Source organism: Podarcis filfolensis (genome assembly GCF_964270895.1).
Source record: "Podarcis filfolensis genome assembly, chromosome: 16".
NCBI classification, from domain to species: Eukaryota; Metazoa; Chordata; class Lepidosauria; order Squamata; family Lacertidae; genus Podarcis; species Podarcis filfolensis.
In genome coordinates, this window is record NC_139620.1 from 15,876,112 (window position 1) to 16,011,843 (window position 135,732).

The 135,732-nt window shown below is 47.3% G+C and overlaps 2 protein-coding genes and 1 long non-coding RNA gene across 16 annotated transcripts; 1 reads left to right on the plus strand and 2 right to left on the minus strand.

Moving 5' to 3' along the window:
• Positions 1-3,611: 3,611 nt before the first annotated feature.
• On the minus strand, positions 3,612-114,600 carry ARHGEF2 (Rho/Rac guanine nucleotide exchange factor 2). 13 transcript variants are annotated; one of them, XM_083589345.1, is made up of 28 exons: positions 114,510-114,600; positions 100,435-100,921; positions 95,043-95,381; positions 89,986-90,157; positions 88,965-89,076; positions 86,818-86,857; positions 81,914-82,046; positions 35,279-35,423; positions 23,620-23,687; positions 22,153-22,216; positions 21,235-21,364; positions 20,478-20,587; positions 19,722-19,868; positions 18,173-18,423; positions 17,688-17,813; positions 17,427-17,544; positions 15,957-16,208; positions 15,007-15,083; positions 13,566-13,735; positions 12,035-12,102; positions 11,746-11,940; positions 11,188-11,292; positions 10,603-10,670; positions 9,980-10,021; positions 9,835-9,885; positions 8,414-8,824; positions 7,369-7,561; positions 3,612-6,199 (listed from the first exon to the last, which is right to left on the minus strand). In XM_083589345.1, exons 3-28 carry the CDS (start codon positions 95,321-95,323, stop codon positions 6,114-6,116), a joined length of 3,615 nt encoding a protein of 1,204 aa, XP_083445471.1. In that variant the 5' UTR covers positions 95,324-95,381; positions 100,435-100,921; positions 114,510-114,600; the 3' UTR covers positions 3,612-6,113. The 13 variants fall into 13 exon arrangements, with proteins under 13 accessions (XP_083445471.1, XP_083445469.1, XP_083445472.1 ...); XM_083589343.1 differs by lacking the exon at positions 114,510-114,600 and adding an exon at positions 112,361-112,679; XM_083589346.1 differs by lacking the exon at positions 114,510-114,600 and adding an exon at positions 112,361-112,665 and having other exon boundaries at positions 7,369-7,558.
• Positions 100,859-102,115, plus strand: LOC310750986. The gene is made up of 2 exons (XR_014542363.1): positions 100,859-100,942; positions 101,044-102,115. It is a non-coding gene; the product is annotated as an uncharacterized lncRNA (long non-coding RNA).
• An 8,833-nt stretch (positions 114,601-123,433) lies between the features above and the next one.
• Positions 123,434-132,289, minus strand: LOC310750954 (toll-like receptor 2). 2 transcript variants are annotated; one of them, XM_083589368.1, is made up of 2 exons: positions 132,170-132,289; positions 123,434-127,070 (listed from the first exon to the last, which is right to left on the minus strand). In XM_083589368.1, the coding sequence occupies exon 2, from the start codon at positions 127,043-127,045 to the stop codon at positions 124,553-124,555; it is 2,493 nt and encodes an 830-aa protein (XP_083445494.1). In that variant the 5' UTR covers positions 127,046-127,070; positions 132,170-132,289; the 3' UTR covers positions 123,434-124,552. The 2 variants fall into 2 exon arrangements, with proteins under 2 accessions (XP_083445494.1, XP_083445495.1); XM_083589369.1 differs by having other exon boundaries at positions 132,137-132,275.
• Between the last annotated feature and the right edge of the window lie 3,443 nt (positions 132,290-135,732).

Here is a 135,732-nt window from a genome sequence, read left to right on the forward strand (position 1 = left end):
CCTCCTTGAGCTCTTTGGAGAAAAAGGTGGGCGGCAAATGCAACCAGTATATAAACATTCGTTTATGAACTGCAGCCAGGCAGAAGGGAAGATCCTGCCGCCCCACAGACATTTGCCTTGGATGATGGTAGACGTCAAAACCACGCCTGGCCTTCAGATTTATGGGCTATTTTGAGTTCAAGATTTATTGGCCTGAAACGCTGTTATCAAAAGGTAAAGCGATCCCTGGGAATGGGCCAGAGACGTTCCTTGGAGGGGTGGGGAGCCATAACTTTTCCTTCCACCAACAAGAAGGGCTGCTCCCCACCGTCTCTGCTCTGCACGTGGAGCAGAAGCCTCAAGGCTCCAATGGGAGTCCATTACCTGGCGTCCAGCCATGTCTGATGTGAATATGGAAGACCTGCATGGGGCCACCTTGAAACCCTGACTTCACTCTTTTCCTCTCTTTGTCACCCATTCACCCCAACGTAAATGCAAGTACTTCATTCTCTCTGCAACAAGAAACTTTGCAGTGTGATGTAGCGGTTAAAATGCTGGACTAGGACCTGGGAGATCAGGGTTCAAATCCACCACTCAGCCACAAAGCTCACTGGGTGACATCGAAGGCCACTCACTGCCTCTTAGCCTAACCTACCTCACAGGGCTGTTGTTTTCTTGTGGGGAAGGTGGGGGATATGTATGTAGACTGCCTTAAGCTCCCTGGAGGAAAGCTGGGGTATAAATAAATAAATAAATAAATAAATAAATAAATAAATAAATATTTTCCTTTATTTATTTATTTATTTGCATCCTGCCTTTCTCTTAGTGCAGGACCCAGGGTGACACATGGCATAAATTAAAAGTGATACTAATAAAACATGCTCTGTGTGTGTGTGTGTGTGTGTGTGTGTGCGCGCGCGTGTGTTTTAAATAAATAACCCTGTTAAAACCGGCGCTGAATATCATTTAACACATAAAAACACAATGCAAGTGCTCCTTTTGGGAAGTTTTTGCGCCTTTTTCACGGTTTAAATCAGTTTAATTATTACCCAAAGTCTGTTCAACACTTCAACTCAGCAGAGGCTGCCACAACAGCCAGGTTCAATTCCTTTATGTCAGAAAAGCTGACTGGGAGACCTTGGCCAGACTGCTGCCTCTTAGTCTAGCCTGCCTCACAGGGTTGCTGTGTTGACAATGTGGCGCTGGGACAATGTGGTGGCCCCACTCTCTCTTTGGATAAAAAGTACAATCATGATCCATGATTTTTAATTTTCATGGGAGTTTTTAATATATGTTCTTTGCAAGGCAAGCAGAGACTGGGCAGCGTTGAGCTGTGGTGGCGTAGACATGCTGCCTAAGGGGACCTCAAGGAGAAAGGGAAACAGAAGCAGATCACTCGAATAAGCTGCCCACAACCTGTGTTGTGTATGGAGCAGTCCAGAGAAGGTCGTGACAAAGATCCATCACAGGAGAGAAATCACAGTAATAAAGTTTGGAGCAAACACAATAAATGCAAATCCGGGCTTCCTGTTTAGAGAAATTAAATTACAGGAGTCAAAAGGCGGGGCAGCAGAGATTTCTTGAGAAAACACCAGCCGCACATTTTCCATTTCCACAGTCTGTGCTGTGTTTGTGCTCCGGGTAGAGTCAGCTTCTCATTTTTTAAAAAACACTTATTAGGCACAAGGAAAGTCCACCAGAGATCTCACTCTTCAGCTGCCTCAGAGACTAGGCTCCTGGGGTGAATATCCTGGTTGTGTCCCAGATTCTTTTTCCCTTTTGATTTTTAGGCTGGGCTTTTTCATTATTCCAAACTCCCCCTCTCCAATTTAGCTGTGGTTCCTTCATTGCTGGGGGGTTGGACTAGAACAGGGATGTCCAATTCCCAAGAGACTGCGATCTACTCCCACTATAAAAGCACTGGCTTTGGATTGTCATTGGATTGACAAAGGTTGTCGCGCTTATTCTGGGGAGGCTTCAGCAAAGTTGTTGAGCTTTTTCCCTTTTTCTTTTCTTTTGGTGGGATAATTTAAGAATTACGCAATCGACCAGGAATGCCCCGCGATTGACCGGTGGATCGCAATCGAGCGGTTGGACATCCCTGGACTAGACCTTTGGGATCCCTTCCAACTCTACAATTCTATGATTCAGTGGCACATCTTCCCCAACCCAGAGTCAGGGACAGGCAGGTGGAGATTAACTTTTATTATTATCAAAATTGTAGTACAACTATATCAACCCAAATGAGCCCTGTCCAGATGAGGCAAATTGCTTCGCAACATCATGACCAAAAGCTGTTCCTCAAGATACAAATGGCCCAACTCCCAGCTTCCAACTGGCCTGGCCTAATTAGCAGCAAATTGCTACCAGCAATCAAGAGTAACTTGGTTATTCTAATTACCTGCCCGCTTCTTGCTTTCCTCCCTTACTTTTGTTTGATGTAGCATTTAATTTCCTCTTTCTCTCTGACAAACATGGAAAACGGTGCCCTTTATCTTTGCAATCAGCCGGGCACTGGTCTTCTATATTATCTCTCCGTTCTTCCCTTCTGTACAAACAAACACACCCCAACCAACCTCTTTCCAACTTCTGCTTATTTTTCTACTTTAAAGCAACTGATTTAACAGGTTGATTCGAGATAGGTTTGGGATGCAGTGTACCTGCCTGCCACTTTGAACAGGAAGTTCGATTTTTTTTAATTCGTACCCACCACCATCCACATTCTTGGGCGACTAGTCAAATATGTATGCAACTAGATTGGGCTTATTCAGGCAGGCCTTTGGGCCCCATAAGATTAATAGTTGCTGTCAGGCTAACATTTGTTCTACAATTGTAACATACAAAGCCAGATTGAAGGCCAGGAACCTAGCAAACCTACGGAAATATAACCATCAGGAAGGATCGACTTGGAGACTTTATCCCTGGTCCAGGCATTCAGACTGCTTCTGCCCACCAGGTGCCCTCCAGATCTTTCAAACTACAGTTCCCACCAGCTCCAGCCGGTTGCAGCCCAAAATGGCTGTGCTGACAAGGACTGACGAGAGATATAGTCCAAAATATCTGTAGGGCGCCTGGATGAAAGCAGAAACATTCCTAGCCTGAAACACCCGCAATCCCAAACCAAGGATCATTTTGAACCCTGCTCCCCCCGCTATACACTGTTGAAAGCACTTTAGGGCTTGCTGTATTCACCTTGGCTGCAACCACGCCTTTGGCTGACTGGAAAGCCAATATAGCGCTTTATATATTAGGAGGGTGGAAGCACATCTGTGAAGGCAAGCTGTATCAGGGTCCCTTTCTGCAGGTACTTCCAGAAGGGTGTGGATCAGCACCTGGCATCTCCTGGTGGCTACTAGCCCAAGTGGCTCTGCTGTGTCTCCACAGTTAGAGGGAGCAATGCTTCTGAATCCCAGTTGCTGGAAAAGGCAGATTTGCTCTTGTGCTCAGGTCCTGCTTGCTGGTTTCCCATTGGCCACTGTGGTTGGCCACTGTGAGAACAGGATGTTGGACTAGATGGGTCATTGGCCTCATCCAGCAGGGCTCTTCTTTCTTATGTCTTGGTCTTGGATGAAATTGCCATCTTAGTCCCTCCCCCCGCCCCAAACTCAGCCCCCATCAAAGTCGAGACATTCTTGGTTTTGACTTCTTTAATTAGCCTTTTTTTTCTCCTTTCGGTTTACAAGTTAAATCAACAGGAAACAATAAACCATTTTTTTCTCGTCATATAATATATATATATATTTATAAAAATCAGTCTTGAGAATTAATTTAAAAACAAAAAGTCCTTTGTAGCGATCACTCCCTCTTCTTTAATGTTTTCTATTAAGAGGTGTTATTGGTCAGCACAGCAGGATTTAATTTTTTTAAATTACCTTTACAAATAAACAACAACCCAATGTGTCTTTTTCTAAGATGTTTTGGAAAAATGGGAGTGGGGTGGGGGGAGAGAACATCCATTGAGTTTTAGAGATGGGGGAGGATGTATTTGCCATCAGAAACGCAGCATTTGAGGAGGGAGCAGCATTTTACTGTATCAAAACTTGTGTTATCCAAAATGGGTTTTCCACACTGGATACGTACATACATACCTCTCCCTGAAATAGTTCAGGGATTTTGAGGTGTGCATGCAATTTTATTTTTATAAGATGGGGAAGAAAAGGCAGCTCATTTACAAACTCCGTAACCACTCCTTTCAAATCATATTCACCTCGGGCAGAAAATTTTCTGCTGTGTAATCTGCTCTAGGGCTAACTCTCCATGGGTCATCAAATTGGGTTGAAATCCCTGCTTGTTTCAGTGGAGTGTGTTATGGTGTAAAGTCTAGAGCTGCAGCCTAATCAAGCTAGCTCCGGGACTTCTTTAAAAAATAATAATCCCTGGATTAAATCTCCCCCCCCCGACAGATATCTGTAAAGAAGAATCCCTAGCTTTGGTACAGAAAGGAAGTCACTAGACTGAGTTAAAAATAAAATTTCCACTGCCCCTCCCCCAATATACAGCAGGGCCCAGTTACCTGCAAACTACAGGTAACACCATAACTTGGGAAAAATTCTCCCTCCAATAACACGGCAAGCCTGGTTGGGCAGCCAGGAGGAATCGTGTCTGCTCCCCAAATGTCCTCTTCATCATTTTGAGTAGCTTTAGGGCAAAATTTAGAATCTGAGAGGCAGTCGTTCCATTTACTGTCCTCTAGGAGGCAGTGTGTCGACATATTTTTACAAAGCAGCAGAGGCTCTGCTTGGAATGTTAAGGGCCGCAATATTGTAATGCAGAATTTGCGGGTGCAATACCCTCTGGGTGTTTTGGGCTACAATTCCCAGCCTGTGCACCATGGGGCTGATGGGAATTGAAGTCCAAAATATCTGGCGGGTATCAAGTTGTCAGATGTTTGCAATATCTCAAGTCTCCTGCAAACTGCAATTGTGTTAACCAGCCTTCCCGAGGCCTGTCTCGGAGCGATGAATTGTTGAGCTTTAGCAGCTTGAATCATTATAAAGATAAATCAGGGGCTTCTGGATGTATTCCCCAAAGGAAGTTCCCCTGTTTTAGCACTTGGGTCAACATTCTCTGGAACTGAAGGTCCTTGGCGGGGCGCAACCATTTACTACTGAAGCACTTTGTTTCCTGCCACAACTATGAACCCTGAAACTGGGTGTGTGTTTGTGTGTGTGGAACCTGCAACCGGTGTATGTGCAACCGGTTTGCCAATTTGTAATGTAGAGTGTTCCTTTAAAGAGGCATTAGAAAGTTTGTTCTTTGTGCTGTGTGTCACAGGGAGAGAGGAATGCCTGTCTTGGTAGCAGATTTGTGTGTGAGAGAGACAGAGAGAGAATGGGAAGCGGGGTAGGTAGAGTGTGTCTTATCCAGATAAAATACTGGATTCAAAGTGTGTGTGACCGGGGGGGGGGGGGCAGAATCCCTGATGAGGGGTTAAATCCACAACTCCAAGGACACCAGGCACACAAACCTGGTGCTGGGACACATGCAGTGTAAGAATTCTGTGGACTCATATGGACTGTCTTGGGTTGACAGACCTTCCTCCTTCCCCTTCTCAAGATGCAGAGGTTGGCCAGGAAAGCAGAAAACACTACTTCTTGCCCTGTGCACAGAGACCCATGGAGAAGCAATAAAATAAAATAAAGAATAATTTAAAACTTATTCTTTGTAAGGAGAGGGGGGCAGGCTCCACCCATTCCCAAAATAAATAAAGTTCAACTAAACAGAGGTGGGGTGGGGTTCGGAATCAGCCACATCCCAGGTATTCATGGCACCCGAACTCTCCGGGTCATCCCCCGCCCTCCCCGCAATCTGAATTGAAGAAGACGCCCTGTGGGGCAATAAGAAGGTGGTCCCCCCCCTGCCCCATCGCCCATCAATGAGGAATGATCAAGGCCACAGATCAAGCGGCGGTCCCCAGGGGAGAGCTGTGACCCAGTTCCCGGCACCTCTCCCCACTCTCAGGGCGTGGTTTCCCGCTACCCCCTCCCCTCTTACCCGCCCACAGCCCACTCCAAAGTTAGCTTGGCGTGGCCTTTCCAAGTCCCTGAAGTTCCAGGCATGGCTTTGATTGGAGGAAACCTGGAGTTTGGTTGGGGGCAGCGGTACCCCAACGTAACCCCACCCTGCCACACCATCTAGCTCTCTGAGGAGCCACCGTCTCCAACATTCAGTTCCTGGGTGTTCTCGGCCTCCTCAGGGATGTCCTGCATCCTCTGGAAATCTGGAAACCAGGCAAAAAAGACCTTGTTATCTCAAAAGGCAGTGGTGGATAACGGCCGTTAATGAAGATCAAAAACGGTAAAGAAAAAGCAGATCGACTGTAGAATGCGGGTCTTTTCTGCAGAGACAACTTGGCTCTTACACCTGGACGTTCGCATCAGATCTTTATCTGCGTGCAAATTTGGCCGAATGTTTAGAATCTGAATCTAGAACCTCAAAATGTAATATTCATACATGTCCAAACTCAATACTGCACAGTCTACATTACTAGGGCAAAGAGCATTGATACCTTGAGAGGGAGGGGAAATCTCTCAGTTTGGTATCAGCTGCAAATCTGATGAGCATTCCTTCATCCATGTCATTTATAGAGATGTGGGACAACACCAGGTCCAAGACAGAACCTTGTATCTTAATTATTGTATTTTATTTGTTGCTCTGTGCAGGGCCACCCAAAGAACATATACCGATGGACATATGTACAGATATGGAAAATAATCAGGTAAGTAAATAAATAAGTGCTCAAAGGGTAAGGGAAAAAAGCTACAGGACCATGATGAAAAGGTACCTACAAAAGATTATACCAGCTTATGCAACAGGATACTTGGCTGGCCATGCCAATGAACCCTTGACTGCTGTTCCATTTAAAAGCAAATCCCTCTTTTATTTGATTTTATTTAAGGCATTTATATGCCACTTAATAATTAGCATTTCTAAGTGGTGTATATAAAAATAAGCCATGCAGAGAAAAAAAGTCACTGTAAAGCTGAACATCACCTTCAAATGTCTGCTGGAACCAGAAAGTCCTTGTCATGCACCTAAAGTTCAGCAAGGAGGTTCCCTGTCTAATCTCTATTGGGAGGGAGTTCCACAGGCTTGGACCAACTGTGTGGCTTCTAGCAGTTACGACCTGTGCATCTGAGCCGTGGGGGGCCACCTGCAAAGAGCCTGGTGATTGGGCAGGGATCTGAGGGATCAGGAGGTCCTTATAATATCCTGGACCCAAGCTGTAAAGTAACGCAAGGCCCTTGAACCTGGCCTGGCGTCATATGGGTTTGGCTTCGATTTTAATCTCTCAGGAGAGCCTAAACATAGGGAAAGCTTGGCTTGCAGGGGCAGCTGGATGACATCACAGCTTGCAGCATCTCCAGAGAAAGACCTTTCATCCCTCACCTCTTGGGCTCGAAGGGGGAGAATGTGGGTGGGCAACCCCTCTTCCTTCCTCGGGGAGCACCTCCAGATCATGGTCACCCTCCTGGAGTCTACCAGGCGCACCGTGGTAAGCCATGTCATCCCGCTGACAACCGACGAAGGTCTGGTGGAAGGAGTGGCTGCCGGGAGAGAGCAGGTCGCCTCCTCGGCTCTGCTGTCAGAAAGAGAAGAAGGGGGTGAACCTGGATCAAAGCCTCAAAAGGGTGTGTTCCGATGGAGCTGTTGGCATTATGGACATACCTTTCAATACTGTGGTTTTATTAATGTGGGTTGTAGCCAATTACAAATAATGGGCACGATGGACCCAAGTCCAATCAATTCAGTGGACCTACTCTGAGCAGAAGCAGTAAACAACCCTGGGTCTTTGTTACTGCTAAGCTGCCTTGGAAGGATTTTGCAGAATTGCAGAATTGTAGAGTTGGAAAGGACCCAGAGGGGTCTTAGCTAAAAGGTAGGCTATAAATAATTATGCATAAATAGATTTAAGCTTCAAAGAGACTTAAGTTTCCTTAAAATGGGTCCCCCGCCCCCTCGTGCAGAGCTCAGGGAAGGAACAAGGTTTTCCCACTCCCAACTTAGGCATCTCAATGGGGGAACCTAGTATCTTTTTTTTTTTTAAAAAAAGGGCAAATGGGGGGGGGGCAGCAGCACAAAAACACAAAAACCCCATCCTACTGTAATTAATTGATCTAACACTCCTCCCCTGTTTATTCTGCCACCATTTGCTCTATTTTCCTACGTTGATTTTTAGACTTGGAAACCCTCCATTGGACCCTACTGAGATTTTATTGGGATACCTGAAGGGAAATGGCTTAGGGATGGAAAAAGAAGTATTTTATTATTTGCAGATAGCAGAAAACATAATTCAGTCCCAGCCAGCACGGCCATTTTGCACTCCCACCATCCTCGGCTAGTTCAAATTGATGGGAGTCACCTGGAGAGTGCTGGGTTGGCAAATACCAGGCTGACCGGAAAGCTTTCGAGCTCAATGGGAAGAAGTGCTTACCGGAGGTGGGGTGAAGCTTTGGTACAGAGCGTCGCCTGCAGGCAAGCTGCGCCTCCGAGGCTCCGCCCCCTTGCGCCCCCAGGCCGCCTCCAGGGGTTGCCGCAGAGCCACCATCTGTCTGCGTGCTTCTTCCGCCTCCTGCTCCTGCCGGGCCCTCTCCTGCTCGCTCTCCCGCAGACGGACCTCCAGGGCAGCCACCTCCTGCACTTTCTCCTGGCAGAGCTGCCGGCAGCGGCTCAGCTCCTCCTGTAGCAGCGTGTGCTGCTTCTGCAGCAGCGAGAGGTCGGTGGCCTGCCGGTCAGCGGAGGAGGAGCCTTCCTTGCGCGAGTTGGTCCGGCTCAGCCTCTCCCGCCGTTCACCAGCCTCCTGCAGCTGAAGCTCCAGGAGCGAGTCCTGATGCGCCACAACGCCCTGGAGGGGAGCAAAGAGGGAGGCGCCATTAGCAGGAGGCAGGATTGCCTGATCGGCCTTGTTATTGGCTCTCGATATCCAGAAGGGCATTGCAAGGCTGTTGTGCTGCCAGTCTTGCATCCTTGGCCAGCTACAACAGAGGTGAGGATGACAAGCCAAATATAATCCTGCCCAGTAGCCCTGCCATTATTGAAGAAACTGGCCTCTGGGGACTTGAAACCAGGCTTCCCCAAGCTGGCGCCCACCAGTTGTTTTAGACTGCAGTGCCCATCAGCCCCCGGCAGCACTGCCATTTTGGACTACAATTCCCACCAGTCCCTGGCAACACGATCCTGCTAGCTGGGGCTGATGGGAATTGTAGTCTGAAACATCTGTAAGGCATGAGGTTGGTTGGGGAAAGCTGCTGAAAATGTCTGGGCCTCCTCGGGAAGAGAACTGAATAACTGCAGCTGCAGGGCAGTATACAAATTTAATATAACAACAACTGGATTGTGAAAAGCAAGCACATTCTGCTCCTGTTTTGCCTTCCTGGGGCTGGTCACCTGGCTCAGCAACAGGCCATTTTCTACCCTTGATATACTGCATGACTGCACATTACATGGTGGTTCACTTTCCAAGCACCTCACGTATAAACAAAAATTGTGCATACCCTAAACTAAACTTTGGAACTGCCCCGCAGTCAGACAGTTGTTGTTGGGGGGGGGAGTGAGAGACTCCCCAGCACTCCCAGAGTCTCCACGCAGAGCAGGCCTTGCCCCCCAAGCAAGGTGGAGAGCTTAAAAGCTCTTTTCGCGCTTGGGTCACGTGAAGCAGACACATAGCAAAAAGAGCTTTCAAGCTCTGTGCCTTGCTTGCATTGAACTCATGCAATTTCAACCAGCCAAGTTAAATGCACGTAAGATACAACTGCGCTGTACCCAAAAATGCAAGCTCTTAGCAGACACAGCTCTGAAACAAACGGCATCCTCTTCGAACAGGAGCCCTGGAATGGAGGCTCGAATCACACTGACCTGCAAGTTGTGAAGAAGGGAGTACAGAGTCCTGAGCCGCTGCAGCACTTCCTGCGGGGTGGAACGACAAGGCAATCAGTCCGACAAAGCTGCGCCACCCCATAGCCCCCGGCCCCCTGGCCCAGGTCTCCTCTGTTCCACTCACCTCCTGTGGTACTTTCTGTTGTAGTTGATTGCCATTCCCATCCTACAGTAGGGATGCAACACAAACTGTGTCAGGTGCTACCTTGGAAAAACTGGCCAGGAAATCACATATCCACCTAGCTCCGTATTGTCTACACTGACTGGAAGCTGCTCCCCAAGGATTACAGGCATGGGACATTTCCAGCCCTACCAAGAAGCACCAGCAATTGAACCCAGAACCTTCTGCAGGCAAAGCAGATATTCTATCAGTAAGCTATGGATATATTTTTTCCCCCTTGGGGTTGGAAAACCTCCAATGGAGATCTTAAAGCTCTTGAGATGTTTCAGCTAGTGAGGGACAAACTTCTTTTGGGCTTGCTGGACAGAAAAAATATTTGGTTTTTCAAGCGTTCTTTGAGAATACTGATGGTGGTGAGAGGGTTCCATAGAGGTAAGAAATGACTTTACAGTTTCTCCTTAATTGAAAATGAGATCATTTCCTGCTGGGGAGGCAGGAGGGCGTTGCTTTCTCCCAGTTCAGTTTGGTCCATCTTGACCCAAGAGAACCTTCTGCTCCATTCTAGGCTTCAGGCCAGACCCAGAGCTCAGGCACAAACTCCCCACCAGCCTCACCAAAAGACTCACCCGTTGATTTGAGTCAGACTCAAGCCTGATGAATTCGAGAGAGCCGTTGATGGTTCCGGTTTCGCCATCTGCAGGAGGAAAATAGATGAAACCAGGTGAGAGGGTTATATCCTGATTTTCACCATGATTTTCACCATGAAGGTCTCAAAAGCAGCTCACAATAAAATATACAATATGCAAAATTTAAAAACATAAACCTCAAAAAATTTAAACCTCAAGGATTTATAACTGCACACGGTTGTCTTTTGGATTTTTCTGTTTTGATTCATGCTGGTTTTTATGTGTTTGTTTCTTCATTGTTCCACCTCGCTTTGAGGTTTTTTGTGCGAAAAAAGCAGCCAATAAGATTGATCAATAATTATGAAGATAATTAATCGCACAACCCGATTTTCCTGGTATGTGACTGAATCCTACCCATGAAACAGTGATAGTCCAGAAGGGGCGACAGGAGTCGCTCAGCACATGGGGTTATGAATTCCTTCCCTAGGACTAGCTCAGCAGGGGAGCTGCTCTGCCCCATAAGGTGAACTTTGGGGTGGGGGACAGACTTGCTAGGGGAAACTGGCAGGGAAGAGGGGCACGTACTTGTGGAATTGTTGGGGTTTGGGCTGGAGCACCCGTTGGGAGCCTGGCTATGGTTCTGGTCTCGGTCCCAGCCGGGTCCCACGAAGAGATCTTTGAGAAGTTCCACTGCGCAGGCATTTTGTCAGTAAAGAGAGAGATGGATGGCGGGGGCGTGAAGACAAAGGGAAAGAGAGGCAGATTGATTAGTAAGCCATGTAATATTTGACGTAATGTGTTAATATGTACAATAAAGCCTGATTACCAACATTGCCCCCCTGATCTCCAACCAACCCGTCACACTTTATTGCAGCCTTTGTCAACTCAGTGCTCCCTGCACCCGCTGTTTTGGACTACAACTCTCACACTGCAAAGCATCCTCACCTGCTGGCTGAGCAGTCTAGCCTGCCAGCCGTGTCTTCCTATGGGACAATGCAAGCTCAAAGAAGCCCGTTTGCTCTTTCCTCCCTCAAGCCACCTGTGGTTTATGGACACCCTATTTGTACCTCCTGTGACCCCTCATCGGAGGCAGGAGACTTGGGCCAAGGTGGGGAGTGTCCCTTGAGTGTCGCAGCATGCTACCTTCTTTGACGGCCTCCTGGATCAGCTTCTCGCCCTGAGGGGTATCTGACGACTCGGTGCGGAAGAGGGTGCGAGGGTTCACGCAGCTCAGGGGCCCGTCCTCGCTGCAGCTCTGAAGGGCCAGGATGTCTGCGAAGAGCCTCACTTTATCCTCCAGGAGTTCGGAGATTTCCCGGTCGCACTGAAGTATCTTATCTGCACGAGGGAGGAAGAGACATGGCTGCTGGGGGGAGGTGGTGGGTAGCAGGAACAACACCCTTTCCTGGAGTTCTTGTTTTGTTTGCCCTACCTTTCATCTTCCGCAGAGAGGCCTCATTCTCTGTCTCAACGAGTGGGAAATCGGCCCGGTCAGGGCACCTGTAGTGGGCAAAGCGACAGCAAAAAAGATCAGTTTAAGATTCCTGGCAGAGCAAAGGATGTAACTTGCACCTTTATGCAGGAAGCTACATTCCAGCCACATAAAAGCCAGAGGAGGAGGGGGCAGAGGAAGGCACATGAGGGTGTATGGCCTGGGGAGAGACCCAAGGACTGGGGAAAGAGGTCTGGAGGGCTGTATTTGGCTCCTGGGCCTGAATTTGCCTACCCTGGTCTACCATGACTGGCGATCCAACCTGGGACTTTCTGTGTATCAAATAGGTGCCCCACTGCTGAGCTATAGCCCTTCCCCTAAATAATTTTTAAAAAACTTGTATCTTCTATCGGCATGCATTAGATCCAAACCAGACTTTAGGAATTCTCTTTCTCTGAAACCTGATGCAAAACGTCCTAATCAGCATCTCTCAGACTGATGTGCAGACTGTAATTTGAATTTTGCACTGCTCCAAATTTGGTGAGATGGTATTTGGCACACACACAGATGGTACCAAAATGCATTTTAAAATGTGGGTTTTTTAAAAAAATAAATTTAAAAGTGTACATGCTCAATGAATGTGAAGTAAAATCCATTGGGGGGGGGGGTTCTTAAAAAAAACCCCACACTGATTATTGTAGAAATAGGATGGAGTGGGCTTATGAATGTGAAGCTCAAGCAAATTGGAAATAAGTTGATCTATCCAGTAGTCAATAAAACCAGCTCACCTTTGCCATTCATTGTTCTGTTAGCCCTACTACTGTTAACCTGTGGGCCAAATATTTGCGTAATTTATGCATCCACAAATACAGAAGGGGATTTTCTCCTGCACCTTCCAACCTGACAAGATACCTTCGGCTTTTGGGGGTGGGAGGTTTAGGGGCACCTGCTGCTCTAACGGGTTATGCCCCTGTGGTCCAGAAGAAACTGAAACAGTGAGCCATGCCCTACCATTCTGTGAGATTTATTGAGACCTCCGGAAAGGGCTGGTGACTCCAGAAACACCTTTGTATCTTCTGAATATTAAGTTTTTCTTTTTTGGGTAACATAGTTATAGAAACAGTAGCTAAGTTCCTGTTGACAATGATGAAGGAACGAGGGGGGGGAGGACCATCATTCAGAGGTAGAGCCACTTCTCTGCACAAAGAAGTCCCAGGTTGGCACCTCCAGGGTGGGCTGCGAAAAGATCCCAGTCAGTGTGGACAATTCTGCACCCATTTTTTCTGATTCGGCAGAAGGGCAGCTTCCTACCTTCCTATGTTTATCCAAAGAAAATGTGGCCGTGTTTCACCATCTGCTAAGAGACTGATCGACAATCTTGCCCTTCCTTTCATACGTTAATGGGTGTGGACGTTTTTATTGTGAGGTCTGTTGGCTGGATCAATAAACTGGCTGATAGACCGACTGATCTACCCATCCCCACAAGAGCCTCCAACCAGGTGGGCTGGGCCCCATCACCCACAGCACTCACAGCTGGACCGCCTGCTGGATGTGCCTCATCCAGGTGTTGCGCTCCTCGCGGGAGGCGGTGTGCACCTCGTACATCTCTGGCGGGGTGTTGCTGAGGAGGAACATGCCCTTCTCCTGGTTGGCAATGTCTCGCACAATCAGTCTTTGGAGGGAGATGACAGAAGGCTTGTCCTGGGAGAGACAGAAGAAAGTCGATAGCGTTTGTGGCGCCTTCCTGGTCATTTTTTTTAATTCATTCCTACAGTCATGCCCCAACATTTCATCCAAAGGGGTTTACATGGTTTCCTCCCTTCCCTGATTTTAACTCCACAACAACCCTATGAGGTAGCTTTAGGCTGAGAGGCAATGACTGGCCCAAGGACACATGGCGAGTTTGGACTCACATTGGAAGTTTGGACTCTGCTTCAAGCAGAGGTTGGGTAGCCATCTGCCAGGGATTCTTTAGCTGTGGTTCCTCTATTGTGCGGGATAGGTTCCTCTATTGGACCTTGGGGTACCTTCCAGCTCTACGCTTCTATGATTCCCCCATCTCAGAAATGCTTCTGGGCTGACATTTTGCTGTCACGTTGCAGCATCGTGCCAAATCAGACATTTTAGAGAAGCATGGAGGCCACTTAGAGAGGATCCCACTGATTTTCCCTAACTTCCTAAAAGCGCTTTATTTCCACCCATCCCAGATACGCAAAAAATGTAGATTTTATTCCTTCCTTTTGCCAAAGATTTCCAATTTCCTGAAGTTTTGGTTCAAGTTAACCATTATCTTAACAGATGTTTGTGAGAGACAGCAAGAGAGTGTGACTCTCTTCCCCTACCATTTCCATTTTTCTCCTTTGTATTTTTGTAAAGATTGCAAGATGGCTCTCATAATGATTTGTTGCCAGTCCTTAGTCACCTGTGCATCCCTTATCATGTGATTTAAAAAAGAAGATTCAAAGGAACCTGTCCCATTTTCAGGGCAGAACCCTGTCCAAGGTAGTGTACAACAGACATCACTAAAACACATTAAAAACATATAGAAGAGCCCTGCTGGATCAGGAGAGTGGCCCATCTAGTTAGTCCAGCATCCTGTTCTCACAGCAGCTAACCAGATGCCCCAATACAAAGCCCTCAAGCAAGATCCAAGCACAAGAGCACTTTCCCATCCTGTGGCTTCCAGCAACTGGTATTCAGAAGCATTTACTGCCTCCGACCATGACAGAAGAGGATAGCCACTCTGGCCAGTAGCCATCAACAACCCTCTCCTCCATGAATTTGCCCAATCCTCCTTGAAAAACTTTCAGGTTGGTGGTCATCATTGCCTCCTATGGGAGCAAATTCCATAGTTTAACTATGTGTGAAGGGCTTTCTTTCGTCTGTCCTGCTTCCCTTAGCCAGAGTATCCAGTTTGAGCGGCTGGGCCCTTTACACCAGGGAATAGGCACAGCCCACAGAGCATATCTCACCAGGGTGGGGAAGGTGTACTTCTGATCCTTCTCCTGAAGGAAGATGAGAACATCTGTCATCAAAACTACCAGGACGTCTGCAAGAGAAAGGGGGAAGAAACAAGGTGTTAGCTGAAAGGTCTTTCGGGTTGTTGCTGCACATTCAGTCCCTCATACTCTCCTATCAAAGTGAAGATCCTGTAGAACCACTACCCAGCACTGCTGTTCTAGAAGGAGATAACAAGGTCCCCTTTATCATCCTGGCTGTCACTTGGATCCTCCATTCTCAGAATCGCCTGCCTTGGAAGGGGTTACATCCCCCTGGAAGGAGAAGGCTCACACGACTTGGGGGTTGCTACTGGATTCTGCACTACCACTGGAAGCTGAGTGGCTAAGAATGCCTTTTTACCACTCCATCTGGCTTACCAACTATGGCCCCTTTTAGAGAGAGATGAATTGGCCACTCTACTCCATGCTCTGGTAATTTCCAGAGCATTGGATTACGGCAATGTGTTTTCCGTGGGGCTGCCCTTGAAGACTACTAGGAAACTTCAACTAGCCCAAAACGCAGCAGCCACATAGTTGGCTGGGTTTCTGTTTGGATCTCATATAACCCCTGGTTTAAAACAGCTGCACTGGTTGCCAGTTTGTTTTTGGGCCCCAAAAGTTGTTTTAAACTCTTTTTAATTTTGCATTGTTGTGTTTTAATGCCGTAACCTTCCCTGGGACCTTAGGGTGAAGGGCAGGTTTATAATAACAGCAATAATGGCATTGTTTCAAACTGCGATGTACCTTGAATGTGCTGGCCAAAAGCCGATGTATAACCATAGCAAATACATAGATAAAGCATGACTGTGCCTGTTCAGAATCGGGGATTCTTTTTGCCATCTGGGAGACCCCCCTCCTTGAGAGCCACATGCCACTAGAGGGCAGCAGTGAGCTACACACACAACCCCACAGGCTCCACCCACCTTTGAAGCGCCCGGTGGCCGTCTTCCAGAGCATGCAGCCATCGTGCACCAGCTTGCGCCGCAGCATCTCCTCTTTGCAGAAGGGGCCATGCTCCCAGGGCAGGTCGGCCTTGGCACGCCCATCTATCCGCCCGTAAATCTCCTGCAGCCGCGCATTCTTCTCATAGTCGTGCACTTCCTGGTCGACGGTGGAAATGAGTTCCTTGATCAGAGTCAGGGCGGTGCTCAGGTCCCGCTGGTCCTCTTCATTCCCTGGGGTGGGGGAAGGCAGGTGGGGAGACCATGATCAAAGGCTCGGTTTGGTTATCGGGCTTTTTGGCCCCAGGGAAAACCCCTCTTCCAATCAGCTTATGCCCAGAACCCATTGCAGCCTCTCACAGTTGCTGCCTCCCAATCGCACTGCAGATTCAATGCCCCTCTGTCTCACTACCTTCCGGTTCCTGGGTCTCAAAGGGGTACCAGACCTTGCCCACATTCTGCAGGGCTATAAGCATCACTAGACCATTCTGAACAAAGCAACACAGCAGGCTCTGGGTATCAGTCTTAATTTTCTCTCCCCACCAAATGGCTTTACTGAGCTTGGGAAGTTCATCAAGGTCACATTAGGATGGTTATCAGCAGCTGAATATTAATTTGTTATGTCCTGGGAGCTGTGTACAATTCCACTTTTGGTAGAATGGTACCGAAGGACCTGGCAGGTGATGACGATGAATAGAGTATCTAGGTCCAAATTTTGTGCAGGCACTTTAAATACCGTGCAGTGCATCTTGAATGAATCATCCATCTCCCTTAAATACAGTATATATGAAAACTGCATATACCCAAACCCTTGGAGCTGCTCCAGTGGCTAATGGGTGAGGGGGCAGAGAGTATGGCCAGTACTCCCAGAGCCCAGGTGCTGAGCAGGGCTTGCCCAGCAAGCAAGGCAGAGAGCTTAAAAGCTCTTTCCACATCAGGTAACCCAAGCAGAACCCCACGTGAAAAGAGACTTGAAGCTCTACACCTTGCTTGGGGGGCCAAGGTGTATTTGGCCAAGGTGTGCTAGCTCTGGAAACCGAGGGGTGCTTGTGTGTGACCTTGCGGGAACTCAGATTGCCCAAGAGATCTCGTGAGATCACCCCAGAGTCATTGTGCAGAGTGGGCCTTGCCATACAAGCAGGACCAGCACAAAGAGAGCTTTTAAGCTCTCCGCCTTGCTTGCATTTAACTTGTGCAATTTCAACCAGCTTGCCTTCAACTGTGCAAGTTAAATGCGTGTAAGACACAATTCTACTGCATTACAAAGAAAGAAGATTCCTGATGATTGATTGATTGATTGATTGCATGCATACATAACGAGGCTACAGAAATACTTCAGAGGGTTGATATTGTAGGCATTAGTTGATTGTTTGATGGTCATGATTAAGAGAAAAAGAAGCCAGGTTTTTGCCCCTTTGGTGAAAGGTCACCCTGCCCTCCATTCTCTGGTACCTTTGGAGTTCTGCAGGATCCGGTCAATGAGCCCGGGGTACTTGGTGATGCGCTGGGTCACCAGAAGGATGCACTCTTGAACCCCATGCCGCCTCAGCACCGTCGACCGTGTCAGCCTCTGGAGAAAGGGGCAGAGAGGGGCAAAAGGTCACACTGGGGAACAGGTTTCACAGCCTTGGGAGTCGGAGTTCCCATTTGGGGCGGAAGGGGGTGAGGTGATAGACCTTCCCAGCAGGAAGGAAGGACGGAGAGGCCCTTTACCCGGATGAACTGCTGGAACCGCTTGTCTCGTGCAAAGAGCTCCTTGTAAAGCTTCACGGCCTTAGTGTGGCGGCTGCAGAACTCGGAATAGGCCTTCTTCATCTGCTCGGCGCTGCTGCCTGAAAACTGGAAGGCAGAAGTGCAAGGAGGTGAGATCACAACAGGAAGACAGGCAGCAGCTCAGCTGGAAGAGCACCTGCCTTGCATGCGGCAGGAGGGCCCAGGTTCACTCCCCACTGATATCTCTGGGTAGGGCTGGGACTCCCTTGCTTCAGACCCTGGAGAGTCATTGCTGCCAGTCAGTGTAGACAATACTGAGCTAGATAAACCCATGGTCTTACTCAGTTCAAGGCAATTCCCCGTGTTCCTGACATACTAGCTGGGCAGGGAGAAGGGAGATAAAAGAGTTGCTTTCTCCCTCTATGCCCCTCCATGCCACACCCCCCACTCCAAATGGGTGCCAGCAAGAATGGCGGCTGCTGCACCTGTTGGATGAGGATGTCCCCCAGCCGGTTGATGACGAAGTTCTTGTTGCTGTCGGCGGCCAGGGACTCCTTGCGGCGCTCCAGGAGCTGGACGAGGAAGCGGTCGTGGATGTCGCTGAGCTCGTCCACGCAGGGGAACATGCTCTGCACCAGGGCCACGTCCATCTGGAGGTCCTCCAGCATGCCCTTGCGAAAGAGGTTGGTCATGATCTTCAGCGTTTGCACGTGGTGGAGCTCTGTCTGGATCAACTCTGCAGGAGCGGGAAGAGGGAAGATGTGAACCGATTTGCATTGGCATAGTAGAGGCAAAAGAAGATGGGGTGGGGTGGGTGTGCCAGGGCTCATCCACACTTCTGTTTTGCCTGTGACTCCCAGGCATGCGTCCAAGAGGCTTTTCATTCGCCCCATCACTTTCCACTGGGAAAAGCTGCTGTTCACCGCTGAATTGGGGCAAACATTAGTCGGGTTTTCTGCAGATTGATCTTTGCTCCAATTCTGCGATAAATGGTGGGTTTTCCCAGGGAAAGCGGCGGGACACAAGAAAAGCCTCTTAGACCTGTGCCTAGAAGTCATGAACCAAACGGAAGAAATCGTGCGACAAAGGAAAGCGTGTAGGAACACTGAGTGCAAATAGCACAATTCTTTTCCTGGAAATGAATCGGTTCAGAATTCAGATGGTAGCTCGTGTCTGAATGTTCCACCCACACCGGAGTGTTTGTGTGCCATTAGGGAGAATTCTGTCTCCTCCCTGGTGTGCTACTTTTTTACACGCTGGGTAGTTTTATTCATTTTTTTCACAGGGGAGCATTTAAATATGCAATTTCCCCTTCCTCCCGCATGCGGAAGTTGTGCAATCCCAGGAGGACTGTGCCACCTGATCCTTCTCAATGTTTTGCTCGGCTCATGGTGTCAGAGGTCTGGGTGGGACCTCTAATCCTCCTTTAAGGTGGTTATTCTGGCCAACAATAAACCTGGCCCCAAAATCAAAACTGTAGAAACACCACTCAGGGTGTTGTATTTGGTTTGAGACGCTTATCAAGGAGGATCCTAACAATTTCTATATGCTTCCCTTCAAAGAGGCTTATAAATACCAGGCAAGGCTTAAATTCCACAAACTCTGTATAGCAATTTCCACTGGGGGGTGGAAGGAAGGAAGGAAGGAAGGAAGGAAGGAAGGAAGGAAGGAAGGAAGGAAGGAAGGAAGGAGTGTTATTTCCCATTCCTAATGGCTGTGAGCTTCAGGCTAAATGACACACAATGTTAAACATGTGCTTTAAGGCTTATCCTGCCATCAATTTGCTAGTCCTTAAGATGCTTCAAGATTCTGTTCGTTTTGTTGGTGCTGACTCACACAGCTACCTTTCTGGAGGTTGCTACTTGTGCACTCACAGCATTTCATGTGTCTTTCAAACTGTATATTGCTGGGAACACATTGACCAGCTGTGACTATGCTTCTCCTTCCAAGGTGACATGGCGTTTGGGACCCATTGCTTTCAGAAATCCTCAGTAGGTGGGGTGGAGGGGTGGCAAAAGTGGCACAAATCCTCACCGTAGATGACATCTTGGCGCTTCATGACTTCCTTTTTGTGCTGCTGCAAGAAGTTATTGTCAACTGCCAGGCTCCAAGAATCAGCCTCAAAATCCTTCTCGCCAGTCTCAAAGTCGCTCATCAGCTGGTTGTATATGACTTCGGCTCCTGGAGGAAAAAAGAGGAGAAATGTGTTTGTGTCTATACTTTAGTGGAAATGACTTTGATGAAGGAGGGGAGGAGGGACGAGGATGAAAGCCTAACTGAGCCTCGAGGGCACGCAGAAAATGTGAGCCGCTGGACATTGGGAACTATCAAACCACAACATGCGCACAGAATAAGTGCATCTGGGGTTGTGGTCTTGGAACCCAGGTCCAAGTCACACAGAGACACTGGCTCTGATGTCCTCTCCCCAAGACTTCATCCAGGAACGCTGTATGCTTTGATTGGTCAGAAATCCCAGGCAAAAAAAGGGGGGCAGCTCAACCACAGAGACAAAACAGGCAGGTTTGATGTTTACAATCAAGAAGTGTATAAATTTTATGGAGGGAAAATAAAAATAAATAAATAAAAGCATCTGGGGATTCAAGGTTGACAAACACTCAGCACTCTTAAAAACAGATCCCTCCTCATTTGTCAGGCAGCAAACAAACAAATAAATAAATAAATACCGCCTGTTTGTTCTTATTTGTGTTAAACTCACCCAGATTCCTGGTTTTCTACACGTATGCATAGAATATTGGCACAGGATTTCATCACCCACACTTCCCATCTCACCTTCGTCAATGAGGGACTCGACTGAGAGGGTCCGGTTGCGCATGTTCAAGGAGTCAGTGGACTGGGACAGGATCCTCCGGAGGCCAAGAGGAGATTCATCATTGAAATTCCTGGACAGGAAGAGGAGAATTTTCTAAACCAATACAACTGTTGCTTTATCATCTTTTTTAATACACAAAACAACCCTTTGAAGTAGTTGAGGTTGAGATAGAGACGGGTTGCCCAAAGGTCATGTGCGATCCTTGTGAGTTTCAAGGAACCCGCCAGGGATCGGAACCCAGGTCTTCTTAGTACAAGTCTGATAAGAAATACAAGACTGACACTGTCCATTACAAAGAGGGTTCACGTTTCGAGAATATTCCTACAGGGAGGGTGGGGAACCCATAGCCCTCTCCAGGTGTTCTTGACTAAACTCCCATCCTCCTTGACCACTGGTCTCCATTGGTTGGGGTGGATGGGAGTTGGAGTGTAACAACATCTGGAGGGCACTGGGTCAGGGAAGACTGGGCAGATATAAGTCAAGAGACAGGTGACCTGCTCCACAAAGCTCGCAACATAAATCTGGGCACATAAGGGAGAGATTTGTGCTTTCTCTCCCCACTAGTTTAAGAGCATAAGCAAAGAGCAACTGGTATTCAGAAGCATTGCTGCCTCTGACTGTGGTGGCAGAGAACAGCCAGTGTGGCTAGCAGCCACCGCCAACCCTCTCCTCCATGAATTTCTCCAATCCTCTTTTAAAGCCATCCGTTCAACTTACCCTGCAATGTTAGTGGTGGAGACGCTTTTGGAAAGAGACAAGGTGGGGCGACCCCGGCGAGACCCCAGCAGGGTCTGGCGGAAGCTCTCAGAGGGGTAGATGGCAGAATTGGGGCGCTCCCTGATGGTGGCTGGAGATTTGAAAGAGAAACGGGGGTGATAAGACTTGCAAGACAGGCTTCCGTCATACCAAAGGACAAATTGCATCATGCAATTCAGGCAGCTGATAACGCCCCACCGGGTTTCTACAAACGACTAAGGGTGCTGGTGCTTAAGACAGCCTGGAGGCAACACTTCCATCCCCACTGTATACAGAAGAGAACTCAGAGGTGTGGCTTTGGCAGAACGGCAGTCTGCACATGTTCAGAAGCACCCACTATTTTCAGAGCTGGCCAAAGAGGTTTCAGGGCCACACTTTATTGAGGGGTCCATTAGACTAAAGTGAGCCTCACTCTTCCCCTGCCCCACCCCAAACTGGGAAAAGCACCTCAGAACCAGTATCTCCCCAGCTGCCCTCTCCTCTTCTCAGCAGCACAGGCCCTACTTACTAAGGCCCCATCCACAATAATAAAAAAATATTATTAATAACGTAAAGCAGCAGCATCCTGCTTTTTAACAGATTCTTTAGGGGAAGCCATGACTCTTTAACTGTCAGTCCCACTTCCCAGAGAACTCTGAGGATTGTAGTTCTGGTAAGGGAATAGGGGTTTCCTAGCAACTCTCAGCACCTTTAACAAACTACACTTCCCAGAATTCCTTGGGGGGAGCTGAGACTGTTTAAAGTGGTATGATACTGCTTTAAGTGTATATCACGGGTGGGGCCTTATAAGGCAGTTCCTTTAGAAGAGGAGAACTGCTTCCGCAGCTGACTCCCTGCCCCGCTTCCCCTTCCTGGCGTGGGATTCACAGCTCTACTCACTTTTGTTCCTCAGGGACACCGTCTGCAGGGCTGAATTGTTCTTCAGCAAGGCTGCCTTTTGCTGCTGCAAGGGGCGGGGGCGGAGGGAGAGAAAGAAAGAAAGAAAGAAAGAGAAAAACGATGAGCAGCAGCTGGGCCATTGCAATAAAGCTCTGGTGGAGGAGAAAGGGGGTGGCTTTGAAGTATCTCCTGTGTGCTTTTGGGTGGTTCGCTCTGGAACAGGAAAGTGAGCACCGTAGTTTATGCTTGTCTCTATTTCTTGGGACCCATATCTGGTAAATTACTGCTTTTGTGTTTGGGGGGACAATCTCTCAAAGTGCTGCTACCGCAAGCAGATTCCCAAAGGCTCTTATTTATTTATCTTTTCAGCTGCCTTTTCAGTCTGTGCTCAGTCAAAACTTTTCAGTCAAAACTCAGCATAGGAACATTGGAAGAGCCTGTTGGATCAGACCAAAGGGGGCTCATCTAGCCCAGCATCCTGATCTCACAGTGGCCAAGCAGATGCCTATGGGAAACCTGCAAGCAGGATCTGAGCACAGGAGCCCTCTCTCCCCTCTTGTGGTTTCCAGCAACTGGTGTTCACAAGCACTGTCTCCGACCATAGAGAAAGAGCATAGCCATGCTGGCCAGTAGCCATCAGCAGCCCTCTCCTGCTCCATGAATTTGTCTAATCCTCTTTTAAAGCAGTCTAGCTTGGTGCCCGTCACTGCCTCCAGTGGCAGCGAATTCCATAGTTTAACGACTCGCTATCTGAAGAAGTACAAAATGCCATCCTGTAGTAAAACATTCAAAATCAAAACAAACACCCCCACGTTATAATATAAAACCCATTTCAAAAGCAACAGCAGGAAAACAATAAAGCACACACACACACAATTTTGGCTGGCATCAGACTGAAGTAGGCAGGCTTTTAAAGCTTTTTTTTAAAAAAAATATTGCAACTGAAAGGGGCCCTGAGGATGACCCAGGGATGGCCTGAGCAGCTCAATTCTGTACCAGTACCATGCAATACCCACTCTGAATTTGCAAGAAATAAACCTTTTAGGCACCTAACACTTTGGAACTCCCTGCCTATTGACATCAGACAGGCACCTCATCCGTACTCTTTTCAGCACCTGGTAATGGTGTTTGTGCTTAGACAAGCTTGTCCATATGTTTAGAATGCTGATGTGTTTTTAGTTTATTGCTGGGTTTATTTTTTTTTAATGTTTTTACTTCTTTCTTTCTTTTTTTTTTTACTAATAACTCTCTTGTTTTTTTCTTTTGGTAAACCAATTTGAGGTTTTTTTCTCCAATTAATTGATATATAAATTTCATGAAATAAAATGAATATAAGTAAGTAAAATAGTGTAGTATGAGCCACAAGTTGCTTAAAAACGTTAGTCTCTCATGTCCCCGCCACCCTCCTCTTGCTCATGGCTTACAAGAGTTCCCCTCTCTCACACACATCTACATGAACACACTCACCTTCTGCTTGACTTTAGTGCAGTTGGGCAGAGTATCTTTGCAGCGGTTGTGAATGGTGACATTGCAGGCTGGAAGGGAAAAACAGAGGAGGCATGAGTGAGAAAGAGACAGTGTAGATCGGATGCTCGGATTCATCCACTAAATTAGAAAACCAAACATCGGATTTTTTAACAGGCCGTTCAGCTGGGGGGACCAAGCAGAGAGGGCTTCAACTGAGCCAAGCTCTCCACTAGGCCCCATCTTGCAGTGATTGATTGAAAATGAACAAAGGTTTGAGTATGAACAGGCAGGCAGGAACAGGAACCTGCCATTAGGGAGAGTGAGGCCATTGCCTCAGGCGGCTGAAGCTGGCAGGCAGTGGCTATAGCCCCTTGGCTGTTGCCCTGTGTGTAACAGTGGTGACCTGCCCCAAGAGCACATCTGATTCTATAGGTACATAAAATAATATTGACAGCCCCTGCACTAACCCTCTGCTCTGCTTTGAGGTTCAACGGCCAGCCCACTCAGCTTCTATACATATGAAATGGAGGGAAGGGGAGCCATCCTGTTCTCTGCCTTGGGCAGCAAAATGTCTTGGACCAACTTCAACCATCTCAGACTCTACAATTGAGAGGTGAGGTCTTGGTGGCAGTAATGCTGCCTGGCTGGCAATGACCCATGGCAGGGTCTTCTCAGTGGCAGCTCCCTGTTTGTGGTGCACCTGTGCCAGCCAAATGGGCAGGATGCATCTGCGCAAGGTGCATCTGTCTCCCTTGTTGCTGACCTTCAGGAAGAACTGAAAAACATTCCTGTTTGCCCAGGCATTTTCGTGGCAGGAAGATACTGTTCCTGGCATCCCTGAAATCATTGGCTGGCAGAACATTTTTAACTACTTTTAAAATGTACAATATTTTGTTATTACTGCGCCAGGGTGCCTTTGAAATGAAGGGTAAGATATGATGATGATGATGATGATGATGATGATGATGATGGTGATTTGTGGGGCAGTGTCTGTATTTAACCACAATGCACCAGAACAAGTCAACACCTGAGTATTGTCAGAAACAAAAAAGAAAGGTTTCCACAGATCCTATGGGGGGCATCATCATTGGAGGCGGACCATGAAACAACACTTTGCTGAAAATGGACCCCCCATCTTGAAGCCAATCAGGGGTTCAAAAGGAAGTTTGGAAGCAACTTGGAAAGCACCACCAAAGTTTCTGGGTCTGTAGGAAGGAGTGGCAGGTAGGGTGGCCATTTAAAAAAAAAAAACAAAACCCAAACAGCTCTGCCTTCTGGATGATGCCCACCCCCCTCAAACTGCAGCCTGCTGTTTCCTCCACCCCCAGAGAAGAGTGAAGGCCGACATCCTGCCCATTTGGCTGGCACACAGATGGCAGCTTGCCCCTGCTGGGCATTGCCTGTGTGCCAAGTTTTTGGCTGCAAGGAACTATCGGGGAGAACATGGTGATCACTCCCCCATGCTACAGCCTGTTCCTTCCACGATCCGCTCGGAAGGATGGCGTGAGTGAAATGGGGGGGAGGAGAAGGCTGCCTCTCTGACTGCTGGAATAAATGGATCAAGGACACACACACATACGAGAGTGGCCACCTCTTTCTTCTTCTTTGTCCGCAAGATTCGCAAAAGGAGGTGTGACGACAAGGCGACCATTCCAGTCCCACAGACTACATGGTGTTGCGTCACTGTGTCTCCACTCACCCTGTTTAATCTAGATTACTGCACTCCACAAGCAGACAGCAACGCCACCATGGAAAAGCTGCCACAGAGCAAATCTCTCTAACTGATTGAAGCAAGCTGTGAGTGTTCACATGGAAAGTCCCTGGATAAAGATTTTCTCTGTGAAAAGAATGTTCAGTGCATTCAAGTATGGACCCCTTTGGTTTTCTGAATAAGGAAGAGGAGAAATAAAAAGGCTCAAATCGGACCTGGGGCGGCGGCAGAGCGGGCTTCGTCTGTGATTTGCCAGATAGCTTCAGATCCAAAGAACACTTCACCTGCTTTCTCACAAATTCTGACTAAATATTAGGAAGGACTTTCTGACAGCAAGAGGTGTTCAACAGTGGAACAGACCATTTTGGAAGGTGGTAGACTCTCCTTCCTTGGAGGTTTTTAAGCAGAGGTTGGATGGCTGTCTATCAAGGATGCTTTTGGTGTGATTCCTGCATCTAGATGATCAGTGGGATCTCTTCCAACTCTACAATTCTATGATTCAATTATTCTAAATGATGCCCAGGCAAAGGGCTGGTTTAGCATGGACATAGGTGCAGGGCACTTGAACTCTTCTCTCCAGTGCGGAGCTCTCTCCCCAATGCTCCCCTCCAAACACTCAGACCACCATGAGCCAAAAGCTGAGGTGCCTTATGAAGGCCTTTGGTGCAGTTTATGCTGAGGAGGAAAAGGCCAGGGAGCCCCAAGTCAGTGGGGCTGTGGGGCAGTTACATGGTTCTGTAACCAATTTAAAGTTTGCAGTGTCAGGGCATGTCCTCACTACAAATTTAAACCAATTTCCAATCTAGCTTCAACCTTCACTGTTCCCAGCTAGGGAATTCTGGAAATAGTAGGGTGGCGCTGAGGGAACACTAAGAGAAAAATCTTAGGTTGGACTTAGCCAGCCTGAAGAATGTGTGACCCCATGTCTCAGTCTCCCCTAACCACCACAACCATCACCACCCTCATGAAACCTCACCGGCATGCCTGGTAAAATGAAATCTGCATTTCATGTATCTTCCTTCTCCTCTGAGCAACAGACAACCAAAGTTGCAGGGAATACAGTCTCCTCTGTATTTCTGGCCTAAGAATTCTGTTGGCAATCGATTCCCAGGACACTCTGTGGGGGAAGCCCATTCAGTTTCACATCACTGCCCAACTGGTTTACGCCTGTACTTAAGAGGGCAGGGAAGCAATTAAGATCAAGGAAGCAAATGGGCAGCTCATATTCTGAGCTACCCCTCCTGGGCCAGCAAATCAAGGCCCTCTTGTGAGCGACTGCCAGATGGGATAGAAAGTCAATCCCCGTTTTTCTTTTCATGCATTTCTCCTTCAGGATATAAGACGACGTTTAATCAGAGCCTGCCCCACCACCACCAGCCCTCCATTTGCTCAGTCTGCTTATGCTAGGAGAACCACAACAAGTTCACCAAGCTCAGTGACTCATGGAATATCCAAGAATGCATGAGTAGGAGGAAGTGATGCATACAGGAAGTGGATTTCTCTGGCAGTAACAGTCATTTCTCGGTTATGTCTGTACGTGGATGGGAAGGTGGGAGGCAGGGAGACTTTTTTAATGTGCGGGTTTTTTGTTTTTTAAAAAAGAAAATGCCTACAGCCATCACCGCCTGTGTTCACACCTGGAAGACAAGCAGGTTTGGGATGCAGTCTTTTGGAAAGAAAACCTGGGTCTGTTCAATGCCTGGATGGGTGACTGCCTGGAAACCACACAGATAGGTTCCAGGATGGAAGAAAAGCATAATATAGATGTAAAAATAAGAATTTACTCGTTTAAGGACCTACTTCATGTCTGCAGCTGGGAATATATAAACACAATATTGGAAAACAGCTACTAACTTAATTCTAGAGGCACGGCTCACTCTGGGACGCTCACCTGATGGAATCAATTCTAAGCTATTTACAAACTTTGTGTCTGACTGTATTATTTGCATCATGTATAGGCATGGAATGTTTCTTGAAGAGTGGTATATGAGAATCGTTTTGTTACAAGTATTTTCATCAACGGATAGCTCCCTCAGCGGCCCCTCAAAGTGCAAATGGCCTTGCCTTTGATGTAGGATTAGAAAGAGATTTCCAGACAACAGCAGTAAAATGAGTCAAGATACTCAGATCCTTGTAAGTACAGGATGGGGGAGTGAAAGTTCTCACACCTCCTTCCTCCTTGTGAGTCACTGAGCTGCTCAAAAGTTTTTAGCCAACCCTCACTCCTGAACTTTCTTTAAAAGACCGCAAGAGAAGCAGAAATTCCCCAGGCCAATATAGTGTTACAAGCCACCCCAATCTCCAGGGGTCAGAGACTCTATAGGTTCCAGGCACTTAAGCAGGTTCAGAAGCCTTGGAATGAAGGTCAGCGGATACTGTGTTGTCTTTAGGGTAGATGGTTTCATTTACATTTATATATGGTTTTGTATAAAACCTGAACATAAGATGGAGGGGCTCACAGAATTAACCCCACAACGGGCTCATGTTTCTCCATTAGTCGCAGCTTGGGATGTAGCACAGAGAAAGCATGTCTCCCTGTCTCCAGCTTGCTTCCAGCTGAATCAAACACACAGCTCTGGCTACTGTTCTCCTACCTAGCGGCTGGGTGAGAGGAGGTGGAGGAAAGGCCTAGCCATTCATTCTATGGCGCAGAGCATTTCAGGAGGTTGGAATAGAGGACCTCAGGGTCTCTTCCAATGCTACAATTCTAGGATCACTTATGCTAATCATGGTACTTAATCTGTCAAACACAACCAAACTTTTCATGTTGGTGACACTTTTTAGACATGCATCAAACTGAAGCTGGCACATGAACGTGTCGCGACACACAGTTTGGAAAGCTCTGGCCTAGACAAAGAGACTGGTTTGGCAAGCTCAATATTTTACATTCTACAACCCCCCTACAGGATCCCTCAAACTCCTAACAATATTCTCTGCATGACAGGCAAAGAGAGGCTCAACAGGATGGGATGGGAACTATGGGAAATGCTCCCCTTGATGGATTTCTGCCTGCTACAGTGCCTAGAACCACCCCAGCATTTATAAAGATCCATCTTCTCCCACAAGAAAATAATATCCAAAATACAAAAGTTTAGAAGACAGAGGAGCTCGTTCAGACACAACAGCCTGGGACTGCCAGCAAGGAAGTGAAGTCATGTTCTTCCTGAGAAGGAAGAAAATATTGTTTTTCGAGATTGGCAAGTCTGCTTGTCTCACGCACTGCTCCAAGTGGCAAAAGGGAAGTGAGAAATTCCTTCCCGCTCCACAGGACCAAATGTCTGCAGCCTAATCTACCTTCCTGCACTTGCTTCATTTCTGGAAAGAGATGCCCAATGCGGCAATTAAAAGAACAAGCCGTGAGCTGCAAGGGAACTCGGGTTCAGATCTTGCCTTGGCCACAAACTCACGGGATTGGTCTTTCAAACCTGGTACCCAGCTGCTGGTTGAGGCTGATGGGAGTCCAAAACATTGGGTGGAGGCACCAGGTTGAGAAAGGTGGATTCTGGCAGACACCCGCACTGTTATTCTAGAGAAGGCATTGAGATTGGTGCCAGATTTTTCAGGGTGGAGGTTTCCTAAGAAGGGAAGAGAGCTGCCCTACACACACACACACACACACACACACACACACACTTTGCACGCAGACACAGGGAACACAAAACATGGCAGATATGAAATGTGCAGGCTCACTTTTGCTAACCACACACCACACACAAGCTGGGTAGCCGTGTATATTCCCATATCTGCTTCATTCACAGGTGTAGGGACATCTACCTTTTAAAAAATCCGCTTTTTTAAAAACCAAAATGATCCAGGGGCTGGAGTGGCAACCCCATGAGGAAAGGCTGCAGTGTTTCAGATGTTTCTCAGTTTGGAGACAACGCGAGTAAGTGGCCTTTGGTTAGCCACACACATGCTCTCTCTGCCTCGCCTACCCCACAGGGTTGTTGTGAGGACAGAAACAAAGGAGGGAAGGACCATGTCTGCTGCCTTGAGCTCCTTAGAAGAAAGGAGGGTATGAATATGAAGCCCTGCCTTGGTGACCCTGCTTGAGACTTGGCAGCCCTGTGTGCTCTGTTCATTATCTGCTCCACTCTAGCCCCCATGTTTGAGAGAGATCACAAGCACAGGCAAATCTTGGCCCAGGAAAAAGGCCAGCCTGAGATAACAGCAGAGCACAATTGGAGCATACAGGCGGACAAGGAGGCCTGCAGTGCCATTTATTTGCTTCCACAAATATAAGTGCGCCCCCCCCCCAATCCTAGAGATCAAAGCAGGGGAAACCAGCAGAGTCCCAAATGTGGCTGCAGGCCAATTAGGAGATAACAGATTCAGGGATGGAAGGGCGGGTGGGGTGGGGTTAATTAAAAAAGACCATGATTTGCCTCTAGAAGATCCATCATCATCATTAATTATTATTATTACTACTACTACAAAAACAATTGCATTATTAATGGCCTTTGAAGCCATCACCTCAAGGCAATGTGCTTGTAAGGTGATTAAAAACACAAAAGCAACGAACAAGCCCAAAACCCAAACAAAGCAGACAGTCCTGGTGCATAGACTGTGTGGTGTAGTGCTTAGAGCATGTCTAAAAAGTGTGTCATCAAACTTTTCATGTTGATGACACACTTTTTAGGCATGCATCATTTCATGATGCAGTAATTCAGTTTTACTAGCAAACCGGAGGTTAAACTAAATCCCTTCCAGCCCCGGGAGGAGTGCAGGGAGCGCACACTGCAGCCGACACACAGCTTGGAAAGCTTTGGCTTAGTGTGTCAGACTAGGATCTCTACTTGGCAATGGAGCTCACTGGGCTAGTGACTGTGCTGGCTGGGGCTGATGGGAGTTGTAGTCCGAAGCACCAGGAGAGCGCCAGGTTAGCAACCACTGGTCTATTCAGTCCAGGTGACAGAGGCCTTTCAGTTCACCTGACACCTGATTATATATTGTGACACCCTTGGAAGGGTTTGACCCTAAAAGGTGGCTAGATAGATGGCTAGAATCTTTAAATGGAGACACCCAGTTCTGCCCCTCTACCACTGAGCTTTGGCCTCTCCCCTAAGAACCAACCAGACCCGACTATTGGTTTCAATCTCCAGTTCTCTTGTTGGTGGTCCTAGGGGTCCCCCTGCTGCCCCATTTCTAATGCTGCGAGGCAGTGCTGACTTTTAAAACGCCCCCGTTTGTTAACAGTTTTCAGTATATTTCATGAGGAGCTTTGATGTTTCTGATCAATAATGCAAAAGGGCTTCCAGGAGATTCCTCCACACCCGGAAAATTCCAGGCCCACCCCCAACCATTGGGGAGGAGGGCTGAGGAGAAAAACAGCAAACGGCCGACTTGTTCAGAGGACCATCTGCTGGGCCGGGAACAGTTGCCAAGTCCTGTAGCCCACGTGGAAGGGACAGTCTCAGCCGGAAGAAGGAGGGAAGGAGAGATGAGCCCCTTTTGTGCCTCTCACATAGATGGGAGGAGGAGCCTTAAAAACCTTTGGCAGACCTGTACCAATAATTTAAAATGCACATCTAATGCAAAGGATCATGGGAAATGTAGTTTGTAAAGTGTGTGGGTAATGGTTGGGAGGCCCCCTATTCCCCCCACAAGCTACAATTCCGAGAGTTCCCTGGGAAGTGGCATTGTAGCTCTGTGAGGGGGGGGGGAAGGGGTCTCCTAGCAACTCTCGGCACCCCTGACAAATTCCAGCTCCCATAATTCTTTAGGGGAAGCCCTGAGCGGTATCACAGTGCTTTAAATGTATGGTGCAGATTTGGCCCTTGCTGGGTGAGGATGCTCTGTGGCTACTCGGCAGCAAGGGAAAGGAACTGTGCACCTGCATGCTGCTTCTCACCTCCCCACTATGCCATCTCCTGTCTGCAGAGATGAACACAGGTGTTCTAACAGGTTGAATCCCAACTAAATGATGCCCTAAATATATATATGCTTTGAAAGATCAAGGATAGTTATCTTTTTGAAGTGATTCTCCACTTGGAAAGGTGCTTGGTCCAAATTGGGTTTAAAGATAAGGACCCTTACAAAAAGGATGGGTTTGATGTTGCCTCTCAGCATCCAGCATAGAATCATAGAATTTTAGAGTCAGTAGGGTCCCCAATGGTCATTTAGTCCAATCCACCGCAATGCAGGAATTACAACTAAAGAATCTCTGACAATGACCATCCAACTGCTGTTGAAAAACCTCCAATGAAGGATGGTCCACCACCTTCCGAGGGAGTCTGTTCCAGCAGCACTTGGGAGCAGAGTGAGCCGGCACACAGCCTTCCCCACCATGACAAGATATACTGTGTTTTCATTTAAATGATAGTAATTGCCTCCATTCATGAAAGTTGGCACTTGTACCTGTTATGCAGATCTGTGTCCTCTGCTGCTCTCTTTTTTTGGCAAGGCCTTATGCGCCCAACCTGTTGAATTATTATGTTCAGCAAGTAAGCTTTGGTCTCAGCCTGAACTCAGACTGCAGTAGAGCAACTCCAAAATGTAGATTTGTGTGTAAAACCAGGAGAACCAACTTGTGGGAGCGGGGTGCTGCACTAGACCAGGAGCACAGCAGTAGCTCAGAGGTAATCTCCTCCTTTCCCAGAAGGAAGTGTCCGCAGTGGGCATGGGCAAGAGGGTAACTATAATGAGCACCTGGCCAGGCTGAGATCCAGCCACCAAGTAGATTGGCAAAGGGAAGCCCAACTCTTGAGAACCTAGGCCAGAGGTAGTGAACTTATTTCAACCAGAGGGCCACTTTCTCTCACAGGGTCACATGCCATGTACTGTGGTGGCGCTATATAAGTTTGATAATAATCGTAATAACGCCAGTGGTAGATGGAGCCAGACACAAGAGTGGCTGAGGCTAGAGAGCCCGTGTAGCATAGTGCTTAGAGTATTGTATTTAGATAGTTGGACTATCTAGGTCCCAGGAGAGACCAGGGTTTGAATCCTAAACTGGTCAGGAAGCTCACTAGGTGACCTCAAGATCAGTTACTGCCTCTTAGCCTAACCTAGCTCACATGCCTGTTGTGGGGGTTAAATGGGGAGATGTTGGGAGCCACATACACTGCCTTGAGCTCCTTGGAGAAAAAGGTGGGATAGAAATGAAATAAATAAAAAAAAGTAGGCATAGTGTCGGATGTGAGTCTTACCATGCAAAAATTACTAATAATTACTTAGTGATTACTCACACTCACAAACATCCACCCCTGCCTCTCCATCCAGGCCTGAAAGAGCCATGATCACCCTTCAGAGACATTCCAGCCAGGCAAACACACTTAAGGAAGGCAGAAGAGAAAGCTGGTGAGGAGTGTGGCCAGGGAAAAGGGGGCGTGGCCTAGGGAGAATCCTGAGGGCCACATAGAGATGCCTCAAGGGCCACATTCCACCTCTGGACCTGAGGTTCCACCTCCCTAGTCTAGATTCAAGCTGTTAGCCACCATCAATCAATATATAAATAAAGCACACTGCCTGACAATGTTTATTTACTCAAGGAGACGGCTGCTTTTGGCATGGCTGCCGGCAAACTCTCTAACAGCTCAAGTGTGGCTGCTCAGATGCAGCTGGGGCCAAGTTTTCAGGCCAGGGGCTGGTGGGGTCAGGAGAAAACAAGCCGCAACATCAAAGGCCCTTCCAGGTCACCAAGGGAGAGTCAGACAACAAAGCCTAAAAGCAAAAGCCCCTCTGGGAGGCCCAGACCCAACAGCTGTCCTCGCAGGCAGATGTTCCAGACTGAAGAGGTTGTGGCCCAGGACTGCAGCTGTTCTGGAAGGCCTCTCTCCAGGCGAAGGGGGCAGGGACAGGCCCAGAAACAGGTTAGGGGGTGAGGAAGAGTCATCTAATCCCACCAAGCCACAAGAAAAGGAGATGGGAAGAAAGGAAGGAATCAGCCTATTTCAGGGAGTTGGAGGTGGCTCAAAGCAGGCACGATTGCTCACAGTGAGCACACTCAGCCTTTTGTTCTCTCTTGTGAACAGGTTTGGTAGGTTTTTGCAGGGTTTCTGAAACTTGCGGAGCTCATTTCACCAATGACAATCAAGGGACAGAAGCAGTGAGGCTGGAGCATAGTTTCTGAGAGGGTTTGTTTGACTGAGGCTTCTATGGTGTAGAAAGTTCTGCCTCACTGTTGCCCCTGGTCAAAGAGGTCTAGCAGTTTTTTACCTGAAAAACCTACTCACCCTGTTTAACCAAAGATAAAAGGTGGGATGATTGCCAGTTATGGTGGGTGCTATCTCATTCAAACCACCATCAGCTCTCAGAAAACACACACACACACACACACACACACACACACACACACACACACACACTACTGTCTGAATCCAACCTAAGATATGTAGACCACAGCCAACAATGCCTCTGGTTCCAGTCTGCAGTAACGCTATGCTGCACATTTCTACAAAAAGGTTGGCAATCTCTGTGCTCAGATCATCAGCAGAGAGCCTTCTCTGACTGCCCACTCCATCTCAGGAACAGCTACAATAGTGAAGGGCTTCTCAGTGGTACCCCCTATCCCCAGGTTTAGAATACTCTCTCTAGAGAAGTCAGAGGGCTATGGCATGGGGCAGTAACATAACAAATAAATAAATTCAGCTTAGCAAAAGGGGCTTTGTGCCACCAATGCCACTTGAGCATCCATGACCGGGGCTGGATCTCATAGCACCTAGAAGCTGTGACCCCAATCCTTAAATGGGAGGGCAGCTCCATCCAGAGCAGGTCAAATCCATCTCCTACATCAAGGCCAGACTGAGTGCTTAATCCTCATGCAGCCCCATTACTGAGTCTGGGCATGGACTGAGAACATCCACTTGCACATTTGGGGCAGATGGAAAGCAGCAAGAGAACTAAGCCTCATCAGCACACACAGAACAACCCTTCAGGGCTCCAACTATCTGAAAGAGCTTATCGTACACCTGCATTTCATGAAAATTACTTGCTGGGCTGGGGGGAAATCACATTTTTCCAGCATTTAAACAGTAACTTTGAGCACTGGAGAAATAGCCAAATGGTTATAAAGACAAACAGCTTTCCTGGCTGGGTGGGAAAGTGGAGTCTGATTTAGATGTAGTGCCAAGCATGAATTTTCTCACGCAGTCTTCGTGTTTAAACTGGGTCCTCAGCCACTAGGACAGCAAGGCTGGCAAGCATGTCTAGGCAACAGGTGCCCTGGCATGCTGGCAATGCACATGGCACACAAAGGAAGCCAAATGAAATCCTCCTCCGTCCCTATCTGCCCTTCCCCAAGGGAAATTTAGAGAAGGGCATTCTGAAGCTACTATCCAGCAGCCTATGTGCTTATTTCAGTTCCTAATGACCCATAACTTGAGGTATCGGTTGGTTGGGTGGGATACAATACACCCACACCCCAAATCCTTATTTACTGGTTCCCCATTTGCTACCGGGCCAAGTTCAAGGTGTTACTATTAGTTTACAAAGTCCTGAATTACTTGGGGTCAGTTTACCCACAAAATCATCTTACCCCATGTACGCCCGCTCAACTGCTTTGATCGGCCTGAACTGGCACTGTTACAGATGTCACATAATACTCATTCTGCATTTGTAAGAAATTGATCTTTTGCTGTGGCAGCACTCACACATTGGAACTCCCTGCCTATTGAAACCAGGCAGCCGCCTTTGCTGTACCCTTTTCGGTACCTGCTAAACACATTTCCCTATCAAGACATATAGAACACTGACATGTCTTTTAATCTGGTTTTCAGCTTGTTGCTAATTTTAATTCTTTTTTTTTAAAAATGTTTTACATAGTTGGGTGGTTTGGTTTGGTTTTTTGTTTTTACTGTTTTACCGATAATTTTATCGTTTTATTTTTTTTGTAAGCCGCCTTGAGGTTTTGGGGTTTTTGTTTGTTTTTACAATCAAGTGATGTATAATTTATTTATTTTTTGAAATAAATAAAAAGCAATAAAGAAAGAAGTCTAGAGGCCTACTCACTGGGACAAATCAGTGCCTCCTTGGCAGTGATGCTCTTGTTGCAGGCATAGCACATGGTCATGCCTGAGACGGTGATGGAGGTGAAGAGGTGCCCATTGGTATAGCGGGCATCTTTGCTCTCCTTCATCCTTTCTTTCTCTTTGTTCTGTGGGAAAGCAAGAAAGAGATGGGTTAGCGGCAGTGACCAGTGGCCTCTCCAGAAAAGGGCCTCTGAATCAGAGGTGTGTTTCAGGCTTGCCAATGTGGCTCCGCCCCAGCAGGTGTTTACAGCCCGTGTGCAGTTTCCATCTTGCCAGCATTTACACATCCAAAGAACTGGGGAGGGGGGTGGCCCCACAGACAGGTGTAACACAGACATGAGACAATATAACCCTCTAATCGTTAAAACCCCATTTAAATTCTGTGTGAAGAGAAAAACACACCTGAAAACAAAACTAAGCAAAATACCCAAGTCTTAAGCCCTGCTGCTGATTTAAGGCAATTGTGTTACAGTGCCGACATGCTCTGCTCTTTTTGCACTCGCTGCTCAAAGTCCGGCCGCATCCAGAGTTGGAAATGTCATAATCGGGAGCGCATAAAGGAGAGCCATCACAAGGGAAAGCCAAGCCAGATAATTTGTTCTCTATTTCCTCTTGAGCCACCCTAATTCCCTTCAAATACATTGTGCACATAGACACCCCAGGAATGCGCCCCACTCTTCCCTTGCTACCCTCTGCCTCACCCTGAGGTTCCTCTAAAATGTTTTGGCACCAGGATCATTTCTGTACACAGTCACGGTGGCCAGGCTAACCAGGGATGTACCTTTCATGCTCTTGCGTGAAAGGAATTAGCTGCTACATTCAGACTGGTGCCGGGTTTAAAAAAAGAATATTTCAAAGTTACAAGAATCTTAACGCTTGCCTGTTCCAAACTGCTACCCAAAGGCACAAACCTCTGTCCAACAATTCCACACACACAATCTACAATAAAGGGGCAATCTAGGTGGCTAAAGTGAACAAGACAAGCTACATGGAATCATTGAATTTTAGATTTGGAATGGGCTCCCAAGGGTCATCTAGTTCAACCCCCTGCAATGCAGAAATCCTAATTAAATATCCCTAGCAGACAGCTATCCAAACTCTGCTTGAAAACCTCCAACGAAGGAGAGTCCACCCCCTTCCGAGGGGTCCGTTCCACTATCAAACTGCTCTTACCATCTGAAAGTTCTTCTTAACATTTAGTCAGAATCTCCTTTTTGTAACTGGAATCTGTCAGTCCAGGTCCATCTTCTATGTGACAGCCCTTCAGGTATCTGAAGATGGTGATCATATCCTCTCTCAGTCTTCCCTAGGCTAAACATACCCAATTCCCTCAACCGTTCCTCACAAGGCTTGGCTTCCAGACCCTTTATTATCTTGGCCGCCTTCCTCTGCACAACTACCATCCTGTCAATATCCTTCTTGAACTGTGATGCCCAGAACTGGACACAGGACTCCAGGTGAGGTCTGACTAAGGCAGAATAGAGCCGTACTATGACTGTCTCATGAGCTGGACTAATTTGTGAAGGTTGATCCAATCTGGAGTGTGAAAAGAAACCGTTCTGCCAAATCATCCTTAGGATGATTCTGCCAAATCATCCTAAGTGAAAAATAAATTAGGCACAAGCCCCCCACCCCCAGCAAAAAATAGCACGACACAAAACAACCTTCACGGAAACGAACTTCTGCTAACGAACACACACAAGCAGAATGGTTGACCCAGCCTCGGTCCTCCTCACACACCTTTGCCACAGTCCCTCTCCGGCTTGGCTGCCGTCTGTTCCAGCTCATCCCCGGACTAGGGGGATCCCGGCAGGGTCTTGAGACTCCGAGCCTCAGCTGTCTCTCATAAACCGTAGGGTAACTCATCTTCCGTTGAGGTGGGATGCTACTGAGACATCTAACCACCACCACTCTTACCAATTAAGGCCCCAGAAAGAAGCAGGAAGGGAGAAACCAGTATGTAGACCCAACTTGAGCCTGGAAAGCCCAGATTGCAGAGATGCAGAAGGAGGAGGTGGATATGAGGAGGTGGATGGGAGAGAGAGAGAGAGAGAGAGAGAGAGAGAGAGAGAGAGAGAGAGACACCCATGCAGTTCATCTTCTCCTGTACCTCTCTGCTTCCAATAACCATGACAACCATATGTCTGACTGAGAAATTCCACCACCACCCCCAGCGCACGTGCCTACAGTCCTCAGCGTCGAACAGTCTATAGAGAAAGGTCTTGCTTCATCATGTCTTCATTACTGGGGCGGGGGCGGCAGGATTATTTGGAAGGCTGGGTCCAAGAAATATTTAGTTGAAATAAAAAATGGTGCGAATGCTCAAGCCAAGCCCCGCTTCCCCCAGTGTTTGGGTAATATATATATATATATATATATATATATATATATATATATATATTCCAACTTTTAACCATTTTAAAATGGATGTGAGGTATAATCAAGTGCATCAACCTGCAAAAGGCCAGGCTGGCTGGGCAGAACACCTTGGCTGCCTGCCTTGCAAAAAAACAAAACAAAAGTGTTTTCCTTCTGTCTACAAGGGGGCGAGCTGGCTTGCAAAGTGACCAAAAGGGGGGGCACATGCACAAAAAAGGACAACAAACAGGGACAAAGATTTGTATTAAAGTTCATGCATGCTAATGTATATGCATATATGTATGTTTGGTGCACATACATCTTCTCCCCCGTCTGTCCTCACAACAACCCTGTGAGGTAGGTTCGGCTGAGAGTGAGGGACTGGGCCCAAGGTCACCAAGTGAGCTTCACAGCCAAGTGGGGATATGAACTGTGGTCTCCCAGGTCCCAGTTCAACACTACAGTCATTTATGGCATTTATATCCCACAATCTTCTAGGGGTGGAGGCCCTATTTGTTGCAGCAAAAGGTTATCGCAGCACATTGAGGGCTAAAGACCAGTACAGTACAATCCAACAATGTCTACTCAGTAGTAAACCAACTCTTTAATGTCAGTATTTTAATGCAAATTATCTTAATGAACACATGCAGTTTTGACAAAGTGCAGGTTGGACAGGTTTGCCTTTAAATGCAAACTGGATCATATCTGTTCCTGATTCCTTGCTGGGACTAGTGTGTGTCTGCTGAGCCCCAGAGCCCTCCTCTTGCACAGATTTTGAGAACTGACATTGTGCAACAACATTCCCTGTGACTGACAGGCAGAATGAAGCTTTTTGATTGGCCAGGCCAAGTAGAAATACTGGGATCCTGATCTTATGCACTTCAGATTCTGGGGGAGGTTTCAACTTGGGGATTTTGGAACAGGTCCTGGCTCGGATAACTTGAAGAAGTGGAAACTGACCCAAACAGAGGGAAAGGCAGAGGGGGTGCAATTTCAAAACCAGAAAAGCTCAACTTGGAAAACTGGAGCTCTTCCAGCAGGCTTTTGCCCGACAATCAAACTGCAGTACTGGGGAGCCCATCGAAGGTCAGCCTAAACATGGCCAAAAATGCAGATGGAAGAGCGAGAGGGCTGAGGGCCTACAGGCCCTGTGACTTGCTCGGGGCACAGCCAGGCAATCGGGTTGCCATGGCAGCTTCCCTTGAAAAGGGGAAGTGAGACAGGGACTTCCTGTTGCCAAAGCTTTGAGCAAGAGACGCAGAGGCTTGGCTATTTTTGACTCAAGAGCCACCCTAGCCTCACGTGTCTGAGAGAAGGGGGGTGGCAGGCACTGCTGCGTTGCACATTTTCTTGGGAAACAGAGAGGCTGGCACAGAGCAGTTGTCTTTGGCAGGGATGCCACATCCGAGGCTTTGCAACATGATCAGAACCGACTGCATAGAAGGCACCGGTGCGCTCTTAAATTTGCTGAGCCACCTGTGTGTCCAACAGCAATTTAAGGCTGCTGGGTCACTGTCTCCTTGGTTCCATAAGTTCTCCCCTGGTGCCCCCTACCCTATAAAAATAATAATACGCAGAATAGCATATTTTGCACAACCCACTAGGGTAGTGATGCTTGGGGAGTGGCCCAGCTGCACCCCTACCTGGAGAGGGGCAGCCTAACTTCTGTTGTCTGTGTTCTGGTAACCTCTAGGATAGATTACCGCAACACATTATATGGGGCTTGCTTTTAGTACACCAGCAACACTACACTAGAGGTCTGAATATCGTCCCTTTACTCACTTCCCTCGGTCGCAGGGCCTCACTGTCATGTGTGACTTGAGAAGGGAAGGATCAGTAAAGGCAGGCATTTCATAAGTAACTCCGATAGGTTTCCTAGGAACCCACTATTTAGAAACCAGCAGGTGACACTGTCACAAGGGAAGCAGATTGGGCAATTTCCTGGTTAGTCTGGTGAGGCAGAGCAGATGAGCTGGATTGCAAAGTCTCTGCTTCTGAGAATGAGAGAGGATCCAGGGAGCTGAAGGGTGGTCCTTGTCAGATTGGGGGTGGAGCATGGTGAGGCAGGGCTGGGGGGGTGATATCTGCCAAGGGCAGAGAATGGGGCACGGCTGTGCCTGGCACTTCTAAGGGTGAAGCTTGATGGACACCCCAGAGCAGAAGGAAGATAAGCTCACCCACCAAATCAGAATTCAGGCTTCATTCTTGACCTGGGGTCCTGAGGTTTTAGGGCTTCCTTTGATGGAAAGCAGTGCCCCAGAGGGGGAATACCTTGGAGGGGGCACTCAGAGGTGTAGTGGGGGGGACGGGTGGATTTTTTTAGAGGGGGCACAACCAGACACCTCCTCCCCTCATTAGAGCCTGGTTCCAGCATGCAACGAGCTTTGTCACGCCCAGCAGCAGCTCTGCTCTCAAGTCAGGTCTGACCCGGGGACAGAGGAGAGGCGGTGGCAGCAACATTGCCATGGTGGTGCCCCTCTGCTGCACTGGGCTGTGCACACGAGAGAACAGCCAGCTCCCTTGCACCCAGCCACAGTTCTGCTCCTTTGTCAGGCCTGACCGGGAGGAGGAGAGTCGCAGTACAGCACTGCCTCCCCTCTCCTTGGCAGGCAGCATTCTCGAGCCCAACCCAGGTGGCAGGAGCATACGCTCTTCCACTGGGGGCACTAGAGGCGGGGGGGGGGGGCAGGAGCCGGAGGTGTAAATGACTTCAGGCTTGAAAAGCCAGTATCACTGCATCAAGTACATCCGTTTTGTTGAATTAAATAAACTGAATAGTTTTTTTAATTGGATTTTGAATAATTTTACAAAGACTGTTACTGTTTTGCATTTTATTGTGTTGCTATCTCCTTTAGTGGGTCGTGCAAACCGCTATTTTGAATAATGCTTTTTCTAGGGGTGGGAGGCACTGTGGATGAGTTTATGGAACCAAGGGGGCAGTGGCCCGAAAAGGTTTGGGAACCACTGCCTTAGATAAAGAGGAACTTTAGGCCAAGGTGGTCAACCTTTTTCCAGCCTCATTCACTCTTGGGCAACCCTCTGGGGGCCACACACCAATGCTGGGTGTGGTCAAAAGTGGGAGCATGTGCCCATCTCTCTCATGCACACGGTCCCTCCTCTCATCTGCTAAGTGCAGATCAGCTGATGAAAAGGGGCTTATCTCATCCCCTCTCTACTCATCAGATGGACAATCTGATGGGGCAATTTGGGTTGTGAGGACAAAGCGGGGAGGGGAGAACCATGTACAACACCTTGAGCACCTTGGAAGAAAAGGTGGCCTATAAATGTAATAAACAAATAAATTGCTTGCTGTTTTCTACACTGATGGACAGTGTCTCTCCAGGGCTTTTAATGGGGAATTTTCCCAGTCCTACCTAAAGATGCTGGGGATTGAACCTGGCACCTGTTGATGCAATCCATGTGCTCTACCACTAAGCCATGGCCCTTGCAAAGTATTAAATTACAGTCTCAGGACAAGAAAAGTTTGAAATTTAAATACGCTTCTTTGCTGCTTGTTTGGTTCCAAAGGAGATATGAGGCTCATTTCCAGAGAAGATGCCAAGTTTGGTGTCCTCTATCTGCCCAGGCCAAGCAGACAGACAAAGGGAGCCTTGTTCTCTGTTGCATGCCTACAGAACCTCTGCCCTGAGAGGAGCGAGCCTGTCTGCCCCTCTCAGCAGAGACAAGCTTCGGGTCTCCAGAGCAGCAGCAGGAGGGAGTTTAGCAATACAAATATGTTATTCTGTACTGTTTGGGCGGCAGCCAGAAGGCAGGAGCGATTGCGGCATCAAGCGAGAGGAAGCTGGCTAGATAATCTAAAAAAACAGAGAGAGAGATCAACCTACCACTCCCTTCTACACTGCAACTGCTTGAAAATCGCAGTTGCCTGGAGGCTCTTTGGGATGGATTTGTGGAAGACAGGAAGGCGGCGAGTATTTATAAAACGTTTCTGCAAATCCAAACTCTGCCATACAAGTTTGGTGCAACGGCCCATACAGCAACCAAGTGGAGCAGCCCTGTTTGTACAGCTGGGGGAACAAAGCCTGAGATGTAGATGATTATTATTTTTAAATATAGTGCCCTCCATCAAAGTACATAAAGCTTCACAGCAGCCGTTGCCAAATTGCTGCCCTCTGGGTGTTTTGGACTCCAGCTGGCTGGGTGTCATGAGCTCCTTGGAGACTTCTTGGTAGGGCTGGTCAGACAGGGAGGAGGATTGGGATGGGAATGTGGAGCTGGACCCTCAGGAAGGGGGCCCAGGGGCCTGGGAGGCATTGATCGGGATGCTTGGGGGGGGGGCAAGTGGGATGTCTGGAGAGAGGCAAAAATCCTCCCAACACCAGCTCACCATTCCTGGCCAGTTTTAGCCATGCATGGGGGCAGGGAAAATACCCGCCTCACTCCAAATATCAGGATCAGTTGGACCTTGAGCAAAACCCACCAACTGGATTCTCCAAAAGCAAGGAGGTAGTCTAGAGTTTCCTGCCCCCCTCATCAAGGAGTTCTAATACTAAGAGCCCATACTGTCGCAGAGACCCACAGCCACCCCCCTCAGCGAATCTATGCAGGAGGGGGTTTATCACTGCCTCTCAGCTCATCAAATGATCAATATGAAATGGGGAGGGAGCTTCACCCATCTTAGTGCTGTGTCTACTTTAATTTTTCTTCTTCAATGCTGCTACTGCAGCCAAAATGGATGGGATGGTGAGAGATCAGAAAAACCTACTTGGGGGTAGAGTGGGGGCTGGGTTAGCTCCTGCCAACTGACAATTAGCCACCCCTGGCCTTAAGGGGGGAAACTCCCGTTATGATACAGGCAGCAGAAATATATACTTTTAGGCAAACTGAAAAAATTGGGTATCCAAGTGAGAGGCACCCTTCCCCCCCCCTTTCTCTCCCCTCCCCACAAACCAAGCCCACTCTGATTTTTTATAATCTGCTTTAAATGGGGCCAAGCAGCTGGTAGCTTCTTAAGCGTTAACCCCACTGAGCCATGGGGATGGATTTCCTTGCAGCACTTGGGCAACTCTCCGTGCCACAGATTTCAAGGCAAGAGAAGATGTGCTTGTCCTTGTCCAGCACTCCACCCTGCTCTGCCCACTGCCTCAAGTGAAGAGCTGAGATTTCAGGATTGCGGTGAATATTGCTAAAGCAGGGCTGGCAAGGCACCGAGTTGCTGCCTTGTTGGTCCCACAGGGTGGATGATACAAAGGAGCATACATGGGGTGGAAAAGGACATCTTTGACTGAAGTGTAGTTGTTAGTGTGTAGGACCAGAACCCGGAAGACCAGGGTTCGAATCTCCACTGGGCCATGTGCCTTGGACTAGTCAATGTCTCTCAGCCTAGTCTATCTCACAGGGTTGTCATGCAGATGAAATGAGGAGGAGAACCATGTGCATGACACCTTGAACTCCTTGTGGGGAGAAATGGGATATGAATGCAATAAGCAAATAAATAAGAGCATGCATACTTTTGAGTTTCACAGACCTTTTCTGGGGAAAGAGCAGTTTCAAATGCCTTTCTACCAGTGATTCCTTTCTGCCACTAGTTCAACGTCACCAGTCACACAGGTTTGCAGTCTAGGACCCCCCCAGCACTGCCCTTGCAGAGGATAGCAGCATGTGGTTACTTTGAGCAGCAAAAACGTTGTCTCTTTCACTGCCCTGTCTTGGTGCAGACCAAGCCCTAAATCATCCTTCAGTAATTTAGTGCACTCATCAGCCCCATCCAGCCTAAAACATCTGGAAGGCACCATGCTGGCAAAGGCTACCGAAAACTATTTCATAATGTCTTCTCAATCGGTACTTTTTGCCCCAGAGTTTTCACTTGCAGAGCCTGGGCACTGGCGGCTTTCAGTTTTTGCACACAATTGAGCAGCTGTGGGTTGAATGAGAACAACCAGATTCTCAGTTCGTGTCCATCCCAACTTCCTCTCCTCTTAGCTGGTCTAGCCAGAAGGAAAGGAGCTAGGAAAAGAGGCAGGGGCTGCCTAATCTGTTCCCCACATCCCCATCCCCAGAACTTTGCTTGGTTTGTGGGGGAAGGGGGGGTAGGCTGGTTGGCTGGCATTGTGCCCGGTCTACAAATCTAGATTTAATGGGTGCAAAGCTGTAGAGCCTCGGATAAAGCCTGCTGAAGATGTGACCCACTTTTTTCTTTCTTTTTAAGAATACTGAGGCTCTCTGAGCTGATGGAGAAGAATCAGCTGGGGGGTTGGGGTGGGAAGTAGGTGCCAGGGCTCAAATTAAGCCCCCACCCATCTCAACAGCTGGAAAATATCTAGGCTGAAAGCACAAGCACCATCAGCCTGATCTCAGTGCAGCAACAGCCTACACCAGTGGTTCTCAACCTTTCCCCCCGCTCTGGATCATTTTGAAATAGTCAGGAGTCTTGGCAAGCCCATCAGCATTGGCATAATTGCCAAAATGAATACTGTACTATGAAAATCATGGGTCCTAGGTCAGGGGCTTCAAAGGGAAAAGCTGTAGCTCAGTGGTACAGCTTCTACTACTGTATGCAGGAGGTCTCAGCTTCAAACCCTACTGGCATTTTCAGGTAGGGGTGGATGGTGCTGCGGAGAATGGGTTTGGGTCCTGGTGAAAAATGGAAGGGGCCCCCCAGCATGGGCAGACGAGCTAAACATATTTACATGGGATATAGAATAAATGCATGATCTCATTTTAATAATAATAATAATATTCATACCTGTTGAGAATATTAAGGTCCTAATGACTAATATCAATAACATAAGCACCCACACAATCATTACTGAACTATCCATACACTTAACTGTTAAACAACAACTTTGTTCGGTTCGCACAGTGTTTGCTTATGAAAACACACAAATGAGACTGCGCATCATAAAATGAGACTGCACCAATATACTGTCAAAGAGCAGGAGCAAATGTTCGCAGAGAGTTGGAAATACTCAGAAACACTCAGTTCACGACACAAGTTCCCAAACCATTATTCAGAATTGTGCATGCATTGAACATAGTACATAGGTTTTGTTAGGAATTTCATGAAACATATGCAAGAGAGTTGGGCCCTGGGACCCCTTCTGGACCACTGGGCCTGGTAATTTGTACCTGCTTTCCTGCCTCTCCTAAACCCTGGGACTGGAGGAGACTCCTGCCTGATATCCTGGAGAGCTACTGTCAGCCAGTGTAGACAATATCAAGCTAGATGGACCAACACCCTGAGTACCAATGAGTAGGCAGCTCCTATATTGCTGGCTTGTTGAATACAGAACTATCTGAGCACCAGAGCACTCTCCCCTCCTGCAGTTTCCTACAACTAATATTCAAGAGCACCGACTACCCTTCCTGATCTAAATCATGGGTGGGGGCAAAGGGAAGATTGAGTAGCTAGGAATGGCTGCGACAAGAGCACCCGAGAACACGGGCACTTGAGATGTTACCACAGAGACACATGAATTGTGGGCAGCAATTTCTGAGCTGCCTGAATAACAGTCCTATAAGCTTAAGAGGTTCTAAATGTGGGACACCCTGACCAGAAGCATTCAGTGTTTATGGTGCTATATTAATCTTGGTATCATGCAGCCCCGCAACCTGGGACAGAAGAGGCAGAGGCCGGTGTTTTGGATATGAGGAGAGAGGGGGCCGATCTGGCTGTCGTTTGGCCCCTTCTTTCTCTCTGCCTCTTGCTCTTCTCCCCTCCTCCACTCTAACAGAGCATGGGAGCTCCCTGGGGCAGGGACCATGGCTCCTTGGCTGCTTTCTAGAATGCTTATCAAGTCATAAAAGGTAGTGAGAAGCCTTGCCTTTTCTTTTTTTAAGGACGATTAAGGACAGTGTCCACTCTAGTTCCCTCTCACCATAACCTCCTCTGTCTACAAGTGGGGGTGGGGAGCAGGGAGGAGAAAGGGTTGGGCTCCAGAACACAATAGCGGCTCAATGTTTCTGGCTTCAGTCTGAGCTACTAGTTGGGAACTGAGCCAGGTAGATAAAGAGAGCAGAGCTGGAAGGCATGGTGTGGGGAAAGTTGATAGAGAAAAGTTTTTTCTCTCTCTGTCCTAACATGAGAACTCATGGACACTCAATGAAGCTGAATGTTGGAAAATTCAGAACAGGTAAAAGAAAGCCCTTCTTCATGTAGTGCACAGTTAAACGATGGCACAGAAGGCAGTGATGGCCACCAACTTGGATGGCTTTAAAAGAAGATTGGACAAATTCCTGAAGGGGGAGGCTATCAATGGCTACTAGGCACGATAGCCATGCTCTGTCTCTGCCACAGTCAGAGGCAGAAATGCATTTGAATACCAGTTGCTGGAAATCGCAGGAGGGGAGAGTTCTCTTGTGTTCGAGTCCTGCTTGGGGGTTCCCCACTGGGCCATCTGGTTGGCCACTGTGAGAATAGGATGCTGACCTAGATGGGCCCCGGGCGTCATCCAGCAGGCTCTTCTTAGGTTCCTCTGCAGAGTTAGTTCCCTTGTGCCCAAATCCTGCATGTGGGCTTCTTACAGGCATCTGGTTGGCCACTGGGAGAACAGGATTTAGGATTTAACGGAAGTGAAACCCACACCTACACAGGGCTGTTTGTCTGCCAGTCACATCTGGCCTCAGCCTAGCCTCAGTTTCTCCCTTCCTTTTTCACCTTCTTCACTTTCAACACTGACAATGTAAGCTCCTGGGGGCAGGGTCTAATCTTTTTTTAAAAAAAAATAATCACAAGAGTTGGAAAGGCAGCATCCCCACCAATGTAGGGCATAAGAACATAAGAAAAGTCCTGCCGAATCAGACGATTAGCCCACCTAGTCTAGAATCCGGTTCTCGCAGTGGCTGACTAGACTGCCTGTGGGAAGCCCGCAAGCGGGACCCAAGCGCAGGAGCCCTCTCCCCTCCTGCAGTTTCCAGGAGCAACAGCATCTGCTTAAATACCTTAAATACTTTGCTATAGCAGGTGCCTTCCTTCTTCCTCATACAAAGGGAAAAAGCAGCCAGGAGGGTTTTAAGACACCGCAAGAAGATCATTGGCTCAGGTCAAGCAAAGAAATGAAAGTGAAATTGAGGTTACAGGTTCCTCTGGAAACAGGTTTTCTCCTCTCGATCAAGCAACCCACAGAGCCCCAGGCGTCCTGGAACCTGACATGTGGAGCACTGATCTGAAGTGTATTTATACATAGATACTTGAAATCTTCTTTCTCAGAGTTTATTTAATCCCAAGGAAATATCGCTGCTTGAACTCCTGTTCACAGCTCTTTCAGGATTCGCCCTTTGGCTTGAACATATATTTTGGGGTAGGGTGGGGTAGGACACCCTGGCCATGAATCTAGGTATAAAATCTACTAACCTCAAAGGCAAGGATGAAGTGGAAGGTTTGGTGTTCCTGTAAAAAAGCAGCTGAGTGGGAGAGAAATGAGTTTGACCTGCTCTCCACAAGCCACTGAGACAGCCTCATGGAGACAAATAGGAACATAGGAAGCTGCCTTTATACTGAGTCGGAGCACTGGTCCATCTGGCTCAGTATTGCCTACACTGGCTGGCAGCAGCTCTCCAGGGTTTCAGGCAGGGTTCTCGACCAACCCTACCTAGAGATGCTGCCTCCAGGGACTGAACCTGGGACGTTTTGCATGCAAAGCCAATGCTCCACCACTGAACCTATGGGGAACAGGGGAGCACTGTGCTTTTGTGTACTTCTTGTTCAACCTGAAAACATCCCAGTGGACTGGGCCCCTGTGGTGACGGTGCAATGCTGTTTAGATTTCCCACCTCAAGGTATCGAAACATTTCAGACCGTCGTCTCTTAAAGGCTCTCTGGATACTGCTGGACTGCAACTCCCATCATCTTTCCCAATCACTGGCCACGCTGGCCAGGGATGATGGGAGATGGAGTCCAACAGCACCTGAGGAGTCCCAGGCTCCCCATCCCTGTAGCAAAATGTTGTAGTGCTTGGGTTAACCTTTGGGTTCTTTGCCCCTTTGAGGTGTGCAGAGTTCTTAGTATAAAAGGAACCTGCTGGATCAGGCCACTAGCTCATCTAGTCCAGCATCTTGTTCTCACAGTGGCGAACCAGACGCCCCAAAGGGGAGTCTGCAAACAAGACCTGAGCACCATAAGAATGTAAGGAGAGCCTGCTGGATCAGGCCAATGGTCCATCTTCTCCAATACAATATGCCTGTGGGAAACCCGCAAGCAGGACCCAAGCACAAGAGAACTCAGGTCCCCCTGTCATTTTCATGCCTTGAAAGGAAAAACTCTTACCCAAATCTCTAAATGCAGATTGGCTGCCTCTGCCAATCACCAGAGACAGAGTTCTGAGCTCGATGGGTCTTTGGCCGTTCTCATCTCTAAATTGCTTAGACCCTTTCTCTGTTCCACCCAGGCAACAAATGTCACCAGCATGAGGGGCAGGGAAGATCAATATTTGAAAAAAGAACTTATAGAAAAAGTAAAAGTTGGCAAAGCATTCAATACATCCAGCCAGCCAGCCAGCCAGCCAGCAAGCCAGCCAGCAAGCAAGCATTATCTGACACTATGTTTGCTATGCTGGTGTCCTCCAGATATCCTGGACTACAACTTCCATCATGTGGCTGGTCCTGATGGGGGTTGTAGTATAAAATGGCTGTGCTGGCTAAGGATGATGGGAGCTGAAGTTTAGTTTTTCCATTTCTATCCTGCCTTTCCTCCAAATAGCTCAAGGGGCTACACATAGTTCTCCTCCACCCCATTTTATCCTCAAAACTACTCTGTGAGGCAGGTTAAGCTATGAGGTAGTGAATGGCCCAAGGTCGCCTGGTGAGTTTCATGGCTGAGTGGGGTTTTGAATCCCAGTCTCTCCCAGCTCCTAGTCCAACACATATCCAGAAGGCACCAGTTTGGCTCACAAAAACAAAGAAAGATGCCTCATCCTGAGTCAAGCCATAGGTCTGTCGAGCTCAGCATTGTCTTCTCTGACAGGCAGCAGCTCTCCAGGGTATCCTCCAGGGCTCTCTCTTAGCAGACTGCCCTAAACAAAGAGATCCACTTCTTCCACAACATCCCAAGAGAACAAAGGACAGACAGATCAATTCAGCTGCTGGCAATCTCGACACAGGAATGAGATGGCGCAAGGCAGCTCCCCTTCCCCTGTCCTCCCCTCACTCCCCCCTTCACCCCGCCTGAGTGCACATGGCCACCCTCTTCCTCTGATCTCCACAAACAATAACAATGGGGGAAAGAGGCCGGAATTTGCAGGGCCTATAATGAATTTGTGGATTATTATTGACTAAAGGACATGGCAGCTGTTTGGGGAGGGGTCCTCAAGAGATGGCCGCATTCCAAAGGCCTGGCTCATTCATTCCTGGAGAAGCTCAAAATAATTGGGGAGAGGGAGAGAGGACTGACAACATGGGACTTGTTTTGAGTTAATGCCAGGATCACTCATCCTGCTAAGTGCTCTGTAGAGAAAACCCCCACACCCAGCAAATTCAGGGCTCCCTGCTAAAGGATTAACCATCAGGGGTTTTATTCCCCCTGATGAGAAAGGTGTGTTTAATTTTGGCTACCAAATACGTAACAGGGTAGTGGCAATCTTACACCTTCTCCAATATAACATTCAGATAAAATTCTCTCCCGCTAATTTTAAAAACTGTGCGGAAGACAGTGTCTGCGGCAAACTGTGTGTGTATTTGTGGAGCGAAAGACATGGCATGAAGGATGGAGAGATATTTGAATGTTGCCCTGAACCAAGGCTTTTAATCCTGTATTAGCACATAAAATGAGAGTACTGACCATGTGCAAGGCATAATTTGCAGACTTGCTCAGCCTGGGGCCTGCTTTCAATGTCAGGGATCAGCAAAAGCAGAGAAAGGCACTCTGCATATGCTCAGGGCTATTTTAATTTTTATTATCCCAACAGAGACAGGAGGTGACCCTGAACATGTGCAGAATGTGTTGTTTCCCATTGTGTAATGACTGAACATGCTCCTGAGCATATGCAGAATGCCTTCCCAGATGGGCAACCACATCCAGGTCAAGAAATGCAACATGCATACAGGACTGAGCGCCAGCCTCTTCCTCTAGAAATTAAGCACCAGTGAAAAAAACACTGGGATTACATGTGGGAGACCTGAGTTCATGAAGCCAGTCACCTCAGTTGCCTTTCCACTAGAAAATAGCTTACCTCCAGGGGGAAATCTTAAGGACAAAACAGGGGGGTGGTTTTCTTTGTGGGTTGCCTTAGATAGGCTTTTGGCTCTTTTCAAACTGCAAGGCCCCATTCACACATGCAGGTTTGTTTGCATGTGTGAACGAGTTTGTTGTAGAACAAACACCAGGCAGGAAGAATTCCTTCTGCCTCTCAACCCCAAATCCCTTGCTCTTTCCCATAGAATTGGTTTCACAGACACTCAGCCGGGTGTCATCATGTCATCAAATGCTGAGTAATGGAGAGAGGCACATGAACAGGGTGGTTTTAACTCCTCGGGTTAACATAGCATATTCAAAACCCTAGTCTTTGGGGGCATGGGGAGCGATTATTCTTCCACCCTGCCTGCAAAACCTCAAGTTTCCGCTGGAACATCTGCCTTATTATGGCCTGCCTCGTTTGGCACCCAAGAGGGACTTGGGGCTTTGTTGGCAATGCTGCCCAATACAGCTGCCAACTGCAGAGGGCCTGGCTGGCACCTCGCCAGAATGACGGAAACCTCTGCCTCTCCCCACCCGCTCCCCATTCTCGCAGTACCAGCTGGGGCCCCGGGACCCTCCCACCAGGCGAGGACGGAAACCAGGCTGCTGGGCTTGCTTTCGAGATACTGAGAGGTATTGCATCATGCAAGGCCGCCTCGTTTCACAAGATGCTGGAGGAGAAGAGGGAGGGAGTAGGCCACTGCTCTTTATATTTGTAAAATGAGAGGGGCTGGGGTGGAAGTCATGGCCTTCCACAATAGAAGGTAATTTACCATTGCCCTACATTAATAGGGGCAGGCTGTGGCTGGAACCCAGCACATGCTCAGGGGCACTCTGTTTGTCACTGTAGCTTCATTACAGTCCTCAGCTGTGCCTTGGCACTGAAAGGAGAGCCCCTGCCCCTGCCCCTTCCAAATAGGGGCACAACAGAAAACAGAGCCAAGCCCTCTTCTTTGGGAAAGGACCCCCCCAAAAAAGTTTGCCCCTCTCTTCTCCTCCCCCACCCCACAAAAAACCCTAGTGGAACCAAAAAAGTTAGCAGGTATACCAATGAGTCATCTATCCCAACCCCATCTGTCCCAAGAAAGGATGTATTTTACCTAAAACATCCTCAGCTCCAAGGAGGGAGATTCTCACATTTCTTAAGACGCTCACTCCAGCGTTAATTTAAAAGCCTTAGATAGGGCTCAATCTATATCTGCCATGGCATTTGTTCCTTCCATCCTCTGTGGAACTCCCTGACTCTTGATATATGCTAACAACTAAGCAGATGCACAGCAAGACCTTGAGCACTATGTTGCTACAAAAGTTTACTCAGAAGGAATGTCCCCCTGACTTCAATAGGACCTACTCCCTAATATTTGTGGCTTGGGGTTGCTGTGCAATAGTGCAAGTTTTTGAGGTTTCAGTTCTATTCCTGCTATGGGCTCAAGTGGCCTTGCTCAAGTCACATTTCCTCTCAACCTTGGTCCCCCATCTGTAAAATGGAAATATGCCACAGAGTGTTTGTGAGAACAAATGTAGTGCATTTGCAAGTTAAAAGTGCTATTAGCTATACATATATATCAATTAAAAACCAACAGGGTTGGGTTTGGGTCATCCTGATGTATAAGCAACTTCATGCATTGCAGGGGTTAGACTAGATGGCCCTTGGGGTGCCTTTCAAGTCTACAACTGTAAGATTCTATCCCCCACCCCTGTTGGCAAATACACTGCTTAGTTTTAACCAACCCACTAACACCAGCCTCAAGTATTTAGGCGTGCTCCATATTTACTAAACACATTAATTTGTGGCTGTTTATCCTCAAGCTATGTTAACATTCGCTTAAAAGGGGGAAAAAACTCTGAGGAGGAAAATAGAAGTTTTAAGAAGGAGCAGCTATTTTAAGCTCGGCGGTTCATATTTTGTTTTGAAATAGCTACAAAAATCCGTGCCTGTTATAGACATTCTTCCATCACGCACAACGGCCAATAAATAAATCTCTCCATAAGGGCAGCTGGAGCATAAAAGGTCCCCACCCCCCACCCTCTCTCTGCCTAATGCTGGGGAACTGAAGGGGTTAATGGTGGGAGGAAGCAGATAAACAGAGGCTGTTCCCTTTTCTTGGCTGTTTCATTTCACAAGGTTACTCCAAGGCTTTACTTTTGAACATTTTTTTTAAAGAATCCACACTGTTAGGTCGCTCTCTTCTAGAGAAGCAGAGAGTTCCCTCCCTCCACTCTCCCCAAGTTTGAATTAGCTCTTGATTTTATTTTGTTTTGACATGGGGGGGGCGGGGAATGGACGGACATAAGTAGATCAATTTCAGGCAATTTCAGGGAAAGAAAAAGGCAACCTAACAGCGTTAGGCACCCTAACACCATCAGCACCCTAAAGCAAAAGGGATCTCAAGCCACAATGTGTTAAAAGTCTGCCCAGAAACAGGGGTCCAGTTAGCCAAAGTTTCTGAATTGTGGTACCAGTTTTGCAACCTGAGCAGAAGCACAAGGTCCAATACTGTATACAAAACTCAAAAGAGTTCTGTGCTAAACAGAGACATCTTGGAGAATGGCACGTGCTGTGGCCCTTTTGTGGAACCCATCTTGGGCTGGAGGACCTCCATCACCACGTGGTTTTGGTGTAGAGAGCCCTCCTTTCCCAACTGGCCTTGTTGGGTTAAAAGCCCCCCCCCCCCATAGCCCATTGTCTTGCCACACACAAAGGAACAGTAGCAAAAGCCAGGCAAAGGCTGAGCAGCCAGGGAGGCACAGAAGCAGAGGTGAGAGTCAGCTAGAAAACATGGTCCAACTTTTGCTGCCTGGATGCAGGAATCAGAACAGGGGAAACCACAGAAGGAAGGTTTAAGAAATGTAAGAAAAATAATGGTGAGGAAGGGAGGGGGATCCCCAATGAAAATGACCCAAGGGCAGGGGAGGAGAGAGGTGCAAATACCCATTCAGAAGTCTGGGAATGAAATTTCTAAATATCTGGGACACACAGCAGAGCTGTTCTGTGCCCCTTTCATGTGGCATCAACAGAGAAACTTGATTGCTCACCCGTTGAAGAATAATAGGACATCTGGCACAGCGAGATCTGGGAGGGGAAAACGGGGTGTGGGAGGGAGGGTGCATTTTGTTTTAAAAGAGTAAAATAAAATTGAGGGTTTCCTTCAGGGCCACAAGTCGAAACAAGCTTGCCAAAACACACATGGAGGGTCATGAAAGCAGATCGAGAATATTTGGCATTTGGCTGAGATCCTTGGTGAGAATATTTATTTGCAAGTCAGTGAAAGGCAAATGTGTTCAAGGGTTGAGCTTGTGGGGGTCGCTAATTTTACTGAGTTTCAACAGCCTGGAAACTTTCACAAATCAAACCAAATCAGATTAAGAGTCGGACATGTGTGTGTTTTGTTTCTCTCAAACAAACAAACGATTTCAAGGGAATGTTTAAAACATAGAATAACTTCTGAATCTGAGACAGAAGCTTCCCCTCCCCAAAAAGAAACCAACAACATCAACGTACAAAGACACTTCTAAGGGCAAAAAGAGGTTACAAAGAGCAGGCTGCTAATGTCCCAAGATCATGCCCCCCACCCCAATATTTCTAAAGCTCTATTGAAAAGATCATATGCCTGTCCCACAAATGTGTCCCCACCCCCACCCCATCATGCCACAATAGTCCAGCTGCTCTCAAAGGCACCCCAGAACCTTCGCTCCTCTTTCCAGAAGGTCACCCCAACACATCCAGTCCCCCACTAGGCACACAGATGCTAGACAAGGCAATGTGAAATGTCCCTCCATCACCCCCAAACCTCAAGAGCTGAATAGGGACAAACCTTCAAGGCGATCTCCTTCGCACGATCGCTTCTCGATCTGGCCAACGACTCTATCCGAGACATAATCCAAGACTGAGGCCAAACGACCCCCAATCAATCCCCGACTGGGTCTCCCGCTAGGTGAATTGCTGGGGGCGTTTTGGGCATGAAAAGCAACGGGGGTTAGGGTGGGGAATCAGAACCAAAAAAGGACCAGCACAAGGGATGAATGGATGGATGAGGCTCTCTCCGGAGGACAAAAAGAAGGAGAGAGGCAGGCAGACGGACCAACGCTTCAGGCTTGCTCAGCTCGGCACATCCAACTCAGAGCAGGAAGTTAACTGGCTAAGCTCGCTCAAAACTGTACTCTGTCTGGGCTGTTCAAACTGCATCGCTCCTCCTCCCTCTTGAAAGAGGAGATGGAGGGGGAGGGGGGACACTCGCTGGTGGCTTGGAACAAACAAGAGAGATGTGAGCACCACAGCCAGCAGCTCTGATCCTGAAGAACAGCAGCCTGCAGCGGCAGGAGGGTCCTCAGAGGTCTGTGGCACAGAGCCAGATGGTCCCCGTGTCCAGGACCGTGCGATGCGCTCAGGTTTTCAAACCCTGTTGCCCAGGATGCTCACCACCTCTGGAGCCACACGTGGATAACTCAAGTGGCACAGACCCTGCAAGTGTTCTGACTCCTTGCCCTCCGGAGACGGGGAGAGAGATGGACCTCCTCCCAAGAATCTCAGGCACTGGGGTGATCTGGACGCAATGCCTCATGTCAGTCAGCCGTGTGAAAGGGTTGAAAGCATAGCTGTCAACTTTTCCCTTTTTAAAAGGGAAATTCTCTTATTCCGAATAGGATTCCTCGCAAGAAAAGGGAAAAGTTGACAGGTATGGTTGAAAGTAGCAACTGAAGAGGCCTCCGCTATTCCCAGTGTGGTGCTACAAGGTTTTTCCACACACCTGTCACAGGCACATAATAGCCACAATAGGGTAACAATTTAGCAATCAAGCAATTAAGAATGCAAGAAGAGCCTGGCTGCCAGATAAGGCTAAAGGATCATCTAGTCCAGCATCCTGTTGTCACAGTGGCCAGCCAAGATATCCCTGTGGGAAGCCCACAAACAGGATCCGAGCACAACAGCTTGTGATTCCCTGGCAAACAACCTACAGAAAAGCATACTGCCACTGACAGTGGAGGGAGCATATAGCCATCATGGCTAGTAGCCTTGCGCATTTTGAATTTATCTTTGCACCTTTTAAGCTGGCCAGGTTGGTGGTCATTGCTTCATCCTATGATATCAGAGCACAATCCTATACACATCTACTTAGCCTTCTGTCCCTGCTCCTGCCAGCGATCGAAACTCACCAGGCACTAGGTGCATTTTGCACCTGGCTATTGGTCACTTGTGACCTGTGAGCCAGCTGGCACCTGACATCTCCACCATCTGGCTAGCTGGCACATGGCAGTGCTTTTTTGCTGCCATGCTAGGATGTGAGTCACCTGGCTCCCACCATAGCACTTCAGCAAAAGAGCAGTCTTCTGCTGCGAGCCAGCTGATTTGCATTGCAGCGCAGCAGCAGAAAAGTTTTTCACTGAAGTGTGTGGTATGATTTAATTTTGAAACTGGCATAGCTGAGACCCAGCCCTACCGCGGAACTGAACCTAAATGTTTAGCAGTATTTCTTCTCTCTTGTCCTGTTCAGTTCTGATCCAGACATTAACTTGAAATGATTTAACAACTGGCTCAGTTACTTTGAACTTATTCAGATACATATTGTGCAGAAAGATGTCACCAACTTTTATTCTTGCGGAGTAACTCTGGTGGGAGTGAATATAATGTTGAATATTTAACTAGAGACCTATTTAAAACATGGTGATGGATCCAAAGGACAATGCTTCTTCCTCCATGTCACTCCCCTGAACAGGATTTGCTGAAGCCTGAGAACTTGCAGTTGGAAGAGGAAATTGTAGAACACCACATAATTGCTTAGGTGCATGCCTGGGGATCATTGGATCTTGACTGTTTTCACACACTAATGCCACATCCTGTGTAGAAATCTATCAGTTATATTTTATCTGCACAATCAGAATAAATTTCAGGAACCAAAGGGCTTTTTCTGTGCCGCCTGCGCAGGAGCGGTGAGCGTTATTGTTATTTGTTGTAGCTTGTCTTCACTTACCCCACCACACTGCCCTGCTCACAGTTGTGAAGAATATTCTTACATTATGAATGGTTAATGCCACCATTAAGAAAAATAGGTAGGAATGGGCCAATATATATGTGGACTGTCCCTGGATCAAGTGACTTTTCTTCTTTAAGTTCTCAATCTAACTCAAGGCAGAGACTGACTTTGCCACTTCAGGGGTGTGTAGGTGTGTGTCCAGCTGAGCACCCCACGTCTGAAAGAGGAAACATTCCTTCATTTAGGTTTGGGGTGGTCTTTTCCCCTTCTGTGGCCCTAGCCATATTCCACCTTGGAGCACAACTGAGAGTGACCTTCAAAGGGGGAGAGAAAGAAGCTGGGGCACTCCATGTTAGGGGAAGGGCTGCAGCTCAGTACTAGAGCATCTGCCTTGAATGCCAAAGGTTGAATCTCCAGATACGGCTGTGAGAAAACCCTTCTTCAAATGCCAGTTGTCTACCAGCCAGTTGTAGACAATACTGAGCTAGACGGGCCAGTGGTCTGGCTCTTTATAATGCAGCTTCTCATGAGAAAGAGACCAGTCTCTGACCCAAGGAGCTTGCATTTTAAGAGTGGACCACAGGGAAGGCAACAAGATGGATGCAAGGCCTTCGACTGACCCATTTGTGCAAAAGATTGATTGCCACAGTTAAAGGTAACAAACCCAGATTTTCATGTTAATTTGTATTCAGAGCTGCTTGTCGTTTCACAAATTATCTCCCCACCTGACCACCCCCCATCCGTGTTAACCATCCCCCTCTGAACTGCTCAACACTTTTTTCAGGAGCAAAATGCCTGGGTGTTTTTTGGGGCTTCATCTGAACTAGGGCTCAATCCCAGAACATAGTTTCAAGGAAAACAGTCCTAGAACACGTGAAGTGGCACAAGAGTGCCTCCAACACGAGCCGAGTGTGCCATTCTCCCCACCCCTCCCGGCCATCTGAGATTTAAGTGTCAAACTGCAGGCAGACGACATCATAAACTTTTAGAAATTCATCTCTCTCCCTCCCCTTATTCCCATTTTTTTCTGAGTCTCCTCCACTCTCAAGCCCCCACTTGGCCTCACTGTGTTGGGGAGGGGTTAGGACAGCAACTTACTCAATAATGGTTGGGGCACAAAGCCTCTTGGCTAGCTTGGCAGCTGCTGGAGTAAAGGACTGGCTCTTCTCTGCCTGCCACACCAACTGGACATCCAGCTTTGACTGACCCGGTAGGACGAAAACAAAATGACTCTCTGGCTGAGGCTGCAGAGCCCACCCCTGCCTCAGGGCATTTGACTGCGACTCACAAGGGGGGAATTTCCTTTTCCTTGACCTTCCGGGCTATTCATTAACTGAGGTCGACTGGGTCCCAGCAGCAGCTTCAGCAAAGCTTCCAAACCCTGCATTTTGTTAGGTCACCCTGTCTCTCTCTCACACCCACACACAACAAGCATGTGCACAGGATTGTTTCAAATTACTTTCCTACAAGGAGCTCAAGGGGCATCCATGGCTCTCCCTCTCCTCATTTTAGCCTCAGAAACCCTGTAGGGCATGGTAGGCTGCAAGAGAGAGAGAGAGAGAGAGAGAGAGAGAGAGAGAGAGAGAGAGAGACTGATCCAAGGTGGGAAAGGAAAAGGTGGGATATAAATGCAATAAATTAACAACAAATCCTAGTGATAAAATTGACCCATAGGTGTGGGACAGGGTGTTAAGTTCATTGGAGCACAAAAAGGCATATACTATACTTTAGGTGGACTCTATATTAATGGGGTAAAAGGGACGCGGGTGGCACTGTGGGTAAAACCTCAGTGCCTAGGACTTGCCGATCGAAAGGTCGGCGGTTCAAATCCCCGCGGCGGGGTGAGCTCCGTCTTTCGGTCCCAGCTCCTACCCACCTAGCAGTTCGAAAGCACCCCTAAGTGCAAGTAGATAAATAGGTACCGCTTTATAGCGGGAAGGTAAACGGCGTTTCCGTGTGCTGCGCTGGTGCTGGCTCGCCAGAGCAGCTTCGTCACACTGGCCACGTGACCCGGAAGTGTCTCCGGACAGCGCTGGCCCCCGGCCTCTTAAGTGAGATGGGCGCACAACCCTAGAGTCGGACACGACTGGCCCGTACGGGCAGGGGTACCTTTACCTTTACCTTTATATTAATGGGGTGGGGGGAGAATACAGTTCACCACCTTGAGCTCCTGGAAAGAAAGGTGAGATATAAAGGCAATAACAAGCAAACAGCACTCCCTCTTTAGAAGTGAAGCTGTGAGCAAGAGTTTTACCACTTCCTGGATTTTACAAACTGTCAAAGAACTGCCATGGGTCAGCTTTTGCATGTGACTGGCCGGCAACCCACTATGGAGAGATCAGGGCCTGGCCTACAAACCAGCAGGGTCTGCAGGCCTCACAACCCACCCCCCACCCAAGACTTTGCTGGCCCAGAACACATCTGTCAAGTTGGTCATGGGCCATCATAAAGGCTTGGCTGGTCACATGTTGTTCCACCCTTGCCATATGTCTCAGGGCAGCGCTCTGATACAAACAGCCTCCAGATCCACACCACATGTTTAAAGCACATGCTTCCCCCAAAAGAATCCTGGAAGCTGTAGTTTGTTAAGGGTGTTGGGAATTGTAGCTCTGTGGGTGGGGAAACTACCATTCCCGGGATTCTCTGGGTGAAGGCATGTGATTTAAGTGTGCATTGGGTGTGGCGGTGTGAGACGGTGCTACATCGGTTCATCCTTGCCCTGTTTTTCTAGCGAGCAAGAGTCCCTGGAGCCCAGCACTTATGTGGCTCCCCCCCCCCATCTCAAAAAAATGTCCATTGCCCATCTTTTTCTTCTGAGTGATATAAAACTGAAATCCCCCAGGCCAAGTTTAAATGTTGCTTCTCAAGTTGCATAGTTGGAGAAAACAGGTACCCTGCATTACTGAGCTGTTTAAAAAAACATAAATCCTGGCCAGAGATCAACTTGAGGATGGTTTGGTGCTTTCTAAAAAAAGGTCCAAGCTCTGTGTCATTCTTTCCAACTAAAGTTGGCAAGAAGGTCCACTCGAGGAAGAATAAAAACTCAACTCCCATGTCACCCCCACCCCACCCCCTTTCCGTTCCCACCCCCAGGGATTTGGTGTTCCCTCCCACCAAATAAGAAAAGCATAGCCTTCAACATCCAGAATTTTAAGAGGGAGAAGCTAACACCAGCCTTATGGAGATAACTATATTTATCCCGGGGAACATTACGGTGGAGGAGAACACCCACAGTCATTCTGTTAGGTCTCAAGAGACCAGAGATGGAATCTTCGGCTGACATCAAGCCTCTTAAAAGACAATGCAGAGCAATCTGGAGGTAGTCAGTTGAGGGATTAGCTTCGTAGTCAGTCTTGGAACATATAGCGCAACAACAAGAGCACTTTGGAGCAGCTGCAAAGTGCTTCTATAGCTCACCGCCAATTATGCACAATCAGACTCAACGTATCTAGGATGAGGAGGAACATTGCTCTGCTGCAGATTGGAATTCTGCCCGCAAAACGCATTTCCATGCCTGGGCTCAGCTCTGCAATATTATGAGCATGTGCAGAGTGCCTGTCCCTCCCCGGTTCCTTGATATGGGATTAAGGGAGGAGGGCTTCCAGATCAGAGGATCAATGTTGAGCCCTCAAACTGAACATTTTAGAAATGAATAGTCCACCCAGTTCTGCGAAGAAGCAAAGCTCAAGAAGTCACAATGTGTGATGCTTTTGGAAAGGCCACAAGCAGGACATGAAGGCACAGGATGCTCAGAGGTGTCCTGCTTCAAAAGATGGAGGATCCATGTTGCTGTCATGACTGGTTGCAGCTGCTAGAACCAACTTCCTCCATGGACGTGTCAAAAGGTCTTCTAAAGACAGACAGCGGCTTTTGCCACAACTTGCAGCAGTGTATTCCTAGGATGAGGTATGCACTGTGTGAAGTATTTCCTTTAATCTGTGCTGTATTTACTGCCCCTTAGTTCCTCTGGTGGACCCTGAGTTCTAATATTATAGGACAGGGATTCCCTCCCCCCTCAATCTACTTCCCGTACACTATATATAATGAGTTGGAAAACTTTTTCAGCTCAAGGAGAGCCGTGTTCCCTCATGGGCAAACTTCCAGAAGCTGCATGCCAGTGGAGGGCAGGGCTAGAAGCAGAAGCAGTCCAGCCCGTGAATGCAATTCCGTATAGGATGCAACATTCCAGCCACCCAAAAGCCAGAGGTTTCAACACACCTGCATATCTATGTGTCCCCAGTCTCCACCCAGGCAAGGATGGGTTCCTCCAGATGGCCTCTTATGTACTGAGCACATTCATCCTGATTTGCTTGCACAAAGCTTATCTGGAGGTTAGACTATTTACAGTCTTTATTGAGAATTTATTCTGATTTGTTTGTGCATTTATCCTAATTCACTTGTGGGCGACGGCAGTAAACATCTTCCCATTCACCCTTTGTTTATCCCACACTTTTCAGAGCATTTCCCTGTCACTTTCCAAACTGCAAAAGCTTGATTTTTTTTTTTTTAAGTGGGCTTGCTGTGCTAGGGGCAAAAGAGAGATCCATCGTGATTGCACAAACCTAAACTCATGGGATGCACTTGACACCCTCTGCCAAGTCTGAAGGCACCACAGAAGGCATCATCACAGCAGGCAAAAGCACCTGAGGGCATGGAACAGGGACAGTGAGAGTCCTGAGGGCCAGAGACAGATTTCTGGGGGGCCACATGTGGCCAATAGGCAGGATGTTCCTCATGCTTGATGTGTAACTTTATAAACCTACCCAGTGATTGTCTGCACACCACCTCTCTTCACAAGAGGAGCTTGAACCCAGTTTTACGTTTTGGGTATCTAAAAAATGATGTCCGAACTGACATTGAAATACACATGCACGCTAGTATTAAAATTCTCATCCTCTTCCATCCTTTTCTGGTATGGAGGAAAACCTGGACATTGACCGTCTTGCTGTTAACCAGACAGTTGGTGGTTCAAGCCCATCCAGGGACGACTGTGGGCCGAATTCCTGGATTGCAAGGGGTTGGACTAGAGGGCCCAAGTTATACAATTCTATGAAAACCATCAGTGCGCATCTATAGAACTTCATCCATTTGCAGGAGGGAGCACATTCTTCAGAACACTCACATTCAAAAGCAACACGTTTAGAAACTGTTATTCCCATTTATATGCCTGTTGTATTTGTCCATGGAGTTTTCTTGGCAGGGATACTGGAGAGGCTTGCCGGTTCCTGCTCCAGGTGGATCACATTTGGTCAAAACTCTCCACTGTTACCTGTCCATCTTGGGTGGCCCTGCACGGCATAGCTCATAGCTTCTCTGAATTATTCAAGCCCCTTCGTCACGGCAAAAGGTCCATATAGTAAAAGCTATGGTTTTCCCAGTAGTGTTGTATGGAAGTGAGAGCTGGACCATAAAGAAGGCTGATTGCCGAAGAATTGGTGCTTTTGAATTATGGCGCTGGAGGAGACTCTTGAGAGTCCCATGGACTGCAAGAAGATCAAACCTCCCCATTCTTAAGGAAATCAGCCCTGAGTTCTCACCGGAAGGACAGATCCTGAAGCTGAGGCTCCAATACTTTGGCCACCTCATGAGAAGAGAAGACTCCCTGGAAAAGACCCTGATGTTGGGAAAGATGGAGGGCACAAGGAGAAGGGGACGACAGAGGACGAGATGGTTGGATAGTGTTCTCAAAGCTACCAGCATGAGTTTGACAAAACTGGGAGGCAGTGGAAGACAGGAGTGCCTGGAGTGCTCTGGTTCATGGGGTCACGAAGAGTCGGACATGACTAAACGACTAAACAACAACAACAACATTCCCATTTAGAATGCACTACTCCTGGGTTTCCACATGTTGTTAACTGCATTTGCACATATCCCAAATGACAAAAAATGTAAAGCCCTAGATGTGTTTGTTTGAGGGCACCGTCTACATTTATCGCAGCACAACTGCTGCTGCTTCCCTCCCCATCTCCTGATTATTTAGCTCTTCTCCTCTTTATTCCCCTCCCAGCCTGCCTGTCAAATGAAGAGTAGAAGCTGCTGCTTTTCAGCCATTCCTTTTTTTTTTAATTATCTTTCGCTTCCTGGCTTAAGTGGAACCAGCAGTGGTGCAAGCAATTAATCCCAAAGAGCATTAACAGCGGGGCCTGGCTGCCTTGATTGAAACTCATCGCCCAGCCCTTACACATCCTCAGACCTTGCCCTACCACAATGGCTCCATGGGCTACCTCTCCAGGATTCATTAATATGAGTAATTAAAGAAAGAGCCTTCCCTTGGGGAGGGGGGGATGGAGCAGGAAAAGGAAATTGCAGGGGGGGGGGTTAAGCAGAATAGGGAATCCCCTAACACTGATCTCTGAACCCTACTTTAGATACCAGGGAATAGTCTTTAAAATTAATTATAGAGGAGAAAGCACCTCCATTTGAATCCATTGGTTTGGGTCCTAGCCTCCGGAGCAGAAGAAAACAGGCTTCCTCCATCTTCCTTGTGACAGCCCTAAACCCCAACTGATTATTCTCCGCTATGAATTATTCTTCTCTACGGCTAACAAAACCAGAATAAAATTATGCAAAAATAAATACCATGGAAAGGTGCTTGATTTGCACAATGTACCAAAGACACAGGGTTCAAATATCCTTAAGCATGTACTTTGGGCACAACTGAATTCTGATGGTTCTTCTCACTGAGAAGCAGACACAGCCATTTCTCTGTATGACAAAGGCCCTCAAAAATCAGCTCTGTGTCCGTTAAGTGCTTGAAATGTAGGAAATAAAACATGAAGGAGCAGTAAGTGGGTCCTAAGGCAAAAGGGGAGCTATCAGCTGGTGCACAGCCAATCTTCAGAAGGAGAATGGAAGCACCACCAATCTAAGAGAGGGGTGGGAGGCTATGGTATATTTCTGACCAGAAGAGAATGAAAAACTACAAAGAGTCAAGGAGGGAATCTTTCCCTGAGGCCTAAAAAGCATCTGAGAAACATAAAATGAATTAGAGGCAAAGGAATTCGACACACAATAAATTCACTCAGCTCAACAGGACGTGCAAAAGGCAGGAAACTACGACGAAGGACAATGGAAAACGGGTTAGACAAAAGGTGCAGTGTCCTCCCTTTGGAATGTGGGGCCTGCTTTTCGCAGGGGAGGCGAGAGCAAACAAAATGCTTTTCTCCCCCAGCTAGGTGTGCAAGGAGAGGTGGCAAATGTTGCAGAGATATAATAATTTCCCAAACTTGTTTTATGTTCAGCCACGATGGCAGCAAGAGGGCACATTGTAAAGGGGCAACTCAACCCAATGGAAAAAGTGCCAAAGGGCAATTCTATAGTGACCAATGTGACGTTTGGAAGCTTCTTTACATAATCACTGGTGTTTTAGGTAATATCATTAGAATTCCAATTAAAATATTTGTGTGTTAACTGGACTGGCTTGATCTTCCCTACAAAAATATTCAAGAAGTATGCTCCAGGTTGTTCAAATGCCTTCTTTTTATTGTGTTTTAAAAGATGCGACCAATGTAACAGTTTCACAACTGCAGTATAAATGCAATCAATACATAAATAAGGCAGATGTTTTATCTAAAAGTATGAATAAAAAATAATTTCATCATACTAATGTTTCATGGGCAAGTGTCAAATTTATGGTAATGTTTATTTGAAAGTGTGGGAAAAAGGTTTTTCTGCAAATTACCTGTGGTCAACATAACCACTCTGAGGTTTTTATTTTACAATAATAATAATAAAGTGGTGTATAAATTATATGAAATAAAATAAAATTAGAAAATAACATGGCCAATGTAACCTATGTTAATTAATGGATAAAAAGAAAAAGGTAAAGGTAAAGGACCATGTGGGAAGTTGTAATGTCCAGGGTAATTTAAAGTTAGCTGTGGCAAAACCCTCATGATTTGTTTCTTTTCAACCCAATGTTTTCAGGGAAGACAAACGTTACAGAAGTGCCCTTATTAAGAAGAGGATATTGCATCACCTGGCCAACCAATTTTCTTTTTAATTTCCCCGTCTCAAACTCAACAACAACAAAATTGCCAACCGACACTTCAGCGGCTGTTTCTGCTTCCGCTCTTTCTTTCAGGATAGCCACATTATTCACAAGGACATTGTTCTCTGCGTTTGTGGTGTTTTATTTTAAATTATGTTGAAAATTCATCTACATGTTTCACAGGGTTGTCAAGTTCCCTGAGGTAAGGCAAGAAGAGGCCTTCAGCTGCTGAGGTGAATTTTTATATCTCTAGCTCGGGAGTGGAGAAAACACCCAGTGCCGTACAGGTCACCCAGTGAGCTACATGGACACGTGAGGATTCGAACTCTGGTCTCTCCATAGTCCTAGTCCGACAGTCTAACTCCAACTGGCTCTCTTCCTCTGGGTCAGCCATCCCCTTCCTGGTTCCTTCACCGGCTGCCTTCCCCTGGCCCCAGAACTGTTCTGCCTCAGACCCTGCCAAGGCCAAAAGTCCCAATTGGCAAACTCCCTGTCTCACTATCTCAGGCCAGCAAAAGGGCAGCTGTTGACTCTTTGCACATTCTGCAGCTGTTGAAGGCACAGGAGCTGTGCCAGAAGCAAAGTGTGGCAATGCCAAGGCTGAAAAGATTGCCTTCTGAGACAAGCCCACCCTCTCGGACTGGAGAACAGAGCCTGTTATGTTGACCAAGACCAGGACCAGGACCAGAGAAGGCTCCCATCCGTAAAGCAGCCTATTCTGTGCCTATTTACTTGAAAGTTTGATTGGGGCGCCTGCAAATGACCAGTTTATTGAGCCCCTTCATCCGGATTTGCCTTCATGGAGGTTATATCATAGAACTGTAATGCTGGAAGGGACCCCAAGTGCCATCTAGTGAACATTCATCCCAGTATGGTTGCAGGGTGTTGAATCATTCCTTCCTCCCACAATTTTCAATCCATTTCTCAGTCTCTTTCCAAACTGTAATAATCCATATGTATTCATTTTAGAGGAGGTTTTGTTGCACCTTGGGTGCAAGATGGCATTAACCCACTTTAACTGTGTAAACCTAAATTTACGCTATGCAAAATAGTGACTAGTCTGGAGGCACCCAATGTTGGGTTTGGCTGCTGTAAAGCACCTAGGGATTTGTACAAAAGGTGGCATAATAAAAAATATTTCAAATCAATAAGCGAAGTAAAAGCCCACTAAGCTGAACGGTGCTTCTTTCCATTAAGTTAAGTGTACATGACAAACAGCTTCAAAAGTGGCACCCAAGGGAAAAGTCTATTGGATGCAGTTTCTCATATCGATGTAGAAGTATGATAGGAAAAGCTGCACATGGCTGAATTCTTACTTCTGTACTATTTAATGTGCACACGCAAGTGCATTGCAGGCGATTGCTCTATGTGACCCTTGGGGTCTCTTCTAACTCTACAATTCTATGATTCTATGAAATATCCACAATCAACACCATGTTTAAATGGGGTAACTGCTCTTATGCATAACAGCATTGGCACAATGTTCCCCAACCACAGATGCACACATCTTCCCCCCCACTTTACATTGGGCCTTAAAAGTTTTGGGAGCTCTCTGAAGGTTTGCATCTTATAACTCCATGCAGCTCGCAGAAGGGGGAAGAGACTGAGGGAAAGATCATTTGTCTTCCGCCTTCTGTGGGAACCGGCTCCCTGCTTGCTGCAGCCTCCACGCCCACCCAGCTGTTGCTTCAACGGCTGAAATTACAATCTGGCTGGAAAAACCAGGGGAAAGGAGGGAAGGAACTAATCCCCTTGATTCCTCCTAACAGGTGCTCCATAGCAGCAGCATTAGTGATGGAAGGGGATCCCCACCCCCCACTCCAGCCGCCCTGTTTTTCCGCTGGCCCCCTAGAGGCCAACTTGCTTGAGTAACCAACGGCTAGTTGGCGCTAACAGCTTAGCATGCAGGTCAGTGCCAGCTTAAATCCTCTTCAAAGAATGTTGCATCTGCAGTTACCGAGCAAAAAGCACCTGGGGTTTGGCTCAGGCCTGTTTGGAGCATGGACAGACCAACACCCGCAACCAGAGCTCAGCCCCAGGTCCTGTTTTGGACACAGTCCTGTAGTTAACTACTTGTGTGGTTGCCATTGGCGAGCTGGAATTTCACACAGGCGAGTCCTTCACTAGTCCATTTGATTTCCATGCTGGCCATGGAAGGAGGGAGAGGCTTTCTTTCCTATTAGATCAGGCCAAAGGTCCAATTGGCCAGCATCCTGTTCCCAACAGTGACTGGTCAGATGCTTCTGTGAGTGCCAGTGAGAGCCAGTGTGGTGTAGTGGTTAAGAGCGGCGGACTCGTAATCTGGGGACCCGGGTTTGATTCCCCGCTCCTCCACATGCAGCTGCTGGGTGACCTTGGGCCAGTCACACTTCTCTGAAGTCTCTCAGCCCCACTCACCTCACAGAGTGTTTGTTGTGGGGGAGGAAGGGAAAGGAGAATGTTAGCCGCTTTGAGACTCCTTAGGATAGTGATAAAGCGGGATATCAAATCCAAACTCTTTCTTTCTTTCTAGGCAACCCACAAGCAGGGAATGACAGAGAGGGCAGCTTTCCAGTTTGTCCTCAGCAGCTGACACTCAGAGGTGGACTGCCTTTGGTCATGGAGGTTTCACTGAGCTAGTTGCTGAGGACAGACTTATGCCCACCCCCATCAGTGGCTATTCCCCCATCCCACCCCCATCCAGACATCTCCCATAGCTGGTCTGTCACATTGGTGCTGTCCCACCCTGCTGCTATTTATAACAACCTACAGTAAGCCAGCCCACTTTGCAAGAGGAAACTGATCCCAATCGAACCACCCCAAACTTCCCCTTCAGCCCCACTGGGGACTTTTTTTTTTTTTGCCAGCGTGAGACTTCCTCCCTGCTTCTGTGGCTGAGAAAGCAAAGCCAGGGACTCCCCACCCCCTCATCAGTAACCTTATCAGGCCCCAGCCTCACTCAGGGGCTCTTCCTGGGATGGGCAGGCCCACTGGAACAACAAATAGACGATGGGGTTTTTTCTGGCATGCAGGATGGAAGCTACAAGGGGGTCTGGTGAGGGGGGGACTGCAGAGTGGAAGCCCTGAGACTCCAAAGAAATGCAAGTTATTGCCAAAGCAGCAGAAACCCAAAAGGCTCAAGGCATAGAGCCCTTTGCCAGTTCTTTTTGCAGAAGTCTCAAGGCAAAGGGCTGATGTAGGCACAATGTCTAATGTAGAAAGCACCGCTCAACCAAAGCAGCCGTATGGGCTGCTGAAACATGAAAGTGGTCCTCGTAACCCCCTCATGGCTGCCACTAATTCACAGGAGGGATGTGCAGCAGATTTGGGTGAATCCCAAATCTCAAAGCAAAAGTTGGTTGCTTAAAAGGGACTTTTGGCTTTGCAGAGGGGAAGCCAGTTCAGTACAAGGAGGCACGAGTTAAGGTGCTTTATGGCACCTCAGCAATCCGGGCATAAGTTTACAGACTTCTATCATGTCACATGTTACCCGCCTTTTCTCTAACCAGAAAGTCCCAAATGCTGCAACCTTTCCTCACAGGGGAGTTGCTCCATCCCCTTGGTTGTTTTGGTTGCCTTTTTCTGAACTTTTTCCAGCTCTACAATAACCTTTTTGAAGCAAGGCAACAGGAACTATGCCCATCCCCACTCTGCTGGCTGAACCCGAGGTTGGGATCCCAACGTGCCCCTGATGTTTTGGCCATGGGTGGGTGTTCCTGGTTCCACACGTTGCCACACATTTCATGGGTGTTCCACCCAGTGAGTCCCCACAAACAACATGCCACGCAGCAGCGCTCCATCCAAACAGCAAGGCCTTGGGAACAAAGGTGGTTCCCTCGAGGAAAGCCACCTGCGGCTCAGGTGGCAAACAAGAAACAACCATGTGCGTGTGAGTCACAGGCTGAAGACTGCAAGGCCCCAAAAGTAAGGTAGAAACACACAGGTGGTGTAGGAAATGCTTTTGCCACTGGCTTGCTGAGCTGAGCCTTAAACCAAGCTGCCTTTCCACTCTTCAAAAAATCAGGCCTTTCTCTGTAGACTGACCCTGGGAACCTTGGGTCTTCCCAATAAAAAATGCTCTCCCTGGCCTGGGGAAGATCCCTGCTTCCCTTCAACTGGGGCAGACAGGACCGTGTGAATATGAACCCACAGTGTTGCAGCCCAAACACATGGTCTGCCCCAGCAGTGCTGAATTTATTAACTCATTTTATTTCATGAAATTTATACACACCTTGATTGCAAATAAATATACAAACCTCAAAGTGGTTTACAAAAAGATAAACACTAAAATCAAGGAAAGATTATGACAATAGGTTAGAACGTACAAAAGGTTAAAATACTAAAATAAATTAAAATTCGCATCAACTTCCTAACCCTCTCTTCAGAGAACCACCGACTCTTTTGAGGGGAATGGGTGAGGGGGAAAGTGAGACCCCTGCGCTGAGAGCATGCTTCCCTTTGCTTTACCCCCATGACCAGACCCAGCTCTGTCTGCTTATGAGGACAGGAGGCAGAGCAGCCCCAGGAAGCAGTAGGCGTCAGTAAGGCAAAGGTATTTCTGAAGGACTGAGTCAGAACTACGCCAGAACGTCTGCCTCACAGTGGGGAGGTCTTGTGACGTGAGGGTGGAAAATACACTAAAGCTCAACCTACCCACGGCACCTAGCACCTTCCCTGACACTTAAAATAGAAGAACAGAGAGAAAAAGTGCCACCAGCGTGAATAAAATAATTGCGGGGGGGGGGGCACAGTAAAAAGCTCGGTGGTTTGACGATGGTGGCTGGGTGTGGAAGGGTAGAGGAACTGGAAGCCGGAATCCCCTCTTAGCAATGAAGCGTAATGAGAGCCAGAGCGTCAGGCTAGGACCTAGGAGTCCAGCGTTTGAAAACCTGTGATTTAATGCTGAATTGGGTTCCCCGCAGATTACCATTTAGCGCTAAAGAGTGGATTTCCCAGGGGAAGGTTGCAGGGCAAAGGCAAACCACTCAGCTTCATGCCTAGAAAGCATGGGACAAGCAGAAAACCACTCCGGCCTGTGCTTTTTAGGCAGGGGACAAGCGGAAGTGTGGACAAGCCCTCAGTCACAAAGCTCCCTGGGTGACCTTAGACTACTCACTGCTTCTCAACCTAACCTACCTCACAGGGTTGTTGTGGGGTTTATATGAGAACTAGCACCTGATAGACCAGGGTTTGAATCCCCACTCGGCCATGGAGCTCACTGGACTCACTGCCTCTCAGCCTAACCTACCTCGCAGTGGAAACACTATCATGCATTTGTGTTGGGGTGGGGTGGAGATGATTGGAACCCTCCCCAGGTGCTCCAAGGTCCTCTCCCCATGGCTCGGGCTCCCCTCTTCCACCCCTTGGGCCACCCAAGATATAGGTACGGTGATTTTTGTCTTCATCAGAAGGCCTTGAAAACCCCTGGCACCAGGCATGTTAGCTGAACCTTGAAGCTTGTCCCAAAGTGTTAGGCGAGCTGGATGCTAAGTTTATATTTTATTTTACATTATTACACTCTGCTTATCTCTCGCTCCTCCTTTCTTAATCATTGCTTTTCTAAAATAAACTCTTTATCATCCAGAATACTGGAGGTTGGCTGGCTTTTTTAGGCCACGACCGCCTTATCTCCCACACACCAGGCGCTGAAACTACAAGCTACAAGCTTTCTGCAGAGACTCAGGCTGACTCTTGCATCCAGCAGAGACTAGAGGAAGTCGGCTGGCAAGTTTCCCAATTCCCAGGATAAAAGCCGGGAGGATCCCCACTGCCCTATAGCTTGGAGGCTTATAAGCAGTATTGCCCAAAGGTTAGAGAGGTAGGGGGTGTTATACAGGGTGGATATACCCAGAGGATGCCATAGCAGGTGGTCCCCTGCTACTCCCATAAGAACTTAAGAGCAGTCTGCTGGATCAGGCCGATGTATCATCTAGCCCAGCATTCTGTTCTCACAGTGGTCAACCAAATGCCTGTCCCTTCCCCATGGTTTCCAGAAACTGGTATTCAGAAGCATTTCTGCCTCCGACTGTGGAGGCAGAGCACAGTTATCATGGCAAGTAGCCATTGATAGTCCTCCCCCCTCCAGGTCACGTAGAGCTTTATAGGTCAAAACCAGCACTTTGGATTGGGCCTGGGGGTGGATCAGAAGCCAGTAAGGTGGCGTGGAAGATCCATCCCTGCTTAAAGACACCCTCAGGGACAGTTTATACTTTCAAGGGAATCAAGTGGGTAAACGTTTTCTTGGGCTGAATCGCTTCAACACTGCAGGTGGGAGAAATGATGTGACCATAAAGAGCCAAGTCAGAGCAAAGAAGCCAGCCTAGTCTCCCTTGGCATACTGTTTCTCCATGTGCAGGGAAAGGGAAGCCTTCAAACACACAGCCACCCTAAAGGGCTACAGTCAAGTACTGTAACTGCTTGTTTCCCCAGTGACACCATTTAAATCAGCAGGACGTATTACAAACCAGTCACAGATCTCTCTCTCTCTCCCTCCCTACACACAAAACTGTTGGGATTGCTCATGTGGCCATAAGTTCCAGAAGATGCATGCAGACTTATTTCCTTTTGCCTGGCTCGAACCTACTGCAAATCAGCTTAACTGGGTGACTATCATCATATGATGGAAACAGCTGTAACTGTCTCCACACTGTCCATCACCCTGCAAACCTCTGCAAATGATTTCATAGGCCAGTTGGAGTGGATCTACTATGAAACTATTGAAGCTTAAGCTTCAGGGCCCCTAATCCTGGAGGGGACCCTAGAAGTTACTTTAGTCCACTTTGCTTAAAAATGTTGGGTCCAATAGACCCAATTTGAGTTGCACGACTCAAATTGATTATTATTTTTGTTGTTGTATATATTTCAACAATCCCAAAGTTTGAGAGTCAGTAGCACAGATGCTCAGAAAAACCCCATTGAAGAAGATAAGTCACTAACCAGACCTTGTTGCAAAGGGACCCCCTTGACAGTTCAAGCTTCAGGGCCCCAAAATGTAGGTCCACCACTGAGGTCAGCGCAGGGGAAAATTGGAGGAGGAGAGAGGCAGTGTGGTGTAGTGGTTAGAATGCCGGACTAGGACCAAGGATATCCCCGCTTGCCCATCAGGAAACTGAGTGAGTGAAGCTCGCTGGTCTGACCTGCCTCACAGGGTTGTTGTGAGAATAAAATGAGGAGGGGGAGAAACATGTATGCTACCTTGAGCTCCTTGGAGGAAAAGGTGGGATATAAATGAAATAAATAAATAGTAAATAAATAATAAAACACTTAGATTCAGCTGTAAACCGAGCTAAACACCATTTCAGAAGTCTTCTCCTTCCGAAAGCGTCACCTTCTCTATTCTTGTCATCACAGCTCCTGCTTGCAGGAACAGCCTGACGTTCTAAAATGGGAACATTGTGGAATAATTTGCCTTTAATGAGTCGCAAGTATTAACTTCGTTCCAAGCAGGTCAGACAGTTTAGCTTGCTAATAATATACAGTATATATCTTTAAGAAAAGGAAAGGAAAAAAACGGGCCACATTGTTGAGACCAGTCATGTGAGCCCTCAAGTAACATGGCGGGGAGAGGAAGGAAGTTTGAGAACAGCCATAAAAGGGAAATTTGCCTCTCACCCGCTCTGCCTGGGATTATTAATTCTGCAGTGCTGCCCCAGGACACAGTGGTAACCTGGGGGAGAAAATCTAAATGGCACCCCTTCTTTCCAGTAACAAACAAGGGGTGTGATCTACTGGGAGGTCCTTCTGCAAAAGTCCTATGGAAATGAATGTGGGAGAACATTCCCCTGGACTGTGCCCACCTGAGATAATATGCTTGTTTCCTGCTATGCTGCTCTTAAGGCTGCCCAGCAACTTGTGACCTCACTAGACTCCATGCTCAGAACAAGGACTGCCCCTGTATGGCCACATTCGCAGCCTACATTTAAAGCACTATGATACCGCTGTAAAGGATTCTGGGAGCTGTTGTTTGTTAAGGGTGCTGAGAGTTGTTAGGACACCCTTCCTATTCCCAAGAGCTAGAAATTCTCAGAGTTCCCTGTGAAGAGAGATTGATTACTGAACCACTCTGAAAATTATAGCTCTGGGAGAGGAATAGGCAAGCCTGGGGCTGATGGGAAATGTAGTCCAAAATGACTGGAGGACATCAGGGTTGGCAAAGGCTGGGCTACATGCTCAGTTGTGCACCAATCCATCCTTTGACTCCAAGAACAACCAGCATCTGAAACCAGTTAGTGGCTTAACTGGGTTCTCTTAACAGCGGGTCCATTCAAAGACAAGTGAACCCTGTGGATGGAGTGCTGTTTGCCAAAGGCAAATCTTGGATCCGATGCACTGAACAAAAAGTAAAATAAGAACTACCAACACCACCATATTAAGAGCCAAGACAAAGCTTAATCAGGCTTAATTGTGTCTTCTAAAAGTAACTGAAGCTGAAATATGCTGGATAGAAAAATGCAAAAACAAGTTGCTCAGAGTCAACTGATAGGCCATTTGCATGCGGTGGAATTGCAGGGAGGACAGATGGGCCAATGAGAGGCAAAGTCAAGTGCTGGATTTGATCCCAGGATGCCGCAGGAAACGCTTCTCCTTGGCAGGAGCTGAAGGTATTAATTTTTCAAAGCCCTGGGCAACTTAGGTCCAAGGTACCTCAAGGTCTGCCTGAACCCTTATATCCCATCTCGATCACTGAGATCATCTGCAGGAGCATCGCTGGTTATTCCCAGAGTTGATGAGACCCATTTGACAGTAACAAGGAACTAAGTCTTTAGTGTCATTTGTCCCCAGGGGTGTTCCTGTTCCATGTGGAATGATGGAATGGAGATTTAGCAGGCAACTTCTGCGTCAACTTCTAAACACCTGCTGAAAACTTTTCTATTCCATCAGGTGTATGCAGGAAATTAAGAACACATATTTCCATAATAGCTGATTTTCCATTTTAATTTTTTTAACATAGTTTTCATTGTGCTGTTTTTAACGTGTAATTGTTGTAAGCCACTCAGATTTTTCCTCTCTCTTAAGAATAGAGGTATATACACATTTTTGTAAATAAAATAAATCAAGTGATGTGACGGATGCAACATGTCTGAGCTGCTCAACACAGGGATCAGCCTGCTTTCTTGCCGACAAGGCTGGCTCTACCGTTAGGCTAAAGTGAGGCAGCTGCTTCAGCTGGTGTATTTTGAGGGAGAGGCCACAGGCAGAGTTGTGTGCTGCAGGCATGCCATGCACTCGCTAAGCTAGTCTGCTGACCTCAAGTGCAGGGCAGGAGGACACTGACACATCACCAGTGTTCATCAAATACAATTCAACTGCCAATCTGGCACATGGAATAAGGGGAGGCGCCATTCTGTCCTTCACCACAGGAAGCAATATGACTTGGGCCGGCCCTCCTTGGAGAGCCTCATAGGAGTCTCCCAGATTTAAACGTCATGAACACGGCCTCAGCTCAGGTTTCTCCCTTTCTGTTTTAGCAATAAAGCGCTGAGCCCAAAGGGCAGGAACCACCTGTGCAAACAGGCCACTTTTGAACTCCAAATCTGTTTATGCGGACCGCTTCAATACAGGCAAAAGGGCCTGATGCAATCATTGCACAAAGCATGCCGTGTCCTCCCAGACTGGCGGGGAACAGCTGGACATGTTTTTTCTCCCCTTCTAACCCAAATCAGCTGGAGATCCCTTTCAAGTTGGAGACGGGGAAAGAAATCCGTTCCGTGAGCTGGAGAGGAAAGGAGCAAGGAATCAGCCCCTCCTTCTTCCCCAGGCGACAACCACAAAATGCACACAGGCGCAGACACCCTGGATAAGCAAAAGGGAGCTCACACAATGAAGCAGGTATCAAAGGCCAGATTGAGCGAGGGGCTAATTGGGGTAAAATTCGAGCCCAGGCAGACCAAACCCAAAGCAGTTTTGTTACCCGAGGCAATTAACCCACCTGCTCCTCAACGCACTGAATACATTACGGAGCATTCTGTGATATCGCAGCAGGCAGCTCAGAGTTCAAGTACACACAACCGTGTGGCAAGTCTGTTTGTTTCAACGCAGGTCTACCCCAGTATCAAACAGTGGCAGAGTGCCTCCCCCCAACCCAGCTTTCGAGCAAAGGAGGTATTTGTGAGAAGGGAGTGCTATTTCCCCTGAGTCTCTCTCCCCTCCCCCCCCCCCATACTGGCCAACATTTTTCTTTTCAGTCAACTGATACCAGAAGTGAGCTCAGATGGGGCTACCATGCATAGGGTGAGAGGCTACAGGAAGATGGGATGGGGAAAGTTCAGCTCGCTTCACAGGTGTGGCCTTTACTGCTTCAAAAAGAGCACACTCTGCCCACTTTATTTACTACTTAAGTTATTCTTTCTCCACTTAAATCTCAGCTTTCAACCTTATGAGCCCCCAAGGTGGCTTGCCAGAATCATTTTAAACTACTGGAGTAAAACGAGGTAGGCATAAAGACAATTTCTTCTTGGGGCTGAGAAAGATAATAGCATAGTAAATGCCAGACAAACAGATCAAGAGTTCCCCAAGCAGGGTGCCACCAGAAAAAAGGCCCTGTAATACCACTTAGACACAATTGGGGCAGGTGAGGGTTTTAAAAAATGATGCAGTGCCAGGTTTAGCACTAGGGCTGAGGTGTGCAGGCTACAAGCAACAGCCAGTTTTAACCCTTCTGCCAGTGAACTCTCCCCCCCCATCAGAAAACAGCTGGCGCTTGGGAGTTTTGTGGATACTGATGGCAGCAGTTCTCTGTGGTCTCACAGAGGGGTCTCTCCTAGAGATGCTGCTGGGTATTGTACCTGGTACTCTTTGCCTGAAAAGCAGATGCTCTGCTACTGAGCCTTGGCCTGTCCCTATTGAATTGAGTAGGACTGATCCAAGCTAGTAATTTGATGTTAAGTTCTTAACTGTGTGTGCGTGATTTCTCATTTCCCCTCCTCCCTATTCAGAAGCCCAGTCAAGAATGCAATTGTAAGGAAATGTCTTTAAGAAGGAGGAGGGAAAGAAAGCTTTGCAGCAGCCTAGAGGGGCACAGAGGGCAAGCATTTACACATCAAAGCCATCACTGGGCAGAGCCTGACCATGTTAAACAGCTGGCTGGTAATCTAGATTCCCCCCCCCCCTTCCTTACAGAAGTGGGAGAGGGGAGAAGGGGCACAAGATTAGATCTGGAATCCTGGGCTAAACTACTTCTCTATGAAGAAGGAAAATAATCTTGGCACAAAGGTGTGGATTCCTAGGCAGGCTTTCCTCTTGTGTGTTTTGAGAAATAAAGGAAATGCTCTGAACTTCAAGGAGGAAGGACGTTGTCATCAAAGATGCTTGAAAAGAGAGGCTCACCATCCCAAAGTGCTTTTATTATTATTATTATTATTTTTAAAGTGCAGCCTGTAGCTGGTGAACTAAGATATCACAAACCGGATGTTAGAAACTGTTGCATTATTATTTTTTTACATTATTTGGGGGCAGCAGCAACCTTGGCATCTTTCAAGTTTTCCCTTCCCTTTCCCCCCTTACTAGAAACAGTCAGTTCAGTGGGGAGAGCAGCCACTGTCTAGAGGAGCTGGCCATAATGGCTGGGGCTGGTGGGAGTTGTAGTCCAAAACACCTGGAGGGCACCAGGTTGGCGGAGGCTGCTATAGAGAGAGGTAAGGAAGGAGCACACCACGTGTTTAAAGCACATGACACCCCCCCTCCCCACAAACAAATAATCCTGGGTAACTGTAGTTTGTAAAGGTTGCTGGAAATTGTACCTTTGCGGAGGGAAAACTACAGTTCCTGGGATTGGGGGCGTCTCGTGTGCTTTGAATGTGCGTTGAACATGCTTTAAATGTGTAGTGTGGATCTGGTGGTGACTGGAGTTTTGTGTCTTGTGAAAATATGGGGGCAAGACAGCTTGGATCCTCTTCCTTCCAGGGCCATCCTGAGACATTTCGTGCCGAAGGGGGAACAGCCTCCACCCCACCTTGCATACCCTAATCGACACGGGGCACAGCCTTGAGGGGATTTATCCTGGCATGGGCTCTACTGAAATGAAAGGAAGCTGGTCAGACTATATCTGGAGACATAAGAGCATGGGATCAGGCCCATGGCCCATCTAGCCTAGCATCCTGTTCTCACAGTGGCCTACCGGATGCCTGTGGAAAAACCAGCAAGAGCACAAGAGCCCTCTCCCCTCCTATGGCTTCCAGCAACTGGTATTGAGAAGCACTGCTGCTCTAACTGTGGAGGCAGACCATACCATTGCCATCATGCATCCAGTTCTGCATGCTCAGAGGAGGTGAGCAGGGTGGGGAGGGAGCTGGGAAGCTAAATCGTCTCTCTGGAATGGTTGAAAGAGTTGCAGAAAAGAAGATGAAGGGGAGACACAGTTCTGGTCACCTCACCTCAAAAAGGATGTAAAAGTTTCCAAAAGGAGCAACTGAAATCATCAAGGGGATGGAGCAATTACTCTGCGAATAAAGGTTGTAGCATTTGGGATTTTATAGTTTACAGAAAAGGCAAGCAAGAGGCAATGTGAGGAAGGTTTATAAAAATATGTGTGGCATTGAGAGAGTGGACAGAGAGAAGTTTTTCTCCCTCTCTCCTAACATCAGAACTCGTGGACATCCAGTGAAGCGCAGAGTTAAACTATGAAACTCGCTCCCATGGGAGGCAATGATGGCCACCAACCTAAAATGGCTTTAAAATAGGCTTAGACAAATTCATGAAGGCTATAACAGAAGGTATGTCCTACCTCCACTGTTGGAGGCAGCAATGGTTCTGAATACCAGTTGTTGGAAACCACAGGCAGGGAGGGGGCTCTGGGGCTTGGGTTCCTCCTTGCTGGTTTCCCCCATGAACCTGTTTTGCCACTGTGTGAACAGGATCCTGGACTATAGATAGGCCAATGGTCTGACCCATCTTACGTTGCAATCTTCGAATCATATCTGAAAGGCTGTCACACAGAAGCAGACTAGTTCTCTGTGGCTCCTCAGGGTGGGATTAGAAACAGTGGGTCAAGAGCGGCCTGGATAATTGCACGGAAGGAGATTTTGGCCACATTGTAGGAGAAGCTTCCTAAGGGTAGCAGCTGTTCCATACTGGCACAGATCGCTGGGAGGGGGGTCACTCTCCTTCGCTGTAGGTACTTAAGCAGAGTCTGGGCAGCCATCTGTCAGGGATGTTGCGGTTGTATCCTGCACTGTGAATCCTGCATTCAGCCAGGATGGGCATGCTAGGCCTTCCCAGTGGCTCTCTGAGTATCTCTTGTGCAGCAGCCTTTCATTCTAGAGGGGCTTTTGCCACAGAAACATCTCACTGGGCTGTGCTTCCTCAGTCAGATCAGAATCCATTACAGTTATATTAGCCATAGTGGCTTAGTAGAGCCTCCATATTCAGCAGGAGCCTACCACTAAATACCAGCGTCAAGCGACATGTCCAAGATGCAGCCTTCCTGCCCTACTCGTGGGCTGGGAAACAGGGATGTGGACTTGAGGGATGTTTGTTCCCCTTGCCCCTGGCATTCTTAGACTGATTTGGACACCCACAATCTGCCTCCTCCTATTTGTGCTGTGGTAGAGCCACCTCTAGCCCTGCGCGTCCTAAGCATGTGAGGAAAGCCCCGCTTTCTCTGGCTCTGCTCCCAAGGAAACAATGGCTGGAAGCTCCTTCCAAACCAAAGAGGCCATGGCTGAAAAAGCCCAGGGTGGTGTCCTTAATCCCTGTGTAAACAAACCCTCGGCCTGGCATGAGGCAGGAAAAGGCCACGACTTCCTCTGACCTCACCACTCCAGAGGCTGTTGTACAAGATACAGGGAGTTTTTTGAGGAACTGAGAGAAGCTGAGGAGAAGGCAGTCTTAGGGGCTCAGGGCTTTGGAAGGGCCAGCACCTCTGGTTCCCAAGGATAAGCCAAATCAAGACTTAGTGTCAATATGCAAACAGGTGGCGTCTCCTAAAGAGGAGAAGGTGCCTGCTCTGTACCTTCTCTGGTCTTTCTGCTGCTGCACTCAGCCATGGTTTGATGTGTTGTCCAGAACCAGACTTGGGCCTCATCTGCCCTATCTGTTTAAAGCAGTACCATGCCACTGCTTCCTCCATGGCATCCCCCAAAGAATCCTGGGAAGTGCAGTTTGTTAAGGGCGCTGAGAGTGGCTAGGAGACACCCACCCACCGCTCCAAATTCCTCACAAAGCTCCATTTCCCAGAGTTCTCTGGGAAGAGGGACTGACTGTTTAACACCTCTTGGAATTGTAGCTCTGTGGCGGGGGTGGGTGGGGAGTAGAGGTCTCCTAAAAACCCTCAGCATCCTTAACAAACCACACTTCCCAGAATTCTTTGGGGGAACCTGTGACTGTTTAAAGTGGCATGGTCCTGCTTTAAATGGATAGTGCAGCTGGGGCCTCACACATGTGTCAAAAGCCATAGATAGCACATGACATTTTGCTGCCTGAGGCAAAAGCAAGATGCCACCTTCCCCTGTTCCACCTGCTTAAACCATTCATGAATGAGACACTGATAGCGGGTGGTCTGATAGAGGTACCCTGCTCTTGATGGGGTTACAATCCCTCTGAAGGAGCAGGCACATAGCTCAGGGGTACTTCTGAATCCTTTGCTGTCACTTGAAACTCTAGTGGCCTCAGTTGATGAAGTACCTTCCATCAGCTTTGACTGCTGGCCCAGCTGTGCTCCTATCTGGAAAGGGATAGCCTAATGTCTGGTACCTATGCTCTGATAATGCCTAGGTTGGACTACTGCAATGTGCTATATGTGGGGCTGCCTTTAGGTTTGGAAACTGCAGCTGGTGCAAAATTTTGATGGCAAAGACAGACAGAAGCATGGGCCTAGATCAAGTAAAACAACAGAAATATTTAACTGACCAATCACATCGGTTCTGCCCCCCCCCCCAAAAAAAACTTGGCTACACTCATGGAAGGAAAAGGGTTAAGCAGCCTTATCCATTCACCTCCCCATCCCTCCAACTACGGCAAGGTGAGGGGCAGGGGTAAAACCTCAGTGGCACAACCCTGGCATTGCATGCAAAAATGTCCTGGGTTCAACCCCTAGTGTCTCAAGGGAGCAGGTGCTGGAAAAGACTATTTTTCTGCCCAAGCCCCCCTCTGGAGAGGCCCTGCAGGTCTGAGTAAATAACACCAGGCTGAGTGGGTGAATGGTCAGACGTGGTGCAAGGCAGCTTCCCTAAAACATGAAGTCTCAAGTGCTGCTTCCAGTTTAGTTTTAAAAGCGGGGAGTAGGAGAGAAGTTATTATGTACTGCTGAGCATATAAGGTGCCTTTTGGCCCTCGGTGATGTAGACTTAGAAGATAGTTGTGGTGGATGAGTAGGGAACCAAATGAAGACTGCAAAACACTTTGCACATTTTCTTTTATAAAATCACTATAGAACTGGCCAAAATGGTAGACTTTGCTCATTTTCAAAGTGGGGAAACAGCACCACCTCTTGAACAGTTTTGCCACTCTCTCACCCGCCCCGAGTCTGGTTAAGTATAAATGCTCAGATCTTAGTCAGTTTGGAGTCACAATGAGAAAGACTCATTCCTGCTTGTGTATCCTGTGCCTCTGGAGAGTAGCAAAATAGTTGGAACAGGAGGGTTCTCCCCGCCTTTTTACGAGGAGCCCTCAAGCTGCATCAAAAGCTATAGCTTTAGCAGCTGTGCTCCTGCAATGCTTTTTATTGCAATTATAAAATGAGGAAAAGGCTCTCCCAAATATAATCAAATTGACAAAGTGTTAATTGAGATTGTCCATACAGAGATAGGTGATGTAATTAGGCTGATCTATACACACACCAAAGCTAGGAATCACTCAGGGGCCCAAAGGCATGCTCTGGGAGCAGTGGGGAGAAAAGGACACCTCAGAGAACAGCAGGATTTGCAGAATGGTACAGGCTGCAGCAGTGTACATTACACAAGTAATTCCTGTCAAAGCAAACCCAAATACAACTTTTTTTTAAAAGGCCACATACAATTTTAAAATAAAATAGGACAGGCCCCCATCAGTGTTGGCAACCCGCTGATTGACGAAGGCACACCTGTTTAGGAAAGCAATACCCCGGACATGAACTTCTGGTTTTATTATTCTAACTATTTTAATTGCGATGCTTTATAATTTTTTGTTTTATTGTGCATTGTAATTAAGGATTTTACTGTGCATTTTAATTAAAGATTGATTCTATAGTTGTAAACTGCTTAGAAGCCTTTTTTATTATTATTGCATTTATATTCCACCTTTATCTCCAAGGAGCTCAAGGAGGCATGTCCATAGTTCTCCATCTCCCCATTTTATCCTTGCAGCAACTCTGTGAGGTAGGTTAGGTGAGTGACTGGCCCAGAGTCACCTGTTGAGCTTCCTGGTTTAGTGGGGGCTTATGTCTTCGTCTTGCCCAGGTCCTACTCCAACACTCTAACCACTACACCACACTGGCTCTCAAATTTTGACATACAAGTGGCATATAAATTAATTATTATTAACTATAATAATTAATTAATGGTTATAAATGTAATTATTATGATTAATAATAACAACAATCACTGCGAACAAGGGCTCACATTGCGCCAGAGCCTAAACTTTGGGAGCGTGAGACAGCAGGTACAGAGTGCTGTTCTCCCAGTTCAAAGGTAATCAAAGCCCAACACACAGACTGCTGCTGGCCAAGGAGGAAGGAAGGAGTCAGCAGGTTTTCCCACCCCTTTGTTTCTGCTGCACAAGCTCCAAGATCAGACCCCTCAAGGAACCTGAAGCCTGCAGCAGTAGTTTCTGCATTTTTACACTGGCCTGCCAGTGCTAAGCCCCCAGCAGGGGCTCTGCCATATCCTAATTTCCTCCAAAGGCAGGGACAAGGGGTTAGGATTGCACTGGTAATCCCAAATAGGAGGCGGGGGTGGGGATCAGCTAGCACGGAAACAAAGTTGAAAAGTCCAACATAAAACTACCCAGAATAAAGGAGAAAGACACTAGCACTCCCCCCTCCCGTAAGAATCTATAAGCATCAACACATTTAAATTAATACATGAAATCAAATTGAGAGGCCACCTTGGACATTTAGTAGACCCAAAGTGAGATGAAAATGGGTGGGTGGGTGGGACGGACACAGACAGACACACACACACACACACACATTACTGGGCAAGTAATGCACAGTTTCACAGGGGTGTTCAAATACATGTTATCCAATTGTTATGGAGTATCAAAAGCACACTTTCAGAGCCCAAATAGCTGCTTCTTTTTTTAAAGAGCTAAGCAATATAAAAAGCAGCCAACATGTGATGGGGAGACTTGTAAGGCATGTGTCAGCTTGGGGAGGAGTGGGGACTTTTCCATTCTGAAAATAATGCTGGAGAGTGAAAACCACCACCCCTCAACACTGTGGCTCACACACACATCCCAGGCTACTATTGCTTGAAAAAACAAAGTAGGGCTTTTTGGGGGGGGGGGAGGCACATCTAGTTTGGCCCTAAGGCATAGCGTTTTAAGAAGCAAATTACCAATGCCTGAAGTTAACAGATGGGTTTAAGGAACTGCAAAGATGAAGTTAACAAGACAAAGAGAAAATGAGATCTCAATGTAAAACAACCCAAAATCTTACATTGGACAGCTGGTCCTATTAACTCTGGAATATAGCTATAATGGAGAAAACTACGCATAATATGAGATTTCAACAAGGACTAGAAGCTCCAGACACTTTTTATATGGTTTGACATTCTGGTGTTATGCATACAATGGAACCATCATTTTCAAGGCAACCCTTCTGCAAGCCTGGCAAATCTGGAACTATACTTGATAATTAGATAATGCTGATATTGTTTACTTGGATTTTGTTATTTTAACTCACGTGCAACTGTACTCATTTTACATGCTTATTTTATAGTTTGCTTTTCCTCTTTTGATTTTCATCTGTTATAACAGTTTTCTTTGTTTTATATACACTATAAAATGAAATAAGAAACATTCACCAAACGAAAGAAAGAAAATGAGATGCTGAGAAAACCTGTGAGCACTTTGTTCAGGGTTTTTTTTGGGGGGGGGAGGGAAACCTGCACTAGGAAACTGATTGAAAACAATTAATTTTCTTTACTGTAGGCATTAAGCTGTTAAACCGGAGAGATTTGGAGGCCGTGTACAAATCGATGCTTATACAGGATCAGTTTCGCATGGATGAAAGACACAGCAATGAAATCAAACTGTAAACTTCCAAGGCCCTACCTTTGACTTCCCAGTCATCTTCTTTAAGAAGCTGAGGGTCCGCCCCAGGGTGGTCCCCTCCCTCTGCGGGTGCACCTGGTCTTCGGCCTCCACCGTGGTGGCGTCCAGCCGCCCGCAGCTCCCAGCGCCGAAGCTGAAAGCATGGAAAATGTGAGAAAGGAGGAAGGTAGCAAAACAAGCACACACTCACTCACTCACTGGTACCCAAGCCAAACAATCCCCCTTTTTGTTGTTATTGTTTCTAGGCCAGGAAGTAGGGAGGGGCCGGCTCCCTTGGCGGCCCCCAGTGACCTCAGAGGGTGGCTGCTCCTATTCCCAGCTGGGGAGAGGCAGCACAGAAGCATCACTGTTTGCTTAAGCTCCACTAGCAGCGAGCAGAAAAGAGGCAGGCTGCACATCATCACCTGGGCCATGAGCAGAGATTTCAATGCCCCAGAACCTCTCACAGGCAGAGAGGCTCCCCCTCTGTTCCCATCTTGGGGTCTCTCCTGAAAAGGACTTCCATTAGTGCGGGAATCGACTGCCACAGATCTTTCACTGCTACCTTCATATTTGAGCTCATCACTCCAATCATAAAAACCCCCCGTTTAAAGCCTTGGTGCTCCCTTTAAAGCCCTAAGCGGCTTGGCATCCAAATTCCTGAAAGCACACCCTTCCGCCCATTCCAGCTTGCTGGCACCCACAGATCTTCTGCTGAGACCCTGATCCAAGTGCCTTCCTTACTGGAAGCGAAGGATGCAAATGCCAAAGAGGAGGTCTGGAATAGCATCCCTCAAGAGGCAATCCTGGTGCCGACTTAATGATGTTTTCAGCACTGGGTTAATACATTTTTATTTACATCTTAATTCCCGTAATCCCTCACTCTGCTTTGTAATTCTTACCTGCTGTCTTTTATTGCAGATGCTCAGGTGAGTTTCTTATTGTATTGTATTAGGTTAGTTATCTATATCTGTTTTGATTAAACTGATTAAACAGCCAGAATGGTTTTGCGGTTAGAGTGTTGAAGTACTAGGACCTGGGAGAGATCAGGGTTCAAATCCCCGCTCAGCCGTGAAGCTCACTAGATGTGACTTTGAGCTCAGTCACTGCCTCTCAGCCTAACCTACCTCACAGGATTGTTATTGGGGTTATATGAGGAGGGGGAGAACAATGTACATCACCTTGAACTCCTTGGAGAAGAGATGGGATATAAATGCAAAACAACAACAACCTGTCTCAAAAGTCAAAGCGGGGGTAACATATATAGTAATAATCTTATTATTATTTGTCTATTCTGAAGAGAACAATATCTCCACCCCCTTTATATGTTTTGGGGAAAAGTATTGCTGAACTTTATTTATTTAGCACATTTGTACCCCACCCTTCAGCCAAAAGGGCTCCGACAGCAACTCACATGCAATCCCTACCCGCAGGCTTACAATCTAAAAAATGTGGCATGTAAGGAAAAGGGACGGGGAGGGAAGAGGAAAATCAAAACCAAAACTCAGGCACCAGTTTCTGAACAGCTGTTCCTATAGTGCCCAGCTGGCACAGTTCAGGGGCAGGAGGTGCCTGGTGGAGCTGCCACAGCAGTGCTGATAGAGCAAACTCTGCTTCCTAGCTCTCCCACTGCTGGAAAGGCAAGACACAGCTCCTAAAAAAGCCAGCCCATGGAATAGCAGAAGTCCTACCAGATGAGTCCTGGTAATGAAGATGGGAATACGAATTGGCAGGGGCAGCGATGGGGAAGAACGGACACATTCTCAAATACTGGGGTGGGGGGTGGGGGAGACTGTAATCTGAATTTACAGAGAGGATGGTGGTGATAATGTATGATTGAGAATGCTGGGATTTTTATGGGACAGCCCCCTGACCTCTCCTCCATCTCTTGTCTTTGCCTTCCTCAGCATAAGTTAAGCCCTCTGTGCCAGAAGGTATTTTCAATGTGTATGTTTTGTTTGATTTAAGAATTTATAAACTGCTTTATATAGACTAAGCAGTCAACAAGAATGTATAAAACCAACCAACCAACCAAATAATAAAACAAAATCACGAAGCTTTAATAAAAACTCTTCCTGTGAATTGGCTGCAAACTAAGAACAGCAATTCAGCCGGGGGAAGGCCTGAGTTAGGTGCTTCTTCTTTTTTAATTGTTTTATTTAACCCAATGTTGACATGCTCCATAGCCAAATGTTAAAATTTATGGGGCAAGCAAGTTTGCTTATTGGGGGTGGGTATTTGGTGAAAACTCCACTTTGGATCTTGTCATTCTCTAAGCTGCATAAGAAACAACACATGATCAAGAGTTTTCTGTGGTACAATTTTCTCATGTTCAGTGCCTGTCTCTTCTTTAAGTTGTCCCCCTTTTACAATTCTGCCTACGCCTCAGGAGGTGTGTCAGAAAGCTCTCCCCCACCTCGGGAGGGGCAGATTAGTCAATTTCAATTACTTTCTGCTTCTCATTTTCCCAATCTTAAATGCAGTTCTCCACATTTCCAGTTTGTATTAAAAAAGTCCTCAGGAAAACCCATCACAATTTTACTATGGTTTCTCCTAACATACACATTTTTGTATGCAACTTTGCCAAATAGACACATTTAGCAAAGCAATTTTCCTAATGCATTGAAAACGGGGGTGGGGAAGTTATTTTTGCTCTCAAGACCATATCCTTATCAGGACTGGCTTTGCAGGCCAAATTTGACAGGCCACTGACCTGTCAATCATGTGATACCGTTATGATGTCACACGATTGCCTGGCAGGTGAAGCTGCCAGTACCCTCCTGTCAAAATTCTTCATGCAGCTTTGCAGGTCTTCCCAAACTTCCCCCTTAAACCCAGTACTGGGTGTTTAAAAGAAGAACACAGGGAGACTTGCAAAGGCAACCACTATAGAGCAGTCTGTCTTAAACCTGTAACAGGTCTTTTGAAGTAGCCTCCAACCTGTTCTTCTAAGGGGGAGGTTGCTTCAAAGTGTGTACAGTATTTGCCAAGCACTTTAAGACAGGATCGACTGCTTGTGCTCCTTTCTTTCTCTCTTCCTCTAAACTCTAGGGAGAAAGGTGTTTTTGCAAGCAAAGGCAAGGATGGGTGGGTGTGTCTCCCGTGCTCTGGTTTGCTTGCAAAACACTCCCTTTAAGATCAGAGCACGATGCAGACTGGCAGTGACTTCTGTGAGTCTCCTGTCCTTTGAAATCCCGAATCTTACAGTGATCTCTAATCTCCATTCACCAGCAGATGAGCGGAGATTAAATCCTACTGCTAGGCCTTGGGATACAATGCAAGGTTAAATCCTGCCCTCCTGCCCATCAGCTGATGTCACCAGTGATGTCAGCTGATGGGAGTGGGTTGGGAAAAACAGCCTGATGGGCCAAAACAGCCCGATGGACCCTCTGGAGGTCCAAGATAGGTCCATTTGCCATAAATTCTCCACCACCGATTTAAAAAGTTTTAAAAAAACATTTAATACAGTATCTTTAAAAACTCAGTGTGGCATACACTGTGTACAATGGAAAAACAATTTGCATTAAGACAAAAATATACCCTAAGAGCAATAAAACGGTGTCATTTATCTATTTAATGCCCTTCTATCCCATATTTTTATTTATTTTATTTATTGAATTTTATTTTATTTTATTTTATTTTATTTATTGAATTTATTTATTGAATTTTATTTATTGAATTTATATACAGTGGTACCTCTGGTTGAGAACTTAATTCGTTCTGAACTTAATTCGTTCTTAACCTGAAACTGTTCTTAACCTGAAGCACCACTTTAGCTAATGGGGCCTCCTGCTGCCACCGCACCGCCGGAGCACGATTTCTGTTCTCATCCTGAAGCAAAGTTCTTAACCCGAGGTACTATTTCTGGGTTAGCGGAGTCTGTAACCTGAAGCGTATGTAACGCGAGGTACCACTGTATCGCCCTATACCCGGAGGTCTCAGGGGGGCTCACAGAACATATTTTTCTCCAAGGAGCTCAAGATGGCATATATGGTTCTCCCCCTCATTTAATCTTCACAGCAACCCTGCAAGGTAGGTAAGGCTGAGAGGAGTGACAGTCCCATGGCCACATAGTGAGCTTCATAGCCAAGTGGGGATTTGAACCCTCATCTCTCAGGTCCTAGTCCAACACTCCAACCACCATGCTATACTGGCTCTTAACTGGCTCAGCAACTAGATTTTGTAGTCGGGGTGGCAATTATTTTCCTTGTCACCCAAGGTCACATTGAGCTACATGGCTGAGGGGATTTGAACCCTGGTTTCTTCCAGGTCCTAGCCCGGCACTCTAACCACTGCACCACACTGTTTTATTTTATCAAACAGATTGGGGGGGGGATTCTTACACATAGGTCAGGGTTCGAGCATGCATTTTTCTACATGATTTTCACTAACATGCACATTTATATGCAGGCTTTACCCCAGTATATGCATTTTGGTACACATGACTTGGTTGGAGAACTGCACTGCAAAATTCAGAGAAGTGTAGGTTTCAAAGGAGGGCTGCATCTCTAGCTCTCCACGTCTACCCTAAAGTACTTGGCCTACACATATCCCTGGTTGCTTTCTTTTTTGTATCCTCCCCACCCCACTGCCTGCAGACCTCTAAAAATAAAACTGGTGCCAGTGATCCCTAGAGGGTAGGGGAGAAGGAGGTTTTCCTGGAGCATCAAGGGACCGTCAGTGGGGAAGATTTAGCATTAGTGATAATTAAACAGCTACAATTCTCCCCTTCAAAGTTAGACCTGTTATGGAAAAGTTGGATTACACATCTGAGCAGTGCAAAGAGAATCGTGCAAGTGCGGCCATATCAGCCAAACAATGCTGCCATTCCCCTTGAGATCAAGGACTCCCAGGTCAGGAGCTGAGCTACGAGCTCAAATCCCACCACCCTCAGTCATATCTGAAGGGCAAGAAGTGTGACTCACCCATTCGACAGGCTCACAGTGTCACCATAAAGGGAGATCCCTGGCAACGGAAGGGAGAAGAGACATATTTTATCTACTTGAATGACAAGGTATATATCCCACCTTTCTACTTCAGAAAGTCCTCATGTGTTACCCGCTTTAAAATCACAACAGTGAAATATCAACAATAAAAACCATGAAAACAAAACTGACAGCGACAAGGAGGGTGATTCCAGATGGGGGGCAGATCTTAATGCTGGAAATGGGTTGTTGAGATATCATAGAATCAGAATTGTAAATGTCAAGCCCCTGAAACACAAGAATATGCAATTGTCCCTTATGGGGATCAAACCTGCAACCTTGGCATAATCATTGCACAGGGCTTGTTTGCAACAAGTCCCCCCCCTCTTCTTATACAAATATTGAGGCACATGGTCACCCAGAACTACCAGTATATGCAAATGTCTGCCCCATTTAAGACTATAGAACCTTTATTCTTAATAATAATGGGACTCACAGGGGGATAATACTTTTATTTTTACATGTCTTTATTATTTTTGTATTTTTATTTATTATTTGTAAAAGCAATCTTTACATGAGTTAATATTTTATTATCCATTTGGAGCTGTGTTGTATTTTTATACTTTTGACCTTCTGATCAGTCATACTTTACAGTTTATATTTTTTATTCTTTGTTTCTTCTCTTTTTGTTATGTTTGTACATTTTGTTGCTGTTAATAATAAATTAATACTTTAAAAACAAGTTTTTTTGAACACTGGATTTTCATACAAAAGATAAATCCAGATTTTTAGGGAGGGGGGATATGGACTAGCATTTTGATGCCAATAATGGTGCCTGGGGGCTGCAAAAAAAAAAAACTTGCAAGCATGAGCAGCCCCCATCACACAATAAACCTCCACCTAGAAGCCCCACAACTAAAGCAGCAGCATAAGCAGAGCGAAACTGCCGAAGTTAATTACTGGTTAAAACCCCAGCAGTACAGAACAGGGAACAACAACAGGGACATCTCCCTGGAGAGGGAATTTCAGAGGTGGAGTGGAATTGCAGAGAGCACCCCCTCTCCAGTCACAACCCCACCTGACTTTCAAAGGCAGCTGGCAGCTGGATGAAGACCTCATCTCAGAAGAGAGTCTTACCTGGAGGGAAGGCTTCACCTGAGAGAGCAGGTGGTCCTTCAGACACCACCTGCTCTTGGTCTGTTTTGGTGTCTGAACATGCAAGAACCCCACAGAGGGAGCAACAAGGAGCGGCTAGACGCTAGAGGCTCAGTGGTAGAACATCGACTCTGCATGCCTAGGGCTGAACCCAGGCTCCAGAAAATCCTACTTTTTAAAAACACAGTGGAACAACTGTGCAATTTTCCCAGGTGTAATGACCCATTGCGCAGCTATTCAACAGCCTGGCTAGCCAGTTAAGCCTGTATAGATTGCTCTAGACATTTCCCTTTCTATGATCCATCTCTCCTCTCTAGGAATCATCACTTAACCCAGTGCTTCCCTAATGTTTTAAGGCCACCACACCCGTGGTTCCATAACCTCACCTCCAGTGCCCCTTGCCCTAAAAAACATTGTTCAGAATAGCAGTTTGCACAACCCACTATGGAAGATAGTAACACAAAAGAATTCAAAACACTAACAATTAATTGCACATTCGTTCAAAATTTAGTTAAAATTATTCAGTTTAATTAATTCAACAAAACTGATGAATTTGATCCAACGACACCACCAGCACCCCACTCAGGAAATTCCACCACCCCCTCAGGTAGCACTACCACCTACATTGGGAATCACTAAAAGAGAATCACTTCCCTTTTCACATAGCATACCCTTTATATTGTTTTCTTCCCTGTGCCCCCCCCCCGCCCAAACTGCACTTGGGGTGGCTAATCATGATCAGGAGTGCTGTGAGGGCAAAAGCCAGCATTTAACCCTTCCCATCCTCACCAAAGCCTAGTGAAAATCACTCTCCCTTTCCCCTCACAAACATATGGGGCTGGGGAAAGTGCACCAGCCTGGCTACAGAATGTTATTTGGATTCCAGAGGTCTGGAACCAGAGTTTCAATTCCACTTCCAGGATAGCAGTAATTGGGTGCTGCTTAATGGTCCACGCCTAGAAATGCCCCACCCCACGAATCTCCACACTCACCATCTGCTTCTGCCGGGTAGCTGTCGATGCCACTCATGGAAACAGATTTGGACAGAGAGCTGCCATTGGAGTTCTGGGATGCATGATATGCTTGCATCCTCTTGGCATGTTCCTGAAAATGAGAGCGGGCTATTAATGTCACAAACACCACCACCAGCCCTGGGCAAAGGATTCCTCACTTCAGCAGCAGGAGGGCATAGAAATCTGGGGGACATACACTCTACCGATCTAAAGCCCAGCTTACTACTTCTCTAGCTTTCAGTAAACTAAAAGCTACCCACTTCTTCATTATTATTTCAGAAGTCACCCATGGCCGGTCCTTAATGAAACTTGGCTGAAACTAAGTTTTGATACAGGCTGAAGTGAGGGGAAGATAAAACCACATTCTTAATATGACGTTCTACCACTTTTAGCAACCATTATGACAACAACAAAGGAGAATATGCAAGAGCTTATTTTCAGTCACTAAACCTGCTTGAAATGCCATGGGATCCCCTAAAGCATCTGAAACTGGATATTCATTCTTTCATTGACATGGATACCTGTGAGCTAAATGGGTCCAGAGGGCTTCTCTCTCCACACAGGTGTACAGCTCCTAGGGCCCCAGCCAACAGCCAGAGCAGGAGCAGTTGAGAATTCTGTTCCAACTGCCAGCTGCCCAGGGACTGCAACAGCCAAAGGGGAGGGTCACTCTGGCCTCTAACCCTAGGCTGGGGGAGCAAGGGGCACTGAGCCACTGCACTGCCTCCATCCCTGCAAGGGAAAATCAACCTGGCCCTGAAGGGGAGATCCAAATGACTGTCAACATCTTGCTGCCTCATTCTAGCATGATCAAATCAATCCCTCCTGTAAGTTCCTTCTGTCTAATATGACCCTTTTGTTTCTTATCCTTTTTCATCTGTAAGCCAGGCGTCTACGTACAGCGTCTTTCACCAACATTTTGCATCCTAAATTTTAACAAAATGACCTTTAGGGGGGTCTGGAAAGTGGGAATAAAAAAAATCTAAACATACATCCGTACCTGAGAGAATTCCTGGTCATCCTCCTCTTCATCCTGAGAGAGCATGGACTCCGTCTCATCGTTGCTACGGATGATAGGGGCTCGGCGAGGGTCCCTTTGGCTCTGAGGATGTCCGTCCAGTTGCTCGGTGGAGGAGTCAACTTCCTCGAGGGCTAGTCCTTTCATACTCATGCTGGAAAGGAAGCCAATCAGACAGTCAAGAGCTTAAATGTGATCCCATGTTGAGCTACCCACACCCAGTTATAAAGGACCTTCCCACTGCAGACTCAAACCTGAGCACAGATATAGGAGGGTACAACTGCTAAAATAGTGGTTGCACCAAGTTCATATGCACAGCCTGATATCAGTTTCCCAACTTGCCATGCACTCATGTGCGGGCCAGCTAGCCAAACCAGTGTAGCATAGAGGTTAGTGTGCTAGGCCAAGACCTTGGAGGCCACACAGCTGCGAGAACCGTGGCCTCCAAGGTCTTGGCCCAGCACACTAACTTCTATGCCACACTGGTTTGGCTGGCTGGCCTGCACACGAGTGCATGGCCATACTCACTATACTCACCAGAGCTTGCTGGACTTGACATCCATCAGAAACCCAGCAAATCCCTTCTGTGCGTAATGTGATTTTTGTCTCTCTCCCACCACCACCTTCCCAAAGCTCTTGAGAAGCTGCTTCTAACTTGTAGAGGCACACTTCCTTCTCTAGAGCTCCCCACCACTGAAAACATTTGCAGAAGTGGGGAGAGTTTCAGTCTTTCCAAGCAACTCTTTTTGCAGAGAAAGCGAAGACAAGGGGGGGGTGGCGCTGGAAATCCCAAGTGGGTTTGTCCTCAAGTCAGAGGCAGAGGAGCCATACTTTAATATATGCTATTTAATTCTATTATTATTATTATTATTATTATTATTATTATTATTATTACTACAACAATTTATTCTATGCCCTTCACCCTAAGGTCCCAGGGTGGGCTACAACAATTAAACCACAATATTAAAAACAGTTTTAAGCAACTTACAAACACAGAAACAAGGTGGGCCCTAAAACATACATTTCAAGGGTCAAAGGTCAGGGTAAAGATCCGCTAAACTTGGCGCCAAAGATGGTAGGGAAGAAGGTGGTATTTTAAGTTTTGGGGGATCTGAATTGTTTAGGGTTTTGAACGCTAAGGTGAGCACCTTTAATTGTGCCTGGAAGCGAACAAGCAGCTGTTTCAAAACACAGGTGTTAAAGGGAACCCCAGCCAGAAATCTGACTGCAGCATTTTGTCAGACGTCAAGGTTCAATAGTTAAAAAGGCATGATAAAGTTAATTTTAAAAATTGCCTTATACAGAGTCAGACAAATTGGCCCATCTTGGTATTGCTTACATCGAATGGCAGTGGCTCTCTAGATTTTTCAGGCAGGGGGCATTCCTAGCCCTACTTGGGGAAGCCAGGGATTGAACCAATGTCTTCAAATCTCCCTGCAAACAAATTAGGATGCTCAATGAACAGGTTGTCTGGAATAGACCGTAGCAAGAAAACGCCTTGCTGCCAGCAGGGGGCAACCCAAGACTGGTTTGGATGGGATCATCCAACCAAGCTGAGTTTGGGAAGATCCCCACTCCACGCCACAGAGTTCAGGTGCTTCCAGGTGCAAGTTTACAGTCAAGGGTTGGAATAGCAGTGAAAACGGTAGCTGGAAAAATGGGTACATGTACAAATTCCATACACAGAGTGGGGCTGGGGGGAGCAGACCTGAGACAGCCCCCCTGTGTGGAAGCAGCCAACTCACACAGCACATAAATTCTGGGGGATTTGCTGCCACAAGGTGCAGTGATGGCTGCAAACTTAGACAACTTTAACAGGAGGTCAGACAAATTCATATAGAATTCAGAAGGTTATCAATGGCTACCAGTCACAATGGCAATGTTTCTTTCACTTATTTATTGCATTTATATCCTACCTTTTCCCTCCATGGAGCTGAAAGTGGGTCTCCCCCTCCTCCTTTAATCCCCCACAACAATCTTGCAAGGTAGGTTAAGCCAAAAGGCAGTGACTGTCTGAAGGCCACCCTGTGAGCTTCATGGCCTGGTGGAAATTTGAATCCTGGTCTCTCCTAGGTCCATGTCCAACACTCTAACCACTGCACCACACTGGCTTGATGTTTTACCTCTTCTATCAGATGTGGCCAGGGTCAGAAGCAAAAGTGGGCAGAGCAATAGATGTGTACAGTAGGGTACATTCTTCTGTACACACACACACCTCTCTATGCAGGCAAGCAAGAGGCATTAACACAGTCCAAGGACACATTCCAGCCAGGTAAGAGCACTTGATGTAGGTGAGCAGCAGAGCCAGTGAGTGGCTATGCCCAAAGGCAGGACCCAGAGAGGCCTGGAGGGCTCTATTTGCTTACACACCCACACACCCTGAGCCTGAGATCTCACATGCCTGCTTTATGATGCTGGGTCCCAAGAGCTTCCAAATTTTACAGTAGTTTGGACCATTTTCTTCGCATTTCCTAGCTAGCTGAAGAAGTGAACTATTTTGAGCACCTGCAGGGAGCTAGGCCCTCATCACTGCAGGCTGTACAATTAAACTGGATTTGGTGTTCTTTTGCAACAAACCCATCCTCCACCCCCGGAAAGAAACCTGGAGGTTTTCATAGTAAGGAAAGTCACAGGAAAATGCACCAGACAGTGTGAAATAACAATTGCTTGATGTAACATCTTATACCCTTCCCCACAAATGAGAATGAATACAGTGGTTCCATGGTTTACAAACTTAATCCGTTCCAGAAGTCCGTTCTTAAACCAAAGGCATGCTTTCCCATAGCAGCAGGGGACTCAATTTACAAATGGAACAGACTCAACAGGAAGCAAAACATGTTCTGCTTCCAACGCAAAGTTCACAAACCAAAACACCTACTTCCAAGTTTGCAGCATTCTTAAACCAAGTTGTTCATAAACTAAGCTGTTCTTAAACCAAGGTACCACTGTACTCAATAAGCAGCCCAATGTTCCATAACCATCACCCCGCAAACAAATCTGGATGAATGCCAAGAAAGCAGCCTTTCTGTGGTGTGGATGATGGTTTTGTGTGGACACCCCACAACCATTCTATATTAAATGGTTTGTGTAGGAGCAGCCACAGGGTGCTCCCAGATGACCTGTTTATTAAGCATTCAATCCTGATTTATTTATTTTTTGAAGGGAGGTTAGATGGCAAAGAAAGTGTTATTCCATATTTTCTATTGCATTTGCTCAATACTTATTTTCTCATCACTCATTACTGCAAAAAGTTTGATCACGGGGGCAAGCAAATTCGTTGGAATGTGATTGAATGCCTACCTGAAGTTAGTCTGTATTTGTGAGCTTCTACTAAAATACATGAGCACAAGAACTGAGGTGCATCGTATTTCCCACTAAGATATTTAACAGAGTGTCTGAAACCTGAAAAACAATGGTGCTTGTAACAAGGCAAAAACGGGGGCAGAAACCTGGATCAGAAAATAGGAGCTGTCCTAAGTAAAGAGTGGCAGTTGAAGTGTGTGTGTGTGTGTGTGTGTGTGTGTGTGTGAGAGAGAGAGAGAGAGAGAGAGAGAGAGAGAGAGAAAGAGAGAGAGAGACTGAATAGAGCACTTCCAGGTGTGGGTTTATTGTGAGATGGGTGCTCCTCACGCAGGCAATGATTGATTGATTGGCCTGCATAGCCCACCTTTTTCTCCTAGGAGCTCAAGGTGGTGTACAGAGTTCTTTCCCTCTTGATTTAATCCCTACAACAATCCTATGAGGTAGGTTAGATTGAGAGGTAGGGACTGGCCCATGGTCACCCAGGCAGCTTCATGTGGCCGAGTGGGGATTTGAACCCTGGTCTCCCAGCTCCTACTCTGATACTCTAACCACCAGCTCTCAGCATCCACAAGACCTCATTAGTATCAAAACACCATCTTGTATTTCTACCCCACCCCAAATTTATTCCAGATCTACCCTTTCAGTTACAAAAAAACCCACCCTGTGTTGCCCACAATGCATTTGCAATATCTGCTGCCTTCTGGAGCAACCAGTAGAAGCCTGGGATATGCTCAGCCCTGCTTAAAGACCACCTTTTCCTGAGTGAGGTCAGCTTCTGGCCTGAACAAGCACCTGACATAGTTTTCCACTCAGGGTCAAGCCCTAGCACCACCCTTGCGATAAATTCAGTCTCCCCCACCCTTGCCAGCCTAGCTGTTTTAAGCTCTTAAAAGAGTACAAAGGCTCCCTGAACATGGAACTAGCTAGAACCTCAGAGCCTAAACTCTCCTACAGAAACAGTGCGACAGATTTGCAGCCCCAGAAGCCAAGGCTTTGTCCAGACACCATAGATCAGGAAGGGCTGTTTTCCAAGACAGGCTGCTGAGAGGGAGAGATAAAAGGGGAACAAAAGCAGCAGAGACTGATGGGAAGACCAAAAAGAGACACAGGACTTCAGAAAAAGAAGCTGGGCATCACTTGCAGAATCTGAAAGACTTTTCCCTCAAATGAGATTTTTCAGGGGAGTCCTTCTCTCAGCCCCATCACCCTCAGAGGCATGCTTGGTGGGCTAACAGGAGAGGGCCTTCTCAGCGGCTGCTCCCAAGCTTTCAAACTCCCTTCCTACAGAAGTTAGACTGGCTCCTTCTTTGTTTTCCTTCTGCCAGCAGGTGAAGATTTTCCTGTTCCAACAGTTCTTGGAAATGAACTGTTTTTAAGCAATTATCTGATAGTTCTTATATGTAGTTTTAAGTCTACCCATGTTTAATTGTTGTTTAATTATTGTCTGTCCCCCTCCCCCCGGTCTCTATTTTATCTGAAAGCCGCCTTGAGTCCCTGTCAGAGAGGTGAGATATAAATAAATAAATAACTCTCATCATCATCTACCCTCTTGAAAGGACACTAGGATCGCATCCACATTACCTGTTTACCCAGCTTTCTTCCTGATTCATTTGCAGGGTGGTTATACTCGGATGATTACGTGAGTTGCTCACTGAGCATCCATCCTGATTTGTTTGCATTCACCACAGACAGACAGATGAATGACCAATTACATTTCTGATATTACTATGGTTTACCTTCGCTGGTCAAAATCCGGGTCATCCTCAAGCACTTTCCCTGGCTCCCAGCTGTGTCTCCGGAAGGAGTCGTAGGCATGTCCAGAACTCCCAAGGATGCCCAACCTGCGCATGTTAACACCCAGGAATCGACCTTCCTCCTCCTCTTCTTCCTCTTCCATCTCTTCCCAGCCTCCTGCGGGAGGCTCCACAGCTGACAAGCAGCGGCGCTTCTGGACCCGTGAAGGGCAAGGGGTGCATTCACAGGGGCTCAGGACCAGCTCGGAGGCAGAACTGCTCATTCCCCAAGGAGCTTGTGGATCCAAAAGGCAGAAAGGCTTTGCAGAATGAAAAGGGGGGCTGGAGAAAGAGGGTGCTGATGTTAAAAAAAGAGCATAGCCCAGCTTGCAAAAACCATCACACATTTTTATTACCCTTGTACATACTATTGTATCAGTTTACCTGCAAAATCCACTCAACCACTTCTATCTATGGAACTGGCACTGTTACAGGTGCTACATAATACCTGTTCTGCATTGGTGAGAAATTAGGCTTTTTTTTAGTGTGGTGGCACCCACACTTTGGAACTCCCTGTCAATTGATATCAGGCAGGCATCTTCAGTGTAATGTCTTGGTGTTTTTTTGAGGTTTTAAAGAGTTGTTTTTAGCTGTTTTTAGCACCAATAATTTTATTGTTTTAGTCTTTTGTAAACTGCTTTACAGGTTGTTGTTTTATTTTTTTACCATCAAGCAGTGTCTACATGTTACTCATTTATTTCACTTGGTCCTGAAATAAATGGAAAGATCCAACTCTGTAAAGATGCCCTGCCTGATGACTCTCTCACAAGCCCCTTATTCAGGCAGAATCAATACATGGAGGTGGGGGGGGGTGTGCCAGGATCATGCCTGCTGACCCTACCCACATCAACAGGCTCATACCTATGTAGGCAGCAGCACAGTTCAGGAAACACAACCATCGTGGAAAGGCAGGGCTAATGGGCGCAAACCCAATCTCACTCCTTTGCCTGGACAGGGCCGTACACACCGATTTGCAGGCCTGCCTGAGGCCTATTTAGTGCTGGCAAAGCGGGAACGCAATTTCTAGAGGAACCCAGAACTCCAACCATCAAATCTACACTAGGTTTGGGGGGACCTCAGGCCCAGGGGCCAAATGTGGACCTGCAGGCATCTCCCAAAATACATTTTGGGGTGCGGAGTGCAAAAATGCCTCAGCCCCTAGGAGTTGGCGGCCTTTGGAGCAGCTGTTTGTGAAAGGTGCCGAGAGTTCTTAAAAGCTCCTATTCCCCCTCAGCAGAGCTACAATTCCCAGTTACCCGGGAAGACAGATATGTTTGTTAAGCCACTCTGGGAAATGTAGCTTTCTTAAGGGAATAAGGGATTCCTAACAATACTCAACAAACTGCAGCACCCAACATTTATTTGGGGGAAGCCAGAGGGGCACCATAGTGCTTTAAATGTCTGGTGTGGATGTGCCTAGGCCAAATGCCTCATATACAGCTATAGGCCCTGGACCCCCATTATAAATGGATATTTTTTCCAAGATACCTTTGCAACATTATCATTCCTAAAGCTGGCCCGGAATAATTATAATTCCTGAGGCAACAACCCAAAGGGATCTGGTTTCTCACACACCACCAGCCTGGCATTGGCCATTCAGGCCTACCTCACAACTACCAGCCAGGCCTAGAGTTGCTACGCTTTCTTCCAAAATATTAAAGACCAGTGGGAGACTAGGGTTCAAATCCCCACTGGGTCATGAAGCTGACTGTTTGAGCTTGGGGGCCACCAGCCACTGCCTCTTTGCCTAATCTACCCCACAGGGTTGTTGTTGTTGTGGGGAGGGGGAGAATCATGTACTCCACCTCAAGTTCCTCGGCAGAAGGAGGGATATAAATGCAACTGAACAAATAAATATGCCATTCTACTTTCTTTTGTTTACTTTGGCAGGCAAATGGGAGAGCAAAAAGGAGGAAGGGGAGGCTCCCCCCCCCTTTTAAGTGCACTCCCTCCATTGCTGCCTTAGTTACTGATTAAACTTTGAAGAATTTTGGCAAAAGTGGGCTCTGTCTCCAGCGGCCGACGCCTGACCGTCTGGACCGGCAGACAAGGGGAACAGCATAGAGCCTCTGCATTGTTTGTGCAACGTTAATGGGGGGCATTAAAAGGGGAGACGGGTAAGACGGCAAAAAGAAACGCCAATTTAGATGGCACCTGCAGATACCTCAGAGGGGACGACATAGCAGGTGGGGAGAGCGGCCCAGAAATGGGCCACATTCACACCACACACAATACCTCTTTTAAGCAGTCATTGTTTCCCCTGGGAGCTGTAGTTTGGTAAGGGCGCTGAGCTACAATTCCCAGAGTGGTTTAACAATTCCCAGTGTGTTCCCCTTCACCAGAGTGGGAACTATAGTTCTGAGGGGGGATAGGAAATAGCAATGGAGTGAGCTTGGATCCACTGTCAGAGCCTGTAACCTGTCAGTTTGCATTTCTTAGTGCAGAAAGTATTGATCTGATGTGGAGAGATCTTTCCTATTCTAATTAATTCAAGAGGGTTCTGGAAGCTTCTCTGTGAGAAAGAAAAAAGCAGAAGGTTCGTGATGTTTGGGTTATTCCTTCAGAGAAGCTGAGAACAGCTGGTTTAAACTGGTTCTTCTTATCTTCTGTCAAGGTCATGCTGACTATAATAGCAAGGACAGAAGGAGCCTGGGTTTCTCTTTCTTTCTATCTCTCTTCCTTCTGATGTGGTGAGCTGCATGTAGTATGCTTAGTATTAAGATTTTAGACTTATTGTAAGTTATTGTAAGTTAGTTAAGTCTGCTGCAATTGGATTTCTAATGGACAGTGCCAATCCTGAATGTATTAGATTTGTGACCATTATGCTCATTTGCCTTCAGTAGCAGTAAAGCTCTGCTGGATGAAATATTCATTGCCTTTGGTCTATTTTTGGGAATCCTGCAACAGGTTTAAGTGGTCACTCTGCTAACTATACATTGGAATCTGCTCTGGATCAATACTGAGTAGAATTTCATGACATGACCCTCTCCCCGTAGCTCCAAGGGTCTAAAATTCCCATGGGTAGACCATTTAATTGAAGTTGTAAAAATATTTATACCTGTAACCAATTCATCTCTAAATGATTGTGCTTTAAAAATGAAATGATATGCGAAGAAAAGCTAGAATTTCAGTTCTGCAAACTAAGCAACTTTGTATAATTTACATCATATTGCATACGGGCCGTAGCTCAGTGGTAGAACATCTGCCCTGCCTGCAGAAGGCCCCAACTTCAATCCACAGCATCTTCAGGTAGGGCTAGAAGAGACTCCTGCCTCAGACCTTAGACAGCTGCTGCCAGTCAGTGCAGGCAATACTGAGTAAGAAAGGCCAATGGTCTTGACTCAGTAAAAGGCAGCTTCCTATGTTCTTAAAATCCTGCAAATTAATTTTCTGTTTTGCACAAGGAATTCTGGAGGCTCGCCAAATCTCTAGCCTGAGCATGGTGCATTAATGGATCATGAGTGTATATTCAAAGCCCAATGCCACCATTTTAATGAACAACTTTATTTCTGGTACTGCTGGCAGGGGCTGATGGGAGATGTAGTCCAAAACAGACTGGATCCTGGAGACAAAGGTCTGAGTTACATGTGAATTAAGAGTTTTGGGAGGTATGCAGGCCAGGGAAGTGTCACAGAGACTTCTTCTCCCACTGCTGATGCCCCAATCCAAATTGGGACCCTCTGCGGCTGCTTTTAAGTTTTTAAAAGAACTCCTCAGGTAACCTGATTGCAGTACTAATTGCCTGAATGCTTAGCTTGACCCAGTATTTAGGCAGAGGAAGTGTAAAAACAGAGTGAAACAATGTACTGCTTTCAACTGGGACCAAAATATTTTAGTAACTAAACTTTAGGATGCCAGACAAGGAACGTGGCTTCATGATTTTAGCCTTCATCTAAGCATTTCTTCACTTGGGAAGATTTGGGATTGGGGGGTGCGGTCAGGCGAGTTGTTAGAAATAAAACATCTTTTGTTAACCCAGCCATAGCACCAAATCTGTACAGCAAAGAGATGCCCGTCATAAAGCCCTGCTCAAACATTCCTTTGGCTTTGATCTTGCACTTAAACGGTTTTCTAACCCAGCTGGGGTCAGATGTGATCATAGTTTTGGAGAAACTGTGTCTCCAACAAGGGCCTAGCAAGAGCGCACCTGTCGGAATGGCAAGGGTGAAGGCAGAACCTGTTGGGTCACCCCAAAAGTTGCAAATTCCCCAACAAGGAAAACAAGCCCATGACATTGCATAGACTGTACATTGCTTTATACATTTATTTATAACGACTGGAATTCCTAGGGCTGCATTTTAGGGCAAAGACCTCACAAGGCAGGATACCCAACCCAAACAGTTTTAATTAACTCACAACAATCACCAAATGATAACGCAAAAATGATTAAAGATAGTAGCATACTTGAGTAGCCAACAGTTGCAGGGGGAAAGGTCAGGTGGGCCAAAGCGCAGAATGAACTCAGGCTTGCAAGAAAGGTTAAAAATGAAACTATACCTGCATATGTCTAAACCAGCCTTCCCCAGCGTGGTGCCCTGCTGACTGGGGGTGATGGGAGTTGTAGTCCAAAACAGCTTAAAGGCAACACGTTTGAAAGGGCTGATCTAAACACATGGGCAACTGCTCACCCCCTTACGATACTGACACCTCCCCTGTCTCCATGGAACGTTGCCCTTGCCTCTTCTCCCCCCCCTCCTTTTTTCGTCACAGTCAAAAAAATTAAAAGTGTAGACTCCTTGGGGCAGAGTGTTAGCCTTTCTGAATGAAGCACCACATACACACCATACATTTAAAGCGCTATGATACCACTTTAAACCATCATGGCTTCCCCTGGGAGTTGTAGTTTGGTAAGGGCACTTAGTTGTTAGGAGACACCCTCCCTCCATTCCCTTCCCAGAGCTACAATTCCTAGAGTGGTTTAATAATCAATCCCTCTTTCCCAGGGAACTCTGGGAATTGTAGCCCTTTGAGAGGAGTAGGGGTCTCCACACAACTCTGAGCACCCTTAACATACTACAGCTCCCAGAGTTCTTTGGGGCATGCCATGACTATTCAAAGTGCTATGTTACTGCTTTAAATGTAGGGCATGAACATGACTAGAGCTACAATTCCCAGCACACTTAACGAACTACAGCTCCCAGAAATTGCTAGTGGGGGAGCCATGACTTGTTTTAAAGAGGCATGAGACCGCTTTAAATGTAGTGTGGGTGTGGCCATGGATGGATACAATAGTTGCATCTTCCAGGAGGCCTGAACCCCCCAACTCCACCCCACCCCACCCCCCAGCTTCAGGAGGAAGCCTGTCCTAGGGCCGGAATAATTCACCTCTGCTCACCTGCTGTACTGCTCTCCCCGCCAGTGCCTTCCACAGAGTACGAGGATAAGTTGTGGGCAGGATTGCAGCTGCCCCTAGGATGGCTCAGGGTAGAAAAGGAAACAGGATGATCTCAGCTTCTTTCCTGTTTCCACAGTCAGCTGGTGGGAACTGGCATTTATCACCTGCACCATCAGCACTAAATCCTCCAGAAGGTCAGGGAGCCCCACGGTTCAGATATGGAGGAGGAGGACCATGGCAGCCAGCAGGGAAGACATCTTCTCGAGGAGAGAACCTCTTGGTACTATTATTTCAGTTTCTCTTGGCTGTAAGGAAACTTAAAGGAGGAAGGAAGACGGGCAGAAAGCGGCTCTTGGCTGCCCCACCGTTGGCTTCCTTCGGCCTGCTTCAGCCACTGCCCTCCTGATAGTCCACTTCCCCTCCAAGTCCCTCTTCTCAAAATCCACGTCTTCGTTTCTCCACTTCCTCCACAATCCTGGCCCTGGTTCTGAGAATTAAGAAAGGAGAGGTGAGCTTGCCATTATTATTATTATTATTATTATTATTATTATTATTATTATTATTATTATTATTTTGTCGTATTTCTATCCCACCTCTTTCTCCGAGCAGCTCAGAGTGATGTCCATGATTCTCCCCATCCTCATTTAATCCTCACCACAACAACAACAACAACCCTGTGAGGTAGGTTAGGCTGAGAGGCAATGATTGGCCCATGGTCACCACCCAGTGAGCTTCATGGCTGAGTGCAGGTTTGAACCCTCGTCTCCCAGGTCCTAGTCCAATAATCTAACCACTGGTGAGTGTGTGTGCATGTGTTGAGAGGGGTCCAACTGGGAGCCCATTGGGGGCTCCAAGTTAAGGCAAGCTTGGCATGTTGTTCCCAGGAGATCAGAACAGGGCTTCTTTAGTTAAACTGTGGAACTCCCTCCCACAGGAGCCAGTGATGACCACCAACTTGGATGGCTTTAAGAGAGGGCTGGACAAATTCATGAAGACGAATGGTTTAGCAATAACTCTGTAAGGGGAATATGGGTCTCCTAGGGGACTCTTGGCACCCTTAACAAGCTATATCACCCAAGATTCTTTGGGGGAAAGCCACGACTGTTCAAAGTGACACCTTAAATGTATGGTGTGAAGGTTTATCTGTGAGGGACAAACTACAGTTCCCAGGATGCTTTGCTTCAGATGACTGGGGTGTACACAGCGAGGCAGAGAGCCCATGAGCAAGCAGATTGCAGTGCCAGAGAGGGGAAGCAGGTCCAGGAGGGCTCTCCTCAGTGGGCGCCCTGCTGGAGGGTGGGTCGTGGGCAGGGCCCCCATCATGCTGACTCCCGGCACCAGCTCTGTAGAGAAAAGGTGTTCTGGGAGAGAGGAGGGGCGCCTGATGAGAAAGCCAAAGAAAAACCCCTAGTTAATCATTTTGCGTTCCAGAGTTGTGTGTTATCCTTTCTTTGAATAATGAAGTATGAGGTCAGAAGGCAGGGGTGATCTCAGCACCGAGGAGAGGGGAAAGGGAGTCAACTCTGACCACTTTTGGAGGAAGCGCTTCCATGGGAACCTCAGCAAGTGTACATAACAAAGCGGAGCCATGCTGCCAGGCTGGGCACCTGGAGAAGGGAATGGCAGGCAGAGGGGAAGGGAGAGCCAGTATAGCCCTCTGGATCTCTCTCTGCAATAGGGGGGAAGAAACCTTGCTTGGGGAAGGAAAAGCAAGCCATGAGAGCTCGTCCACACCTTGCTTGTGCCGTGCCTAAAATGCACAGTTCCGAGACGTTTTCTGCTTGTCTCGTGTTTTCTAAGTGGGGGTACAAGAGGTTTTTTGTTTGCCCTGTACTGCACACCCATCATAGAGTGACTATTCCAGCACCTGTAATAAACTATGGTTCCTATCATTCTTTGCGGGGAAATTGTGTGCTTTAAACATGCTTTGAATTAGTGCTGTGTACACAGGCTTAAAGTAAAGGTAAAGGTAAAGGCACCCCTGCCCGTACGGGCCAGTCGTGTCCGACTCTAGGGTTGTGCGCCCATCTCACTTAAGAGGCCGGGGGCCAGCGCTGTCCGGAGACACTTCCGGGTCACGTGGCCAGTGTGACGAAGCTGCTCTGGCGAGCCGGCACCAGTGCAGCACACAAAAACGCCGTTTACCTTCCCGCTATAAAGCGGTACCTATTTATCTACTTGCACTTAGGGGTGCTTTCGAACTGCTAGGTGGGTAGGAGCTGGGACCGAAAGACGGGAGCTCACCCCGCCACGGGGATTCGAACTGCCGACCATGCGATCGGCAAGCCCTAGGCGCTGAGGTTTTACCCACAGCGCCACCCACGTCCCTGTACACAGGCTTAGGACACTTTAAATGTGGAATCGCAAAGATCTGGGAATGAATCCCTCCTGCAAAATACAGTCTAGAGGTGCCCGCTGATGTTATGCGCTGTTTAAACTTTGCATTTATTTATTGTTTTGTTTTTTGTATGGAAATCTAAAACCGAACAACAATACTGGATTGGCTAACACTACTTTATCAACTTAAACCATCTCAAAAGTAACTATTGTGTTATTAAATTAGTAAAACACACCCAAACTTTTGGAGTCATTTCGATTGTACACAGATCCATTTTCCCACATGCACTTAAATTTGGATGGTTTGGGGGGCTTTACATACCTTTTTTATTGTTTGGGTGTCAAGTATGACCTCAGACTTATAGGACGATTTAAGTGGATTTACAATAACCCACAAAGCAAATTGAGTCAGAGATCTTACTAGGGGGCCTGTCCTGAACGAGTGTGAACTCTTTATACGGGCAGGTGTGCCTCTGAACACCTGAAAAGTGCGTTTTCCTACAAGTGTACAATTTCCAGTCCCCAAACATCTGGGGTTTCATGGGGGCTTATCTCCCAAGAAGTGTGCATCAGGTACGGACCCCATGTGAGAAGAACTAGGCTTCTAAAATATAAGAGCAAAACCTCTAAAATGTAGCCAGTGCAGTGTAGAGTATTGGACTAGGACCAGGGAGGCCTGGCTTCAAATCTCTGGCCACAAAGCTTGTTAGAGACTCCTCACAGGGTTGCTGACCGGATCACAGAGGAAAGGGATGGAATCTGACTGTACTTAGAGAAAGGGCAGGATGGCAACATATTAAAATAGATAAAGTAATGATTGTCCACCAATCTAACAAATTTGTAAGGGCCTGTTAAGCTCACACTGAGGCAGAGAAAATCCAATCAGGAGTTTAACAACAACAACAAAAACAGCCAAGAAGCGAACACAGTTTTAAGATTGTTCCAAGCTGAACTCATGATTCTTGGTCAGTCGCTTTACATTTCTATCATTCCTTTGTAGAAAAGCAATACACGATAACGGGCTATTTTACCGTAATTCTCCACCCAACCAACCAACAAGAAGACTTCCTTCCATGCCTTTCCTGCTACATCCAGGCTTTTCAAAGTCGCTTTGAGACATTCGGCTGCTTTCAGACCACAGTTGCCCTCAAAATATCTCAACACCGAAATGCTATTTTAGTCTCTGTATGGAAATTTAAGAGACACCCTTCAAGATCTGCATTTTAGAGTAAGAATTGCCAGTCCTGGGAGAGAAGGGAAAGTCACACTTTTTGTGTGTCTACCCAGGCTGCTAACCTGGACTTGCCCCAGGGTGGTGACTCATACAGAGACCTGATAAGAAGTCATAGGGTCATCTGAAGCCACTCCACAGCAAGTCAAGCCATTGGGTCCATCTGGCTCAGTACTCTGAGTGGCAACAGCTTTCCAAGGATTCAAGCAGGAGTCTGTCCCATCCCTACATGGAGATGCTGCTGGCGATTGAACCTGGAACCTTCTGCACACAAAGCATGTGTCCTACCACTCAGCCACAGACTTTCACCTGCTCCCTGTCTTCTGTGACGGCAGAGGAGGCCGAATCAGGAGTCACTGAATGACCCACATATTCCCGGTGCACAGAGACAGAGAATTATCCATCCAGCGAAGGCTGATTGGGAGATCAGCAACTCACACAGAGATGCAGCAGGTACTCCCCCCTGAAGGTGGGCATCCAGGAGCTTCTCGTGGCTTTATTTAACTCATTGGTGACTTTTTCTGAGCCCGGTGGCTGGGATCTGCTGGGTTAAGGACCTCCAGTAAAAAGAGAACCACAGCAAGAGTATCATCCTTGAGGGTCTTGGAAGGAAACCACAACAGCAGAACTGGTTTTAAACGGTTGGCGCTCACCCTAATGACAACTAGGCATGCCCCAAAGGCAGGAGTGGGGCATAAAATGATAAGCAAAGCCCAGCTCCATCACAGCCCGGCACCCTTTTCGAAAGTAGCCAGCCAGGTGCCTCTCAGGAGCCTGCAAGCTTCTGGAACTCAGCAACTGAAACTTGGAGAAATATTGCCTCTGATCCTGGAGGGTAATTGAGATATTTGCCACAGGGGGAAAGAATTACCCTTGGGGTGTGTGTGTTTATGGTATATCAGAGGGACTGTAAATCCCAAATCATCAGAACCGCACACTGCCCGGGCTTGAGAAAATCTAATGGGGTCCCTTCCAGATCTACAATTCTATTCTTCTAATGGGACACGTTGATCGCCAATGATCAGACACAATGGTCCCTGAGCTTTCATTAGCCTTCCAGACAAATTCAACGCAACAAGAAAAGAATTAAGAAACCAACAGCAGGTCTGACCAAACCAGCCCACCCATCTCCTGCAAGAGGTAGGGGTGGTCAAGAAATCTGTGTTACAATACAAAAAAGGGGGGCAGGGGAAGGGGGGGAGAGAAATGTGCCAGGCAAGAGGAGGAAAAGTACATAATAAAACTCTCACTTCTGCCGGAATGTAAATAACTCTTGAAGCCTAGGCTCAAGGAATGTCAAAAGAAAGAACAAAAATATTGAAAGAGGATGGTGAGTGGAATTCAGAGATAAGGAAGGAGAAAGCCTTAGAATCACAGAATTGTAGAGTCAGGAGGGACCCTGAGGGTCATCTAGTCCAACCCCCTGCAATGCAGGACTCATGGCTAAAGAATATCTGACAGAAGGCCATCCAACACCTGGTTAAAAACCTTCACTGAAGGACACATTTCAAAAGAGTCCAATTCCACTGCTGAACAGCTCTTATAAATTGTTGTGACTCACCCTGGAAGGGTGGATAAATAAAATAAAATTATCATCAGGGTGTGTGTTTTTTAGTTTCCAGGCTCATAGGCGCTGCTTTTACTCATTGTTTGTGGGGCTTGGTTCACTGCCTTGAGCTACCTATACTACACTCCTGACTTGTGGCAGCTTGATATGCTAGCCGCGTCTGCATTGTGCTTGGATGCAGGAAATCAAGGTTCGAGAAATGACTTGACTTGGTCCTGGGTGGTCATAATTTCCCAACCTAGCCTACCTCACAGGGTTGTTGTGCGAGGCTAAAACGCTGCTCTCAATAGAATCAAGCAACAGTTTCCTGTTTATACCCTGGATAACGTAGGCGTAATCTAGAATGCAAGGGAGGTGCCCCACAAGTCCAGGAGGCTAGATGCAACTATGCTAGTTATTTGTGGCACACCACCGGCCAGAAAAGGAGGGAATAAAACTAGCTCTCTTCCAGCTTGTTTCCTCCTTTGCAGGATTCTAACGCTACAGGTGACAAAGCAAGAATTTGCAAAGCTGGCTTAGAACGGAAAGATAAGCAGCCAGGCAGAAACTCTGCCCCTCCATTGCTTCACACACAACAGATCCATGTGTAAGAGAGAGTTACTCCCTGACACTGCAATTGCCGCTGAACGCTGATGCATCATGCCTGAAAAATCTCAAATCAAAACACTGGCAGGATTAATGGAAGCCAGGCCTTGTAGATAACGGACGGCAGAGGAGGAAGACTCCAGCATTCACCACTCCTCGCCCCAGATCGCTGAAGCATTCTTCACCTACTCCCTTGCAACACCAACGCATAATGCCACTGCCATGTTCATCACCCTGCTCATTTATGACAGCTGGCGTGTGCCGCTTGGGATCTGTGCCCTGTGACTAAAATCTTTGCCCTGTTAACCCCCCTCCTCACAAGAGGAGGCTAATGTGAGGGTGATAAAAGCAGGTAGACTGCAAGCGCTCAATGCCCCCCTCCCCCAAAGGAAGCACACCTTGAGAAAACTGTCTGGGTTTGGCTGGTGGCATAGCATGCAGGAGAACATAGGAAGTTCCCTTATACTGAGTCAGACCATTGGTCCATTTAGCTCAATACTGTCTGCACTGACCAGCAGCGGCTCTCCAGGGTGTCAGGCAGGACTTCCCTCCAACCGCACCTGGAGACGCTGGGGATTGAACCTAGCAACCTTTTGCGTGCAGGGCAAATGCTCTACTAATGAGCTACAGCTCCTCAGTTTTTGGAGGCTATCCGCATTGTTACCAGAGTAAAAAAGGAGAAGGAAATCAAGAGGCTTTTTACATCACCAGTATCACACCATTCGAACCAGCAGCACCAAGAGCTGCATTAACTGAGAACAGGTCACTGATGTGCAACAGGAATTACAGCTCCTTATTACCCTGCTTTATCTCCTGCCTGTCCTCTTTCAGTTGTGTCCCAACATGGCGCCTGTGGGTACAGTGGTACCCTTGAGGTCCAGTCCAGCATCCATGAAGCCGTGAGATGGTGAAAAGTGCTACTTTTTTCTCCCTTTAAAAAGCATCCAGAACTGAAGGAGGAAGTGGGGAAGAGTGACTCTCTTCCCACTTCCTCTTTCAGCTCTATGGGCTTTTCATGGCTCAGATGAATGCTACTGGATGAGATCCTGGGCCAAATTCCGTGGAAAAGTGTCATAGCTGTCAACTTTCAGATTTGAAAATAAGGGATCAGCAGCCTCACCTGTCCCGGGGCAGGTGATAGCAGCGGGAAACGGCGCTGGAATAAGGGAATTCCCGCCAAAAAAAGGGAAGGTTGACAGCTATGGTCCAAGTCCATTTCCTCTCCTTCCGTTTTTCAGTGAGAGGTCAATCCAGGGGAGAGAAGTGACAGGAGGGGGCACCCATCACAAAAATACAATGCTGCCAACATACCTGAAAAGATAGCAACCCCTGGTTTAAATCTTAACCTCCTTAGGGCACAGGTTTCCTTTCACTTTTAGTTTGTGCTATGCCGACTTTCTACATTGCTATACACAAGGCAGTTTACAAGATTCAAACAGCAACTGGTCTTCAGAAGCATTGCTGCCTCTGATCCTGGAGGCAGAAAATAGCCATTGTGGCCAGCAGCCGCTGACAGCTCCCTCCTCCACAAATTTGTCCAATTCTCTTTTAAAGCCAACCAAGTTGTTGGCCATCGATGCCTCCTGTGGAAGAGAGTTCCACAGTTTAATTTTGTGTCGCATGAGGAAGGGCTTTCTTTTATCCTTCCTGAATCTTCCAACAAACCCTCCCCACTTTTTTCCTATGATAATACTGTGGTAAAATACAAATAAAGAATGTATTGATCCATTTAAATGTTGCCTTTACTACTGTGCCAGTCTTTTAATTGTTTTATTATTGCTGAACGTGCAAACAGAGTGAAGTGCTGACCTACTTTACAGGGGCGGCCCCATCTTTGAAGGCCCACCCAGTCCAAGAGTGGTTTAAAATAAAGGCCAAGAACCGCAGGAAGTGGAGAGCGGTAGCCCTGGCATTGCCCATATAGAGGCGGCAGCACCTGGATGGCAAACTGAGCAGCCAGGCAGGCCCCAGACTTCTTCCCCTCCTGAGATTTATTATAGTCCTGTTTAAGTTTGCCTCTGTACATATAAATCAGCATATGCAGATTTTAAGAACAAATCTCTCCTCTTTGTTTTTATGGACAATGCCACAACAATGCCACCCTATCTGTTGCACTGCTTTATACAGAGCCAGGCTAAGGGCCCATCTCGTCCAAAAATTTCCCCCAGGTACAAAAAGGTATTTCCCATCCAACCCCTTTAATTTAAGGTTGTCATGTTTCAAAACATGAAAATCCAGACACAGTTTTTGAGGGGGGGCAAAGCTTTTTTTCTCTTGCCAAAGTTTTTCTTGCAAAAGAAGTTTTTGAGCTATTTTCCTGAAGATTTCAGTGATTTCTGCCCGGACACTGTTTGCGGCTATGTCCGGGAAATTCCAGGCATATGGCAACCCTATTTCAATTGGCAGTGCCAGAATCCAACCTGGGGGCTCGCTTCATGCAAGACAGGTGATATGATAGCCGCCATCAGATATCTGCTGTCCCATGGAAAAAGAAGTGAGTTTGCATTCTGCTACTTCGGAGGGAAGAACTCAAACCAATGGATTCAAATTAGAAGAAACGAAATTTTGACTAAACATGAGGAAGAACGTTATGGTGGCAGGAGCTTTTCAACAGTGGAACAGACTCCCTCGGAAGGTGGTGGACTCTCCCTCATTGAAGGTTTTCAAACAGAGGTTGGATGACCATCTGTCAGAGATGCTTTAGCTGTGATTATTGCATTGCAGGGGGTTGGACTAGATGACCCTCAGACCCCCTTCCAGTTCTACAATTCTCTGATTCTAAAACAGATGGTATGGCTCCCTCTCCAACAGGAAACTGTACTCATTTCGGCGCCAGCTAAAAAAGTTTTTGTTTAGAAAAGCCTAAACAAAAGTTTAGTTTTAATCTGTTTTTGGCCTCTTGCTATTTTAGCTTTTTGGAAGTTTTGGATTGTTGTTGTTAAATTTTTCTTATTGATAATTTTATGGGCAGTTTTTTGTAAACCGCTTTGAGTTTTTTGGGGGTTATTTTTACAATCACACAGTATATAATTTTTATGGAATAAATACATAAATATTGAACTGTACAGGTAAAATGAAGAGTGTTGAAAACACTGCCAATCATTATAATTGTGTGGCAACTCTAAATCTCTTGTCTTGAGACCTCTAGGAGTAGCGGATGTGGTTTTTTAAGAACTTTGTTTTACCGCCAGACAGAGCCCCATCCTTGGAGGCAACTTGGAGGTGGTTATTCCTAAGGATCATTCAAGGAGAATGCAAAAAATTCACCAGGGGGCGAACCCCACAGGAAAGTGAACCCACTTAGCTGTGGAGAACAAGGACCTCAGTTGCCCAAGCAACCAGATTTCCATTTCTAAAGGTCTTTTGCAGGGAAATATTTTTCCCCATTAGTAAGCAAATGAGGTCCAGATTCAAATCAGGAAAAGAGAAGCATTAACCTCAAATGTCCCCAAGTGTAATTTGCTGTGAGGGCTGCTCTTCTGCCCTCAGCTTATGCCCACACAACAGAGTAAAACCATGCACCAGAGGAGCCACAAAATGGTGTAAAGTGGTGCCCTGACCTCAGTCTTGCTTTTTTATTCAAAACTGGGAATCCTCAATAAGGGAATCCCAGTGCTCTAAATTTGCACCCCCGGGATTATCTTCAAGCAACAGCTAATCTAATATGTGCACAGCCTATAAAATAAAAAAATGAAAGGGCAATATCTCTCAAAGGCCAATATCTCTTAACACCGGAAGAGCCAAACCTTCAGTTTAAACAGAACTCTCCAGCAGGGCAGAATTTTAAAATGGCAAACAGTAGCAGAGGCAACTGGAAAACCCCATCCTAAGGGAGGAAACGCTGAAATATTTGCCTGGGGTAGGGGAAGAGGAGATGAGGGTAGGCAAAGCAGCTTGCCTTCAACTACCTAGAGACCTGGGTCGTGCAAAAGGCGGAGCAGACCTGCTCTCTGTTGAACCAGAAGCCGGGAGGAGACCCAGTGGGCGGAAATTGCCGGGAAGCAGATTTCAGACCAACCTGAGGAGAAGATTCCTAACCGCAAAAGCTACTTGGCATTGGGAGTTTCTCTGGTGACTACGTGGGTGGGGTGCCTGTGGAACACCCTCCATGACAAGGATATAAATAACTATATAGCTTTTAGAAGACACCTGAAGGCAGCCTTGTATAGGGAAGGTTTTTTTTTAATGTTTGATGCTTTACGGTGTTTTTATATTTTGCTGGTAGCCTCCCAGACTGGCTGAGGCAAGCCAGTCAGATGGGTGGCATATAAATAAAAAAATTAGTAGTATTAGTAGTAAAGTAAAGTAAAGGTAAAGGACCCCTGGACGGTTAAGTCCAGTCAAAGCAGACTATGGGGTTGCGGTGCTCATCTCACTTTCAGGCTGAGGGAGCCAGCGTTTTTCCACAGACAGCTTTCTGGGTCATGTGGCCAGCATGACTAAACCGCTTCTGGCACAACGGGACACCGTGACAGAAGCCAGAGCGCATGGAAACACCATTTACATTCCCGTCGCAGCGGTACCTATTTATCTACTTGCACTGGCGTGCTTTCGAACTGCTAGGTTGGCAGGAGCTGGGACGGAGCAACGGGAGCTCACCCCGTTGCAGGGATTCGAAATGCCAACCTTCTGATCGGCAAGCCCAAGAGGCTCAGTGGTTTAAACCACAGTAGTAGTAGTAGTAGTAGTAGTTGGAAATATGGCTGGATGGCTATCTGTCACTCACAGGATGCTGCAGTTGCAGCATATAGGAACATAAGAGGAGCCTGCTGGGTCAGGCTAATAGCCCATGTAGTACAGCATCTGTTCTTACGGAATTGCAGACATGGAAGGGACTCTGGGGGTCATCTAGTCCAACCCCCTGCAATGCAGGAATCGCGGCTAAAGAATCCCCTAACAGATAGCCATCCAACCTCTGGTTAGAAACCTCTACTGTAGGAGAGAGCCCTCCACCTTCCAAGAGAGTCTTGTCAAACAGCTCTTGCCATCAGAAAGTTCTTCCTAACTTAGCTGGAATCTCCTTTCCTGTCATTTGAATCCATTGTTCACGTCCTACCCCCTGGAGCAGCAGAAAACAAGCTTGCTCCATCTTTCATGTGACTTTTATTAACTGCCATGTTTGGATTAATTTCTCCTTGTTCATTTTTCAAGGGGTGACTGTCTCAAATGTCCTTACATTCATTATGGAATTTGTACACCACTTGCGAGAGCGACTGAGTTATGTAAAGTAGCAGAGAAGTCTTAAAATTAACCAATGTAATTAAGCCTGATTCTTTAGGCTTGCCTCGTATCAAATACCCTAAAGCTTTCCTATTTCTCCCACCACCACCACCACCACCACCACCTGCCTTGGGGAAAGACGGCAGATTATCTTCAGCATCAGTCTGGAGGATAGTAGAGGGTGCCCCTTAGCATGTGCAGAGTGCATTTCCCTCCACAGCAAGCTGGCATATCCGTGATCCCACTCTGAGACTCTCCAAGGAGGCATCAGCTTATTTCCATAAGCCAACAGGATGCAAACTCTGCTTTGCAGTCCCAAGACACAGGGTAACGGTTAGAGAGGAAGTAACTAAGTGAAAATCTTGAAGACAGGAGAACAGCTCAGAAGGAAGCTTTTTAAGCAACCACAACAAACCTCCGACAATAACAAATCAGTACCGTTGCCAAAGAACCAGTTTTAAAAAATAATTATCACAGACCCATAAACCAACAGGGAGGATAAAAACTTTCCAAACTCATATTCAGGTACTGCCTGCCTCAGCCTCACAATCCATGACCTACATCTCTCATTAGAGAATGAAGGCACGGGTCACTCGGTGAAAAGAACTCTGCCCATGCTCAGAGAGACACAACCATCCTTTTCCACATGCTCTAGGGCTAAGCCTTGGTGCTGAAAGAGTCAGGACTGAAGCAAACCCCCGTGAAGCCGTCACCAAAAAGACCTCTGGGCACGTGCAGAGTGCCTTTGCTCCAACCAGCCCTGTGTGGCTGATCTTAAGGAGCAAAAGCTTCCAATCCAGGGAGGTCAGAAGCTATAACTCCGGGCATCAAACTTCTGGCATCTCTGGGGTCTTCCCCAGCAAAAATAATAATAATTAAACTTTGTTTTGCTGCCAAGAGAACAGGAGAGCATCACCACCTGAAACCCATTTATAATAAGGGAGGGAGAAGGCAAAATCAAACAAACAAGCCCCTACAAAACGTACCTTTTGCAGAAGAGGGAGCAAGCCACTCTCCCATCAGCTCAATTCCTCAGTTTCCCCCCAGTGTTGCTTCTGCCCTCGAGTTTCAGGGGGGTGGAAAAGAGTGAAATTAACCAGGATATCAGGTGTCCCTGGGCAGAACCAAAAGCCACCTTTTGCACCTCCTGGCTTGAGGGCTGCTTCCCAGCCTTTTCCCTTTCTTCCTCTTCTCTGCTCCAGCCTCCTCCTCTCCTGACACCAAATAAACCAGGAACAGCCGCCCTGCGTTTAGATCCTCCTCGGAGTTAACCCTTTGCCCTTCCTTCCGCCTGAGGGCTCTTTGCAGCCACAGCCCCGAGGGGGGGAACTTCTCCTCCTGCAAAAAGGTTAGGGTCCATCTCTCTCTCCCCCACCCCCACCATGCCAGTTCTCCAGGGTTTTATATGCGCCCCAGGACCTGCCAATGAGATGGGAAGCCAGAAGAAAGAGGTCCTCTCTTGAGCTTGAGAAACAGAGGCACTCATAACTTAAAGGGGACAGCGCACAAATCATGCGTACCTTAGAGAGGAGAGAGAGATGGAGGAGGGTCGTCTTGAGCTAACACAGCCCAAGAAATCCAAATCAATCTTTATCTCAAATGAAGAGAACCTATTGTTTCTATTAACACCCAGTTTGCTCCAGTGTATGCGCCTTAGGGGCAGAGACCAGATATTTTTTCCGTTTTCATTCGTCTGAATAACATTATGTATGTAAATAATAACTAATATTGCATCATCATAAACATATTTGTGGCCTAATCTAACCACTGTAGTTCATTTACCCTATTTTATAGTCCTTGAGGGTTTTCCAATTAGCTTTTTTTTAAAAAAAAGAAACGAAGAATAAAGTGTATTTGAACATGCACCTTTTCTCTTGAAAGGAAACAAGAGGCTGTTATTAGCATCTATTAGGCTAATCTGCCGTCCTTCCTCCAGACCTCCCATCTGCATATGAACAACACGTGTGCCTTTAAAAAAAATTAAAATATGTCCTTTGCATTCCTTTTTTGTTGTTTTGTGTTATGATTCTTAGGTGAAGGGTGATTATACAAATTTAATAATTTACTGACGATTTGCTAATTATTCTATGTAGTTTATGTTGTATTTGCAATACCCTATAATTATCATATAGAATCATATAATTGTGAAGTTGGAAGGGACCACATGAGTAATCTAGTCCAACCCTCTGGAAAGCAGGAATTTTTTTGCCCAAGGTGGGGCTCAAAACCAAGACCCTGAGATGAAGAATCTCATGCTCCACCAGCTGAGCTATCCCAGAGATTACGTTATTGTTATTTATTGTTTGTAAGCTGCTTTGCAATTCACGTGAATGAAAAGCAGCATAGAAATATAATAAATCAATTTTTTTTAAAAAAATCCCCCTGAGCATGTGCAGATTGCCTCTCCTTTTTTAAAAAAAAAGTTTGTTTGTTTTTTTAAAAGGGTGTGAGAACAGAGTGCTTCAAGGTACATGCAGAGTGTTGTTCCTTCATGTTTACCCTTTGGCCCAGGTCTAAGCATACACTGTTGAATGTATATTGAGAGGCAGTGTGGTGTAGTGGTTAGAGCGTCAGACTATGACCTGGGAGAGACCAGGATTTGAATCCCCACTGGAACATGAAGCTGTGTATCTGAAGAAGTGTGCATGCACACGAAAGCTCATACCAAGAACTAACTTAGTTGGTCTTTAAGGTGCTACTGGAAGAAAAGAAAAAAAAATTTTTTTTTGCTCCCTGGAGGTGACATTGAGCTCAGACATTGCCTCTCAGCCCAGCGTACCTCACAGGGTTGTTGTGGGAATTCAATGAGGAGGAGGGAGAGAGCCATGTACAGTACACCTTGAGCTCCTTGGAGAAAAAATGTGGGATATATATGCAATAATTAATAAATGAACAAACAATACCGTGAAAACACACTTTCCACCCCTCCAGGCTCTTAGAATCACAGAACTGTAGAGTTGGAAGGGACCATGGCAGTCATCTAGTCCAACCCCTTGCAATGAGGAATCTTTCACCCAGCGTGGGATTCAAACCCTCAACCCTGTACCAGCTGAGCTATCGCAGGTGTTTGTTGACTATTGGGCCTGGAGGGTGAAATTCTGGCTGGTCCAGTGAAACAGTTGAATTAGCGCTCACCTTGAAATCATGCTCAGAGCCACTCTCTTTCTATTCATGTTTAGATGTGTGTGTTTTTTTGCCACAGAGGGAGGAGAAAAGGCTTCTGGGTGGGCCAAAGCAGTAAATAATAATAAACCACCAATAATCCCAGCTGGCTAGGAGGAGGTATCCTGGAAGGGAGAGAGAGAGGAGGGAGGATGGCAAAGTCAGTGTGATAACAGAGGTGAGGCAAGGAACACACAAACACACGTCACCTTAAGCCCTCACCTTGTGCACACAGACACACAAGGCACAGACAGCAGCCCTCGTGCAAACATTCACACGCATGGGTGGAGCCTCTCCTGGCTGCTTCTGGGCACTGTTAAACCCTTGAATGTTGCAGAGGAAATAGAGAGAAATTTCTCTCTGTCCACCTCTCATATAATACTAAAACTTTAGGTCACCCAGACTGAGCTGACAGTAGATTCAGGACACAAACACATAATTAGCCAATGGAACTCCCTGCCACAAGATTAGGTGATGGCCGGAGGCTTCAGAAGCGGTGTGTATCATCAGAGTTCCCTGGGAAGAAGGGCTGATTGTTAAACCACTCTGGGAGTTGTAGCACTGAGAGGGGACTGTGGGGGGCTGTCTCCTAACAAGCACCCTTAACGAACTACACTTCCCAGAATTCTTTGGAGGTAAGCTGCAAGGTAAGCTGTTTGGAGGTAAACTGTTTAAAGTGGTATTGTAGTGGGAATGTGGCCTTTATGATCCAGAGTGAGTGCGGTTTCCCAACCGAATCGAATAATGCCAACAAAAACACGTCTCTTATAGAAGAGTTTGCAAGCAAATGATAAATTATACCGCTTAATTCCACTCACCCCCCCAAAGAAAAACTAGATTAAAGGAAAACAAAGCTACGGTATGTGTCACAAATAAAACAGAACAGTAAGAGTGAAACTAGCGTAGACAAACATGCTACCGTGCGCCAATGAAATTTATTGCAAAGAAAGGTAAATATGGGGAGAAACCTGCACTGAAATCTTCACAAGGGCTTTAAAGAAACCCCTTCAAACTGATGCAGAAACGTGTCAAATTGCAATTAATCCAGAATGCGGCAGCTAGACTGGTGACTGGGAGTGGCCGCCAAGACTATATAACACCGGTCCTGAAAGATCTTCATTGACCCCCAGTACGCTTCAGAGCACAATTCAAAGTGTTGGTGTTGACCTTTAAAGCCCTAAACGGCCTCGGCCCAGTATACCTGAAGGAGCGTCTCCACCCCCATCATTCTGCCCGGACACTGAGGTCCAGCGCCGAGGGCCTTCTGGCGGTTCCCTCGCTGCAGTAAGTGAAGTTACAGGGAACCAGGCAGAGGGCCTTCTCGGTAGTGGCGCCCGCCCTGTGGAACGCCCTCCCAGCAGATGTCAATGCAATAAACAACTATTTTACTTTTAAAAGACGACTGAAGGTGGCCCTGTTTAGGGAGGTTTTTAATGTATGACACTGTATTTTTTTTAATATTCGGTTGGAAGCCGCCCAGAGTGGCTGGGGAAATCCAGCCAGATAGGAGGGGTATAAATTATTATTATTATTATTATTATTATTATTATTATTATTATTATTAATTTAAGATGGGTAAAAATGAGAAATGGAGAGAAACTGAAGTAAGTCAGTTTTTCCTATCTCTTGTCTCAATGGGTGAAGCCAGGGGGGCGGGGGGAGCTGCTCCCTGCAAATCAGTACAAATCAATACAAATCTTAGGTTCTGTGCCGCCTCCCCCCCCCCCCAAAAAAAAATCCTGGCTCCACCCATGCCTGTTTCCTCTTTGCTCCTTGCTGCCCTTTCAAACGCAGACTCTCTTGCAGCTTGGAAAGCAAACAGGGGTGGCTCCTCCTGAGGAGACCTTTGTGCAGCATGGCAAGGATGGCCTAGTGCCAGCCTCTCGGCTGCTGCCCTCCAAAGAAGGCTCCACTCTGCTCAAGATCCTGTTTGCGGGGAGGGGGTGCCTCCGAGGACGTGCAAAGTGCTGCCTCTCGCCACTGCTCAACATCCACAACTGTCTTCCAGTGCAGACCATGGGGCCCTCTGAGCATGTGCTGAGTGTGACATTGAGCTGCTCCTACGGGTGAAATCCAGGAAAAGCAAGTTGGAACTGCACCCCTTTTTTTAAAAAAAGAAAGGTTTTAGCTATGTCTGACTTCAGCCCTGTTTCAATTAGCATGGTGTGTGGCCTGATCCTGCTCATGTCAGCCCCACTGAGTTCAACAGAGCTAACTCCCCAAGAAGTCTCGATTGTCAGGTCTCTTGCTGGGCTGGGCTCATGGAAGTCTGGATATGTTGAGGTGGGCGGGGGGAATCACCTGAATTTTCTCCACAACACACTAGGAAGACAGAGTGGCGTAGTGGTTAGCGGGTCAGACTAGGACCTGGGAAGCCTGGGTTCAAATCCCTTGAGGGGCAGTCACTGCCTCTTGGCATAACCTACCACACAGGGATGTTGTGGGGATTAAATGAGGCAGGGGGAGAACCATTCACACTTCCCCACGTCCCTTGAGCTTCTTGGAGGAAAGTTAGGATATAAATGTTGTAGTGTAATAGTAACAACAACAATAACAAATAGTATTTTCAAAACACACACAGGGGGGTGGACTCCTCTGACAGCAGATCAATCTTACCATTTCTCACTTCATCAGGAAACTATTTCAGCTGCAAGACACACAAGATTTTTGAAGCAGAGCTCTTTATCCTTGTCTGTATTGGATTTGAAATAGTTTTCCTTTTCCTTTTTCTAAGTACGAAAGTGGATTTCCAATTGTTTTTCATAAATTGCCGTAATAGTTTTTAGTTGCGGGCGCTTCCACTGCGAAAATGCTTTTGAGATGCTTTAGGGGAGGCAATTAATCAATGGGAAACAAACTCAACTCTGTGCTTCCAGCGTTTCGGCAAAAGAGATCGCCTCAAAAGTCAGCAGGGCTCACCCTCGTGGACACAATGATGCATGCTCATTTGGGCAAGCCGAGAAACTGAAGCCAAGTATTGGTATTCAGATAAGTTGACGCAGCCAGAAACTGGGAAGGCTCAGAGCAAACCGCTTGGCTTGCATGAAGAAGTTCCCAGGTGCAATCTCCCACTGGCAGCTCCAGAAAAAGATAAATGTTTGACAATAGGTTATTAGGGTTCAAAAACGTACCTCATTAGCATCTGGGGTCTGTGAAATGGCAGGCGCCTTTAATTCAAGTCTGCTAGAGATGTGTCCATTTAACTTCTAGGGACCGCGGAAGCAAAGCTGGCTCTAGCATGAGCCCGAATGATGCAGGGCGCTTCAACAGCAGATTTGGGGAAGTGGGAGGGCGGCATTTCAGAGTCCTTTCTCACCTTCCTTCGTTCTTCCCTGACTGGCTACCCGGTGTAGGAGGCTCACTGTCAGGCAGAGCCCAGAAGGAAATGACTAGGCCTCTACTCCCTCCTCCTTGTCGCTGGGTCTGCTTAACAGGTTTCCGCCAGGGCAGCCTGCTTCAAAGACCTTAACGACTTTAGGGGGATCACAGGCGGATGCCAGTGCTGAGACTTTCAGCAGGTTACATGTGCATGTGTGCGCAGACCTTTAAATTTGTGGGCTGTGCAGGTTTTCTTCAGGCTGCCCTGGCTGCAAGGATGTTTAAGCTAGTAAGTCAGGTGTTTAATGTCTCTTGGCCATGGCGGTGCAATAGAGCAGGAATTCAAGAGATATTAAGGAAACTGAGACCAGGGCCAATCAGAGCAAGAATCTCTTCTGGTTCTGCCTCTGCAGTTTTAATTTTCCAGTCTAAAAACCAGGCCTACATGTTGCACCTGTCATTGAGGTGCTACTGGAAAACATATCCCCAAGGCTGAGTTCTCTGGCTTCTCTGTCTCTTTGCTGCCAATTCTTATACACTGGATGGAGAGTTTCATTTGGGAAGACGTTTGGGAATCTTTGGAGAGCATGAAGTTGTTATCTAACTGCTGATTGCCTCTGTTGAATTTATTGCCTGGCGTCGTTTTAAAAATCTGTTTCACCGGTTGTTTATCGATATTGTTTTCTTACGCTTTCTGTATATAAAATGTCTGTTTTCAAAACATAAGATATACAGTTGTACCTCGGGTTACAGGTGCTTCAGGTTACATACGCTTCAGGTTACATACTCCGCTAACCCAGAAATAGTACCTCGGGTTAAGAACTTTGCTTCAGGATGAGAACAGAAATTGTGCTCCGGCAGCAGGGCAGCAGCAGGAGGCCCCATTAGCTAAAGTGGTGCTTCAGGTTAAGAACAGTTTCAGGTTAAGAACGGACCTCCAGAATTAATTAAGTACTTAGCCCGAGGTACCACTGTAATTTCGCAGTTAGAGGCAAGCTACAAAGCGTAATATCATTGCACAGTTTAGCATACCACTGGCCAATTAATTTGAAACAGTTTTCATATTATGGGCCCTGCTTGGGTGAAACTGGAAAGGGGAAATAGCTTCAGTCAAAGGATGGAATGGGGTGGTCCTTCAGGCATCTTGGTGCCAGGTCTTGTAGGGCTTTGTGGGCATTCCCCAACCTGGTGCCCTCCAGGTGTTTTGGACTCCAACTCCCATCAGCCCCAGCCAGCACTCTGGAATGTCCGGCAGAACCACACCTCCCCGCTGCTTTTACACAGAAGCCTTTAAAAACAGGAGACTCCAGGGACTTGCAGTGCAGCTGTGTTGTTAAAGATTGTGGAGACAAAAGGAAGGCTATAACATGCATGTTTTGCCTGCAGAAGGTCAAATCCAGGTATCTCGTGTTCCAGGCAAGAGAATTTCAGGTGCCCGTGCTGACAAACGAAGGGGGAACGGCTGCCAACCAAGGCAAGCGATAGAGGACAGGTCAGAGCTCCAAGAGCTCATTGTTTATGTTACTTTCGATAGAGCAGCTTCTCCAAAAAACTGGTGCCTCAAGCTTGGATCACAATAATTCAGACCCTGGCGACTTCAAGACCAGAGCACTGCAAGGCACTCTGTGTGGGGCTTTCCCTTGCACTTGGCCCCAGAAACTGCAGCCAGTGCAGAATGCTGCAGCGCAGTTGCTGACAGGAGTGGCTCTGTGCCAGTGGGCAAATGGGTGGGTTCCCATCCTATCCCTTAACCATCTGGTAGTTAGAAAGACAAAAGCCAGAGCTGAGGTGTGTGGGAGCTGGGAGCTAGAAGCAGGCTGGACAGCTGAGAGACAGAGCCATGCCTGATTTCTGCTGCAGTTAGGGGAAAAGCAAGACCCTCTGGGGGTGTTAATGCCGTGAGCGCCTGTCGTAGGCTCAGGTTGTATATACAGTGGTACCTCTGGTTACGTACCTAATTCGTTCCGGAGGTCCGTTCTTAACCTGAAACTGTTCTTAACCTGAAGCACCACTTTAGCTAATGAGGCTGCCGCACGATTTCTGTTCTCATCCTGAAGCAAAGTTCTTATCCCGAGGTACTATTTCTGGGTTAGCGGAGTCTGTAACCTGAAGCGTATGTAACCCGAGGTACCACTGTACGTCTTAAATAAACCATACATCCTAGGGACACCACAGTCTCTGCTGTCTCTCATCCTGAGGAAACCGAACCTGGGAATCTCACACCACTCAGGAGATTAGGATGGTGTGCAACATTATTTATGTAAGTATTTATATATTATATAGCATTAATAGCTCTCCGAGTAGCTTCTGAAAATTACTTCTAAGATGGCCAGTGAAATGGGAAATAGGGTTGCCAGGTCAGCAGCATCCCTGACCTTGAGATTTCAGGATCCAAACCTGAGACCTAGGTGTGGCCTCTGGTGATGTCACAGGGGAGGGCCCTGGAGACGGAGGTTAATGGGGAGAGGGAATGGGAGAAGGGAGGACACCTCCCTAGAGATAATTTGCAGCCAGCTCCTACCAGGTTGAAGCTTATAAGCAGCATGCAGTCTTAATATATTTTTTTATTATTATTAAAGGCACTCTTGCCCACCCAGATACTCAAATCATCTGTCCCCACCCCCGCTGACACCTGGAGGACATCAGGCAAACCTGGAGACTTCAAGTCAGCCTTAGAGATCTCGCAGCCCTAATGGGAAGCCAAGAACCATGTCCCACGAGGCCAGCTGGTGTAATTCTTACCTGCCTCTCTGAGGTCACGTCTCCCCAGATCGGATTCCCACCTGGATTGCAGGACTCCTTGGCTGGCAGAGTTTTTCATCACATAATTAAACTGCAAAGTCCTTGAGGACGACTCCAAATCATCTCCAAATTAGCTGGAATTTTGTCCTGAGAAACCCCCCTTGAAAGAAGCTACCATGGAAAGCTAGTGGGAGGGGAGACACCCTCAAGGGCAGCCCTTGAGCAGAGTCCTTGAGTTCGCTTTCATTTCTCTTGCTTGTTTTCTGCTTCCAGAGCCATCCCAGAAGAGCGACTCGGCAGCAGCAACAGCAACAAACACCGGTAGTGGCTGAGGGGGTGAGGAATCCAGAAAAACGCTGCAGCAACAAAAGCTGCAGTGTTCACTCACAGAAAAGCCGACGGGGCCTTTTTCTGCCTACACCGCAGAATTCCCAGAGAACAAGGCCCCGGTGGCCAGAGGCTCTGAGGCTGGGCCAGCTTCCCTCTAAAAGCCTATGCCCATCCAAAATTTAGAATCGCTGCACTGAGCGAGCAGGTCTGAGCGCATCTGAAGCGAAGCGAAGGTGCAAGGCAGAAGTTGGGATCACGGGCTGCGGAACTGACCTTAATGAGTCCTTTTGCTTTAAAAGGAAACACAAGCAAATTTCTAGTCCTTATTGATTTCAGTGTGGCAGTGTATAGCACGCCCTCTGACATTTCTCAAGTGAAAATAGGGCCACATAGAGAGCCAGGGTTATAAAGCTCACTGGGTGACCTTGGGCCAGTCACTGCCTCTCAGCCTAACCTACCTCACAGGGTTGTTGTGGGGATTAAATGAGGAGGGGAAGAAGAACTGCATACGCCACTTTGAGCTACTTGTGGGTGGAAAGTAGATGCAATCTACAACTTCAGCATGGGACGGGTGGCGCTGTGGGTTAAACCACAGAGCCTGGGACATGCTGATCAGAAGGTCAGCAGTTCGAATCCTCGTGACGGGGTGAGCTCCTGTTGCTCGGTCCCTGCTCTGCCAACCTAGCAGTTCAAAAGCACATCAAAGTGCAAGTAGATAAATAGGTACCACTCTGGCAGGAAGGTAAACAGCATTTCCGTGCGCTGCTCTGGTTCGCCAGAAGCGGCTTAGTCATGCTGGCCACATGACCCGGAAGCTGTACGCCGGCTCCCTCGGCCAATAAAGCGAGATGAGTGCCGCAACCCCAGAGTTGGCCACGACTGGACCTAATGATCAGGGGTCCCTTTACCTTTACAACTTCAGCATAGGAGCAACTGCTAGCCAACTCAAAATATTTGAGGGGACCAGCCCACCCCGATGATGGGTATTGCCATTCAAATGGTGTATGTGCACCATGCCATGTGATTATGTGGTGTGGGGCTTACCTGCTCCCCCCAATATTTTATTCAATTTGGCACCCCTGTACTGTACTGCAGTCCTTGTCAGAATATCACTGCCCAACCTCCCTTACACACTGGTAAGGTGCTAGTCCTCCATGTTGATGCTGTACTTTGTTGCCCCACAATGAACTGCCTCCCACCTATGTCTGTGCTGCAGGAATGTTCATTTCAGTAAGTGTGTGTGTGTATGAAATATATACCTGGCCTGCGATCCATTTTCAACAGTTCAGACCATGCTATTAAAAATCATAATAACCTCAGCCTGTGCATTTACACAACTCTCAGCAAAACAACGGCAAAAACGTTTTGCCAGCCTCAATAAATAAAAAGAAAACACTTTGACTATGCACAGTTTCACCTTTGAAAGAAGCTCAACTCATGGTTCTTTTTGCTCACTTTCTGCTTTGGGGGCAGCCCCCAACTCCCAGCCTAACACAACACACATAAGTCTTAGGAACATATCGAAGGGTGTGTAAAATGGCTGCAAAGGGGGACACTACTCTTTCGGAGCTCTTGGCACTGCTTGGGTCTTATCTGCACCATCTAAAAATTGCTTCTTCCTTCATTTTTGGGTTATCAAACATTTTTGGGGGTATAACGTTTCCACTCTCCAGGAAATATATCTGTTTTCCAAGGAGCTAAAAATTTGCCTTTTTGCCCAACTGCTGGAAAGCAGGAAAATATTTTCCGAACTGATGAGAAGGTGCTGTGCTGTGCAACGTGCACCTGCCCTTTACGGATATCTGGAGGGCTGCTCAATGGAAGAAAGAGCAAGCTTGTTTTCTGGATGGAAGAGAAGAGCATTGCGCCAGCAGTGAAATCTTGAGTGAATTGTTGCTCTGAGACCACAAGCCCACCACACTCTGCTTGCACCAGAAGCGGGCGGGTGGGGTGTGTATGTCTGTGTGTGTGTGTGTGTGTGTGTGTGTGTGTGTGGCATCCCCAGGACTTCCTCACCCTCGCTGGAGTAACAGGACAATGTTGAAGGAGGTCTTCATCCTAATGTCTTGGCCTGTTGCACCCTCTTGTGCCTGTACAAAGTCTATGCAGTCCTCCAAATCTCCCCTTCCCCACCTTCACCAAACCCTTCCCCAGTCCTGCTGGAACAAAAGAAAAAACCTCATCAGAAAGAGACCCCCGGGGTTGTGACGGTGAAGAGGGGGGACCTGTGTGCGAAAGAAAACAAAAAACAGGGGGAAAAGACAACCAAAATGACCAAGGGCTCGGAGCAACCCTCTTAGGAAAAAGGGTTACAACATTTGGGACTCTTTGTTTTGCTTAGTTCTTTTTAGAAACTCATTCATTGGTGCAGCAACCCCTAGTGGACAAAAACACACCCAGCTCCCAGCTCCCTTCCAGCCCCTCATTGTGCAATCACACCCACCACAAAACCAGCATCCTCTTAACAAGGATGAAAAGAGATTTTTAAGGAAGGAGAAATACAAGACTGGAGCAAACTTGGTTTATTAAAAAAAATAAGATATATATAGCACAAAAACAAATCCCACACAAATAGAACACTAGCTGGAGACTTTTGAGCAAGAAATGTCAAAAAGGAGGGTGGGTCACTGCTACCTTGACAACCCACCTACCTTGATCCTGGGGGGTCAATCCTGCCCCTCCTGAGTCTTGATACTTTTCAGAACTAGCTTCCTTCAACATCCCTCATGAACCAGGCTATTCTCCTTTAAAGCAACATTTCTCAAGGGAATCCCTCCATCTTTCCCTCCTTTTAAATGCAGAAGAAAACTATTATCTCCCAAGGGTTAGGGGAAGAGCCATAAACTGAGCGGCAGAACACCTGCCCTGCATGTAGAAGGCCCCAGGTTCCATCCCTGAAGGCATCTCCAGGTGGGGCTGCGAGAGACTCCTGCCTGAAACCTTGGGACAGCTGCCGCCGATCAGTGTAGACAATACTGAGCCAAAAGAACACCGGTCTGGCTCAATATATGCAGCTCCTTCTGTTCTTATTTAAATCAATCCAATGAGGACTAGAATCTTGCATTTAGTTTTAGGAGGAAAGTTCTAGCTCACCCGGCAGAGCAAAAGGTCCCGGGTCCAATCCCTCACCTCTCCAGGCAAAGCTGGTAATGTCCCCTGTCTGAAACTCTGGAGACCCGTCTCTGCCAAACAGTGTGGACAATACTGAACTCGATGGACCAATGGCCTGACTCGGTATAAAGCAGCTTCCTGTGCATAATCCTATTTTGTCATTTACGCCAAGAGCCAGCTACTCAACTGGGAAGGAAGCACCACCCAGTGGTCAAGCACATGCACTGCAGGCAGAAGGTCTCTGGTTCAGTCCTTGGTATTGCCACTTAAGATACTGGTTTACTCGCAGGCAATGAGTAAAGCAGCTCCCTCTCTGCCAGGAGAGCCAGTCAGTGGTCAGAGGTGGCTAGTTGGACCAAGAGGAAGCCCAATTCCTAGGCTCCATCACTTTCCTCCCCCCACCTCCACACCAGAAGCATCTTATTGCATTGACCTCAACACTTCTAAGTCAGACATAGATGACCGAACAATAAGTCTAGTGGTTGAGCCTTGGCTTGAGTTAATCCTTGCCAAACTCAGCTACATCCAACACAGTTTTCTTCAGCTATAGGACCCATCTCAAGATGATTGTCAACTGCCCCATTCACATCAGTTGGGTCACTGCTTGGGTCTGAGTTGACTGGCTCGGCTTTACCCAGCACAGATGTCAACTGGACCCAGAAGAAGGCCTGCCGGTTGTGATCTGAAGGCCACTCCAGGTAAGTCTTTGTGCTCAGCATCTTCCGTAACCTGCAGAATTTGTTGGGCAACGCCTGCAGGTCAATGGCTTCCTTCACCACCAGCACCACGTCCTCGAAGCTCAGGCCCACGGCCCGCTGGTGGGCGAAGTAGAGCTCATAATTGCACCAGTCGCTGTCGACAAAGCTGCGCGAGAGGACGAAGATGACCTTGCGGCTGTTCTCAATATTGTCGATGATGTTGTCGATGATCCATCGCCCCGGCGTGAAGTCGCGCTCATGGATGCAGACGCGGTACGGCGGGTGGGAAGCCTCCAGCCTCTGCAGGAGCTCTCGCCTCACCCATTCGGCGTCAGAGCAGCTGTAGGAAATGAAGGCATGGTAGGCAAACTGCCGTGACAGTTGGGAGCGGCCGGCTCGGTACTTGGAGCGGATGATCTGGAACGTGGCCTTGAGATACCACGGAACATCAAACCTCCAGCACAGAACCATGCAGGCAATCAGCACCGCAGCTGTGATGGAGACTGCAATGGCCACCACCACTGTGACGTCACACTCTGTCACCCTCGGGACGTAAGCAGCCACCGCAGTGTCCAACAAGAATTCAGGGTGGTAACAGGTCCATCCAGCCGGCCAGTCCTGCAGCCTGAGTTTCCCGTTCCTCAGTGTCTCTTGAACAAAGCCATAGAGATCACAGATGCAGTGATAAGGGTTGTTGCCCGCCTTCAGTTGGGCAAGACAAGGCATGTTGACAAAGGAACCTTTGTTGATGACGCCAAAAGAGTTGCCGTCCAACTCCAGGACCCTCAGGTTTGGGCATCTCCACTCTGTAGGGATGAATTTGATCTTGTTCCCACTCAGCAGCAGCTCCTGGAGGTCAACAGCGACCTCGAAGTAGCCCATATCGAGCCGTTCCAGCTGGGAATATGATAAGTCCAGAAAGCGCAAAGTAGTGGGGAGACACTGGAAGATTTCTGCGGTAACTGCATTGTAAGGCAAGGCCAACCAAATCAGACTGGGTGTCCACATACAGGGGGACCGACCTGAGCCCCCAATGCGATTGTGGGTCAGATCTAGTTTGGCGAGTCGGGGCCAACTGAAGGTCAACTTGGCAAGAGTGCTCAGGTAGACTAGTAAGTTGTAGCTGAGGTCAAGCTGTTCCAGCTTGGGCAGAGTGCCCTGGTACTGGCAGGCCTCGTTGTAGACGTAGCCATCTTGCAAGCGGTTGTTGGAGACGTTCAAAGCCACCACGTTCCTCATCTCCTTCCAGGCGTCGCAAGGCACCATGTTGAAGTTGACATTGATGATGGAGAGGTATGTCACGCCTGCAAACCACGTGAAGGTCCAGTCGAAACGCAGGACGTCCGGGTTGCTGATGTCCGCAAGAACCAACCGGCGCAGGGTGAGGTTGGCCATACCAACTTCTGGCGCCTTCCACTTGGGCGACCGCGCAAAATCGATAGCTACGAAGGACAGGTCTTGCACGTGAGACCTCTGGACGTTCAGCAGGATCAGACGCAGCAAGTTCTCATTGAATTTCCCCCGGCGGAAGACCAGCTCTGTGGCCTCCACCCCAGCCAAGTCGTGGAAGAGGTCCGTAGAGCCTGTATAGTACGTGAACTCAAAGAGGTTGCGGAAATGGAGGTATCGCAGAGGCCTTCCCCTCAAGTCCCGCAGCAGCAGCGGCAAGACCTCTGTGTGTCCATCCAGCGACATGTCGCACCACAAGTCGGTGGTGTTGAGTTTGGAAAAGGCCCCCTCTTGATACTCCTGCAAACTGGCTGCCGTTTTCAGCGCAAACTTTTTCAACGGGGTGTCTTTCAGAGGAAGGAAGTCCTGGCTTCCCACCGTGTGGACAGCAGGGCCCCCCATGGAGAGGGTTTCGAGGTTTTTCAAAGTGCCGAACACGCCATCCAGCGTCGAGCGGGGATAAAAGTTGTTAGACATTTCCAGCACCTTCAGATTCTTCAGCGGTTTCAGTGCCTGAGACGGGATCTCCCTCAGCGAGTTGTTGAAGAGTCTGAGCTGCTCCAAGAGGACGTTGGAAGCGAAGGAATCGTCAGCGATAGACACGATGTTGTTGAAATCCAGATTCAGGCTTTTCAGCTGGGTCAAGGCGGAGAAATCCCCACGGGTGACCTGCTGAATCTTGTTGTAAGATAGGTCCAATGACTCCAGAGTGCTGGGGAGATCCCCAGGGACTCGGAGCAGGTTCTGACCTCGGCAAGTGGCCGCCTTGAGGGAGATCTGGCAAAGAGATGCCTCGGGAGGATTCGCATGAGCCAGGATCGCCAAATGCAATGCCAGGATGGTGATGGGCGGCAGTTCCATGCCACTTCACATCTTTACTGTCAACCTGAGTGGAGAACGAAAACGAAAACCAAGACAGTAAATCAAAACTCTTCTCCTCTATATTACTAACACACTTTTTAATCCCCCCCCCCCAAATTAAATTTAATTCCTGGAAGTAACAAAGCAGCTGTCTCCCTTAACACAGCCTTCCTGAAACTAGTGCCTCTCAGATATTGTTATGCTACAGCTCCCACTGCCCATACTGGTTAGGACTAATGACAGCTGGGAATCCAAAACTTCTGAAGGACGGCAGGTACGGGGAAGGCTGCCTTCACCCACTGGAGTGGATGATACTCATACATTTTGTCGTTGTTGTTTAGTCGTTTAGTCGTGTCCGACTCTTCATGACCCCATGGACCAGAGAACGCCAGGCACTTCTGTCCTCCACTGCCTCCCGCAGTTTGGTCAAACTCATGCTGGTAGCTTCGAGAACACCATCCAACCATCTCGTCCACTGTCGTCCCCTTCTCCATGTGCTGGGTAAAGTCAAATTGATCCCAGCCCATTAAATGTTTTGGTCTAGCAGTAGCCGTCCAGCTATCCATTGCTTCCAGGTTTAAAACAGAACAGTCCCATGCTTTACTGGGTTTCAAACTGTGTCTTGGGAAAGCCAGAGAGCTCATTGGAAGCTGATCAGGAGTTCCTTGATGTGCAAATCAGACAAGGCCCTTCCTATAAACTACCACCCTTCCATTTCGTGGAGAGCAGCTGGGGAGTCTAGTGATAAGATCGCCCATTAAATTAGTTGGTTTCTGTTTCCTCAAAGGAGAGGGGATTAAAAAAACCAAGCAAATTTCCTTACTTCCCCCCTTTTCATTGGAATATCACCAATTTTGCTGTGAAAGAAGGGGGACCCGTAAGTTTACCAGTAATGGCGTACACACAGAAGGAACTGAAACTAAATCCTTAGACATACAGAATAGAAGCCAAATTCCAGAAACTTGGCATAACTTTGTTAGACACTTTCATTTGATTGCCTTTCTTGGAACATCTAAAACAACAACTATCAGCCTCCATTTTTTGTTGTTTTCTGAACAACTACTAAACTCTGTATTCCTTGCGTGGGTATGTTTTGTTACATGAAATTAAACATCAATTTTGGTTTTTTTTAAACTGAGTTCTTAAGGGCACTGCTTTCATCTTGTTTATTCTGTGAACTGACTCAGCCTCCAGCTAGAGACAAGAATGGACCTTTGGTCTGCTCCAGCTAAGCACTGTCAAATGGGATGGCACATGGTGGATAAAAGCAAATGCACCCTGGAGTGAGGGCTCCAAGCTGTGGTGCTAGCATGGAGCTTGCCAGGATGGCTCAACTGCAAAGACAGAGGCACACAGACCAGCATATCTAACACCATTTCATGCATCGGTCTTGCTTTTTTAAACCCTTTTTTAAAAGGCAGCATATACATTTGCTTATTTATAATGATTTTATCAAAAACCCACTTACTTTTATTTCTTAAGCCCACAAAACATTTTAAAGAAGAATTGCAAAGTCTGCACCAAGAAGGTCGGGGGAAAGTGGTGTGTTTGTGACATCGCAGTCACTGGCCAATCACCCCCTCTCCAAAAGCTCCAACAGTTTGTGCTTGCAACCATTTCGTGTGAAGGAAGACTGGTTGTTAACTACTCTGGGAATTTTAGCTCTGGCTGGGGAATCTGGGGGGGGGGGATTCCTAACTACTCTCATCACCCTTAAGAAGCTACAGCTCCCAGGATCTTTTGGAGGAAGCCATGAGTGTTTAAAATGCTTTAAATATATGGTGTAATTGTGGCTTTATTGAAAGCCAAGGCCATTTTTAAAAAGTCCTTCACCTCAGGACAGATATGCCCTCCTTCTTCTCTTTCTTGCTTTACTTTTGAGTCCTGTCACTCATTTTCTCTTTTGGAATACTTAAGGATCCTCTTTTCACTCCAGATGTGCATTTATTGTACAAGTTGACGACTGCTTGTATTGTAACTTGGCCGTCTGAATCAGCATCCAGACACACCGTCACTTTCATTTCATGTACTAAACCAACCTTTATTCCTTTTGCATGTGAACTTCTCGTGAGCATAAGAGTGAACACATATTCATTACAAAACGCACATTAACTCCAGCAAAAGGTCCTCTTTTATCTCCTGGATTTCTGCCCATTACACAGCCAGTAAAAGCAAGCACACCCAGGAGTCACTGCTGGTAAAAAGCAGTCATGGGTTAATGATATATCAGCCATTAGCCCGTGACTAGTTTGTGTAATGTGTGTGTAATGGGCAGATATCCAGGGGAGCTCACTGCCTCAGAACCCCCTGCTGTTATTTATCAGATATACAGGGGCTAGTTTTAGATTAACTGGCTGGTGAGGGAAGGTGCTCTGCATGTGCTCAGAGGCACCATTATATCACACACAACTTCGTAGGAGCTTCGTAGGAGTTACTGAAACAGGGCCGTGTTCTCTTTGGCATATTTTTATTCCTGTTGCTCTCCCGTGTCTTCAGCATGACAGAAGACAGTACAGTGGTACCTCGGGTTCAGGTTACAGACTCCGCTAACCCAGAAATAGTGCTTCAGGTTAAGAACTGTGCTTCAGGATGAGAACAGAAATTGTGCTCTGGCGGTGCGGCGGCAGCGGGAGGCCCCATTAGCTAAAGTGGTGCTTCAGGTTAAGAACAGTTTCAGGTTAAGAACGGACCTCCGGAACGAATTAAGTACCGTATTTTTTGCACCATAACACTCACTTTTTTCCTCCTAAAAAGTAAGGGGAAATGTCTGTGCATGTTATAGAGGGAATGCCTACAGGTGGCATGCCTACGGATTTTCCTCCTCTAAAAACTATGTGCGTGTTATGGTCGGGTGTGTGTTATAGAGCGAAAAATACGGTACTTAACCCGAGGTACCACTGTACATAGTTCCATTCAAGGAGCGACGGGGGGCTGTTGAACCCGGCACATCTCCACTCCAAAATATGTTGTTTGCAGATGACGCAGCCTTGACAGTGCACTCTGAGAAAGCTCTAGAGTCCCATCAACCATTTTGCCCAATCCTGCATGGAGTTCAGCCTCACTAGCTGCCTGACGAAGGCCAACATCCCCGGTCAGGACATCGCTGGCACTTCACACATCAGCCCTGGTGGCCACACACTTGAGGTGGTAGACAATTTTGTCTACGTGGGCTCCTTTGTAAACAGCAACCTTTCCAACAACGCTGTGCTGGACAAGTATATTGGGCATGGCAGCTACGGCAATGGCTCCCCTCTCCAAAAGGGTATGGGAAAAGGGGATGCTAATAATGGCCAATGCCAAGCTTACACACCGAGCATGCTGCTTTATGGAAGTGAGTTGTGGGCACCTGCCAGGAGCGACAGACACCTCAGTGCCTTCCATATGCTCTGCATCGGGAAGATTTTGGGCATCACACGGCAGGACAGATTCTCAAACAAAGCTGTCCTCTCCCAAGCACACATTCACCACATAACACCGGTTCTGAGAGATCTGCATTGGCTCCCAGTACGTTTCTGAGCACGATTCAAAGTGTTGGTGCTGACCTTTAAAGCCCTAAAAGGCCTCGGTCCTGTATACCTGAAGGAGCGTCTCCACCCCCATCGTTCAGCCTGGACACTGAGATCCAGCGCTGAGGGCCTTCTGGCGGTTCCCTCATTGCAAGAAGTGAGGCTACAGGGAACCAGACAGAGGGCCTTCTCGGTAGTGGCGCCCACCCTGTGGAACACCCTCCCATCAGATGTCAAAGAGAACAACTACCACCAGACTTTTAGAAGACATCTGAAGGCCTGTTTAGGGAAGTTTTTAATATGTAACGCTGTACTTTTTTTAACACTTGATTGGGAGCCGCCCAGAGTGGCTGGGGAAACTCAGCCAGATGGGTGGGGTATAAATAATAAATTATTATTATTATTATTATTATTATTATTATTATTATTATTCCCAGCATGTTTGCACTTCTGTCTCAGCGATGTCTATGCCAATCTTGGTCATGCACACAGAACGGAAGATGGCAGGATCTCCAAGGAGGTGCTTTACAAGGAGCTGGCTTCAGCTACCAGAACCGTTGCGTTACAAAAGATGTCTGCAACTGCGACTGAAGGCTGGCAACATCAACCCAGCTGTGTAGGAATCCCTTGCAGACGGCAGCACCTGGAGACGGACATTCAGGTCTTGTAACCACAGCAGTGACTAGAGGAGGAACGACCGCTGGGAGGAGAGTAGAGAGAAGAAAACGCCATGGTGCATCTGCAGCAGCACAACCGGACGTCTTTATTTGCCCATTTGCAATAAAACATGCCTCATATGAGTCTCTGCAGTCACAGGAAGAGCTGTAACTCTCCAACCATTTGACTTCACCCCAAAGCCATTATCTCCAGAGACAGAAGGGTGCCAGCAACAAATGAAATATCTCAACGCATAAAACTCTCCCCGTGAAAAGCAATGTCACTCCTCCAGCATAGCTGTCGACGCTTCCCCTTTTTAAAGGGAAATTCCCTTATTCCGAATAGGATTCCTTGCAAGAAAAGGGAAATGTTGACAGCTATGCTCTCCAGAGTGGCAGAGAGAGAGAAGTCCTGCCAGGCATCTTGCAATGCAAGCCAACCTAGACAGCATTTCAGCGGGTAAACTCTACAGCCTTGCAGTGTAGGCCAATAATCACAACTGGAGGTGGGAAAGGGCTAGGCAGGGGGAGAGAGAGAGGCTGGCTATTTGGAGAAGTGATTAGGAAAACTCTGCCTTGCACAGAGTCAGGCCACTGGTCCACCTTGCCAATTCGGACTGGCAGAAGCTTTGCAGGGCTTAAGGCAGAAGTCTCTCCTAGCCCTGCCGGGAGATGTCAACAAGAATTGAACCCGAGGCCTTCTGCATGCAAGACAGGTGTTCTCCTCCTGAGCTGCAGCCCTTCACAGGATCGCTTAGCCCGAGACTTAGTCGCTCCCCTCTCTGGAAGATGCCATAATAACAGGCAGGCATGGACTCCCGGAAAACCACAAATCCCAGCGCAAGGCAGCCTTCTAAAACCACGGATTAGCAATACATACAAAGCTTCCTTTTGAGTCAGGCGTTTGCGGGACGGACAAACACTCACACCGCCACGCGGAAGAAGCGAGCAGATTCCTTTACCTCGACTGCCGCGTACGCAGATCCAAAGCACAAAACAGGCGGCAGCCTCCTAGTCCTCTGTGATCACCCCACTCTGCCCGACCGCGCAGCCACATCGCGCGCTACAGCTGCCAAGCAAGCACACACCTTTCTTTAAACCGAGCAAAAAGGAGGGGCGTGGCTTCTTAAAGGGACAGCTCCCCATTGGCTTGTTATTCCGCCAGCCAGCGGTGGGAGGGGCTTTATCTGTTACCGCCCCTCAACCCGGCTCCTGCGAGGCATTTTGGGGGGTGCAGGGTGCTGATCTCTTCTTCAAAGAGTGGCATATATCTCAGCCAGGCAGGGGTGCCAACTTGACTAAAGTATTGCGGGGGAGGGGGTTGCAGGTAAGCCCCGCCCCTCATAATTGATCACATGATGCGGTGCACAAACATTATTTGAATGGGAATCCCCCTCAGCTTTTGCGGGGGGGGGGGTTCCATGTATACAGTTCCGTCCCCCCACTACTGTGACTGCTACATTTAAAGCAAACCCCCCCCCCAGCCGCAAAAAAGAACTTTGGGAACTGTAGTTTAAGTCTTTTGGGAATTGTAGCTCTGTGAGAGGTAGGTATCAGTTTGCAGGATTCTTGCTGGAGGGAGGAATGTGTTTAAATGTGGGTCATGCAAATCGCTATTCTGAATTATGCTTTTTATAGGGTCGGGGGTCACTGGGGATGAGTTTATGGAACCAGACTCCAAATCTTGATTTTTTTTCAAATGGGGCGTTGGGCCTTTTTCTGACTGTTGCAAAACTTTGGTGAAGTCTGCCAAGGCTTAATCTAAGAGAGTTCTCCGAGTAATAACAAAAAAATGAGGTGGGCGTTATATTGCAACCAGAAGCAACCACAAGCCAGCTCCCTTTCCACCAGCTGCCATCTTCTGCCTTGCTGCCTCCTGTTGCTGCACCTTTAACAACATCTTTAGCTTGTGGGTATTAGAAGATGGTTGTGTGTTTTTATTTGCATACCATAAAAAAGCTTCATTTCTGCGGATCAAGCTGCTGTTTCAAGGCAGCCAGGCCGGTTTGGAGGGTTTGTTCGCTGTTTTCCTAGCCAGCTGGCACCCTCAGCTCCCGCATCTAGGAATGCAGAGAGGAGTGGCTGTTTCGGGTCTGGCGTGTCTCTTTTTAGATCTGAAGCCCTTAAGTTATACTCAAGGCAAAGGCTTGAAAGATCAAAAAACCCCACAAACACTGTTTAAGAATAAGGTTTCTCTTAGAAACAGGAGTCTCTTAGAAATTTCTCTGACAATAGATTGTTTTTTGGTCTTTGAGACCATGCAAATATTTAAAACAGTGTTTGCATGTGCAGCAGTTGCAAGAATAGCACATTTCACGCCTGGGGTCATTAGGAAAGGAATGGAAAATACAACTGCCAAATTGTTTAAACTAAGCATAAGTCGTGCAAGAGATCAGCTGCGAACCACCTAAGGGTGCTGTTATACACAATCAATGATGCAGCTGCATTTGGAACAATGTGGGCAGTTCTGGTTGCCTCACCTCAAAAAGGATATTGTAGAAATGGAAAGCGTTCCGAAAATGGGATTAAACGATGAAGGGGATGAAGCGGTGCCTCTCCTATGAAGAAAGGGTGCAGCGCAGAAAAGGTGAGGGGGCAGGGTGGAAGTGTGCAAAATTATGCATGGGATCAAAACATGGTGTTATGTACTAAGCTTGGATCCTAGAACAATAGGCAGGTAGGATCCTAGAATGCAACAACTGATTGGCAGGAAAAGACCAATCAGGCTCCGGGAGGAAGTTAATCAGCCTATTAGGCTGGTAGGATCCTAGAATGCAACAACTGATTGGCCTGCAGGAAAAGACCAATCAGGCTCCAGGAGGGAAGCAGAATCAGCCAATCAGATGGGACTCACTGTGTAAATAATGTACAGTCATACCTCATGTTACGTCCGCTTCATGTTACGTTCTTTCAGGTACCGGAAAGGGTTACTTCCGGGTTTCGCCGCATGCGCAGATGTGCAAAATGACATCACACGGATGCGCAGAAGCAGCAAGTCGCAACCCGCGCATGCGCAGATGCGCTGCTGCGGGTTGCGTTCTTTTCATGTTGCAAACGGACCTCCGGAACAGATCCTGTTCGCAACCAGAGGCACCACTGTATATAAAAGCCTGAGGTTTGGGGGCAATTCAATCACAGTTTTACAAGCTGCAATAAAGAGCATGAAATCACTACAGGACTCCGAGTATATTTCACATGGAGAGCAGGAAGAAGGTTCGCCGAAGAGCGTATGTTATATGCCAACTTTCACTCACGCCATAATCTACAGTGATAAACCATACAAAAAGTTCAGAGAAAAGAGTTCCCCCTCGCTCAGTGGAAAATTGTGGACGTCCAATGAAGCTGAATGTTGGCAGGTTCAGGACGAAGGGGAAAGGAAGAGCTTCTTCCTGCGGCACATAGTTAAACTGTGGAACTCACTTCTGCAGGAGGCAGTAATGGCCACCAACCTAGAGAGCTTTAAACATGGAATGGACACATTCATGGAGGAGATGGCGGCTATCAGTGGCTAATAGCCACCATGGCTGCCCTCTGCCTCTACCGTTGGAGGCAGCAATGCTTCTGAACACCAGTTGCTGGAAACCACAGGAAGGAAGAGGGTTCTTGTGCTCAACTCCTGATCATGGGTTTCCCATTGGGGTATCTGGTTGGCCACTGTGAGAACAGGATGCTGGACTCGATGGGCCACTGGCCTCATCCAGCAGGGCAATTGTTATGTTCTGATGGTGCCCTCCAGATGTTTTGAACTATAACTCCCAGTGGCTCCAGCTAGTCCCTTGAGGGAACCAGGCTGACAGAGGCTGACTTAAAACACCACAGAAGATGGGGAGATATAAAACATCATGATGCTGAGGAATATTTTCCAACACAGACACCACTCATCTTCCATCCTCATTCCCAGGAGCCAAACCTGGGCTTCAAACCTGGCTTGGCTCCAGCAGGAACAGCGTTTTATTTCCATCACCCCAAGGTACTCAAAGAACCAAGGAATCTACCTTGAGTGTCAGAACAAGGCCAAAATCCACATCTTTATTAGGCCCAGCCAAAATGTTGCATGAGAACAAGGAAGCTTTAGAATTCTTTTGCAAAGAGGCGGATGGAGACTTTTACCACGTGTGGTGGACTTGTGATAAAGTTAAGAACTTTTGGGAGTTACCGGTAATTTATAATGAACTCAAGAAAATATTTAAATATACCTTTCCCAAAACACCAGAAGCCTTTTTGTTGGGTTTGATGGGGAAGGAAATTAAGAAAGTGGACCAAAGACTCTTTATGTACGCCACAGCAGCGGCAAGAAACATGCTTGCCCAAACTGGAAATTGCAAGAAGTTCCTGCTATTGCGGAGTGGCAGACGAAAATGATGAGTTATGCGGAGTTAACCAAACTGACGGAAGAATTCGGGATCAGGACAATCAGAGGTTTCAAGAAAATTGGAATAAATTTATGGTGTATATAAAGGATAGCTGTAAAACTTTGAAAACACTGGCAGGATTGAAATAGCTCTTACAATGTATGACAGATATA

Bases quoted from the DNA above. Each gene is read 5' to 3' on its own strand.
- ARHGEF2 (XM_083589342.1), bottom strand. From the start codon at position 95,998: ATGGTTGTGTTTCCTGAACTGTGCTGCTGCCTACATAG. The intron at 23,688-35,278 runs GTGAGTAGGCCT...TTTCCCTTCCAG, and splicing joins GGAGGCACTGATTTGTCCCA to CCTGCAATGTCACCATTCAC. The intron at 22,217-23,619 runs GTGAGTGTGTTC...CGCCCCTTGCAG, and splicing joins GCACTAAAGTCAAGCAGAAG to CAGCAAAAGGCAGCCTTGCT.
- LOC310750954 (XM_083589368.1), bottom strand. From the start codon at position 127,045: ATGGAACTGCCGCCCATCACCATCCTGGCATTGCATTTGGCGATCCTG.